Source organism: Lucilia sericata, unplaced genomic scaffold, assembly GCF_015586225.1.
Source record: "Lucilia sericata isolate MDLA Ls3-8-SP2 unplaced genomic scaffold, ASM1558622v1 Contig001226F_arrow, whole genome shotgun sequence".
Taxonomy (NCBI): Eukaryota; Metazoa; Arthropoda; class Insecta; order Diptera; family Calliphoridae; genus Lucilia; species Lucilia sericata.
The window spans coordinates 1-143564 of record NW_023995185.1 but is presented as its reverse complement, the minus strand read 5'-3'; the positions used below and the strand labels follow the sequence as shown (position 1 = coordinate 143564).

Below are 143564 nucleotides of genomic sequence, written 5' to 3'. Positions count from 1 at the left end.
GACACAAAAAATATTAGAGAGTGGGAAAATTTACTTTTCTTCTACTACTTGACTACTTTTTTTCCAATAATGTAATATTATACAAATATTTATACTCTTAATAGATTTTGGCTATTAATCTGTTAGTTCTTATAATCCTTTCAACAAATCCTATGAGTTTTTTATTCCATAATTGTTTCAATTAGTTGTTTTACAGTTGCATATTTTGATTTACATGTTTTTTTTTTGGTTGTTCTTGTTGTTGTAAGTTATAACATCTCTAAACTTTCATATCATCAAATTTTTGCATTAGTTACTAGGCCTGATAAGACGTTTTCATTTTTTTACTACGACGACTAAAATCTTGTTCATCACCATCCGAACTGTCGTGTTGTAATGTTTGATCACCATTGGTCAACTGTTGATATTCTGTGGGATCAATAACATAGCCATTCTTTGCACATTCCAACATACGTACTAAAAATAAGAAGAAAATATGGTTTTTTAAAAGTTTTATTTATAATCCCCAATGACTTACTTTGTGCCTCTAGTACAGCATTTTGTTTTTTAATATCTTCTACATCTTTTTGATTAGCTTGAATCTTTTTCTCATAATTTGTATACATTCTGTGGTCTTCTTTAAAATCTGGGCACGACTTGCCTATAAACAAATAATAAAATTATATTAAATAAATAGGTATGTCTATTTTTTCTGCCTTAACTGTTGATAATTTTACCTTTTCACCCTTTAACGAGGGTACAGCTTCTCTTAAACTGGTGAAACTTTCTTTGATATGATCACGTCTCTTACGTTCCAAAGCATTATGGTGGGCCCGTTTTTCTTCTTGGGTAAAATTTTGTGTGCTAGTGTGTCTCTGCTTGAGAACCTCCAGCATCGGAATCATTATCATCCTGTTAAAACCAAACAAATATAATATAAACAATTAGTATTGTTGTTGTTTTTCTTTAAAATTAACTATTTTTCATTTTGTTTATGCTTAAAAAATGTGTTTTAGTTGTTGTAATTTCATTTCTTTTTGTATTCCACTTACATCACTTTCAATGTCAATATCTCTATCGTCGTCACTCATTTTGTTTTATTTATTAATTTGTTTTCGAGTTTTTTCTTAAGTTTAATTATTCTTTATAATATAATTTTAATGTTATTAACAAGTTATTTAGTTTTTCTATTAAATTATATTAATTTTGTAAATTTTATTAATTTTTTTCTAATTACTACGACGTATGATGTGTAAATATAGTAAATGCCAAATATAGAATGAGAATGTGTAGAGAAATACAAAAAATATGTAAATATAGAGATGCCATATTTTTAAAATGTATATTGAGAGACCAAAAAAGCACAAATTATAACCAAAAGTAAACTTTAACTCGGCAAGTTGAGGGGATATTAAATTCTAAAGCGACACGGCCACACATCAAATTTGTTTGACTCAAACGGTAAGTTTTTTATTGGGTAGTGAAAAAACTCACATGTATATATGCGGGTGTGAGTTTTTTACTAACACAATAAAAAAACTTACCTTTTGAGTCAAACAATTTGATGTGTGGCCATGTCGCTTAACCCTTAATAGCCTGATTTTTTTGTTTGAACGGAAAAAAAATTAATGTTATAAAACTTACATTTCTAAGCAACTTTTGTTCTACAACTTTGTTCATATGTAGTATTTACCTGTGTTATGCGAAAAATACCTGGTTGGTTCCTAGAGGAACCACCAGGCACCCGGACTTCCAAATTATAAATATTGTAAAACGTACTTTAAAGGCAATAATAAGCAATTTCATTGTTAATGAATATAATTATATTGGGATATAAATAAAATATATAAAACAGCTCTTTTCTGATGAAAAATATGATTTTATTGCGACCATTTTCGACATCGAACTTTCGTTAGGGATGAATAATTGGATTTTTTTGATCGCGTTATGCCTTATAGTATAAATTTTGGTAGAGTATTATGTGATCTAGGTGAATATAGCTAGTTGGCAATAAACAGAGATTGTACGCCGACGTTTCTAAGCAATTTCAACCCCAAAATTGTTTGGTCGATCTTTTCCCCACTCGAATTTTAAACAAAAGATTTCATCAAGCAATAACAGACTACTGGCAGAAATGCTATGCTTCATTTTAAAATAAATCAATCAAAAAACATCCCAAAAAATATCGATTTATATAATCTGATGTATGAAAAATTTGAAGTCTGGGTGCCTGGTGGTCCCTTAAAGAACCAACCAGAAATTTAAAAATCCCACTAACTAAAGAAGTAAAATCACTTCAAATACCTATTATTACAATAATATTAGGCAACGATCCGTAAAATATTTTTTTCTGTTTAAGATTTGTCGATTTATAACTAAAACTTTTTGTCAAAAGTACACAATATCACAAAGAAATTTTTTTTTGAGGTAATTGCATTCTTTGAACCTGGACAAGCCAAATGAAACTTGATTCCAATACCGATCAAAGAAATTAGTGCCGCTTGCAAATAAAAACATTTTAAAAGTCATAACATGAAGTTGACAATATTTAAATAACAAAAAACTTAATTTTTATTGGTTGGTTCCTGTCGGTACCACCAGGCTATTAAGGGTTAATAAAATCTAGTCGAAAATTATAATACAAAATCACAAAATTTATATAGGAATTTAGGAGAAATTTACAACAAACTTTCTATAAAAATTAAATCGAAATTTTCTACAAAATTTTTACAAGAAATTAGTAGAAATATTCTATAAAATTTCTATAGATATTTAGCCGAAATTGGAGACCAAATTTCTGTAGAAATTAGTAGAAACTGACGACATTTTTATAATATTTATTCAGAAATGGCGACAAAATTTCTATAAAAATGTAGTCGAAATTAGCGATAAAATCTTCGTAGAAATTTATTGGTGACAAAAATTCTATAGAAATTAAGTAGAAAATGGCGACAAAATTTTGTATAGAAATTTCCATGATACTCCAGTCGAATATTAAGATTTTAATTTCTTGAGAATCTAATAGTAAATTGCGCCTAAATATCTACCGAACTCTAGTCGAAATTTTTGAAGTAACTTATATAAATATGTTTAAATCAACTGAATTACTAAGAAAATAATATAACTACAATTTTCTCTTAAGATTTTTGAGCATTAATTTATAATACACATACCTATGTATATAGTATGTATATATTCAGTACACACTGGTATAGTACATTTGGAGGGTTGAGGTGATCATCTCTTATCAAAATAATTTAATAAAAATTAGCTTTTATTAAAGTACTTGATTAAATTACAAACAATATAATATACTCAGTTTTAATTCAGATTTTATATAGAGAGGTTGCTTCAACGGCGCATAGTATATAAAATGATAACAAAGATACAACTGAAACAATCAAAATATTTATTTAAATTAATAAATTACAACAAGTATTCAACACTTGTTGATGTTAAGGTATGTTAAACAAAAAAATACTATAAAATTTGCAGGTGTCTGTAGAAATATTTAATATCATATTCCTTCCTAATAGATCAATCAACCTGCTTTGGAAACTTCTTATATTGATAGTTTACAAGCAGAATGGTCTCAGGCGAAACCTTTTGAAACCCTACCAGGACCATCTAAATTTCAAATGTTTCGTGGTTTTATTAAGGGGGGTGAATTTCATAGTTTACCATTTATTGATGTTCTAAACTTGCTTCGTCAACGTTATGGCGATATCTATTATATGCCTGGATTATTTGGTTTAAATTCCAACTTGATAACATTTAATTTGGAGGATCATGAAAAAATATTTCGTACCGAAGGACCATATCCCATAAGACCAGGTAATGAATTGGTAAACTATTATCGTCTGTCGAGGAAAGATAATTTTTATGTAGAAGAATATTTGGGAATGGCAGGAAAGTAAGTTTTTTAACGTAATTTATACTAAATTTTACTAAGAAAATTTTTTATTTTTTTAGTGGCAAACAATGGGGAAAATTTAGACACGCAGTTAATCCTGTTTTAATGCAACCCAAAAATGCTAAACTTTATATGGATCCCATGCAAAAGGTTAATAATGAGTTTGTACAAAGGTAAGTTATCAATAAATTTCTTTCAAACAGTTTCAAAATATATGAAATATTTAATCGCATTTTTTAACAGAATTAAAGAAATCCGCGATCCTAAGACCTTGGAAGTTCCCGGTACATTTATAAAAGATATAAATCGTTTATCATTTGAGTCTGTAGCTGTAGTGGCTTTGGATAAGGAGATGGGTCTTATTAGAAATACTTCCATTACGCCCGAAGCTAAAGAATTATTTGAGAATTTACAACTTTTTACCAGAGCTTTTTATGATTTGGGCATAAAACCTTCGATTTATAGATATATCAAAACGCCCACCTACAAACGTTTTGCTAAATCTATGGACACTATGTTCGATATTTGCTTCAAATATACCAATGAGGCTTTACAGCGTTTGGAAAAGCAAGGCGATAACACTGACGGAAAGAGTGTTTTAGAAAAATTATTAAAAATTGATCGTAAAATCGCCATGATTATGTCTATAGATATGTTAATAGCTGGTGTCGAGGTTACTTCGTCCGTTTTATCGGCACTTATTCTTTGCTTAGCCACCAATGCAGAGAAACAACAGAAATTGCGTGAGGAAATTTTAAATACAATTGGCAAAAGTGAAAAATTCACCATAGAAAATACTAAACATTTGCCCTACCTTAGAGCTTGCATAAAAGAAGCTCTACGTTTATATCCAGTGGTATTTGGCAATTTAAGAGCTACCGGCATGGATCTTTGTTTAAGTGGTTATCAAATACCTAAAAATACAAATGTTTTGTTGCCTTCAAATTTACTGCTACAAGATGAGAGGTACTTTCCTAAACCCAATGAATATATACCGGAGAGATGGTTACGTGTGGAGAACATGGAATATAGTAGCATGTCTGCAAAGAATATAAATCCGTTTACATTTTTACCCTTCGGCTTTGGTCCACGTTCATGTGTGGGCAAACGTATTGTTGATTTGGAAATGGAAATAACCATGGCTAATTTAGTGCGTAATTTTAAAATTGAATTTAATTATCCCATTGAAAATGCTTTTAAAAGTTATTTTGTGAATTCACCTGTAATACCATTGACATTTAAATTTAGTGACTTGAAATAAAGATTGCGCATAAGATTGTTAAAACCTAATTTTTGGATTAGCTTTACAAATAGATAAATAAAATTTAATTATTATTAAATCTCAAAATCGTCCAAATGCCTTCTGTGGTCAGCGGTTCTCGTTGTAATTAATTAGTAACTGTATATTTTAAATAAAAACTTACTTTCTCACCATTTTTACCACTAGTAACGTTCTCCATCACTTCCCTTGCTTAACAATCTGGCATTATTGTTAAATTCAACCCTGCTTACAGCTGATAAGAATGACGTACTTTTTTTTTAAAGAATGTATAGCAGAAAGAGAATCAAAGAAAAACAAGTGAATCATACAAAGAAAAATTACAGAACAATATTAAACAAATATTAATAAATAAAAAAAACTAGCCAACAAATTAAAACATTTTTATATTTCAAAAAAATAATATAAAACAAATATTTTAAATTTTTTGAGTGTTTAAAGTAAAAGCAGCAAACTGGGGAACGATATGTCTACGGCACAAATGGAAAGTAAGTTAAGGAAATACTTTGAGTTTAATTAAATGAAATTAATTATTACATGTGTGTGTCTTATTAATTTAACATTTTACAGAACATTTGTTCAATCTGAAATTCGCGGTCAAAGAACTAGAACGCAATAGTAAAAAATGCGAAAAGGAAGAGAAACTGGAAAAAGCCAAAGCCAAAAAGGCCATACAAAAGGGCAATATGGATGTGGCACGAATACATGCAGAAAATGCCATAAGACAGAAAAATCAAGCAGTTAATTATTTGCGTATGAGTGCCCGAGTAGATGCTGTAGCTAGTCGTGTACAATCGGCTTTGACCACACGTAAAGTGACGGGCTCAATGGCCGGTGTGGTCAAAGCTATGGATGCTGCCATGAAGGGTATGAATTTGGAGAAAATTTCTTCGTTAATGGAGAAATTCGAACAACAATTCGAGGACTTGGATGTGCAAAGTTCGGTTATGGAAAATACCATGTCCGATACGGTTACCACTTCAGTGCCCCAGGGTGATGTGGATAATCTATTGCAACAAGTGGCCGATGAGGCTGGGTAAGTTGACTTTTTTGTTATTTTTAAGAGAAGTTTGTTTTCATTATATTTTATATATTTCCAATAGTTTGGAACTCAACATGGAATTACCTAGTGGTATACAATCTTCGACCATTGGAGCTTCCACCCAAGTATCACAGGAACAAGATGAATTAACCCAACGTTTAGCTCGTTTGAGACAAGCTGAATAAGTTGTTGTTTGATTGTTGCCGTGTGTTAGGTGACTTGCTTGGCTTTTTAGTAGTTTTGAATTAGAATCCAAAAATGAATTTGTATTTTTTATTTATGTTTTAAATTTCACTTTATCAATACGTATTAAACTCACCCGATACGATAATTTGTTGCAGGAAATTCTTATTTTAAACATAACTTTGTATTTGCTTAATTTTAAGAAGTTGATAAATACACGTCTCTTGTCAAAATACCTACGTAAACTACAAGATTTTGACAATGTAACGGTAAAATAAAGAATGAATGTAAAGAAATAACAAATTGGAAGAATTTAACTGATTTTCTCAGAAAAGTCATATTTACAGAGAACAAGAAATAACGGCAAAACAAAAAATTTATTTTCCGAAAAAAAACAGTTTTTTTTTTCAATTATTCACGCAAAATGCTTTCAACTGAAGAAAGCCAAGAACGTTTTCATATTTTTATTAAGGTCCAAAAAAATTTAATGATTTAGTTATTCTACAAAAACTTTGTTTAATTTTGTAACGGTTCTACAGTCGCACGTAGGTACAAAATGTTACCTAATTTAAGTAAAATTTTGTACCTTTGTCTTAACTTCTACATCTATCTCTTAAAATTCTACTTAATTCAATTTATTAACCTTAAATATTCTAACATTAACTAGCAATCAAAGTAGCTGATCATTTTTCAAATTCAACTGTCGCTGCTGCATCATTAACAACTGTTGAGCCTGACTTTCTTGATAGCGTGTCTGTTCCAGCATATCTTGCACCTCGGCCAATGATGTATTATTGATATTGTTGTTGTTGGGTTTATCTTCACCATTTTTCTTAACACGCTGTTTGCGCACTTTCTTCTCCTTCTGTTCTTGAGCATTACAATCCTTATTTTTAGGTTTAGGGCCACGTTTCTGTTCAATTTTACGTTTAGGATGTGGTGCTACCATGGGCAGGGCACGCCAATTGTCGTTATGTTGATCTAAACGTCTTTTTAGAAGCTCGACATCACGTACACGTCTACGTATAAGTTTTTTAATGGTGTTGATTCTATTGGAAGATAGAGAGGAAGGATTTTATAAAGGGATGTTGTCCCCTAGGATACTTTTCTTTATTTTACCTTAATACATGTCTTTCATTTTCTGTTTGTATTTCCTGGCAACGTTGCAATAATTTATCCACAAATTGTTTATATTTTTGTTGTTTATCATCTAAAAGCATTTTTATCGGTATTTTTCTGTTTTATTTAATTTTATTAAATTTTCTGTGAAAATTAGTTTTTTTTAGAACATTCACTAGAAGTTGATAACAAAACATATGGTACAAAGAGTTACCAGATGATTTTTTAGTGCATTAAATGAAAATTAAGGGATTTATTATTATAGCAGGATTTGAAAATTTAAATAAAATCAAACATCCTATTTCTAAAATTGCAAAAAATAATACATAATTTTAAAATAAATCTTTTTTAGAAAAGTTTGATAAATTTTAAACTATTTTTCTTAAGAAAAGTTCCTGAAATTTTTGAAAAAAAGTTATTTAAAAAAGTTCGTTCCATATTGAAAATTTTTTCTTTAGAAAAGTTCCTTTCTTATTGAACAACTTTTCTTTCGAAAAGTTTCTTATTGAACAACTTTTCTTTCGGAAAATTCGTTTCATATTGAACAATTTTTTATAGAACTTTTATAGAACAACTTTTCTTTCTAGACAATCCTCACTAGGGTTCTATAGTTGAAACTTATAGACTTTTTGCATTTAGTTAAAAGTCGACTTTTTCCATTTTATGAAAAGTCGATTTTTTGACTTTTCGACCTTTTTCATTTATTTAAAAGTCGACTTTTAGACTTTTCGACTTTTAGTATTTTATAAATGGTCGACTTTTCGACTTTTTCCGACTTTTCGACTTTTTCCGACTTTTCGACTTTTTCCGACTTTTTTCGACTTTTTTCGACTTTTTCCGACTTTTTGACTTTTTGATTTTTTACGACTTTTTGACTATTTTCGATTTATTTCGACTTTTTTCGAGTTTTTCCGACTATTTTAGAGTTTTTGACCTCTTTTCCACTTTTTTAAAATTTTCGACTCTTTCCGACTTTTCGACTTTTTCCGACTTTTCGACTTTTCGACTTTTTTCGACTTTTTTCAACTTATCGACTTTTTTCGACTTTTCAACTTTTTTCGACTTTCCAATTTTTTGACTTTTCGACTTTTATTTACAAAGTCGACTTTTCGACTTTTTTCATAGACGATAGTCGAGTTATCGACTTTTTTGGAACAAAATAGTCGACTTCGACTTTTCGACTTTTTTCGACAAAAAGTCGATTGTTCGATTATTCGAAAGTCGATTTATAGAACCCTAATCCTCACATAATTTAAACCAAGTTGTCATTTGTTAAACAAATACATTTTTTATATATGTATGTATATTTCCAATAAGCACTATTCATTTTATTTCAATCTCTCAAATGTCTGGTTGAACATATAGTTTATATGAAACATACCTTTTATTAAAAAAATTAAGCAAATGGATATTATAAACATAGGTGATTTTTATAAACTATTGTTAAACAGACACTTTGCAGCATGTTTACATCTTCCAACGTCCAAATAAAGCAGCCAGATATTTTAAAATTTCCATGAAGCCATAAACACCAGAAATATTGTCTATATAAAAATGGTCAATATATATTTTTTTTTTATTTAAATTTAATAGTTTAATAGCAAACAAACCTTTTAAAATCACTTAAATACCTTTTGTTTAAATTTAGAATCGAAAATTAACGGGTTTAATCTATATATGTGATTGGTTATTCTTTTACTTGAAAACAGTATTGTGTTACGAGACTCCTTCGTTATTTTGGGGTGCTTCGATGCCGCCTCGACCAGCTCTACAATCGGCGTGGGAACCCAACCCGCATCCACACCACCAAGAGACTGTACCAACAAAAAAAAATATATATAAAAAAACATAACATCACTCTCTCCTCCTTTTCGGCCCACTGTACCTGGAACTTTTAGACACAATTAGTCACACATATTCTTCATCATTTTAATTTCAAGTCATATTTATTTTCTAAAACACTTAAACTACACAATAATTAAATTAAAACTAAAATTTATTTCTGATTGTTAATCTGTTGTTTTCTTATAGTATAGCAAAAAGGTTTCAATAATTTTTTAAATTTCTTATAAACGTTATTTTATTCTATTCACAAATCTTGTTTATTGCTACTTTTATTATATTTTCATATAAACAAAATTGTTTTTATCCTTAAGATTTAATCGAACGGTTTCTCAACCAATTTGTCAAACTTTAAATCTTTTCTATTTGATATTCTCAATGACTTTTTAAAATTTTAGATTCTTTTTCTTTTCTCACTTATCTTTCAAGATAGTGAAAATTCCAACACAATAAATATTTGGCTATCCAGAAACAACTATAATAATATTGTGAGTTTTCATTAAAATTTTTCTCTTCCGTATATATAAAAACTAAGCTATTACGCAAACTATACTTATTCTAAATTTATATAAACAAAAAAAAAAAAAAAAAAATATATATATATACTTAACTAATACAATTAACACATATTCCTATCTTAGGATCAACTAAAAAAAAAAAAAACAAGAGAGTTCCAAATCACTACTCGCAATTAAATCATTTTTTCTTTTCTTCAGTCCCTAAAGGAGCTCCCTGAAGGATGTAGTTTGAGGTTCTATATTTTCTAATTCTTGCCTTCTTTTCCGGTAAAATACTAAATTTCTTTAATCTGATCCCTTTACAAATTCAAGAAAACTAGTTATACATAAATTTCTTAAGAACTAATGAACTAACTTATCCTAAAACAAGTAAGAGTGTTATATTCGGCTGTGCCGAATCTTGTATACCCACCATCAAATCATTGCCAAAAAGGAATGCTTCCTTATAAATAAACTTTGATATTTAAGAATCCATGCTTTTATTATCCAATTTTCTCATTTATTACATCTATGTATAGAGAAATTTTTGTCGAATTTTGTCGCTATACTTGCACTTTTATGGTAGTAAAAAGCGTTTAAGTTATTTTCTGAGAGGGACCTTATTTAGGGGGGGACGTTTGGTCAATTATGGACCGATCCTCGTCAAATTTTCTAGAGCGATTTTAGTTTAGTCTAGTAATGAGAGTTAAAGCCATTTTCAGAAGGAGGCGGGTTAATGTCAATTATGGACCGATCCTTATAAAATTTTACAATAATATTAAAGTTCCTATAAAATATGTTCGTGTCGAATTTCATCGCTATAGATGCTTCTTTTAGACAGTAATGAGCCTTAAAGCCATTTTCTGAAGGGGACCTTATATGGGGGGTAGGGTCAATTATGACCGATCCTTATAAAATTTTATAAAGATATTAAGGTTCCTATAAAATATATTTGTGTCGAATTTCAACGCTATAACTGCTTCTTTAGTCAGTTATGAGCGTTAATGTCATTTTCTGAGGGGGGCCTTATATGGTGGATAGGGTCAATTATGGACCGTTCCTTATAAAATTTTACAATGATATTAAGGTTCCTATAAAATATGTTTATGCCGAATTTCATCGCTATAGATGCTTATTTTAAACAGTTATGTGCGTTAATGTCGTTTTCAGAAGGAGACCTTATATGGGGGGTAGGGTCAATCATGGACCGATCCTTATAAAATTTTACAAAGATATTGAGGTTCCTAAAAAATATGTCTGTGTCGAATTTCATCGCTATAGCTGCTTCTTTTAGTCAGTTATGAGCGTTAATGTCATTTTCTGAGGGGGACTTATATGGGGGATAGGGTCATTTATGGACCTATCCTTATAAAATTTTACAATGATTTTAAGATTCCTATAAAAATTGTTTATGTCGAATTTCTTCGCTATTGCTGCTTCTTTTAGATAGTTATGAGCGTTAAAGTCGTTTTCTGAAGGGGACCTTATATGGGGGCTAGGCGAACTCGTGGACCGATATTGCTCATTTTCAATACCAAACAAACTGCATCAATATAAAATATTTGTGCAAAATTTCAGCTCGTTAGCTGCTTCCGTTTGGACTCTATCGTGTTTTCAACAGACGGACAGACAGACGGACAGACAGACGGACAGACGGACAGACAGACGGACAGACAGACGGACCGACGGACAGACGGACGGACATGGCTAGATCGTCTTAGAATTTAATAAGGATCCAGAATATATATACTTTTATGGGTCTTAGATGAATATTTCGATGTGTTACAAACGGAATGACAAAAACAATATACCCACCATCTTTTTTGATGGTGGGTATAAAAATGTAATAACTTATCCTACCCTATACAGAACTACCCAAATGCCTTTTTGCTATAAAATCAAATTTCACCTTTTCTTTCGGTTTTGATCCTGAATAAAGGTTCTGGTCTTTGGGGGACTAATATCAATTCTCACTTTTTCACAAGTAGGTGGCGTAGTTTTTCTTTTGTTGTTCAATTACGGGGTCAACCATATATTATGACAAAGTTTAATGTGAACCGTATTACCTTCTGTTTATTTTAAATTTTGTTGAATATATTTTTTCAAATATTTATATGTCCTAAAGGATAGTTTTACAGGAATCGCCGCAGTCTGTGAATTTTCCACTTCAACGTGAGGCTTCCTACTCCTCTGGCACAATATCTATTTCATTGAAAACAATAGCAAAATGTTATAATTGAATACATTTTTCCTTTGAAAGCATTTTCACTTTAATACTCACAGGTTTTCTTTTATATTCAAACTAAACAATTTCAAAGAGTTTTCAAACTTTCTTTACTAAAGTCACTGTTCACTATGTAAGTATTATTTCTTATTTATTAACCTCCGATTATAACTTTTTAACGCTCTTTTAAGATGTTTATTTAAAAGCTTCAGATTGTAGACTGTGCATTATTAAATACTTCTGATGTCCAACTACTGACATTTTTTTTTATTTCACATAAGAAAAGTAACTAAAAAAACATACCAACAAATAACTTAACAAAATAAATATAACGTATAGTCATAACATAGTGGACATCAGCACCGTTTGGTTCAATGTACTTTTAGCCTTGGCCTTGAAAATTGTCTTTTATTTAAGAGAAAATTTTTGTTGCTTTTTTATACTGTTCATATTTCTCTTCCTTCTCTTTTCTATCACTTGGTAACCCTCACTGTTGCCAATTTAGCTATTTTCTCGTCAAATCTAGCGATTTTTAATCTCATTTTGCGGGAAAAAATATGATTTAGCTATTAGCGGGAAATCTAGCGATTTTTCTTTAGATTTTAATGTATTTTTAATACATTTATATTTTGATAATATCGCTTAAAATTTGCTACAAATGACGATATTTATATGTATATAACAATATGCATTCAATGCAATTCTTTGAATTTTAGTCAGTAACTTAACAGCTGTATGTATTATACAGGTTATTTTGAATGTCTGAAGAACATAATTAGAAGCATACCGGTAATGATTATATTTAGAACAGTGATTTATTCCTTATAATAAAATAAAATATTTGTGTGAAATTTCACCTTAAACCGAAATAATTTATCAAGTTATTGGAGATAAAGTGCCCAAAGGGTTGTAGGGTATAATTACTCTTGCGCCAAAAATAATAAACATTTTTGAGGTAATAAAACAAGTAAAGTTATACAAAAAACTTTAGAAGGGGTATATTTTACTGTACTCAATTAAAAAACGAATATTAAGTTATTCTAGTCTTTTAGTAAATGACTGACATGATAATAAAATTCACTATAATTCTAAAAAATAGTGAACAGTGGAAATAAATGACGAAAGGATCGATCTATAAATTTCTACAACTTTACAACATTTCTGAGGCGTATAGGGCCTTATCGATATTGCAGATAAACTCCCCACAAAAGGGTGTAGGGTATAATTACTCTTATGCCGAATAGGGCAACATTTCGAAATTCACTTTAACTTTACAACATTTCTAAAGCGATCTGTATAGTGTCGCATATCGAAATTAACATAAAATTTACTACATTTTTCCTAACCCAAACTGAAAATATTTAACACAAAAAAGATTCTCTCATGTGCTTGTTATAAGATGTGTACTCAGTACCTACTCATTCCTATGTATGTATATATATTTTAGCGATAAATCGCTAACATTTTAGAATAATATAAAAAAATCAGAAAAATTTAGCTAGTTTTTAGCTATTTTTTTCAGAATTTTATACAAAAATATTATTTTGACGATTTATCGCTAAATTTTTATAAATGTCTTGAATTTAGCTATTTTCTAGCTATTTTTCAGTCAACTTTAGCGATATTTTTGGGAAAAAAGTTGGCAACAGTGGTAACCCTATTGTCGTAGTAATAAATCTATTATCCGAATCACCCTGTAAACATTTTGACATTTACCTTTTTTTAACAATAGTAAACATTTCCCTACAAGAACAGTGACAGTCATTTGACCGGTCATTTGACTGACACTAGTGAAGGAAATATCAATCACTGCGTAGAACAAAGTTTCTATCAAGTTCTTAAGGGCAATATGAAAAATTTGATGGAAACTTTTGTGTACATGTGATCTTGCATCTCCCTTGCACTTATGAATTCTACCGATTTTAAAACATATATTTGAGCTGCTCACTCTTTTGCTTTTTACCAATCAAGGATGATGGAAATGTTAGTCACGATTGACTAATCATTCTTTATGGATATATCCATCACAGTTGACCAATCACACTTGATGAATTTATCCGTCAAATCTGACGGCTATGCCAATTTATAATAAAACACAATTTATTAACATTTTAAGATATATATTTTTAATTTTATTAATATACATAGTAAGCATATACATAAATTAACTACCATTTCACCATTTTACATACCTCACAGAATGTAAAATCCTCCTATGCTCCTTTTAATTTTAGGAAATAAATTGTCTGTAAAGAAATGCATATAAATATTGAAATATAAAAATTAAAAGTAAATATGTATTCATATTACCACAGATAGATTAAACTCCGAAGTGTATATTCTCAGCTCCACTTCCTGCACCGTTTTTAAATTACAATAAATCTCTTTATTTTTAATAATTTTAGTCTTAAATTTTTTAATTTTTTGCTTTTTGATCTTTGGCTTTCACTGAAATAATTAATTTATGCGACGAAAACACAGTGACAGTCAAATGTAGTTGTTTCACTCTTTCATATGCAAATGAAACCCTTTATCACACATTGAGTAAATCACAGTCATTTTACCGGTCATTTGACCGTCATTATTGATGGAATTATCCATTAACTATTTTTTTTTAGTAATTTTTAAAGAAAAATGTTGCAAGTGTGTTAGTAAAATCATTTTGCATGTGTTAGTTTCGGTCATACATTTCTTGTAGGGTTATAACAATCAAATTAAACAAAAAGGAAAACATTTTAAAAGAAAAATCAACATAGTGCCAAATAAAACCAAACACAAAAAAAATTTAAACCCACTCCACTACAAGACACACAACCATCACAAAGAAAACCAAACAAGAAAACAAGGACACACAATTGAGAAACCACTATACAAACACTATCAACATCAAACGCCGGCGAAACCACGACATATTCGGCCACATGGACACCAATTATGGATACAGCCTGCTACCTCAACAATTGGAATTAAAGTTGAAATCCAGTTAAATTTCAAAAATCATAATTTTTGAGTGCTTATTGGGTATGAATCATTTATCAAAAAAAAAAAAAAAAAACGTTTATCTGAAGGTATCAATTGGTTGGTTCCTTGGGATCATCACAATTTTAATAAATACCAAAGATCATCTGAGTATGCATTATATAAATATCAAATCGAATTAAATTTAAATTAATAAACAGAAAATAAATGTGTACTTACGTCTTTTTTCTTTATCTTGTAAAGTTGAATCTGTTGGATCTATAGCTACGAAATTTTCAGAGATGATGCTAATAGACCTAAATTATCGATTTCTATAAGAAAAACTAAAATCGAAAATCATGTCGCTGCCATAATAAAACAATTTTTGTTGGAACTAAAATATGTCTACCAAATTTCCATCTATCCCTGTATAATGTCTCACACAACTTTTGTGCTTGCTCTGTTTTGTTGTTATAAACAATATATTTGCTTCCAAAATATCTTGGATGCCGTTATTATTTAAAATCGTTGAAAATTTAAAAACTAAACGTTGTTGAAAATTTAGCCGGCTTACAGTCGATTTTAAACCGCCGTTAATATTTGTCGACGCAGGGCTCTGAAAAGACATCAGCAAAAAATGTAAACTTTTTAAGAGTTTTTCTTTCATTGTATTTGTATAGAAAACACAAAAATTTATAACAAATTAAAAGAGATGTCAACCGGCGCTCCGAATAATAATAATACTGCATCCTCCAATAATAGTGGTAATAAAACAACAAATTCAACGTCCTCATCGAAAGTTCCTGCTGGTAACGAAAAGTCTAATAATGCAACAACAACAACACAGAATGCCAATACCTCAACAGCTGCCATTCTCAAATCGTATCGAGAAATTGTTAAAGATCCCAAAAGTCTTGACGAGGCTGCCAACTATTTATATCAGACGCTGTTAGACGATGCCATTGTAGGTGTCTTTATTGAAATACATCATTTACGCAAGACTGGGAATTTGACAGCACTCGATGGAGTGCCGGACGAAGAAGCCGAGACCTCATCATTTCGCATTGTTGATATGCCAAATTTTGATATATTTGGCATTTCCACCGCCAAGAAACCCATGGACTGCACCTGCCCCAACTGTGATAGGCCTGTGTCGGCGGCTCGCTTTGCTCCCCACCTGGAAAAGTGTATGGGCATGGGTCGTATATCGTCACGCATAGCTAGCCGTCGTCTGGCCACCAAGGAGAGCAACAGTGCTAGCTCGTCTTCCTCCTCGTCGTACCTGCAAACAAATGCCGGCAGTGATGACGAGGACGATGTTGACTGGTCGTCGGAGAAACGACGCAAGAAGTCAAGTCAAAATTCCCGCAACAATGGTTCCAAGAAAAATAATGGCAAAACATTCTAAAACGTTTCATTCAATACTAAAAAAAAATACAAACGTATGCCAAATGCGTTTTTAGTGTATGAGCTTGCTGCTGCTCTCCTACCACCAATGAACATGTACCATGTACTAGGACAAGAAAACAAAAATTATTAATTATTACGCTATAGTGAAACAAAAACATGTAATTTCTTCTTTTTTTTTTTAACAACTACTATTTAGTTTAATTTATATTAAATGTATATTATATTTTAGTTTGTAAATGATATTTATATTTACAGTTGTACAATATCAATAATTTAATCTTTAGATTTCTTTTCTTTTTTATATATATATAAATGTGTAAATTGTAAGGAATATTAATTAACTTGGTATTTATTTAGATTTGTAAACAACAAGAGAGATTGATGATGATGTTTTCGGAAAAAAAAACTTGTTAAATTAAAAATTACGAATTGAAAATGAAAACTTTTAAGTAGTATTTTTGTATTTAAATATATTTACCTTTTAAGCTTTTAAGGTTTCTTTAGAACGATTTTATAAACAAAATTTTTCGGTAGAAAATCCTTCCTTGAAAACAGATTTGACAGATTTTGTATCTGTATTTAGAAAAGTTCAATTTGAAATAATTTTTCATTAGAAAGTTTTTATAAAGTCTTGATAATTGGAGGCAGATGCCGTTTGAGAGATAGATAGTTCATTCTATATTGAGTAACATTTCTTAAGAAAAGTTCCTTCCATTTTGAACTAATTATACCCTACACCACTTTAGTGAATCATTTTCTGAGTCGATTTAGCTATGTCCGTCCGTCCGTCCATGTAAACCTTGTAATCAAACTACAGGTCGCAATTTTGAAGATAATTCAATGAAATTTGGTACATGATCTTCTATTGTCTCAGGGACGAAGCCTATTGAAAATGGTTAAGATCGGTCCATTATTTCACCTAGCCCCCATACAACTGAACCCCCCAATAGGGCTTGGGGGGTTCAGGTCGCAATTTTGGAGATAATTCAATGAAATTTGGTACATGATCTTTTATGGTATCGTAGACGAAGCCTATTGAAAATGGTTAACATCGGTCCATTATTTCACCTAGCCCCCATACAACTGAACCCCTCGAATAGGGCTTTTAAAATTTGTAATTAAACTACAGGTCGCAATTTTGGAGATAATTCAATGAAATTTGGCACATGATCTTTTATGGTACCGTAGACGAAGTATTTTGAAAATGGTTACCATCGGTCCATTATTTCACCTAGCCCCATACAACTGAACCCCCCAATAGGGCTTGTAATCCTTGTAATCAAACTACAGGTCGCAATTTTGGAGATAATTCAATGAAATTTGGCACATGATCTTTTATGGTATCGTAGACGAAGCCTATTGAAAATGGTTAACATCGGTCCATTATTTCACCTAGCCCCCATACAACTGAACCCCTCGAATAGGGCTTTTAAGTTCATAATTATGTTTAATATACTCATATCTCGACAAAAAGCTGCAAAAACCAAGTTGTATACAAGACTTGATGACCCTCACGAATTCCATAATAATAGGTTCTCATATTACCCTAGCCCCTATGAAAAGCCCCCCCATCAAAATTTCACTTAAATGTCCACAATTTTATTCAACAGTAAACGGCTTAAGTATGTATATCTAAGGCAAGGTACAATTCAACTTAAATGCTTTATTATGGCAATTAAATCACATTATATTTTTGTCAAAGGTGTAGGGTATTATATGGTCGGCCTCGCCCGACTATAATTTCTTACTTGTTTTCTTTATAAAAGGAGTTTCTTTAGATATTGAACAACTTTATGCAAATTTTAATTAAAAACAAATAATTTTTGTGATTATTCTGAAAAGTGCTTCTTTATTATTGAAAAATAATTCATAAATTATTCCCCGAATAGAATTCAGATCCAATCTGGTCATAAAATAAGTCAAATTAAAAGGATTCCCGGAAAAAATTTAAAAATTTTACAAAAATTTAATTTTTACCTAAAACTACTAAACCGATTAGTCCAAGAACAGTTGCTGCATTTTAATTTGACAAACATTATGCCCAGAGTACGTGATTCTATACGCTTACGAAGCCAACTTAGGTAGAGTTTTATCTTTGCCCACTATTCGAGACAATTGTTTTTCCACATCCTTAATGTATTTATCGGGCAAACAAGCCTCACGCATAGCATTCAATTTAGCCGTTATTACCGCTCTTATATTGGCGTCACGTTGTCGTTCACTTTCACGCCAAGCTGATGCTTGATTCTTTTCCAATTCCTGCAAACTGCGACGTTTCATTTCATTATCACCGATTTGTTGGATAATATCACGACGATAACATTTACGACGACATTCCCTCAGTTCATCCTCACGTTTTTGCTTAGCTTCGGCCTCTTTTAGTGTGTCAATGAGAGTATTGAACTCTTGTTCGGCTCTGGCGATTTGTAAAGCCTGACGATGTTTGGTTTCCTGCATTTGACGTTCTCGAGCCTCGGCCAACTCTTTTTCGATTTGTTTTTTTCGCATGGCAGCTTCTTTTTCTTTGCGGCGATATTCTCTCTCAATTCTCTCCTGTTCTCTGAGGTAAGACATTTCTTCACGATCGGATTTTGATTGTAAGATTTTCTCTGCCAAATTATAAATACGCTGTTGCTTGCGTTCCAATTCTTCTTTGGCTAACTTTTGTTCAGCCTGTAATGCTTTCATGCGTTCTTCTTTGGCTCTCATATAGGCTGCTATTCTCATTTCCGCCTCACGCTCTTGCTCGCACAGCATGCGCCTGAAAGTGGTGGACATTTCTACCACTTTGGCCAAGTCATCACGATATTTTAAACGCCTCTCTTTGGCCAATTTTGCTTGTCTCTCTTCGTCTCTCTTAATAGCTTCATTGGCTTTGCGCAGCATAATAGCTTCCTCTTCAATGCGTTCTGCTTCTAGAAATCTAGCATTTTCCCGTTCATTTAATTGTTTCTTAATCTCATGGGCATATTTTTGTTTCTCCTCATGTAGCCTTTCATATTTGGCATCCTCTTCACTTAAAGCCTTCTTAGCGCGATCGATAACTTGTTTCTCCAGACGTTGCTCATCTTTTCTCAATTCTTTTTGTAGCTCATATTTCTCTTGCACCTGGGCATCACGTACCGCATGACATTTGGCATCCAATATAATGCGATTGGCTTTTTTCACCTCCTCTTCCTGTTCGTGTTTGGCTAAGAAAGCTCTTTCCAAAACCTTAAGCTGTTCATTAGGTTCTTGTCCCTCGATATCCCTGCTATTCTCTTCTTCCTTCTTTTTGCGTGCCTCATCGATTTGCTTGAAATATTGTTTGGTACGTTCGGTTTCCTCTTCCAAACGTTTCATTTCCTGCTCCCTCAACATAAGAGCATTCAAACGGTCTTCTAGTGTTAAAACTTTGGCAGCAGTTTTTAAACGGTTAAACTCCTGCACTGGGAGCGCAACTTTTTTCTCTATCTTAAAACGATTTCTCTTTACGGCATTGCCGGTTCTTACCGCAGACTCCTTTTGTGCCCCTTGAGAAGTGTAAGCACCCGAACGGCCAGCAGTTTTTGCTCTAGGTACAGGTCTATCACCCAACAATGGTTCATAAGAACGTCTATTATAGGCCGAGAAACAGGGCATTTTGTAAATAGGTTTCTTTTAATGGAAAATATAGTAAAAATTTTAAAATATATTTTATTTTCTAAAACCGATATTTTGAGTTTTTGATAAGAATGAAAACCAAAGTATAACTGTGTAAAAGGTTGCCAAATAAGGACTTTAGTTTTCCTTATAGTGCGTTATCGAACAATCTTTTCTAAAGGTTTTTTTTGTTTGGGCTGCCATAGTAATGGCAAAAAGTTGAAAGCGTTACCTAGGTTAACAATATTTATTTTTATTTATTTTTATATTCTAACATGAACAGTTAAATTCCATAGTCTAGACTCTAGAGTAAGGACTAGGCTTAGAATAGAATGGCCTATAGATTAGAATAAACTCTTAACTAGACTTTAGACTAAACTATAGACAAGACTATAGACTAGACTGTAGACTATACTATATAGTAGACTATAGACTAGACCAGACTATAGATTAGACTATAGACTAGACTATAGACTAGACTATAGGCTAGACTATAGACTAAACTATAGACTAGACTATAGACTAGACTATAGACTAGACTATAGATTAGACTATAGACTAGACTATAGACTAGACTATAGACTAGACTATAGACTAGACTATAGACTAGACTATAGACTAGACTATAGACTAGACTATAGACTAGACTATAGACTAGACTATAGACTAGACTATAGACTAGACTATAGACTAGACTATAGACTAGACTATAGACTAGACTATAGACTAGACTATAGACTAGACTATAGACTAGAGTGTAGACTAGACTATAGACTAGACTATAGACTAGACTATAGACTAGACTATAGACTAGACTATAGACTAGACTATAGACTAGACTATAGACTAGTCTATAGACTAGACTATAGACTAGACTATAGACTAGACTATAGACTAGACTATAGACTAGACTATAGACTAGACTATAGACTAGACTATAGACTAGACTATAGACTAGACTATAGACTAGACTATAGACTAGACTATAGACTAGACTATAGACTAGACTATAGACTAGACTAGACTAGACTAGACTATATACTACACTATATACTAGACTATATACTAGACTATATACTAGACTATATACTAGACTATATACTAGACTATAGACTAGACTATATACTAGACTATAGACTAGACTATAGACTAGACTATGGACTAGACTATAGACTAGACTATAGACTAGACTATAGACTAGAATATAGACTAGAATATAGATTAGACTATACACTAGACTATAGACTAGACTATAGACTAGACTATAGACTAGACTATAGACTAGACTATAGACTAGACTATGGACTAGACTATGGACTAGACTATAGACTAGACTAGACTATGGACTAGACTATGGACTAGACTATAGACTAGACTATAGACTAGACTATAGACTAGAATATAGACTAGACTATAGACTAGAATATAGACTAGAATATAGATATAGACTATATAGACTAGACTATAGACTAGACTAGACTAGACTATAGACTAGACTATAGACTAGACTATAGACTAGACTATAGACTAGACTATAGACTAGACTATAGACTAGACTATAGACTAGACTATAGACTAGACTATAGACTAGACTATAGACTAGACTATAGACTAGACTATAGACTAGACTATAGACTAGACTATAGACTAGACTATACTAGACTATAGACTATAGACTAGACTAGACTAGACTATAGACTAGACTATAGACTAGACTATAGACTAGACTATAGACTAGACTATAGACGAGACTATAGACTAGAATATAGATTAGACTATAGACTAGACTATAGACTAGACTATAGACTAGACTATAGACTAGACTATAGACTAGACTATAGACTAGACTATAGACTAGACTATAGACTAGACTATAGACTAGACTATAAACTAGAATATAGACTAAACTATAGACTAGACTATAGACTAGAGTGTAGACTAAACTATAGACTAGACTATAGATTAGAATATAGACTATAATATAGATTAGACTAGAATATAGACTAGACTATAGACTAGACTATAAATTAGACTATAAACTAGACTATAGACTAGACTATAGACTAGACTATAAACTAGACTATAAACTAGACTATAGACTAGACTATAAACTAGACTATAAACTATACTATAGACTAGACTATAGACAAACTACTAACTAACATAGCTAACTATTTTATAAATTAGGACCGATTACATTAGAACATAATTGATTATAAATAATACTAGAAGACATTAATTTCTGAAATTGGTGGAAAAGATTACTTTATTAGAAACCCTTTACATTCTAGTCTCTTATTTTCATTAAAAAAAAAAAACTTTTATAATAAAATTTAAGTATCACAATTGCTGCTATTTCCTTAAACGATTAGATAGCATAAACTTTAACGTAGTCAATTTGTAAAGTCTCATTACCGGACCATTTTAATTTGCCACTATTTATATAACGCCAGAAATCACGTATCGATCTGGGAGAGGTATTAGACCAGGGCTTATTATCTGGCTGCTGTAAATTATCGGGAAAATATATATGGCCACCCACGGAAACGCCAAAAGTAATGAAGAACTAAAAGAAAAGATGTTATAAACAATGGTCCTTCGAACCCTTAACAAAATTGTGTCTGCAGAACAAGATAATAAGGAAAAGTCGTATAAGTATACTTACGAAATTATTAATTGTATTTAACTGTTCCAAATTCCCTGTAATTGTGCCATATTTAACACCATCCACTTCCATACTGATTTCATTTGATTTCCAAATCAAGGTATAAATATGAAAATCATTGCCAAAATGTTCATTCGAGGCTGTTTGTTTAAAATGTGTTTCATTTTTCTCTACATCACTTACAATGCCAGCATATAAAATTTTACCACTTAGATCGATATTATCGGAGGTCAATAGTTCTTCATTACCTCGGGCAAAGGCTATGTGTATTTGCTTTTCATTCAAAGCATCATCGTTTCGTAACATCAAATCTAGTTTAGGAAAATGAAATTTTGCAAAATTTACTTAATTCCGGGTTAATCTAAGAAATCTTTAAAAGAAACTTACACGGTAATATCCATTCACCTTTTGGTAGTTTCGCCTTAACCTCAATTCTTCCATATTGAAATTGAAACGAATCTTTGGTAAAAATTTGTGATGAATTGAAAGGTGGTACAAATATGAAATGTGCTTGAGGTATTAGTTCACATTCCTTTTTACGATTGGCAAATGCCGTACACCTAGAACCAAAATTCAATTTAGCCTCCTTCATATTCTCTTGTGTCACTTTGGGTCGTATATTTAAATAGCCCTCATGTATGAAAATATTTTCGGGATGATTATCGAATACTACAAATTCTTCCGAATCGGTACCAATCAAACGATGTCTTATATCATATCGCCATTTATTCATATTTAATTGCGAATTATTGAAATTATCTTCGAATATCAATTGACCTTGGCATATATTGGATATACCTAAGACGATCGTTTGGGCTTTTTCACATTTTACCTCGACCCGTGTGTTCTCACAATTGTCTTCATTTTTCTGAGGACTTGGTGTCGCCTTAATGCCAATCGTATTCTCTCCAATTACTATATATTGATAGGACGTATAGGCCTCTCCGCGATAATTTACCAATAATGAAATGTTTACTTTATCTTGAGATGTTAGAACTTTTGATGTTTGTGTTGTTGTCCAGTCAGGTTGAGGTTCAAAGAGTAAGTCCATTAGCGTGGGACACTCATCGTTTATTTTGATAATGTAAAAAACTTGTTTTAGACCCGGTTCATCTGAAAATGTATGGAATTTGATTAATACATTACTATAAAGGTACAAAACTTTAAAATTCTACAGTTTAGTTCTAGTAAAGTTCTAATTTAGTTTTAGTTTAGTTCTAGTTTAGATCTATTTCAGAAAATCGTTATTCATAAAGTTATCAATAGTTTATTTATGGTTTATAAAGCACTTTTCCCACAGTAACTCAATAACTTTACTAATAGTTTATTATTGTAAGTCCCCTGGAAAAATTAAGTTTTAATAATTTTGATTTTTGTTTTTTTTTTGTTTTGTTAAATAAAAAATTACTTAATTAATTACATATTATTTTAGTTTTTTAATATTTTATTCACTTTTATAACAAAGTTGTTGTTTATAAATACATTTCCGGTTTTTCTCAAAAGTTCTTTAACTTTTTTCCAAATTCCCCAATATTTACCTTTTAAAGTTAGAGAAAATCCCTTATCTATTAAATTTAATTCAACATTAGGTACTTCATAACATAAACAAATTGTAAAGAAAAGAATACTATTGATTATAATTAAATTTAAAAACTTTATCATCTTTTGTTTGTGATTTCTAATATTATAAAAAAAAAAAACACAAAGATTTGCGTCTTTGCGAAAAAATAGCGCGTTCCTTTATTTAAGACTTGATAACTGTGACTAACTTGTAAAGACAAAATTAAGATGTTTGATACTATTATTGTGCTCCCTCAATATGTACTTGGGAGCCCGGTTTAAACTTGTTTTGTTATATTGAGAGTATATTGAGAGCTTTGAACTTGACTTTGGAGAGCGTTGATTTGAAGCCATACAAAGAATTGTATATAAAACGTTGTTTAAATCAGAGAGTATTTCTTTAAAGCTGCTTAATAAAAGGGGATTTTTTTTAAGAACTTTAATGAAATTTTACGGGTTTAGTAAATAAGTTTTGTACCGTAATTATGAAAAAATAAAGTTCTAGTTCAGTTCTAGTTCAGCTTTAGGTCAGTTCTAGTTCAGTTGTAGTTCAGTTGTAGTTCAGTTCTAGTTCAGTTCTAATTCAGTCCTAGTTTAGTTCTAGTTCAGTTCTAGTTCAGTCCTAGTTTAGTTCTAGTTCAGTTCTAGTTCAGTTCTAGTTCAGTTCTAGTTCAGTTCTAGTTCAGTTCTAGTTCAGTTCTAGTTCAGTTCTAGTTCAGTTCTAGTTCAGTTCTAGTTCAGTTCTAGTTCAGTTCTAGTTCAGTTTCTAGTTCTAGTTCAGTTCTAGTTCAGTTCTAGTTCAGTTCTAGTTCAGTTCTAGTTCAGTTCTAGTTCAGTTCTAGTTCAGTTCTAGTTCAGTTCTAGTTCAGTTCTAGTTCAGTTCTAGTTCAGTTCTAGTTCAGTTCTAGTTCAGTTCTAGTTCAGTTCTAGTTCAGTTCTAGTTCATTCTAGTTCAGTTTAGTTCAGTTCTAGTTCAGCTCTAGTTTCATTTCTAGTTCTAGTTCAGTTCTAGTTCAGTTCTGGTTCAGTTCTAGTTCAGTTCTAGTTCACTTCTAGTTCAGTTCTAGTTCAGTTCTAGTTCAGTTCTAGTTCAGTTCTAGTTCAGCTTCTAGTTCAGTTCTAGTTCAGTTCTAGTTCAGTTCTAGTTCAGTTCTAGTTCAGTTCTAGTTCAGTTCTAGTTCAGTTCTAGTTCAGTTCTAGTTCAGTTCTAGTTCAGTTCTAGTTCAGTTCTAGTTCAGTTCTAGTTCAGTTCTAGTTCAGTTCTAGTTCAGTTCTAGTTCAGTTCTAGTCTAGTTCAGTTCTAGTTTAGTTCTAGTTCTTGTTCTAGTTCACTTCTAGTTCAGTTCTAGTTCAGTTTGAGTTCAGTTCTAGTTCAGTTCTAGTTCAGTTCTAGTTCAGTTCTAGTTCGGTTCTAGTTCGGTTCTAGTTCTGTTCTAGTTCAGTTCTAGTTCAGTTCTAGTTCAGTTCTAGTTCAGTTCTAGTTCAGTTCTAGTTCAGTTCTAGTTCAATTCTAGTTCAATTCTAGTTCAATTCTAGTTCAATTCTAGTTCAGTTCTAGTTCAGTTCTAGTTCTTGTTCAGTTCTAGTTCTAGTTCAGTTCTAGTTCAGTTCTAGTTCAGTTCTAGTTCAGTTCGAGTTCAGTTCTAGTTCAGTTCTAGTTCAGTTCTAGTTCAGTTCTAGTTCAGTTCTAGTTCAGTTCTAGTTCAGTTCTAGTTCAGTTCTAGTTCAGTTCTAGTTCAGTTCTAGTTCAGTTCTAGTTCAGTTCTAGTTCAGTTCTAGTTCAGTTCTAGTTCTTGTTCAAGTTCTAGTTCAAGTTCTAGTTCAGTTCTAGTACAGTTCTAGTTCAGTTCTAGTTCTAGTTCAGTTCTAGTTCAGTTCTAGTTCAGTTCTAGTTCAGTTCTAGTTCAGTTCTAGTTTCAGTTCTAGTTCAGTTCTAGTTCGGTTCTAGTTCTGTTCTAGTTCTGTTCTAGTTCAGTTCTAGTTCAGTTCTACTTCAATTCAGTTCTGTTCTAGTTCAGTTCTAGTTAGTTCTAGTTCAGTTCTAGTTCAGTTCTAGTTCAGTTCTAGTTCAGTTCTAGTTCAGTTCAGTTGTAGTTCTAGTTCAGTTCTACTTCAGTTCTAGTTCAGTTCTAGTTCAGTTCTAGTTCTTGTTCAGTTCTAGTTCAGTTCTAGTTCAGTTCTAGTTCAGTTCTAGTTCAGTTCTAGTTCAGTTCGAGTTCAGTTCTAGTTCAGTTCTAGTTCAGTTCTAGTTCAGTTCTAGTTCAGTTCTAGTTCAGTTCTAGTTCAGTTCTAGTTCAGTTCTAGTTCAGTTCTAGTTCAGTTCTAGTTCTTGTTCAGTTCTAGTTCAAGTTCTAGTTCAGTTCTAGTACAGTTCTAGTTCAGTTCTAGTTCTAGTTCAGTTCTAGTTCAGTTCTAGTTCAGTTCTAGTTCAGTTCTAGTTCAGTTCTAGTTCAGTTCTAGTTCAGTTCTAGTTCAGTTCTAGTTCGGTTCTAGTTCTGTTCTAGTTCTGTTCTAGTTCAGTTCTAGTTCAGTTCTACTTCAATTCAGTTCTGTTCTAGTTCAGTTCTAGTTAGTTCTAGTTCAGTTCTAGTTCAGTTCTAGTTCAGTTCTAGTTCAGTTCTAGTTCAGTTCTAGTTCAGTTCTAGTTCAGTTCTAGTTCAGTTCTAATTCAGTTCTAGTTCAGTTCTAGTTCAGTTCTAGTTCAGTTCTAGTTCAGTTCTAGTTCAGTTCTAGTTCAGTTCTAGTTCAGTTCTAGTGCAGTTCTAATTCAATTCTAGTTCAATTCTAGTTCAGTTCTAGTTCAGTTCTAGTTCAGTTCTAGTTCAGTTCTAATTCAATTCTAGTTCAGTTCTAGTTCAGTTCTAGTTCAGTTCTAGTTCAGTTCTAGTTCAGTTCTAGTTGAGTTCTAGTTCAGTTCTAGTTCAGTTCTAGTTCAGTTCTAGTTCAGTTCTAGTGCAGTTCTAGTTCAGTTCTAGTTCAGTTCTAGTTCTGTTCTAGTTCAGTACTAGTTCAGTTCTAGTTCAGTTCTAGTTCAGTTCTAGTTCAGTTCTAGTTCAGTTCTAGTTCAGTTCTAATTCAGTTCTAGTTCAGTTCTAGTTCAGTTCTAGTTCAGTTCTAGTTTAGTTCTAGTTCAGTTCTAGTTCAGTTCTAGTTCAGTTCTAGTTCAGTTCTAATTCAGTTCTAGTTCAGTTTCTAGTTCAGTTCTAGTTCAGTTCTAGTTCAGTTCTAGTTCAGTTCTAGTTCAGTTCTAGTTCAGTTCTAGTTCAGTTCTAGTTCAGTTCTAGTTCAGTTCTAGTTCAGTTCTAGTTCAGTTCTAGTTCAGTTCTAGTTCAGTTCTAGTTCAGTTCTAGTTCAGTTCTAGTTCAGTTCTAGTTCAGTTCTAGTTCAGTTCTAGTTCAGTTCTAGTTCAGTTCTAGTTCAGTTCTAGTTCAGTTTAGTTCAGTTCTAGTTCAGTTCTAGTTCAGTTCTAGTTCAGTTCTAGTTCAGTTCTAGTTCAGTTCTAGTTCCGTTCTAGTTCAGTTCTAGTTCAGTTCTAGTTCAGTTCTAGTTCAGTTCTAGTTCAGTTCTAGTTCAGTTCTAGTTCAGTTCTAGTTCAGTTCTAGTTCAGTTCTAGTTCAGTTCTAGTTCAGTTCTAGTTTAGTTCTAGTTTAGTTCTAGTTCAGTTCTAGTTCAGTTCAGTTCAGTTCTAGTTCAGTTCTAGTTCAGTTCTAGTTCAGTTCTAGTTCATTCTAGTTCAGTTCTAGTTCAGTTCTAGCTCAGTTCTAGTTCAGTTCTAGTTCAGTTCTAGTTCAGTTCTAGTTCAGTTCTTCAGTTCTAGTTCAGTTCTAGTTCAGTTCCTAGTTCAGTTCTAGTTCAGTTCTAGTTCAGTTCTAGTTCAGTTCGAGTTTCAGTTCTAGTTCAGTTCATAGTTCAGTTCTAGTTCTAGTTAGTTCAGTTCTAGTTCAAGTTCTAGTTCAACTTCAACTTCAATTCTAAGCTTCAGTTTACTAGTTCAGTTATACTTCATTAGCTTCAATTAATAAATCTTTATATAGGGTATTCAACTATCATCTAGTATTTAAACCTATAAACCTGATTGCATACTCCTCAGAGTAATTAAACGCAAGCAAGTCTTGCACTAAAAATTACTCTCTTTCTAAACTTACAAAATTTCGACTTAATTGGATAATAAGAAGGAATTTGCCAGTTTAAAAACAAAAAAATAACAAACAATATAATCAATGTTCAAGAATTATCTCTTTTTTATTTAGTTAGTATAAGCTCAGCACTCGCAGTTAAAGGTAGATACTTAGATTAAGCGCTATTAACTACAAATATAATTGGGATCGCAAAAAAAGTATTATACTAAACGTTATGTATAGAAATCTATTATCTATAATATTACTGGTAAATCTAGCAGGATGGGGCTGTACCTTTACCATACAACCGGCAGAATTTAATATAATTGGAGATAAATTTACTCTATCCATACCGAGTAAGTAGGGGGAAAAATACTGAATACCTAAATAATGACGTTGTTATACATACTTAAATATGTAATTTTTTCATAAATATTTAGATGATCCCGACATCAAGTGGGTATCTTTTCATGTTAATATTAATAAAGCATTTCGTTCCTTTGAAACGGGTCAATACACCGGTACAGCTAGTATACCACGAAATAAAAAGTGGACAGTTGAGTTTGACAAGAAACTGCAGGACAATGACATTGTCTATGTTTGGATGGCTGTTCAGCATAATCGCTTAATATTTCGCGATAAAAAAGATCCCATTTCTGTGGAGGCTTTCAAAAGTGGTAATCCTAATTATAGAATTACTACCACGGCACCTGATACTTCTGGTGAAACATCAACAGAATCGTCTACTAAACGAACAATTGATGTTACTTTAGAAAATAAAATATGCCGTCCTACTGTTTCCGAAGTTCCCAGATCATTTGGTGGTCCTTATTGTCGTGATGATTTAATATTTCGGATAATTTTGATACTTTAAACGCGAAATATTGGACGAATGAAGTACGTTTTCCACCCACCATTGATGATGCTGAATTTGTTTTATACAATGGTACTGCGAACGTAGAAGGTGGTATACTGAGAATCGAGGCCAGTTTGAACACTAAGAATTTAAAAAAGGATACTATTGATTTGGGACATAGGTAAGTAAAAACGTTGGCTATATAAAATCTTTAATTAAAGATAAAATTTATCTAACATTGAACTATGTATATAAAGATGCTTTCCCTATGATTAAACTTTAGAACTGAACTAGAACTGAACTAGAACTGAACTAGAACTGAACTAGAACTGAACTAGAACTGAACTAGAACTGAACTAGAACTGAACTAGAACTGAACTAGAACCGAACTAGAACTGAACTAGAACTGAACTAGAAATGAACTATAACTGAACTAGAACTGAACTAGAACTGAAGTAGAAATTAACTAGAACTGAACTAGAACTGAACTAGAACTGAACTAGAACCGAACTAGAACTGAACTAGAACTGAACTAGAACTAGAACTGAACTAGAACTGAACTAGAACTGAACTAGAACTGAACTAGAACTGAACTAGAACCGAACTAGAACTGAACTAGAACTGAACTAGAACTGAACTAGAACTGAACTAGAACTGAACTAGAACTGAACTAGAACTGAACTAGAACTGAACTAGAACTGAACTAGAACTGAACTAGAACTAACTAGAACTAACTAGAACTGAAAGAACTGAACTAGAACTGAACTAGAACTGAACTAGAACTGAACTAGAACTGAACTAGAACTGAACTAGAACTGAACTAGAACTGAACTAGAATTGAACTAGAACTAGAACTGAACTAGAACTAGAACTGAACTAGAACCGAACTAGAACTGAACTAGAACTGAACTAGAACTGAACTAGAACTGAACTAGAACTGAACTAGAACTGAACTAGAACTGAACTAGAACTACAACTGAACTAGACCTAGAACTGAACTAGAACTGAACTAGAAGCGAACTAGAACTGAACTAGAACTGAGCTAGAGCTGGACTAAAACTGAACTACAACTGAACTAGAACTGAACTAGAACTGAACTAGAACTAAACTAGAACTGAACTAGAACTGAACTAGAACTGAACTAGAACTGAACTTGAACTGAACTAGAACTGAACTAGAACTGAACTAGACTGAACTTGAACTGAACTAGAACTGAACTAGAACTGAACTGAACTAGAACTGAACTAGAACTGAACTAGAACTGAACTAGAACCTGAACTAGAACTGAACTAGAACTGAACTAGAACTGAACTAGAACTGAACTAGAACTGAACTAGAACTGAACTAGAACTAAACTAGAACTGAACTAGAACTGAACTAGAACTGAACTAGAACTGAACTAGAACTGAACTAGAACTGAACTAGAACTGAACTAGAACTGAACTAGAACTGAACTAGAACTGAACTAGAACTGAACTTGAACTGAACTAGAACTGAACTAGAACTGAACTAGAACTGAACTAGAACTGAACTAGAACTGAACTAGAACTGAACTAGAACTGAACTTGAACTGAACTAGAACTGAACTAGAACTGAACTTGAACTGAACTAGAACTGAACTAGAACTGAACTAGAACTGAACTAGAACTGAACTTGAACTGAACTAGAACTGAACTAGAACTGAACTAGAACTGAACTAGAACCGAACTAGAACTGAACTAGAACTGAACTAGAACTAAACTGAACTAGAACTGAACTAAACTAGAACTGAACTAGAACTGAACTAGAACTGAACTAGAACCGAACTAGAACTGAACTAGAACTGAACTAGAACTGAACTAGAACTGAACTAGAACTGAACTAGAACTGAACTAGAACTGAACTAGAACTGAACTAGAACTGAACTAGAACTGAACTAGAACTGAACTAGAACTGAACTAGAACTGAACTAGAATTGAACTAGAACTAGAACTGAACTAGAACTGAACTAGAACTAGAACTGAACTAGAACTGAACTAGAACCGAACTAGAACTGAACTAGAACTGAACTAGAACTGAACTAGAACTGAACTAGAACTGAACTAGAACTGAACTAGAACTGAACTAGAACTACAACTGAACTAGACCTAGAACTGAACTAGAACTGAACTAGAACCGAACTAGAACTGAACTAGAACTGAGCTAGAGCTGGACTAAAACTGAACTACATCTGAACTAGAACTGAACTAGAACTGAACTAGAACTGAACTAGAACTGAACTTGAACTAAACTAGAACTGAACTAGAACTGAACTAGAACTGAACTAGAACTGAACTAGAACTGAACTAGAACTGAACTAGAACTGAACTAGAACTGAACTAGAACTGAACTAGAACTGAACTAGAACTGAACTAGAACTAAACTAGAACTGAACTAGAACTGAACTAGAACTGAACTAGAACTGAACTAGAATTAAACTAGAATTTAAATAGAACTGAACTCGACTAGAACTGAATTAGAACTGAACTAGAACTGAACTAGAACTCAGAATTAAACTAAAACTGAACTAGAACTGAACTAAAACTGAACTAGAACAGAACTGAACAGATTTAGAACTGATATATAAACATGAACTTATTCCTCTACTTCCCTTCCAGATGTACCAGTATCAATGTTGATAATGAATGTTCTCTTATTCCTCGTGGTGTTTCCCTGTTGCCGCCTATTATTTCAGGACGTTTATCAACTAAAAATCATTTTCGTTTCAAATATGGGCGCATTGAGGTAAGAGCCAAATTACCCATAGGCGATTGGCTATTTCCCTGTAAGTATTCGGAAATATTTCTTTAAACGACAATAAAAATCTAAACTCTTTATTATTTCCTTATGCGCAGTAATATCTCTACAACCCTCCACACCCGCCTATGGTGATCACTATAAATCCGGTGAAATGCGTGTGGCCTATGCACGTGGTAATCATGAATTGAAATGGCAAAATAAAAATATTAATGGTGGACGTTTATTTGGTGGTGTTATTTTAAACAAGGATGCCGAAATGAGACATCAATTTATGAAGGATACCACTTTGTCAAATGGTGAACATTTTGGTGAACAATTTCATTTGTATACTTTAACTTGGAAACCAGATGAATTGATTTTGACAGTGGATGGTAATGAATACGGAAGGATTAAAACTAATTTTAAGGAAATTGTTAATGAACCCATATGGAATAAGGGTGAAGCTAATGCTCCCTTGGATCAAATGGTAAGTTTTAAACTTACTTTCTGCTATAATTTTTTCCTTTTTATTTCGTTTCATTTTAGTTTTACATTACCTTGGGTTTGGCGGCTGGTGGCAATGGTGATTTTCCCAATACCGAGAACCAACCTTGGGGTAATACTGATCCTCGTGGCAGCTTGAATTTCTTTAGAAATCGTAATATTTGGTTCCCCACCTGGTCTCAACCTGCTCTCGAAGTGGATTATGTTAGAGTTTATGCTGTTTAAAGACACATTTCATATAAAATCTGCAATAATAAACATTTATTTTTAAAATTATTTTAAAACGAGAGTTATATAAATGGCATTTTTTCTTAAATATCAAATAGAAAACTTTACAATTATTTGATAAAAAAGCTAATTTTGTCTTAAAAATATATATATCTATTTTATTATAAACTAATTATAAGAATAAATAAAAACATATTTTTATGCTTAATAATTAAAACAATTTTGTTTTTCAACTATTAACTTACAATAAAATCTTTAAAGTGCGAGTATTTTGCTAAAAAAAAAAAACTTAAAAAGAAAAAAATATGTAAACAATTTTAACAAAGAAAATCTGGTTTACAAGTCCTTTTTGTTTTGATATTAAATTAATAAATATCATGTTGTTTCTTCTATAGTTTCTTCTAAAACTTTTTTATCTATAGATTCTAAATTCTCACTTAAATCTAAAAGTTCTATGTCACATTTTGCAGGAAAATCATCTAAGACTATAATGCCTATAGAATTATCTGGGAGTTTGGCTGTACTTTCATGATAACCAAACCAATATATAATAATGCCAGCACCAAATCTGTAAGAAAAATGGATTTCAAGTCAAAATTGTGAATGAAAACTTTTTTTAAACATCTGTTTAATTTACCTATTACAATAACTATTTAATTGTTGTTGTATATTCCATTTGTGGGTTTTTATATCACCAAAATTTGCTTTACTCTCAATCCAATTTATGACTTCTCCTTTGTACAGAAATGGTAAAATCATTTTAATATCGGGAGTTTTGTCATAACCCAAACGTCTGAGATCATTTTCATCATAATAATGCATACCAGCCTCATTGGCTCTTTGTTTAAGCTGGAAAAAGTATAAATAATAAAACAGACTAGTCTAGAAGGCTAGTGATCACTACTACTAGATCATTCAATAGAATAGTGTATAGTCAGAACTATAGAATAGTCTATAGTCTTTACTATAGAGAAGTTTATATTTTGAACTGTAGAATAGTTTATAGTATGAACCGTAGAATAGTCTACACATAGTACGAACTATAGAATAGTTCGGACAATAGTTATGTTTTCCTGGTGAACTCTTACCTTAAACTCATATTCCTCCCCCAACACTCTTCTCTTAAGATCAATTAAAGGGCCATCCTGTGAATCACTGCATAAACATTGTGCCACATTAGCGGACAGCAGAGGATCTTCTATTAGATGAGGATAACGAATCAATTTGGTCAATTGCATTTTTGTGTTAAAATCATATTTCATTTTCAACAAAGAACGACACATCATCGCCGGGCCAATTCTTAGTTCTCTAGCTATATTCAACAATATACTACTATCTGTAGGAGAATTTTTAGACATTTGCTCATACCTTTAAAAGGAAGAAAAACATTAATTTCTTATAACTTGTATACATTTTAAAAGAAAATCTTGCACCTGTCCAAATACAATTGAGCATTGGCATCGTAACGCCAATACTGGGAACGCATACGATTCGTTAGTTCGTTTTGTAAGACAGCCTTCAGTGTTAGACGCTGTATTTGTGGATAATTATCCTGCAGTTCCATTTCACAGTCTATGGGCAAACCCTGATAGTTATTAATAAAATCACATAGGCTACGATATTCATGGGCAGTGAGTATACGTTTGCGATTGTCTTCCTCAGAGGCTGGCCGGAGAGTAGTTGTGTTGGAGGTCATTTTGATTTTATTACAAAAATTAATTTTATTAAATTATTAATACATTTTTTTGCACAATTTTAGAAAGTAAACAAAAATTATTGATAGAAATGTCAAAATATTAATAATTTTTTGCGGGGTTTACCCACACACACACACTCATTCCAGGTATACAGGGCCCAGGGCCGACAAATATTAACGGCGGCGGCGACTGACACTAAATATGTCGGCGGCGGCTTAAAATCGAATAAAACCGGCTATTATCTAAAAATATAAAATTCAACAACAGAGTTGTTATATATGACAGAATTATATTAGCAGGGTTGTATTTTAATAGTAGTAGCATGAATAATAGGAAAAAGTAACGTTTTATTTGAAAAAGGAAATTTTGAAGACAAAATACAAAAACAAGAAGAAAAATAACGGACATTTTAAATTTGTAAGAATTGTTGATATTTTTAAAAGGTTTTGAATGGATAAAACTGTATATATGTTTTAATTTGATGAAAATCACAAAATATCTATGAAATCGCTTTAAAAATCTAAAAATATATTAAAATATTCAAATCTTATTAAACCAATTTTTGTAAAATAATAAAATTCCTTCAATTTATGGAAGATTTTTATTTTAAACAAAAAGAATATCTTAAGATTTCGTAAAAACATCATAAAAATCTAAAATTTTATTATGACTATATTTGACATATTGCTGGTGGGGTTTTTTTTTTATTAATTTCTATTGAAAATAAACTGAAACTGACCCCCACTTATTTTAAGGTTATCAAAGTTTATTAAATATATATATTCACTAGTATTGGACAACTGTTCTGTTTGCTAAAAGATAAGCACTATTATTAGACATTAAGAACTACATATATGTATGTTTATTTATTGACTTTTTTATTATTTCTTCTTAAATACAAATAAAACTAAAGTATTTGTATAAAAAGTGCAATAACATTTTAAACTGCATGAGAAGACAATAAACTTTTAAAAGATTATGAAAAATAACATATTTCAACTGAACTACAATAATTATTGTAATCATAAGATATGGCAAATAGTTTTAAATGAAGTACAGAGGAATTTTTCTAAAAGTCACAAAGTAATAATAGATTTATTGCCTTTTTTTAGCAAAATACATAAAGTTTATAAATGATTAATTAATTTTTGCTATTAGTCATTTTTTAGGAATAACGTTTCAGAAAAATAATTTACTGTAAAATATTTCATGAAAATTTAATTAATGATAATTCTAAGTTTATTCTGTGAGTAAATTTTTTTACATAAACAAATATTTAGATCGTAATTTTTTTTTTTGTGTAAAATATTAAAAAAAGGACAAATTTATATAGAAAAATTTTAAAGCGACATCCTTTTATATTTCTTTAAAAAATATTTAAAACGATAGATTTTCAATAGAAAATTATTTTTTAAACTATAAATTTTTTCAAAATATTGCCTTTCAAACTAAACAAATTTTCTATAGAAAATTGTTTTTTTTTATAAACGAATATTAAAAAAGATTTATAGAAATATATTTCCAACGAATATAAAACGAAAATTCTAAATTTTTATTCCAAAAATTAAATTAAAAAAATTATTATTTAAAAAAACAACATTTTTAGAATAATATTTTTCTATATAAAAATAACGAAAAAATTTCTATAGAAATATATTTAAAACGAAAAATTGTCTACTGAAAATTATTTAAAACGAAGAACTGTCTGTAGAAAATTATTTAAAACGAAAAATTTTCTATAGAAAATTATTTAAAACGAAAAATTGTCTATAGAAAATTATTTAAAACGAAAAATTTTCTATAGAAAATTATTTAAATCGAACATTTTTCTGTAGAAAATTATTTAAATCGAAAATTTTTCTATAGAAAATTATTTAAATCGAAAAATTTTCTGTAAAAAATTATTTAAATCGAAAAATTTTCTGTAAAAAATTATTTAAATCGAAAAATTTTCTGTAAAAAATTATTTAAATCGAAAAATTTTCTGTAAAAAATTATTTAAATCGAAAAATTTTCTGTAAAAAATTATTTAAATCGAAAAATTTTCTGTAAAAAATTATTTAAAACGAAAATTTTCTATAGAAAATTATTTAAAACGAAAAATTTTGTATAGAAAATTATTTAAAACGAAAAATTTTGTATAGAAAATTATTTAAAACGAAAAATTTTTTATAGAAAATTATTTAAAACGAAAAATTTTCTATAGAAAATTATTTAAAACGAAAAATTTTCTATAGAAAATTATTTAAAACGAAAAATTTTCTATAGAAAATTATTTAAAACGAAAAACTTTGTTTAAACAAAATTATTTTCTTGTGGAAAATATGTAATTAAATTCAAAATTTTCTAAATTTTCTATTATAAATTTTCCAATTTCGAGAATTTTTCCTATAAATTTTTCAATTCAAACACTAAAGTATTTTTTTAAATTATCTTTTCAATTTCGAAAAATTTTTACAATTTTTGTTTAAATTTATGAAACTTTCTATAAAAAATTTTATTTAATAAAAAAATATTAATTTCGAAAATTTCCAAAATTATTTTTTTCATTTAAATTTTGTAAAATTTTCTAAATTTTTAATATAATGCCAAAACTTTTTCTATAAAAGTTTAAATAAATTTTCTATAAAGTATATTTTTTATATTTTTTTACAAAATTTTTGATAAGAAACTTTATAAGAATTCTATTACATACATATATATACATATTTCTAAATTTAAATAAAATTAACTTTATTTGAAATTTTATTTCATATAAAACAAGTTTTATTATTGCTAACACTTTAAAATTAAAAATCGCTCAACTAAATAGAAAGCACTAACAAGACCCTACCTCTATAATTCAAAAAAACAATTGTATAACGGTAAATGTTTGAAGGGATCTTTAGCTACTACTCTTTTTAGCAACTGCGGCAAAACTAATGAGAAGACAAAAAAGAAGAAACAAGCGGAACAAAGTTAAATTTTTACAAGTGCGTTAGATAGTAAAACGGTTAAAAAGTGAAAAATAGTGTGAAAAAGTGTTAAATATAATAATATTTTTAGTTAATTTGTTTAAATAATATATTTGTAGCATTTATTTCATTAAAAAAGTTACAAAAATAAAAATATAATAGAAAAAATAAGTGTTAAACTAAAGTTGTGAAAAAAAAACAAAATGTCGGATGGCTGCGTGTAAAAACTTTACATCTCCACATACGTTGGCATGGTCATGACACCACAATTGTTTTTACGAGCCGACATTAAGATATAACCATCATTACCCCAATAAGTGGACCAAGAATTCTTAACCAACCAATAATCTTCACCATTGATGGTGCCATAACCCACCGCCAAGACAGCATGATCCAGTTCATCTAAGCCGTTCTTACAGGTAGGTTCATAATAAACACCGTGCGAATAGAAACTAAATGTTTTGGGAGAAGCATCAATAGCCACCGATAGGGGTCCATGTTTGAGCAAAGCTATCTTGAAAGCTTGGGGATCGTTAGAAGTGACATTAACGAATCCTGTGATAGGGGCCACTAGGCTAACATTCTTAGCATGGCAATAACCATCTTGACCCAAATAGGGACCATATTCTTCTTCTGTAGGGACACCACCCATTTCCATCATCCATTGATAGGCACGGAAATCTTCACCACCATCACAGCCATTATTGCCATACTGCCAAGAGCAATCGATTAAGGCTTGCTGAGATAAACGCACTAAATTACCGCCATTCTTAAGGAAAAACGCACCCTCCAGGTGACCAATGGTGCCAAATGACCAGCAGGAACCACAAACAGATTGATCTGAAAGATTAAAAGAGAAAATTACTATAATGCTTCAACATTTTTCCATAAATATGTACCTTTTACTGGTGTCACCGCACCATACAAACGCCAATCGTACTGATCTGGTATATTGTCTCTAAATTTCTCCACATTATAGGGGAAAGGTTTGCCGGTATTGTAAATGCCGGACGATTTGAAACCACGTCTAGCTCTCATCTCCTCATCGGTCTTATCAGCCAAATGATTGACAGCCAAAGTGTAACTCAATTTACCACGATTTTTCGAATTAATAAATCTTAAATTTTGTCTAAAAACATTTTTACGATATTCATGTTCCTGTTCGGTGCGATAATCCACCCCGTGTTTATTCTTAAAATGATTAAAAGCATGCTCTACATGGTGATCCGAGGCGGGGTGAATAAATTCTTGCATAGGATTAAAGGTAGCATAGTGACCTTTGCCGGGACCCGGAAAAGCCATACATTCCATATTGTCATCCAATTCAAATACTTCATTGGGTATATCATCATGTTCATAACTATCATAATCCAAATAATAATGATCATAATGTGAACCCAAGAGGGTGTTGTAACCTCTCATTTCATAACGTACTGGTAAAGGCATTCTGCTGGCTGGATAATGAGGCGATTTCTTATAACGCACCCATAATGTATAGACATTTTTCTTTTGTCCTATGGTCTCTTCCAAACGGAACTTATCACAATTGAAACCCAAAAACGTTTCAGTACCTATCAATTGAAATTCTTTGGCATTGGGTAAAATCGATTGTATTTGCACGGGATCTTCGGCTGTGCCATTGAGCTGTAGACAGGTTACCTTGTTGAGTTCAGTTTTAGTGGTAATGGGTGCCAATTTTAGGGAAGTACCATAAGGATGTTCATTGGCCAGTTGGTAGGTTTTCACCATGCCACCATAGTAATCAATACGTGAGCGTTTTGTGTTCTTATCATACCAGGCATAGAAAGGTTCGGCAATTTCGGCATATGGTATGTATAAGGTACCTTTTACTATGTAGTTGGCATCCCAACGGGGAGGTTTAGTGGCCAAAGCTGGAAATTAAGATCAAATAAAAAAATTATTTAAAATGTTTGAAAATTTGTTTAGAAAAATTGTTTTGCTAACAGAACTAGAAGATAAACTCGAACTGAACTAGAATTAGAATTGAACTAAAATTGAACTAGAACTGAAATAAAACTGAATTAGAACTAAACTAAACCGGAACTAGAACTGCAATAAAACTTGACTAGAACTGAACTAGAAATGAACTAAAACTGAACTAGAACTGAACTAAACCTAAACTAGAACTGTATTAGAACTGAACTAGACCAGAACTAGAACTGAATTAGAACTGAACTCGAACTGAGCTAGAACTGAACTAGAGCTGAACTAGAACTGAACTAGAACTGATCTAGAACAGAACTAGAACCGAACTAGAACTGAACTATAACTGAACTATAACTGAACTATAACTGAACTAGAACTGAACTACAACTGAACTAGAACTGAACTAGAACTAGAACTAGAACTGAACTAGAACTGAACTAGAACTGAACTAGAACTGAACTAGAAATGAACTACAACTGAACTAGAACTGAATTAGAACTGAACTGGAACTGAACTAGAACTGAACTAGAACTGAACTAGAACTGAACCAGAACTGAACTAGAACTGAACTAGAACTGAACTAAAACTGAACTAGAATTGAAATCGAACTGAACTAGAACTGATCTAGAACCGAACTAGAACTGGGCTAGAACTGAACTAGACCTGAACTAGAACTGAACTAGATCTAAACTAAAACTGAACTAGAGCTCAACTAGAACTGAACTAGAACTAGAACTGAACTAGACCTGAACTAGAACTGAACTAGATCTAAACTAAAACTGAACTAGAACTGAACTAGAACTGAACTAGAACTGAACTGAACTAGAACTGAACTAGAACTGAACTAGAACTGAACTAGAACTGAACTAGAACTGAACTAGAACTGAACTAGAACTGTACTAGAATTGAACTAGAACTGAACTAAAACTGAACTAGAACTGAACTAAAATTGAACTAGAACTGTATTAGAACTGAACTAGACCAGAACTAGAACTGAATTAGAACTGAACTCGAACTGAGCTAGAACTGAACTAGAGCTGAACTAGAACTGAACTAGAACTGAGCTAGAACTGAACTATAATTGAACTAAAACTGAACTAGAATTGAAATCGAACTGAACTTGAACTGATCTAGAACAGAACTAGAACCGAACTAGAACTGAGCTAGAACTTAACTATAACTGAACTAGAACTGAACTAGAACTGAACTAGAACTGAACTAGAACTGAACTAGAACTGAACTAAAACTGAAATAAATCTGAATTAGAATAAAACTGAAGTATGACTGCACTAGAACTGAACTAGTGTTAGAACCGAACTAAAACTAAACTAGTACTGAACTAGAACTGAAGTAGAACTTAAGAACTGAACTAAAGCTGAACATATTTGTACTCTTCTTGTTCTGTTTAATCTGTTTCTACGTTATAACAGTCAGAATCCTAACAGATCCACGAGCCCTTTACAAAGGTCCTATTTACATATAGGTGCTTAAGCTAATTCTTCAAAATTTTTGTAAATTTATTCATTAAGGGACAATTGGGACATCATTTAAATAGTTCAACGTCCAAAACGTGTACTAATATTTATTGCAATTTTCCCAAATTAAAAAATTCCCAAAATTTGTCACTCAGAAACACCTGTAATAACTTCGTTGTCATCAACTCAAAATTCTTTAGCTATTACTAAATAAAAAAGTATAATATTTTCAATATTTCAGTTTTTTAAATAACATTTAAATAAAATATTCATACTAGGTCAACAAAAAGAACTTTTAAAAAACTGCCAAATAAATCAAAATCACCCCCCACAAAGGGTTATAGCTACTTTATTTCCTATACTATAAGTTCACACAATTGCTACGTTTATTAAATAAATTTAATGTTTTAAAATCACTAACAATTTTCCCCTTAATTTATTAATTACACAAAACAATTAAACATGCTTAATTATTAATTAAAATTTATACAAAATAGCATCAAATTTTCATTATTTACCTGCAACTGCAATGCCAGCTATAATGGCAAAAATCAATGTACAGCGCATTTTGTTAAATAAAAAACTTCGTTAACAGTTGTTTTTAATTTCTTTTATAGTATTCCTTTCACGAAAAACGAACACTGTACAACTTTATTTTTTATAATATAATTAATTCTTTTTCCTTAGAATTGATTGCTTTCAACGCAAATCAATTATTTTCTTAATATTTTATTTAGTTAAACCTGCGAGCTTGAGGGCAAGCTCATAACTAATCTAAATTGTTGAATTTATTTGCAAATAATTATAAAATTTTATTCGCTTTGTATTTTGTTCTTCTTTCTTTGTTTTTTGTTATTCTGTTCTATTTTATTTATTTTTTGCAATTTGTTTGCTTTCACACTCATACAGATAATGTGGGGTCTATGTACATATGGATTTTACATGGGTTTGGAAAAGAGATTCACAAACGGTGTTAGTTAGGAACCGCGAGAAGATTTTTGACATTCAAAATCTTCTGAAGGCAAAAATAGACAAGGTCTTCTGTACTGAGCTAGAATTGAACCAGAATTGAACTGGAACCGAACTAGATAGTACCAGAAGAAGAGTAGAAACGAACTAGAACAAAAATAGAACAGAACTAAAAAAGAGCAAGAACAGTACTAGAACTATGTAGAACAAAACAAGGATGGAATTAGAACGTTACTAGATCAGAACCAGAACAGAACTAGAACAGAACCAGAACAGAACTAGAACAAAACTAGAACAAAACTAGAACAGAATTAGAACAGAACTAGAACAGAACTAGAACAGAACTAGAACAGAACAGAACTAGAACATAACTAGAAAAGAAGTTGAACAGAACTAGAACAGAACTAGATCAGAACTAGAACAGATCTAGAACAGAACTGTAACAGAACTAGAACAGAACTAGAACAGAACTAGAACAGAACTAGTACAGAACTAGAACAGAACTAGAACAAAACTAGAACAGAACTAGAACAGAACTAGAACAGAACTAGAACAGAACTAGAATAGAACTAGAACAGAACTAGAACAGAACTAGAACAGAACTAGAACAGAACTAGAACAGAACTAGAACAGAACTAGAACAGAACTAGAACAGAACTAGAACAGAACTAGAACAGAACTAGAACAGAACTAGAACAGAACTAGAACAGAACTAGAACAGAACTAGAACAGAACTAGAACAGAACTAGAACAGTAGAACAGAACTAGAACAGAACTAGAACAGAACTAGAACAGAACTAGAACAGAACTAGAACAGAACTAGAACAGAACTAGAACAGAACTAGAACAGAACTAGAACAGAACTAGAACAGAACTAGAACAGAACTAGAACAGAACTAGAACAGAACTAGAACAGAACTAGAACAGAACTAGAACAGAACTAGAACAGAACTAGAACAGAACTAGAACAGAACTAGAACAGAACTAGAATAGAACTAGAACAGAACTAGAAGAGCACTAGAACTGAACTAAAATAGAACTAGAACTGAACTAGAAGTGGACTAGAGCTGAACTAGAACAGAATTAGAACTAGAACAGAACTGAAAAGAACTAGGACAGCACTAGAACTGAACTGATCTAGAACGAAACTAGAACTGAACTAGTAGCTGACAAAAACTATACCGTCCGAATCCCCTTATAGTACGTTTCTCAGATCCATAGAATTTATATAAGATTGGCTTTTCTGACTTTTGGAACCACTGATTTTCAAACACAACCAAACCGAACTATAAAACTTGATGTGGCGTCGTCAATTTTGTTATTCGCAAAATTAGTATCTTTGTTGTTTTCTGTTTTACTCAGAATTTGCAAATTCTCTTTTCGTATATATTTTCGTTTACCTTTTGGTCAGCACTTATCATTTGTTTTGCTGCTGTTGTTCTTGTTGTTGTTGATGTTATGAATAACAATAAAAAACAAAATTACAAAAACAAAGCTAAAGCTCATTGTCATCGGTAAAAAAAACTTCTTTCTACTTTTTTTTCAACGAAAGCTGACTAAAGCATAAATTTTTAAAGAGTACGAAAAAATGTGTTTTTTCATCTGGTCTTAAAGTTGTAGTGTTGGTTTAGTACGAAATGTTGGTAAAGTACATTCTTTGGATACTAAACATCGGGTACTTTTGAGTAATGTAACGGGTGTTACAAAATTTATTCAGAAATTGAAGTTAGACTTTTTGTTCAGGTTAATTTGAACTAGACTATAGACTAGACTATAGACTAGACTATAGACTAGACTAGACTAGACTATAGACTAGACATGACTAGACTATCGACTAGACTATAGGCTAGACTATAGACTAGACTATAGGTCTAGACTAGACAATAGACTAGACTATAGACTAGGACTATAGACTAGACTATAGGACTAGACTATAGACTAGACTATAGACTAGACTATAGACTAGACTATAGACTAGACTATAGACTAGACTATAGACTAGACTATAGACTAGGACTATAGACTAGACATAGACTAGACTATAGACTAGACTATAGACTAGACTATAGACTAGACTATAGACTAGACTATAGACTGACTATAGACTAGACTATAGACTAGATAATAGACTAGACTATAGACTAGGACTATAGACTAGACTATAGACTAGACTATAGACTAGACTATAGACTAGACTAATAGACTATAGACAGATATAGACTAGACTATAGACTAGACTATAGACTAGACTATAGACTAGACTATAGACTAGACTATAGACTAGACTATAGACTAGACTATAGACTAGACTATAGACTAGACTATAGACTAGACTATAGACTAGACTATAGACTAGACTATAGACTAGACTATAGACTAGACTATAGACTAGACTATAGACTAGACTATAGACTAGACTATAGACTAGACTATAGACTAGACTATAGACTAGACTATAGACTAGACTATAGACTAGACTATAGACTAGACTATAGACTAGACTATAGACTAGACTATAGACTAGACTATAGACTAGACTATAGACGAGACGATAGACTAGACTATAGACTAGAACTATAGACTAGACTATAGACTAGACTATAGACTAGACTATAGACTAGACTATAGACTAGACTATAGACTAGACTATAGACTAGACTATAGACTAGACTATAGACTAGACATAGACAGAGACTAGACTATAGACTAGACTATAGACTAGACTATAGACTAGACTATAGACTAGACTATAGACTAGACTATAGACTAGACTATAGACTAGACTAGACTAGACTATAGACTAGACTATAGACTAGACTAAGACTAGAATATATATTAGACTATAGAACAGAACTAGAACAGAGCTAGAACAGATCAATAACAGAACTAGAACAAACTGGAACTGAACTAGATCTGAATTAGAACTGAATTAGAACTGAACTAGAACTGAACTAGAACTGAACTAAAACTGACTAGAACTGAACTAGAACTGAACTAGAACTGAACTAGAACTGAACTAGAACTGAACTAGAACTGAACTAGAACTGAACTAGAACTGAACTAGAACTGAACTAGAACTGAACTAGAACTGAACTAGAACTGAACTAGAACTGAACTAGAACTGAACTAGAACTGAACTAGAACTGACTAAACGGAACTAGAACTGAACTAGAACTGAACTAGAACTGAATAACTGAACTAAAACTGACTAGAACTGACTAAAACTGAACTAGAACTGAACTAGAACTGAACTAGAACTGAACTAGAACTGAACTAGAACTGAACTAGAACTGAACTAGAACTAACTAGAACTGAACTAGAACTGAACTAGAACTGAACTAGAACTGAACTAGAACTGAACTAGAACTGAACTAGAACTAGAACTGAACTAGAACTGAACTAGAACTGAACTAGAACTGAACTAGAACTGAACTAGAACTGAACTAGAACTGAACTAGAACTGAACTAGAACTGAACTAGAACTGAACTAGAACTGAACTAGAACTGAACTAGAACTGAACTAGAACTGAACTAGAACTGAACTAGAACTGAACTAGAACTGAACTAGAACTAACTAGAACTGAACTAGAACTGAACTAGAACTGAACTATAACTGAACTAGAACTGAACTAGAACTGAACTAGAACTGAACTAGAACTGAACTAGAACTGAACTAGAACTGAACTAGAACTGAACTAGAACTGAACTAGAACTGAACTAGAACTGAACTAGAACTGAACTAGAACTGAACTAGAACTGAACTAGAACTGAACTAGAACTGAACTAGAACTGAACTAGAACTGAACTAGAACTGAACTAGAACTGAAACTAGAACTGAACTAGAACTGAACTAGAACTGAACTAGAACTGAACTAGAACTGAACTAGAACTGAACTAGAACTGAACTAGAATGAACTAGAACTGAACTAAGAACTGAACTAGAACTGAACTAGAACTGAACTAGAACTGAACTAGAACTGAACTAGAACTGAACTAGAACTGAACTAGAATCTGAACTAGAACTGAACTAGAACTGAACTAGAACTGAACTAGAACTGAAACTAGAACTGAACAAATGAACGGACTAGAACTGAAACTAGAACTGAACTAGAACTGAACTAGAACTGAACTAGAACTGAACTAGAATCTGAACTAGAACTGAACTTAGAACTGAATCTAGGAACTGAACTAGAACTGAACTAGAACTGAGAACTAGAAATGAATAGAACTGAACTAGAACTGTACTAGAACTGTTACTAGAGCTGAACTAGAACTGAAGCAAAGCTGGAATAAAACTGTGCAAAATCAATTAAATTGCCTCCAAAAAAGTTTCTAAAATTCATATAAGAAATTCTTAATAGAGTTATAAAATAGGCTTTGAATGTGATCAGAGATCTTCGATATTAAACACTTTCGATTTGTTTATGAATTTTGAGATTTTTTTTTCTAGAATTTGATGTGAAAAAAACATTCCTCGTATTTTAAATATAATATTTATTTATTAAAAAAAAATTCAAAAGAAAAACTTTACACAAGGTACTTAATGACTATGTATGTTTAATTACTAATATTTGGGATAATTAAATGGGGGGTAAACAACTTTGGCGATTCATATTCATTTTATGTTTTGATCTTTTCTTTTCAAAAAATTTGTATACAATAATAATATTAAAAATAAAGAAGATTCGTTTAAATATTTACATAGAATTTGTTGTGTTGTTGATTTAGTAGCAAAAGAGAATATTTGAAATAAGTTTTTTGTTTGAGTTTTACAAATTTAAATTTTATAATAATTTTAAATACCAATAATAATTATAAATAGACTCTTAAGATTGTTTATAACTATAAATACAAGATATGTGTTGTTTTTTTTTTGTTGTTTTGTATATATTTTGTATTTGTTAATAAATGTACGTATTAATTAATGTTTTTGTATGTGTTATAAATATGGCCTAATTTAGTTGCTAATATCACAAGGAGATCGTTTTATAAAATAAAATTAAATGTTAATTTACTAAAATTAACAAAAATTTAACTTAAAACAAAAATGCTAAATTAACTTAAAAAAACAGACTTAGGAAACCTAATGAGTTTTAAAAGTAATATTATTTTTTCTCAATTTAATTAAAGGCACATTTGTTTTGAGCATTTGAAACAGAAGGAAAACTTAAGATTAAAAAAATTAAAAAAATAATCTCAATTTTATATAAAAACTAATTTATTGGCACCAAGAATTCACTTGATCATGTATAAAAAATAATGTGGTTTTATTATGTTAAAACATAAAAGAAATTTACAATTGAAAGGAAACAATTATTTAAGGGGATTAAGATTAATAAGCCTAAAATTAGGCAACGAAATTTATTTAAAACGGAAGCCTAAAAGTAGTCTTTACTTTCTGTAGTTTGAATGTTCAATACCTACTTAAATTTGCTTACTAGACTATAGAGTAGTGTACAGATTAGACTTTAGATTATAGAATAGACTATAGACTAGCCTAAGAACTAGGTTAAAGACTAGACTATACTCTGAACTATAGACTAGAGTATAGACCATTGTATAGTCTAGACTATATACTATACTGTAGACTAGACTAACGACTGGACTAGACTAGACTAGACTAGGCTAAATGCTAGTCTATACACTAGAGTATAGACTAGACTATAGACTAGTCTACAGACTAAATACTAGACTAGACTATAGACTAGGCTGAAGACTAGTCTAGAGTATAGACTAGAATATAGACTAGACTTTAGACTATAGTATAGACTGGAGTATAGACTAGACTATTGCCTAGACTATAGACTAGATCATAGAATAAGCTAGACTATAAACTACACTATAGACTAGACTATTAACTGAAGTATAGACTAAACTATAGACTAGACTGTAGCCTACATTATAGACTAGACTATGGGCTAGACTATGGCCTGGACTGTATACTATAAACTAGTCTATAGACTTTATTTAAAACGGAAGCGTAAAGCAATGCCTAATTTCTTTAAACCCCTTAAATTATCTTTCCCTTCTTTAATTTAAATTTGTTTTATAAGAGAAAAGTCTCTTCTTAATGAGTCTGTGCTATTCGAGACCATAATGTCTTTAATGACTTTCTTCATTTTCTTCATAAACTATCTAATTTTCATTCTTATCATTTCTAAAACTATAAAATCCAAATTTTCCTAAATATCAAACTTATAATAATGTTTAGCAATATCGTCGTAGATAGATTTCTCAAAGAAAATCTTCTATTTGCATGACTTTCAACATTAGCCTCCAGCATATTGGATACTGTTAGGCCTGATAATATTAGATTTGTGGTTATTTTATGTTCTTGGGCCGCTATTAAAGTGGATATCTTTTCCGCTTCTCTGCTGCAGGCCTCAATTTGCATGCGAGTGGGTGTATTGGTGCGGGGTACAATAGCCACAAATATACCCACTTCCATGGTTAGGAATCCGGTCAGTTGACACTCGCTTATTTGTATTAAAGAATCCAATTCTCGTAAAACACTATGTAGAGTTAATAAATCCTTGTGCTGGCCCTTTAAGGCGTAAAGAGCGCGATCAATTTGTTTGCGTGAGTAGATAATGCGAAAAGCTCCGGCGCATATGGGGCAACAGGCTCCGGGTGGTATAATAGAAGGGCAGTAGGGTGAGGGAGTATTGGAACATTTGACTTGGCGACATCTTTTGCGTTCCATTTCATTAGTTAACAAGCCTACCTCACGACATCTGCCCTTATAGTCCACCAAAACATAATCTGCCCAGGCAGCACATTCATGGGGATAATCCACACCATTAATACCGCACACGGGACCTTTCCAACTGCAGCCACGATTACAAGAACCCCAATGGGAGAAACTAGACTTGGAATTCAATAAATCACAAGCCGATTTAAAGGTAACACCCTTAGCATCGCATACCGAATGCTCCGATTTGCCACAAGGTAACGTTTGATTAACTGCAAATGAAATTCAAACATTAACATCCACAAGTTCCATAATTTTTAAGCATTACATACCACATTTGTACTGTAAACAGGGCCGATGCATGCTGGATAAGCAGATCTGTCTATGAGGCAGACATTGGGTGCCTGCAGGGCAGTGATAGGTTCCTGGTGTACAAGGATTCCACACCGTACAGGCTCCATACTCTAAATCACTGTCCTGCACACCCAGACAGCGGGCAATACACAAAGAAGGATAAGTGCGTCCATTGCTGCCACATACCGGCACATAATGGGTAGGACAATTGCAGGGCAAACTGGTATAAGAAACATCTGTGTAACCTGTTGTAATAGGAGTAAATATAAATTAAAGTTTACTTCAAATAGCTTCCTCCCTTAAAGCTCTACTCACCTGGCATTTTACATTGTTTCTTGGTGCAGGTTATTTCCTCGGCATAACAAGTACATAAATTGCACTCCAAATAAAAGGAAGTGCCATGCTTGATCTTTCTACCACCCGGTAGAACACAACTCTCATACGAAACACTGGGTAGAGGTTGACAATGTTCGATACGTCCCTGTAAACCGCAACGACAAACCTTAAAACCACCACGATTGGCTGTCATTTGTACTGGAATGCGAACATAAGCACCAAAAGGAACTAAATAATTAGAAGTCTCTCCCAAAGCACAACCCGGTATACATTTATAGGTGGCCGAACCATTGCGAGCTGCTAAACAAACTTCACTAGCATTACAGGGATGACCACGACAAGGAGAGGTGATTTTATGATGGCCACCAGTCTCCTTAGGAGCATCACTTTCTTCCAAATAAGGTCTCAGCGATACACAGGAGGTGACATCACCATCTGGATGCAATCTAGCACAAATCGCTTCCGGATTGTAAGTGGTATTTAAACGTGTCCAATCCAAGCACTCCATTAAAATTTCATAACAATTTTCCCTACAAATATGATTATAATGTCCCTGTATACTACAGGGTTTAATTTGTAAAACACAAGCTATAGCCTTCCACTTGTCGGGTAAACATCTAGTCATATTCTTAATGGGCAAGGTTAAGCCTCCTGGTAAACTAACAAAACCCCTCTGTTGCCACATCATTAAATCTGATTTAGCAGCCATGTCGGCTTCCACCGTACAGCTGCGAAACAATTCCGTGGGACGATTATTGAAATTTGTACAAAAACTTAAACCATCACAACCCAATTCACACGGTTCATCCACCTCATCTATACACTGGCGCAATTCCAATTCATTTGGCATCATCATTAAACAGGATGTTTCAAAATTATTCATTGTACTAGTCCAATCAGTAGTATAGGTTTGAAAACATAATTTACGGCATTTGGATGATAAAGCCTTCTCACAGCATTGCAATTTGGCACCATCTATACCTAAACGATTAATTTGTGATACCTCGGTCTCTTGGCTACTTGTTATAACAGAGGGCACAAAAATTTTGCGCTCGGCAGTGAAGAAACATTGCCATAAAGGTAGATGAGGTAATACAGTACCACAACCTCCTGCCTCCAGTTCTCCTATAATAATATCCGTACTTTCAGTGGTATTCAAGACGGATCGGCAAGTGTTGCGACAATTTTCATTATCGGAAAAGTCACAACAAGGAAGATCTGTGGGGAGATAAGTAGATAATTAAGATTTGCTGGAATTTTGATATAAAAAACACTTACATTTGTGTGAGTTGGTAACGGGTGTCATGTCCGTAACATTTCGTACACATTGTAGAACATCGGCATTCTTTTCTCCACACATTTCATGCAAACGTTTGTAGTTATTCCTTTTATGGGCTGTATGAGGTTCAAAGATGTCACGACAGGACTGGAAGATAAAAGAAGAAAGTATACATGATTATCAAATTAAAATTCGATGGGAGACGAACTCTCCTATTCTTAGTGGATGCAAGATATTTATAGATTACTCTAAAAAAAGTCCATTGGAAAGAGTTTTTGACAATTGCTTTATATATTGGATTTCCTCGTCTTGGTTCGGGTTCTGTAAAAGTTCTGAAATTGCTTTGGAACACTAATGCTGAAGGATTAAAGAATTTACATTTTGGATATTGCATTCCAGTTGTCCTTTATATTGGATTTGGTATCCCCGAGAATACACTCTTTTTAGACTGGGTATTGTAAAATATTGTATTAACATTTCCATGACATTTGGATCTTTTCTACGAATCTACGCAAGTCTCTACAACTCAGATTGATCAATAAAACCATCAGAATTCTTTACAAAATACTGATGTTTTTCATCGTACTGTTCCCATGGCAATTGGGTCATTGATTTCGCAACTAAAGCGCCTGATTCTTAAATGATCGATAAAAATAATCTCCTATCTAGGTAGTGTCTTTTTAATCCTTTCCTTCCGATAACCTTAAGTTTGATAGGAATCCAAAGGGATATTAAATGGAGTTATTGTATTCCGATTTCATCATTTTGTAACTACGTCTCAGCAACTCTGATCTATAAAACATCGAGAAATTCCAGTAGAGTACTGATAATCATCACCCTACAACCTGATGAGAGTCTGTGTATGATGGTTAGGATCTAAGCCTTTGCAATAACAATGCCTGAAGTGTTTTTCTTTCCAGTAATCAATGATAGTGTGGCCAGAAAGTTCCACAGACAATCGTGTCTTTCCAATTTCCTTTCTCCGATAACTTTAAGTTAGATAAGCTTCCAAAAGACTCTTGAAATTAAGTTGTCGTATTACTATTTGACAGTGCCCTCTGTATTTAAACCCTTATTTCCAATCTTTGATCTAAACGTTGAGAAAACATAGTAGAGCACTGATCTTCATCATCCTACAATCCTGTTAGAGAATGTGGATGAGTTGAACAATTGACGTTACCAAGAAGTGTTTGATTAAGAGTAATTAATGATGAATAGAAAGTATCACCGTGTCTTCTCAATTTTATACCTCCGGTAACCTAAAGTCTAGTGGTTATTCGGCCCGCAAGGTTTAGAGTCTCATAAACACTAATGATTCAGAAGTAAAGCTGAAGCAATGATCATCATCATACGATTATGATGACAGTTTTGTTAATTCTAATTCATAGATCATTTGAAGTTCTTATGACAACTGAGTCTGAGCCTTGGCAACAACAATACCTGATATCTAACTAAGTGTCTGTTTTAAAGAGACCCTAGTCTCGTAAACATTGACATATATTTTACGATCATGATGTCAGTCTTGCTAATGCTAAAGCATCGAACACATTCTCAGTCTTGAGTCTCTTGAGTCTGAGCATTGACAACAACAACACCTGATATCTAAGTGACCTATAAAGAAAAGTGAATTGTTTTTCTGAGGATTTTATATGAGAGAGTTTTAGGGATTTCTTGACCTCGTAGTTTCAACTTCGCTAAACTTGGTCCTTCAATGTTTAATAATATAGATGCTATTGAATCTTTGCCTACTTTGCTTAAGTATAATTGAACTGTATTATAGAGAGAGATCAGATCTTCTAGAGTTTTTAATGATCGAGGTCTGTTGATGTCGTTTGGATAGCATTTTGCTTAAGAATCCTGTACGATTTTCAGTTGATCTTTGATGAATCTTAATTTGACAACAGTTTGGACAGCATTGTGATTGATCACGTGTCGGCCTAACAAAGCATTGTTGATCTTGAGTAATTAGTTAGAACAAAGTACGATGAATAAATCTAATCAAAAGATCTTAAAAACAACAGCAGCCAATTTAAATTTTTCCTAATTCTCATCAAACTTGTCTTAAAGTTCGACGACATTTTTCCCATTACAAATATTGAAGTTTATCTATCAAAACCCAAATAAAAGGAGGTTGGCACCAAACTATTTATTAATATAAGCGTATTTTTTTAATTAATAAACACACCCACTAAATATAAATTTACTCATCATCATAATGTCCAACGAGTACTAGTGCATTAAATAACAAATTAGACACACACAATCATACACCACTCAATTGACAAACTCAGCAGCAGTCCTCTTCTAAATTTTTGTTACTTGTGCATAGACGAAACGATCGTTTTTCACTTACCTGTAAACATTCAGAGGTGCGTGCCTTGCCACAGCAACGATCACCATCCTCTTGACGTTCGAAACATGCAAACATGTGTTGTTCATCACTTTGGCGGCAGGCATTGATCAATTCACCGGTAGACGATGATGTTACACAAGCATTGATGCAGCGCGGTGAAACACCCAAATCACAACAACTACGACCGGACCACTGATAACTTTTACGAGCGGCTGTAATAGAATGAAAAAATAAGTTTATGAAAATTAGAGAAATGTTAAAAAAATAGAAATTTATTTGCAAACAGAGAAATGCAGGAGAGATAGATGGAGGGAGAGTGAGAGGGGTTGTAGAGAAAACTAGAGAAATTCCCTGTCAAGCTGGTATAATTTGTGTGTTTTAATTTTTCTTCTCATTTTATGTTCATTTTTTTGTGTTTGTGTTGAGTTTATATGTAAATTGTCATTGTAATTGATGACAGGCAATTAGATTTAAGTTTGTGTCTATGACAACGATCATTTTAAAGTGGCTCTTTATTTTTGTTTACTGTTGTTGTCGTTGTTGTTGTTGTTATCATTCCGCCATTTGTTTGTATACATTTGTGTGTCACACAAATAAATCACAATTTCAATTGATTATAGTACGTTGAAAATTAAAGTACAAGTGCCATCCATCCAGACAACCAGTCATTCTGTCTGTTAGTCGGTCCGGTCGTTCAGCCAAATACCCAGTCAACTGGTTGCAAGTGTTTTTTCGTTACAAGTGGGCGTTTGTTATTTTCTCTCTTACAAGTGTTCAATTTCATTAGTTCATTCGCTAGATTTGCATGTGTGATTGGATAATCTGGATGTTAAATTGTAAAGGAGACTCTATTAAATGTGAATTATGAATGAAGTATTGTCAATGTATTACATTTTAAGTAAATGTATTTAGTTTCTATATAAAGTTTTTTTAAAATGAAGTTGACAGGCGACTATGGCAGGTGATAATCAACAGTGAAGAGGAGTATTTTATATGAGATCGATATTGTTTGGCAAAGAAAAAGCTTTCAATTATCGGAATGAGTTGAAAAGGGTACAACTTTTGATATGTCATAGGAGTTTCAAGAGGCGTATGCTTTTTGGTAAATAGTATGAGTAATAAGGCTGACGAATATTTTCTGCAGATTCTCTATATCAATCAAGGACCAAAGGATGCCTTTGTATCGTTAAGAGTTTCTTCGGAAGATTCTGTACACTGATCATATGTTTGTTTTTTGATGGCTGCGTCCACGTTGCCCAAGCTTAGATGAAAGTGCTGATAATGATTGTGGAAACGAGAGAATTTTTCGATTCTATTGCAGAGTAAAAACAAAGAAATTTAAAATTTATGGGTGATTCTACATTTCCCGAGCTTTGACGAAGATGCTGACATTGATCATATGTTTGTTTTATGGCTGCTTCCACGTTGCCCAAGCATAAACGAAATCATGATTATGGAAACGAGACAATTCTTTGATTCTATTGCAGTGTAGAAACAAAGAAGGGAGTATCATGGGTTTGTAATTTGATGGATGACTCTGCATCTTCCGAAGTTAGAAGAAGATGCTGATAATGACTGTGCCTATACGTTGTCGATGCTTAGATGGAAGTGCTTATAATGTTTGCGGAACCAAGACAATTCTACGGATTACAGGTTGGATATTACCCGAGCTTAGACGAAAGTGCTAAAACAAGACAATTCTTCTTACAGTTATTTTCACCAGATTGGTCATGGGATTGTCATTTGATGGATGATTCAACTTTGCCCGATCTTAGACGAAAGTGCTGATAATGATTGCGGAATCAAGAAAATTCTTCTTCAAACAGTTTCTTCATCAGATTGATCATGGGTTTGTCATTTGAAGCGTGATTTATATTGCCTGATCTTAGCAGAAAGTACTGATAATGATTGCGGAAACAAGTTAATTTTTTTAAGAGTTTTATTTTCATATATATTGTCCGACCTTAGAAGATTGTGCTGATAGTGTTTGCGGAAACAAGACAATTCTTCTTCCAGTTCTTTTCAACAGATTGATCATGGGTCTGTCATTTGATGGGGTGGTTCTACCATGACCGAGCTAAGGAGAAAGTGTTGATAATCATTGGGAAGACAAGATAACTCTTCTATCAACATATTGTTAAGATTTTTTTCGATTTGTTCTCTGCATTGATCACGGGTATGCCACCGATTCTTTACAAAGATCATGGTTTCATGGAACCAAGACAAATCTTCCATTCATATCAATCTTTAATTACAGTGCTCGAACTGAGAATATTGAGATTGATCAGGGATCTATGAAATTCCTTTCGTTCACTAAGACTAGGATGTTTCTGTAAGAGATTTTCTATCATGGGTTTGTCATTTAATTGATGTTTCTGTCTTTTACGAGCAAAAGAGGCCTACGGATCCAAGACATTTCTTGTCAAGAACATTTCTTGTTGAGCTTAGAAAAAGGAATCGTCCTGTTAAGTTTGGAAATCCGAAGCATTCACCGTTTCTGCATTGAGTCTGTCATTAAGTTATTCCCTATATCGATCATGGTTTTGTTAATCGTTATATCAATGAAGTGTCTGTCAATTGGTGGAGTCCTTAATATTGGTTGGATTAAAACGGTATCGTATAAGGCTGTCAGGCACAAGATATTTCTTAGTAAAAGAGAATAACTATCATGGATTTGTCAACTGGTGGATACTACGTTAAGGCTAGTGGAAACTAGGATGGAAGTGTCGCTAATTTCTCAATGGGATTCAAACCTCAACAATGAAAAATTAACTAGGGCAACTATTAGGGGTAAAGGCGTATTCGAATAGGTGGAAATAGTGATAAAGATAATGGAAAAGATCGTAATATTGTAAATATCGAGTCTCTCAGAAAAAACACCTCTCTCTATAAGAAACGTTCAAATTTTTATATTTAGAACTAGAATACGTCCCTTGTCTAACCAATCTATTAACAATTACCATATATTTTTGCTATAGTTGTTGTTTATTTATCTAACTATTAGCAATGGCTATTAATTGGAAGTTTTTATAGGAAATTTTTGGGATTTTAAATAAACATTTGTCTAAAGTAGACATTATTTTCACAATTTGGCATAATGCCCATGCTACACTTGCATTGGCCATGTTTTTCATGTTTTTACACAAATAATTTTATGCATTTTTCATTATTTGTCACATTTTAAGTTTATAGTCAAATATTTAGTAAACTTTTTATGATTTTAAATAGCTTAATTATAGAAAACAATGTGTCTTTTAATAGTGTCTATAGGTACTTAACAAATATTTATTATAAGAGGATCAAGAATATGATCTTTTATTGAAATTTAATGAAAGAAATAATAATACTTTATTACTCATTTAGTAATTTTCTTTTTTAAAAAACTCTCACGTTTTAGTTTATTTCTCTTAGTTGTAAAGAAATAAGATTTTCAAAAATGCCCTTACCTTCTATAGTTCTATTCATACAACTCCAGAACTCCAATTGCATAGGAGGGCAATATTTTTTCAATTCCGAACGCATTGCAGGAGGAGATAATTTGACCAGAGATAACTGTAATTAGAAGAAAAGAAAAGGATTATTAAACAATTATTTCTAAGAGGAAAATAATATAAATTTTGATTAAAATTAAGGTTATTTTATAGATCAATTAAAGCTATATATGGTTTATATAATAGATTGAATATGGACATACTACAGTCTATACTCTGCAGAAACTATAGTCTATAGTCTCTGGACAGACATTAGTCTATATTCTTGAAAGACTAGAGTCTATACTCTGGACAGACTATAGTCTATACTCTGGACATACTATAGTCTATACTCTGGACAGACCATAGTCTATACTCTGGACAGAATATAGTCTATAGTTTGGACAGACTATAGTCTTTACTTTGGACAGACCATAGTCTATACTCTGGACAGAATATAGTCTATAGTTTGGACAGACTATAGTCTTTACTTTGGACAGACTATAGTCTATACTCTGGACAGAATATAGTCTATAGTTTGGACAGACTATAGTCTATATTCTGGACATACTATAGTCTATACTCTGGACATACTATAGTCTATACTCTGGACAGACCATAGTCTATACTCTGGACAGACTATAGTCTATACTCTGGACAGACTATAGTCTATACTCTGGACATACTATATTCTACAATCTGGACAGAGTATAGTCTTTACTTTGGACAGAATATAGTCTATAGTTTGGACAGACTATAGTCTTTACTTTGGACAGACTATAGTCTATACTCTGGACAGACCATAGTCTATACTCTGGACAGACTATAGTCTAAACTCTGGACGGACTATAGTCAATACTCTGGACAGACTATAGTCTATACTCCGGACAGACTATAGTCTATACTCTGGACACACTATAGTCTATATTCTGGACAGACTATAGTCTATTATACTCTGGACATACTATAGTCTATAATCTGGACATAGTATAGTCTTTACTTTGGACAGACTATAGTCATTCCTTTGACAGATTATAGTCTATAGTTTGGACAGATTATAGTCTATACTCTGGACAGAATATAGTCTATAGTTTGAACAGACTATAGTCTATAATGTCAACAGACTATAGTATATACTCTGGACAGACTCTAGTCGATATTCTGGACAGACTATAGTCAATACTCTGGATAGACTATAGTCTATACTCCGGACAGACTATAATCAATACTCTGGACAGACTATAGTCTAAACTCTGGACGGACTATAGTCAATACTCTGGACAGACTATAGTCTATACTCCGGACAGACTATAGTCTATACTCTGGACACACTATAGTCTATACTCTGGAAAGACTATAGCCTATACTCTGGACATACTATAGTCTATACTCTGGGTAGACTATACAGAATATAGTCTATAGTCTGGCCAGACTATAGTCTATACTCTGGACAGACTCTAGTCTATAATCTGGACAGACTATAGTCTGTACTCTAGAAAGACTATAGTCTATACTCTGGAAAGGCTATAGTCAATACTCTGGACAAACTATGGTCTATACTCAGGACAGATTATCTATCGTCTATACTTTGGACAGTGTATAGTACATACTTTTATAACAGTTAAACATTCAACATTTAAATTCAACGGTCGCAACAGGTTGCACCCCTGTACAAGTACATGTTTATCAAACAGTTGCTTCAAATCTAACTTGTTTGCTGCAACTTGTTGTCAGACATGTTTGCTTTTGCTTCATCCAACTTATTCGTTTCATTTCACTGTGCTCACTCTTTCTCTCTCTATATTTTTACACATTGCTTTGTTCCTTTAACCATTACGTTTCTTATCATTTCATACAAATATTGTTGTTTTTGGTTTCTTTTTGTATTTATTGTTATTGATCTTACTAGAACGATTTGTATAAGTACAACTATTTAGTATTTTACTAATTTCTAAGATTTGTTTTTTTTAATTTGTAATTTTATTTTATGGGATTTTTGTTTTCCTTTACACAAGTGTTTGTTAGAGAGAGGTGCGTCTTCTTGGGTTGGTGGTTGTTTGCTGTGTGATTGTTTTAAAAATTTATTCTAAGAATTTGTTTAGTTTGTTTATTACTAACTCCTGTTGTGTTGTGTTTATATTTATTTGTTTTATACTTTTCTTTATAGCCGATGTGTTAAGAATTTTTAATTAAGCCACAACAAGAAATATATAAATTTTTAAGGAATATTATATTATTTTTCAATTCAATATTGTATTGCTATGGTTTTTTACCTAATAGATATATTTTTATGATTTTATTAGAAAAAACTTAAATTCATAGAATAACAAATATGATGGATGATTAACCACAATTTTAAGTAATAGTAAACAAATAATTAATATTTCTAGCATAATGTTTAAAGAAAACATAAACAAAAGAAAACAATTTTGACACTTTGTTTTCACCGTTAAACGGAAGTTTATGGCTCCTCTTTAAATGTTAGCAAACAACGTTTTCCATTGACCACCTTTGTGTGGTAGTTATTAACCCTCCATAAAAATTATGAATATATTTTTGTTGTACGTATGTTCATAAATAAATTACTCAATTACCATAAATATTATCAAGCCTAAAAATCGCCTCCATGTGTTTAAGTTAAGTTTTGCTACAAACTAAACTTTGTACTGCTGTGGTTGTTTGATGGAGTAGAAGACAACGTCATATTGATTGTATGCGCAAGCGCGCCGTACTTTGCCACTGAACAAACATTGGGTTGAAAGAATCTTTGAGTTTAAATCATTTATGTGTAGTGGTTTGTTATGGTGTTTTGTTGTTGTGGTAGCTATAAGAATGCAAATTTCCCAGCAAACGTTTGTTATCAATCTTCTCTTGAAAAGCCGTATTATAGTCTATGCTCTAAACAGACCAAAGTCTCTACAGATTATAGTCTCTACTCTGGACAGACTATTATAGTCTCTACTCTCTACAGGCTATAGTCTCTACTCTGGACAGGCCATAGTCTCTACTCGGGACAGACTATATCTATACTCCAGACAGACTATAGTCTATACTCCAGACAGAGTTTATTATGTACTCTGGGCAGACTATAGTCTATACTCTGGACAGACTATAGTCTATACTCTGGACAGACTATAGTCTATACTCTGGACAGACTATAGTCTATATTCTGGACAGACTATATTCTATAGTCTAGACAGACTATATTCTATAGTCTGGATAGACTATAGTCTATACTCTGGATAGACTATAGTCTATACTCTGGACAGACTATAGTCTATACTCTGGACAGACTATAGTCTATTCTCTGGACAGACTATAGTCTATACTCTGGACAGACTATAGTCTAAGCTCTGGACAGACTATAGTCTATACTCTCGACAGACTATAGTCTATACTCTGGACAGACTATAGTCTATACTCTGGACAGTCTATAATCTATACTCTGGACAGACTATAGTCTATACTCTGGACAGACTATAGTCTATACTCTGGACAGACTATAGGCTTTACGCTGGAGAGACTATAGTCCAGACAGATTATAGTCTATAATACAGACAGACTATATTATGTATTCTGGGCAGACTATAACAGTCTATACTCCAGACAGAGTTTATTATGTACTCTGGGCAGACTATAACAGTCTATACTCTGGACAGACTATAGTCCATACTCTGGACAGACTATAGTCTATACTCTGGACAGACTATAGTCTATACTCTGGACAGACTATAGTCTATACTCTGGACAGACTATAGTCTATACTCTCGACAGACTATAGTCTATACTCTGAACAGACTATAGTCTAGACTCTGGACAGACTATAGTCTATACTCTGGACAGACTATAGTCTATACTCTGGACAGACTATAGTCTATACTCTGGACAGACTATAGTTTATACTTTGGACAGACTATAGTCTATACTCTGAACAGACTGTAATCTATACTCTGGACAGACTTTGGTCTATACTTCACACAGACTATGGTCTATAATCCAGACAGACTATGGTCTATACTCCAGATAGACTATAGTCTCAACTCTCTACAGACTCTCTACAGTTATATACTCTGGACAGACTATATTTTATACTCTGGACAGGCTATGGTCTATACTCAGGACAGACTATAGTCAATACTCTGGACGGACTATAGTCTATACATTGGACAGACTATAGTCTATACTTTGGACAAATTATAGCCATTACTCTAGACTGCACACTTGATGGTCTATAGCCTATATTTTAAAACAGACTCTCAACATCCTACAGTTTATTTTTTTACAATCTAATTCAAATCCCTTCTGTCCCATTTAAGTTCCACTGTTTGCTGGGTTATTTTCATATTTAGCTACTCCCATACCTAGTACATGTTGCTTGTGTTAAGCATTAAATTTTTTCGATATATTTTTTTTGTATTTATATAGTTTTGTACAACAGGCGCCGTTTAACATGTTAAGACATTTTTAAAATTGCTACCATTTAAATCTGCATACACGATTAATGATTAAACACTTTATAAAATAATATTAAATAACAGCTGGCAAAGTATATGTAGAAAAAAAACTAAACCTCTAAAAAAAAAGTTTGATACAAAATTAAAGATTTAAAATTTTGTAATCTTATAAAAGTAATTAAAATTCTAGGCCATTTACCCCTTTAGTTATACAGTGGCTTAAAATTTTTAACATCAAAGAGTTTTATTTGAAATTTATTAAAAATTTGTTTATGACCACAAAGTTTTACGTTAAATAATACTTTTAGTTCCAAACTCCTTACCATTTAAGATTCTCTGCTCTGCTGTTAGTTTAACTTTAGTTTTCAGATTAAATTTCCTCTCAACACTACAGACAAACTGCTACTACTGTCTGTAGATTAATAAGATTTTGCTGTTAAAACGTTTTAATGTCCATTAAGATTAAAAATATGTTAGTAATGGTCATAAAATTTTGTGACTTATATTTCATGATTTGTCTATTTATTTTTTCCTTTTGCTAAAATATTAGAAATCTAGTTAAATAAATTGTTAGTGCATTTAGTATTGCATAAAATTTGATTTTAAAAGTTTGAAAAAAATTTCAATAAATTAATGTCAGCATATAAAATATTCGCAATATATAATGGGAAACATTAAATGAATCGAGGTTAAAGTTAAATTTAGAAATGTTTTCAAAATGTTTGAACAGACTATGGTCAATACTGGGGGACAGACTATTATGCCAGTCTTAGTTGACGAGTGTTTAAGAAACTGATCTTTGGACAAGAATATTTTAATTTCTTTCATTGAGAAGGAGTACGAATTATCTTATAAAAACTCGCCTTTAGTACTTTAGTTCTTGAAAATGTTAAACTTTTTAATATGTGAGAAGTATTCGAAGTTTTCCTGATAAATATGTCTAGGTCTTCAAGAGTATTGAATAAGGGAATTGTAAACTTTTTCTCATTGTTCCTGAAATAACTTTATTGGGACTTCAAAAGGATAAATTGATAACCTTATGTATATCCTGACTTATGGCATGAAAAATACATGTTCAGGTCAACGGTAACATAAGGATTTGATTCTGAAACACCGGAGAGATTGTCATATTCATATTTAGAGCGCCAAATCAGAAATAGACCGGTTCGAACCCAAGAACCGGTCCTTTTTAGACATTCTAGTATGTAGTTGCTCCTGTCAAGAAATCGAATTCGAAAGTCCTGAGTATATAGCTAGTTGTAGTCATCGTTTTAATGACAATCAGACCTTTGGAATTTAACTTAGAATTAAAGTTTCTTTCTACATACAATAGCACTTTCAGATAACATACGTTACTTTCTTCTGAAGAGAAATGCTGACTACATTGCTGCTCTATATGTGTCAGATGCATCCAAGATTTGTTGTACCAATGGCACACGAATGTCATAGTGCTTAACGTGAACACAACACCTGCCTTGACGGCCTTATTTCACGGTGGTCTTTTGCAACCATTGTTTGAGCTTTTGCAACTACTCACCGCCGTCCCATTGTGCTTCTTACACTCAGGTAGCAATTTACGTATATGGAATTTTCGGTCCAGTATACTTGCACTTTGCTCGAGTGCCCGAGTTATCTAACCTCTGAACATTGCTGCCCAGTTGCTTAACTTGCGAGATGCAAAAACATTACTTCCGTTTACAACCAGGTACATGGGATGGCCTCTGTTGAGTCGGCAACAGCATCTAGAGACGTAACCGGTAGACAGAAATACGAATCCATCAAACGAACCGAGTTTACCCTAAACATACCTGGAAAAGGATGAAAATTCAATGGTATCACTTGGAAATCCATCAACCCAGTACACTTCTCCTTTATCAGCAACACTCAATAGAGAACAACATCCCACACACTTACTCTAGGTATACTGGTTGGCAAAGCCCCTATACCCCTACATTAATCCTGCATCATATACATACAATTAACACCAACTCATTTCCTACGATTAGTCCCACAGTCACTCCTCTGTGGGGTATCTGTTGTCATTCGGCACCAAACTTATCCCGAAATATAGATTTCACCGTGCATCAGTCTTTTAACCGCAACTTACTCTTCCCGCGAATTTGGGTTTAATCCACCGCCACTACGTGGATCCCGACCAACTGTCCAGACAGGAGAAGACCTACGGGCAACTGGCCACCCGTAGTACTAGATTATGTGGTTCTCTGGTTAGACCCCATGTCAAATCATACCAAGAACTAACCGAGGAGTGAAGTGACACCACCAGTCTATAGTACCAATAGCACAATTCACCTGCCCACATAATGTAGGAGAAGTGCTCGATCGCATACTGATACCAGTTAAAATATCATGGTCAAGCGTAACATTACAGCCAAACCCAGCAGGAATCGGTTGCTACACGGATGGCTTTAAACTGAGAGACTAAACAGGAACTACTTTGGAAATAAGGTGCCAAAAGCCAGAAGGCAATTAGGACTATCTAAGACCGTATTGAACAATAACAGAGCCTTAACCGAATACTCTTCCAAAGGTATACTTTGCATCACATAGGTACCTGGCCACTTGGTAATAATAGGCAATGGAAGAGTGAATGCAGTCGCTATAAAGGGAGGGGAAATTAAGGGAAACAGATGATTGTAAAACCGTTCGAGAAATCGGCGGTTAAATTAAAACATGGGCGAGAGAATCACATACGGTCACTTAGAGTAATGAAACTTTGGGAAAAACCATAAAGATCCCTAACGAGAGGAGTACGAGAAGCCTAAATAAAATTATGTGTGATGAGTGACACACTGTGAAGCATGCGAAGAGAACATATAACTTCTCGCACAACTATACACTATTAAAGGAAGGGATTCCGACTGAGGAACATGCGAAGAGAACAGTCTTTGCTATTGCTGACATTCATTGAAATTAGATTCATATGAGAGAAATGTTATTCCTGATATTACATTGCTCAGGGACACTGAGTGGAAAGAACTAAAGAACTAGGTCTAGGAAACTGAGTTTACGAAAATCGCACAACATTTTTTATGTAAAGGAGTGCTTAACAAGCCTGATACCAGCCAAGGAGTGTTTCGTCGGATTCAATGTGGAATACAATCTAATCTTATGTAGGAAATAGATGCTGGAGGGCACATCTATGCAGTGTTTCGTTGGATTTCATGTGGAATACAACCTACGTCTAGGAAACTGAGTTTCCGAAAACCAGAAGACATTTTTCATGTAAAGGAGCGCTTAACAAGTCTGATACCAGCTAAAGAGTGTCTCGTCGGATTTAATGTAGAATACAACCTAATCTTATGTAGGAAATAGATGGAGGAGAACACATCTATGTACCATAGGAAAGAATCAATGGAAACTCTATTGTAATTCTAAAAAGTATATTTTCCGGGTGTTGAACGACTTAGAACTTTGAGTGTATACCTGATATTGGCAAATAACTCTCAAAAAGCTCTCTGTCGATAACCTAACATTTTTTATCGACACTGTCTTCTAGTTTAAATAGTATAACCCGCCATGTTATCTCTCTAACACATCTACATAATCAAGTTTTTTAGATGTTGATTTTATGCCATAACTTTGATAAAAATCTCATAAAAAGCAATTATGTCTTTAAACGCCTCCTAGATTAAACCACGTTTGTTGTGTAGTTTTCATTTACAACTAGCAAAAATGTTACACATAACATAATTTACATTTATGCAATTTTTTGTCACATAAATTTCCATAGATTTTTAATTCACAACTTTTTCTCCACAAACTTTCGGGGAGTTGCAACTGCGAATTTAAAAAAAAAACAGGCGTTTTCCTGTTGAATGTTTATAACTAAAGGCTTAAACGTAAGAAATTTTATGCCAAAAACTAAATAGATTCAAAAAAATTGAGATACCACCTTAATTTCCCACACATAGATGCCAGCACTAAGTCACACACTGAGAGTCGATCGGTCGGTTAGTCATAGTGTTAATGCCTTGTGATTTCGATTTCCTTTTTTTTTTTACTACAAACTGTCAAAAGATTAAAAATATGAAATAGTTGCCAATTTAATTTCTATACAGGTTTTTCTTTTTAACTAAAAGTATTAATTTTCTTTGCCCGATTTGCATGTAATCTTTGTTATCTCTTTAACATCCACCTAATATTTTTACTATGTTTATTGTCATCCATTAAGTGCTTAAATGGTGTTGTTTTTTTTTTTGCCAACAAAATTTAAATAAAATAAAAATTCACTTAAAAAAACTTTTTTATTTTTCTTGCAAACATTTCCACTTTGAAATGTCAAATGAAACTTGTTTGCCTTCCAACTTGTAGGTTTATGTTTGTTTAGCTGTAATTAATAAAGACATTTTAAGTTCATTAAGTATAACAAACAACTGATGTGGAAACTGGAATGATTTAGATAAGAATATTTAATTTGGCATTGCTTAAATGCAATTTAGTTGAAAGTTACTTTGTGCCTTTGAGTGTGTTGTAAAATGTCAAAACTAGTTTTTAGAAAATGGGGCGGTTTTTATAAAAAAATCACTGAAATGATTGTGAAACTATAAAGGATAACAGTTGTAGGAAAAAACATAATATTTTATAAAACATAGCTACTAGTTTTAGCTTCTGAAGATGAACTTGTATGTAGTTTAGTTCATATAGAACTGAAATGAGTATATTGTGATTTAAGATCAGTGAATAAGAGCAAGCTTTCTAGAGGACTTTTCTTAACAAGATAAACGTCCTGTAGAGCTTTACATGAGTATCTGTCGAAGAGAACTCATCACTCACAGTGTGAGTGACTCAAAACCTCCTCCTTTATGAGCTTCAGGTTGCAATTTTTGAACTGGCCTGACGCCGGTCCATGTATAAGTACTCTTCACACCATATCTTAATACTTAACAAGGTATTAAGCTCGACAGGCTCTACGTGAATACCTGCCGAAGAGATCTCAACTTTTCCTGTTCGGTTTTAATCACAGGGTGAGATAGACACTCGCCGGTTCAGTTCCGTTGTAGTATGTACGGCAAATTTCAGATCATCTCTGAAGCTTTTCTCGAGCAAGCTATCTAGAGGACTTTTCTTAACAAGATAAACAAGCTTTGCATGAGTACCTTTCGAATACCTGCCGAATAGATCTCAACTCTTCCTGTTCTTTTTCAATTACAGGATGAGATAGATACTCGCCGGTTCAGTTCCGTTGTAGAAAGTACTGCAAATTTCAGACAATATCTGAAGCCTTTCTCGAGCAAGCTATCTAGAGGACTTTTCTTAACATAACATAAACATCCTGTAGAGCTTTATATGAGTACCTATCGAAGAGAACTCAACACTCACAGTGTGAGTTAGAAACGACTCAAAACCTCTTTCTTTGTAAGCTTTGAGAATACTCAACTGGGCTGACGCCGGTCTATAAGGACTTTACTCAAGTACCAGTCCCACAATCATCACATCATATCTTAAACCTTAACAAGGTACAAAGCTCTACAGGTTTTATCTGAATACCTGCCGCAGGGATCTCAACTCTTTCTGGTCTTTTTTAATCACAGGGTGAGATAGAGACTCGCCGTTCCATGTACAAGCACATTACTCAATTACTCTAGCTATCCAATCACCAACCCTAGCAGTTCCATTGCAGTATGTACGACAAATATCAGACCATTTTTGAAGCATTTCTCTAGCAAATTTTCTAGAGGACTTTTCTTAACAAGATAAACGTCCGGTAGAGCTTTACATGAGTATCTGTCGAAGAGAATTTAATAATGAGTTAGAAACGATTCAAAACCTCCTCCTTTATGAGCTGTAGGTTGTAATTTTTGAACTGAGCTGAGTCCGGTCCATGTTTAAGTAACAGTCCCACGATTTTCACACCATATCTTAAACCTTAACAAGCTACAAAGCTTTACAGGTTTTACGTGGATAACTGCTGAAGAGATCTCATCTCTCCCTGTTCTTTTTCAATCATAGGGTGAGATAGAGACTCGCCGGTCCATGTACAAGCACATTGATCAATTACTCTAGCTATCCAATCACCTACCATTGCAGTTCCAATGGCAAATTTTAAACAAATTCTGACATTCGAAATCGATCGAAATCTATTGAGGTTTTAAGGCTTTCAAATGCCAGAATTTGGCCTCTGATATCCATCACCTTTCAAGCTATTGCACACACCTTTCTTCCGACACATTGATAAGGATGTGTGGGTGAGAGCGGACCAATACATCTCTGACTCGTTCAGCATTTAGTTCCTCAGATTTGAACTCATTTTCAACAATTAGTTCCAGCAGTCACTATTCTGTGGAGTCCTGTTGGGTCGGTTTTCCTTTCCTGAGTTTTTCCTTGCTTGAGTTCAAATGTTAAAGTGAAGTTTTCAATACGCAATCGTTAGTTGCTGCAGTTTTTAAGCTGAACCAAATACATTAAAGTTTAAAATCGCTGTAGCTCGTCAATTATTTTCTTACGATTCCTTGTGAGTCTACAATCTCTTATAACTAACTTCTTATAACTATCTAAGAGGTCTTAAGAGATAATTGAGGAATCGTTGGTTAAGTATATGGTGAAGATCTTAGAAATACAATTACATAAGTTAAAGTACTCGAAATCTAAAGATGAACCTAAGACACTGAAATTTTGAAAGCTCAACCGGAAGTCGTGGAATATAGGGATAGATGGTGATTCTTCGCGGGCTACTCTAAGATACTTAAGCGTAATAGGCGTACTTAGATCTATGGCCCCGGCCTCATGTTATCGAAATCGGGTGTAGTTTATAAGAAAGACTAGGATCTCCTCGTTACACCAAATCCCATGATTTTGATACCATTTAACCATTTAGCGCTATTGTGCGAGTTCGCCAACAATTGCAAAAAGTAGTCCCTAGTATTGCCTTCAGAATGTATTCAAGCTAGTTGATAGTTTCTATTGGTCAGATACTTAGGTCGGATTAATGGTTTCAATATCCCAGAAACCTAGATCACCCTTTTTTGTGTGTCGTTTTATACTAGTGAGAAATGCTTTAATTATCCCTCATCTTTGGCCTACACCGGGTCGGTGGAGTGTCTTAACCCCAAATATAGGTTTAGGATGCTTCCATTTAGAATTCTAAATCTAACCTAAATGCTTCCATTTATATTTTCCCTTCTGTTGCTTATTATCGTTAATCGTTTTCCCTTTTCTTTGCAATTCATTAATTTGATATCTCTTAACTATAGTTTCTTTGCAAAACTGCAAAAACTACACACGTTATATTTTTACCATATTATAGCGAACGGGAATCTTGATTTCTGATCTTTAACATGTTACAATAAAACATTCAATGAAAAAAGAACTTAAATAAAACAACTACATATCTTATTTCCATGTCTTTTTGATAATTTTAAAGGATTTATTTTTATTTATTGTTCACTTTTACGTGTATTTTCAATAAGACACAGCAGGTTTTCTTTTGAGAAAAAAACGCAAAGAAAAAGAAATACAATTTTTATTGTTTTTTCAATTGTTGAGATCAGAGCTGGGACATGGAGATAGTAAAAAGTACAAAAGAAGTGGAAATTAAGTACTTTTTAAAAGAAAGTTCTGTTCTGTTCTATTCTGTTCTGTTCTAGTTCTGTTCTAGTTCTGTTCTGTTCTAGTTCTGTTCTGTTCTAGTTCTGTTCTAGTTCTGTTCTAGTTCTGTTCTAGTTCTGTTCTAGTTCTGTTCTAGTTCTGTTCTAGTTCTGTTCTAGTTCTGTTCTAGTTCTGTTCTAGTTCTGTTCTAGTTCTGTTCTAGTTCTGTTCTAGTTCTGTTCTAGTTCTGTTCTAGTTCTGTTCTAGTTCTGTTCTAGTTCTGTTCTAGTTCTGTTCTAGTTCTGTTCTAGTTCTGTTCTAGTTCTGTTCTAGTTCTGTTCTAGTTCTGTTCTAGTTCTGTTCTAGTTCTGTTCTAGTTCTGTTCTGGTTCTGTTCTAGTTCTGTTCTAGTTCTGTTCTAGTTCTGTTCTAGTTCTGTTCTAGTTCTGTTCTAGTTCTGTTCTAGTTCTGTTCTAGTTCTGTTCTAGTTCTGTTCTAGTTCTGTTCTAGTTCTGTTCTAGTTCTGTTCTAGTTTCTGTTCTAGTTCTGTTCTAGTTCTGTTCTAGTTCTGTTCTAGTTCTGTTCTAGTTCTGTTCTAGTTCTGTTCTAGTTCTGTTCTAGTTCTGTTCTAGTTCTGTTCTAGTTCTGTTCTAGTTCTGTTCTAGTTCTGTTCTAGTTCTGTTCTAGTTCTGTTCTAGTTCTGTTCTAGTTCTGTTCTAGTTCTGTTCTAGTTCTGTTCTAGTTCTGTTCTAGTTCTGTTCTAGTTCTGTTCTAGTTCTGTTCTAGTTTCTGTTCTAGTTCTGTTCTAGTTCTGTTCTAGTTCTGTTCTAGTTCTGTTCTAGTTCTGTTCTAGTTCTGTTCTAGTTCTGTTCTAGTTCTGTTCTAGTTCTGTTCTAGTTCTGTTCTAGTTCTGTTCTAGTTCTGTTCTAGTTCTGTTCTAGTTCTGTTCTAGTTCTGTTCTAGTTCTGTTCTAGTTCTTCTAGTTCTGTCTAGTTCTGTTCTAGTTCTGTTCTAGTTCTGTTCTAGTTCTGTTCTAGTTCTGTTCTAGTTCTGTTCTAGTTCTGTTCTAGTTCTGTTCTAGTTCTGTTCTAGTTCTGTTCTAGTTCTGTTCTAGTTCTGTTCTAGTTCTGTTCTAGTTCTGTTCTAGTTCTGTTCTAGTTCTGTTCTAGTTCTGTTCTAGTTCTGTTCTAGTTCTGTTCTAGTTCTGTTATAGTTATGTTATTGCTACATCAGTTATAGTACTCAAAAGTACTTTCTTTCCCAGTGCATTCATCCCTGCTGTGTTTATATCTTCCTGTCTGAAAGTGCGCGTTTCTCTCTCACTGTGTGTAACATAATCCTGTATTTTAATTGTCATTGTTTTTTTTTCGTATTGTTGTTATTATTGGAAGATCATTTTGGTAAGATTAAAATAACCTCAATAAAAAACACAATGTAGTTGGTTAAAACAAGTGTCTGTCTGTGTGTAAGTTGAGTATGTGTTAAAGCAGGGTGTTAGTGTTTCCTATACAACGTGTAGGCGTTTTATAAAAATGTTTAATTTCAAAAAGATGTGCAGATTTGTTATCTTTACTCACTTTCTAAAGTATTTTAAAGTGTGAATTTATACATGCCCCGTAAGTGTGATTGTTTTTTTTATCAATCACAAGGTGTGAACTCACTAAGTATCAAAAAGATCGAATATCATTTAATTGAACAAGAGGAAATAACATTTATTAAGAGACTTGCTTTTTTATGGAGGGGCAACACATCCTGCTTAGTGTAAGATACAGCTGCATAAAATCTAAAAATTCAAATTTTTATTATATTCAAGTGCGCTTTGTACAAATAAATTCTTTTATAACATTTTTAACCATATTTCATTTATTTACGATTTAAATCGCACCCATATGTACTCTAGTAATTGTGTCCGCTCATAAATATTTTTGTTTTATTTAACAGAAAACATAAAAATAGTTTTTATCGTTTTAACGGTAAGCTAGTAAACTGACATTTATAGGTTAAACAGAATAGAAAAAATGTTCAAACATGATTTTATACATTTCAAAACAAATAACTATAAAACATTTGGCCTAAAGACATACTACTCAGAATACGACTAAGAATATGGGCAAATCGTTAACGACAATATAAAACAAATACAAAATAGTTAAGCAAAATTCTTGCAGAAATACATTTATGGGCAGAGTTTTAAGATTTTAATGGACATACAAATTAAAGATCTTAAGATATAAAATTCTTAATTAAAAATGTTTAATTCCATTCTAGTTGAATCCTAGTTCTGTTCTAGTTCTGTTCTAGTTCTGTTCTAGTTCTTTTCTAGTTCTCTTCTAGTTCTGTTCTAGTTCTGTTCTAGATCTGTTCTAGTTCTGTTCTAGTTCTGTTCTAGTTCTGTTCTAGTTCTGTTCTAGTTCTGTTCTAGTTCTGTTCTAGTTCTGTTCTAGTTCTGTTCTAGTTCTGTTCTAGTTCTGTTCTAGTTCTGTTTAGTTCAGTTCTAGTTCAGTTCTAGTTTCAGTTCTAGTTCAGTTCTAGTTCAGTTCTAGTTCAGTTCTAGTTCAATTCTAGTTCAGTTCTAGTTCAGTTCTAGTTCAGTTCTAGTTCAGTTCTAGTTCAGTTCTAGTTCAGTTCTAGTTCAGTTCTAGTTCTATTTCTAGTTCAGTTCTAGTTCAGTTCTAGTTCTGTTCTAGTTCTGTTCTAGTTCTGTTCTAGTTCTGTTCTAGTTCTGTTCTAGTTCTGTTCTAGTTCTGTTCTAGTTCAGTTCTAGTTCAGTTCTAGTGTCAGTTCTAGTTCAGTTCTAGTTTAGTTCTAGTTCTGTTCTAGTTCTGTTCTAGTTCTGTTCTAGTTCTGTTCTAGTTCTGTTCTAGTTCAGTTCTAGTTCAGTTCTAGTTCAGTTCTAGTTCAGTTCTAGTTTAGTTCTAGTTCTGTTCTAGTTCTGTTCTAGTTCTGTTCTAGTCTGTTCTAGTTCGTTTAGTTCTGTTCTAGTTCTGTTCTAGTTCTGTTCTAGTTCTGTTCTAGTTCTGTTCTAGGTTCTGTTCTAGTTCTGTTCTAGTTCTGTTCTAGTTCTGTTCTAGTTCTGTTCTAGTTCTGTTCTAGTTCTGTTCTAGTTCTGTTCTATTCTGTTCTAGTTCTGTTCTAGTTCTGTTCTAGTTCTGTTCTAGTTCTGTTCTAGTTCTGTTCTAGTTCTGTTCTAGTTCTGTTAGTTCGTTCTAGTTCTGTTCTAGTTCTGTTCTAGGTTCTGTTTCTAGTTCGTTCTAGTTCTGTTCTAGTTCTGTTCTAGTTCTGTTCTAGTTCTGTTCTAGTTCTGTTCTAGTTCTGTTCTAGTTCTGTCTAGTTCTGTTCTAGTTCTGTTCTAGTTCTGTTCTAGTTCTGTTCTAGTTCTGTTCTAGTTCTGTTCTGTTCTGTTCTAGTTCTGTTCTAGTTCTGTTCTAGTTCTGTTCTAGTTCTGTTCTAGTTCTGTTCTAGTTCTGTTCTAGTTCTGTTCTAGTTTCTAGTTCTGTTCTGTTCTAGTTCTTTCTAGTTCTGTTCTAGTTCTGTTCTAGTTCGGTTCTAGTTCGGTCTCTAGGTCTATTCTAGATTCTGTTCTAGTTCCTGTTCTAGTTATGTTCTAAGTTTGTTTAGTCTGGTTCTAGTTCTGTTCAGTTTTGTTCTAGTTCTGTTCTAGTTCCTTTCTAGTTCTGTTCTATTTCGGTTCTAGTTCTGTTCTGTTTCTGTTCTAGTTCGTTCTAGTTCTGTTCTAGTTCTGTTCTAGTTCTGTTCTAGTGCCTGGTTCTAGTTTCTGTTCTAGTTCTGTTCTAGTTCTGTTCTATTTCTGTTCTAGTTCTGTTCTAGTTCTTTCTAGTTCTGTTCTAGTTCTGTTTCCTAGTTCTGTTTCTAGTTCCTGTTCTAGTTCCTGTTCTAGTTTCTGTTCTGTTCTGTTCTAGTCTGTTAGTTCTGTTCTAGTTCTTTTCTATGTTCTCTTCTAGTTTCTGTTTTAGTTCTTTTTCTAGTTCTGTTCTAGTTCTGTTCTAGTTCTGTTCTAGTTCTGTTCTAGTTCTCTTCTAGTTCTGTTCTAGTTCTGTTCTAGTTCTGTTCTAGTTCTGTTCTAGTTCTGTTCTAGTTCTGTTCTAGTTCTGTTCTCGTTCTGTTCTAGTTCTGCTCTAGTTCTGTTCTAGTTATGTTCTAGTTATGTTCTAGTTATGTTCTAGTTCTGTTCTAGTTCTGTTCTAGTTCTGTTCTAGTTCTGTTCTAGTTCTGTTCTAGTTCTTTTCTAGTTCTGTTCTAGTTCTGTTCTAGTTTTGTTCTAGTTCTGTTCTAGTTCTGTTCTAGTTCTGTTCTAGTTCTGTTCTAGTTCTGTTCTAGTTCTGTTCTAGTTCTGTTCTAGTTCTGTTCTAGTTCTGTTCTAGTTCTGTTCTAAATCTGTTCTAGTTCTAGTTCAGTAGAGAATTAAAAATTTGTTATATATTAATTATATAACATTCTTAGGGCTTGCACAATTTGTAATAAATAGTTGGCTAATTTATTTCAAATTAAAAAATAATTAATCCATGTCGTTTGTTTTTGTTTTTTTCGCAAAACACTTGTATTAAACAATAAATATTGTTGTATGCTTTACATAAATTTCCTACATGTGTTGGAAGTATTGCAGAAACTTCTTTTCCTAATACAAATAAGCCATTTGTGTATCCAAGCTATGTTTCTACTCTTGATGATGCTGCTCCTTCTTCTAAAAGAAAAAACAATTTCAAAAGGAAATTGAAATCCTTGTACATACATACATATTCCTTTTATTTATACTTCTTTGCTTTGAAAAAGTTGATGTTGCCTTAAGGTTGTACGACTTCAAAAGCAATTAACTTGATAAAATGTTTATTTTTATTACAAATTTGCCACACAGCAATAATATAACGACAACTGCAACGGCAAACAACAAGAAATATCTAAAGAATACAATGATTTCTGTGCAACAACAAAAGGAAACTTGTTGTACTGCTGATTTGCTGGTTTTCTGTTATTTTAAATTATCATTTTTGTTATAGGATTATTGTTGGCTGGTTTTGCTTACCACTTTGCTTGTTGTTGCTGTTGGTTGCCTTTTAATATTCATGCAAAAATTAGTTATTGTTGTCGTTCGTCGTCGTTGGTTGTTTAGTTGCATTTAGTTAAACTGACATTGACATCGTAGGTATTTATACAAATTCGAGTTTATATGCAAAATGTGCGTGCGTGTTTTGTAACTCTCTACCGACTAACTGACACTCACTTACAGCCTTAATGCTTAACAACAGGAATTCAGTTTTACGCAATTGTATTTCTATGCGCATGCGCGCAACAGGTAGAGTTTTTTGATTTAATTTGAACATAAATCTTTGGATGTCTTTTTATGGATACCTTGTTAAGCAAGGGGTGGGGTAAAGAAACCTTGCCTTAGGTGCTTTTTTTAATTTATGAAATAGCTTTTTATAAGATTAAATCATTTAGGTTTTTGGGAGGAAGTTTAAAGATATTTGTTTGCTCTAACTTAGCCTAAGATGATGTCAACAGGTTGAATTAATAAAATGTTGGAATATTTTTGTAATTTCCTTAAAACGTTTGATTAAAGATAGACTTGTAACGACGAACAAACATGATAAATTGTTTTTTCCCATTAAATCGAAGATTGTATCGTGAAAATTCTCTCTAAAGCCACGATTTAACGCTCTGGCTTACAAAGAAACATCACACATTGGAAATGACTCAATATAAGAATTCAGTAATGGAATCCGTACGGAATATTAACCATTTATGGCCCTCACAGATCCAGCTGAACAATATATGATCTAATAAAGAGAATGTTCAGATCATTAAGTGGTTAGTTCCAACATTTCTTAGTCTACGGCCTTGTGTCCCATATGCTTATAGCTATGCAAGCCCAAGGGAATGTCGAGTGCTTAACGTGAACACTTGCCTTGACGGCATTATTTCACGGTGGTCTTTTTCATCCACTGGGTAGACTAGAGACGGTCTACCACGCACCCCTGAATCCTTCTATGAAGAACTCAGGTGGCAATTTCTGTCATATCGCCCAGTGACATCTGTTGAGATGGCAACAGCACAGGAGAAAGAATTTAGACATATTTGGCATTTGGATATATCAGTTCTTAAACCAACATTCTCTTCCCCCAAATTTGGGTATAAACCACAGCCACTAAGTGGATCCCAAAGGAACCTCAACCAATTGACCGTTTAGGACTAGGTCCTGTGGGCAACCGGCCACTCGTAGTGCCAGATTATATGGTACTCTGGTTAGACCCCATGTCAAATCATTCCAAGTAAAAGCCGAGGATACATTTGATACACCAAGATGGAGTTTTTCATCAAGGAAACATGCCCCAGGGGGAGCAATCCCAAGCGAAGTAGTTTTATGTGAAAGACAGTGCCAGAGCATTTGGTATATTCTGCATATGCTCACAGTGGACCACTTCAATTCCGATTTTTCTGCCGCCTATTCGTCGATTGATTTCGATCCTCAACAATAAAAATATGAATGTTATTTTGCGAAGCAGTTTCGCGCCAGTTCCTTCTGAGTTGGAGCAGGAAGTGAATGTAATTGAGAAAACATTTTAAACTTATCACGTTCGTGGTGAGATGTGACAGTGCTGTCTAAGATGTCTCCAGAGCAGTATATGGATCAGTGTGTGAAACAATTGCACCCAAGAGCGATCCGTTAATATCGCACTCATTGACAATTTCTTTTCCCCATATGCTCTCGTCCACTGAAACCCAAATTAAGTTAGAATGTTGGGACGCTGAGTGAATGTTATTGAGAATATATTTTGATCTTATCACATTCGAGGTGATAGCCTTCAGAGATGCGAGGTTGTCTACAATGTTACGAGATTTAGTTCTTAGATGTTTCCCGCGGTCGTATCTCATCAGAGAAATTCTCGAAACAGTATCCGTAACAGTTTTTGAATCGTAAGTAAAGCGTGCAAGTAAAAGTTTGACAAAAGTGTCAGAAGGAGTTTAAGGTTTGACCACCTCGAACGTTAATTTAGCAGCGTTGATTGGGCGTTCATAAGTTCTCTGCAAATTTAACCCCCATAAGATTCTATTGTATGTATTTGGGAAATTAAAGCTTTGATTGGTCGTTCATAAGGACTCCGCAAATTTAAGCCCCATAAGATTCTTTTGTATGTATTTGGGAAATTGAAGATTTGATTGGTCGTTCAAAAGGACTCCGCTAGTTTAGCTTTGTAAGATCCTATTTTATATGGGAAATACGTTTAGAAAGTAGTTGCTAAGAAGGACCTCTAACTGAGGGATTCCTTGTTTATATTAATCGGTCTTTAACCTCATGATTCTAAACCTCCCCCACTGCAGAACAAGTGAAGCGTAGCGGACTTCTCAAGCTACAGCTCGGTGAAATTCAATTACATATTGTTGTGAGCAAAGAGAGGTGGAAATTTAATAGTAGTGTTGGAAGGAGTGGTTTTCAGATTTGGCCCCTGTACAGAATTGCTATATATTTCTTAGTGTTGTTAGACTTTAACTGCAGAAATAGTAAATAGTAATAGATGGTTTCGAAAGTCCATTAACAAGATCTCTACAAGGTTGAAGAGTTTACGATTCCAGTATATATAACAGATATTGTTGAAAGTTAAAAGGTGTTGTTAGATTTTAGACCTATGACCTCATAACTCATCAATTCATCTTTCCTGCAGAAAGACTTAAGGATGCAAAAGCTTTTCTAGTATAAGCTTCCTGAGCTCCAGCTGCATTTGGTAGATATTGTTGAGAGTTAAGAGAAGGTATTGTTTAATGCAGAAATATAATCCGGTCACAAGTTCTCTGCTATTTTCAAAGCATTCAATTCCAAGCTTTTTAGAAAAGTGCGTGCGTCATATGCTCTTTATGCCGTCTACTGCAGTTGATTTCTTTAAACCTGCTGTCTTTTGTTCGCACTTTTCCTATGATTAAGATAAACACTTAAAAGCTCTTTGAACATTTTAAAATTTTGTTCCACTTTCTATAAAGACAAAACCCTAGACAGTATATAAAGAAAATCAATAATTTAAACCTTTAATAAAGAAAATATATTCTTATGTTTACAACAAATTTCATTTACATATACATACAAGTGTTTTACGAGTATTTTCCATTAAGCTTTTGAAGTTTATTCACAACTATTTCGCATATTCCTAGCAAACAAAATGCTGCCAGATTGTTTTTGATTTCCTTTTGATACCATCCTCATTAAAATCCATTCATGTTTTCAACAGCTCTATATATCTTTCATCTGGGTTTTTTTGTTTTTAAAGCAAAACAAAAATATTTTAATAATTTATGTTGTATAATAATTATGTACTATATATTTTATTTTTACAGCCAGCTTCTGTTATTTATTTTAAACACAATAATTTTTCTTTTATTTTACTCGAGTTTTTCATTTTTTTTCAATATAAATAAAATAAAATGTCCCCTTAATAATACCTTCTGGTATAAAAGCAAAGATGCTGCAACAGCGAAGCTGTGAAAAAAACATTAAAAACGTGACGCTCCATTAAGTGTCAACTGTCAAAAGAGACATAAACACATGTGTTCAACAATGAAATTGAGGTCATTATAAAATCAAATACATAATTGAAGAAAAATTAAACGAAAGAGCATAATAAAAGTTCTTTTAAATGTGAAGAAAAACATAATTTAAAGGAGGGCAAATACATGGGATTTTATAAAAAAAAAATTGCAATGAATTGTTTTTGTTGTCTTCCAAAGTTTAATTGAATTAAGAATTAATTGAATAGGATTTCGTTAATAGATTTTGTCTTCTCGAAAGGCCTCTTCTAAGACATCCTGTAGTCCTTAGTCAATGATATTCATCACTGAACACTATATTTCTTCTGAAACAAGAACCATTTCCAACTTTTTCATCGCAGCTACCCAATGTTTTTTGTGCTATCGAAAACGAGACATTCTAACATCACTCGAGAGTGATGCAGTTTCAATCGTGATCGACAAAAGAAGCTTTTGTAATAATTATACGTTCAGCTTTCATTGTTGTAGTAGCGACGCGTGTAAAGTCGGTTTTGCTGAGTTGATAATCTTTGGTCGTTGAACTCCGAATCGTTCCGGTGCGAAGAATCGATTTTTGTGGAAGTCATCAGCATTCATTTGTTGCTTTTAGCCTCGTTATTTTGGAGGGATATGTAGGAACCATGAAGATTACTCTGGTACTGAACGTAATGGCCACTAAAGGCACATGACACTCAGTCATCGAATTGTAATCTTAGGGTGAAACCGTTAAGCACCATTAGCATCTCTCAAGAATCGAGCATTCTTAACGGTGCATTATTAGCCCCAAAGGTTATCATAAACCTTTCACCGTTCAAGACTTTGACTTTCGTAAGTGAACTTTAAAGTGAACTAAAAGGTTTCACTATAGATCCGAAATGGATCGCATTGATCTCCTCAATCTGAATCTTATTGGATCGACACATATGCTTCCGCTTCTGATGTCGATACTTTTCTACCACAGAAAGTAATGCTCTCTTGAAAAGAATCTCTTTATTGTACTTGTCTTTTAGACATACCGTAGTCCATAAAAACTATAAGAGCAGATGCGGTTCCAGGTAATTTATATTTCGAGTTTACAAATGGACGGCTTAAAGAGGAGTGATTTAAAAGACTTTCAATGACAGTCTCCTTACTTCTAGGCTACGGTGTAATAATTGTTAACTGTGCATCACAGAAGCAGAGAAGATTTTATCGCTGATAACTAGAATTCTTAATGGAGAAACATCGGAGCAGTGGTTTGAAGTTCGACTTCACAAAGTTCAGCACTTCAGGATTGAGGAAATGGATCCTGCTTGAAATGGATCCATATGCTTCCGCTTCTGATGTCGATACTTTTCTACCACAGAAAGTAATGCTCTCTTGAAAAGAATCTCTTTATTGTACTTGTCTTTTAGACATACCGTAGTCCATAAAAACTATAAGAGCAGATGCGGTTCCAGGTAATTTATATTTCGAGTTTACAAATGGACGGCTTAAAGAGGAGTGATTTAAAAGACTTTCAATGACAGTCTCCTTACTTCTAGGCTACGGTGTAATAATTGTTAACTGTGCATCACAGAAGCAGAGAAGATTTTATCGCTGATAACTAGAATTCTTAATGGAGAAACATCGGAGCAGTGGTTTGAAGTTCGACTTCACAAAGTTCAGCACTTCAGGATTGAGGAAATGGATCCTGCTTGAGGCTCATACTTAATTCGTTTGAACGGCATTTAAAGACACGTTACTAATTCCCTGATCACAGTATGTTGCAGATGCTTAGAAGATTCTGTCATGGATATCTAACACAACTGCAGACAAAATGGAAGAACATCGCAGGAGTCCTTCTCTTTAAACGACTCTGAACGACATTCTACCAATTCGTCGGTGGTTTTATACTGCATGGATCGCTCACTGCCTATTGCACAATCCGAGAGAAATCGGTCATAGATAACTAGTATTCTAACGTCAGAGAAATCATTCGAAAAAGTCATGCAAACTTGGATGTCCTCAGTTGAAGTATATTGGATAATTAGACTTCTTTGTCTGAATGGAGAAAGAGACTTAATTCCTTTTCAAAGATGTACTACGATAACATCCTCTGCTTATTGCTGATGGCAAGAACATTTTTCCATTGATAACAAAAATTTCCCCAATGCTAACTGTGGAAACCGAACAGATTCTAAATGCTTTCTCCAACTTATGTCGGGAAGTACAACTTACTCTGACGTTAAATTTTCAATAAATTGGTTTGATCAGAACACCACCAATGATCTTGTCTTGATCTAAGAACAACTAGTAACCCACTAACGTCTCAAGATTGTCGATCATTCTGGTGACTGCAAGAGGTTAATGTAGATGGCACCCTTCCATTTATTTCGGAACAAAAGCAGTTCTCAAGGCCAACTGCAGAAACCGAAAGTCCGGTAGCATCTCTAGCATCAGTTCTAGTTCAGTTCTAGTTCTGTTCTAGTTCTGTTCTAGTTCTGTTCTAGTTCTGTTCTAGTTCTGTTCTAGTTCTGTTCTAGTTCTGTTCTAGTTCTGTTCTAGTTCTGTTCTAGTTCTGTTCTAGTTCTGTTCTAGTTCTGTTCTAGTTCTGTTCTAGTTCTGTTCTAGTTCTGTTCTAGTTCTGTTCTAGTTCTGTTCTAGTTCTGTTCTAGTTCTGTTCTAGTTCTGTTCTAGTTCTGTTCTAGTTCTGTTCCAGTTCTGTTCTGTTCTAGTTCTGTTCCAGTTCTGTTCTGTTCTAGTTCTGTTCTAGTTCTGTTCTAGTTCTGTTCTAGTTCTGTTCTAGTTCTGTTCTAGTTCTGTTCTAGTTCTGTTCTAGTTCTGTTCTAGTTCTGTTCTAGTTCTGTTCTAGTTCTGTTCTAGTTCTGTTCTAGTTCTGTTCTAGTTCTGTTCTAGTTCTGTTCTAGTTCTGTTCTAGTTCTGTTCTAGTTCTGTTCTAGTTCTGTTCTAGTTCTGTTCTAGTTCTGTTCTAGTTCTGTTCTAGTTCTGTTCTAGTTCTGTTCTAGTTCTGTTCTAGTTCTGTTCTAGTTCTGTTCTATTCTAGTTCTGTTCTAGTTCTGTTCTAGTTCTGTTCTAGTTCTGTTCTAGTTCTGTTCTAGTTCTGTTCTAGTTCTGTTCTAGTTCTGTTCTAGTTCTGTTCTAGTTCTGTTCTAGTTCTGTTCTAGTTCTGTTCTAGTTCTGTTCTAGTTCTGTTCTAGTTCTGTTCTAGTTCTGTTCTAGTTCTGTTCTAGTTCTGTTCTAGTTCTGTTCTAGTTCTGTTCTGTTCTGTTCTAGTTCTTTTCTAGTTCTGTTGTAGCTTCTTAAGTTCTCGATCATTGTTAGAACTTCTAGCTGTTACATATTGCCTATGTGATCGCGGAATATTCATCTGTTTTTTGGAGTAAAGTTCTTTCTCTTGACAAAATATCTAGAAACTTCTTTAGAATTGATGTAGAATATTGAAAAACAAGAATCCCGTAGTAGGATTCTGCAAGGAGTAGAGTTCTTCTCCTTGTCAATATCTTCGCGCCATTACTCAACTTTAACCACAAAGTTGAGCGCAACTCTTTGGCTTTTAAAACTTTGTATTTTCTGTGAAAAAGTTTTGTACAGTATTTTTAGCTTCAACCTTCAATTAGCCAAAATTTTTTTTCATATTTTTCATTAAAAATTCATTCATTATTAATATCTTTTCTAAAAATTTGCATAATATTTTATTATAAAAAAATCTAAACCACACACATGCTAGCTGCAAGTATGCTTGATTAACTGTCAAACTAAAAATGACATATTGTTTTTATTCTTACTCTTTACAATGAAAAAATTCAGCAACAAGTTTCCAAGAAACCTGGGTCAGTAAATTAATAATAATGAAAATATATTGTGAAATGTCAAAATGGCCAATAAAACTTGCAGCAGACATTCAAAGTGAAATGATATCCTTTTTGCGTTATGTTTTGGTCGGTTGTTTGATGTCATTGTAAAGTGTTAGTTACTCCATCAAATGATAAAAGCCTAGTCATTTATATTTAAATATGCTCTATTAACAAAAATGCATAAAACTGATAAAAATTTTTATAAAAACTAGTTCAATTTTTTTTTTTCAACTAATAATTTCAACAAGTCTTTTACTGGTCTTGCTACAGCTCTGCATGTGCTAAAAAGGCGTTACTTGGCTTAAACGCCAATGTTTGGTGAACGGTTTTGAGACAAGACAGTTTGACTTAAAATAACTTTATTTTTAGTTTCAATTTAAAGTAGTTTGCTGTCATTAATCAGTTTTAATGTCAGTTTTAAAACACACACAGAAAAATAATAAAATAATTTAACGCTTACCACAGGTTGAATTTGAATATTAACGTTAAAATAAAACTTACATTATCGCAGGAGGTCCTACATGAACCGTACACTTTCCGACAGCAATAAAAGTCGTATTCTGTAATTAAAGAAAACAAATAGATATATTTTAAAATTCCATTAAAAGCAATTTATTAAGTGTCTTTTATAAACTTAATTAAGTTCCACAAAACTATTTTTCAAAAATTTGTATTCAAATATTATTATACATTATCATGATTAATCTTATAGCTTTCACATACCCTTTTTTCTGCTACTAAATATTTCTTATAGCACAGTTTTTTTTTCTAAAGATAAGCAATGTATTTTTCTAAAAAAATGCCCTGCCACCAAAGAGCAATGATCCTCAGTTGAAAATGTTGTTTATGCCATGCATAGGAGTTGTTCATACAAAACATATGTTTCCATTTGAAAATGAACTTATAACGAACTAAATATGTGAGACTGCAGTGAATAAAGATTAATGTCTCTACATATTTTTATGGGGAAACTACTGCTATGGAGGAAGGCATGTTTAATCATGTACAAAGTTTTAAACATTTCCACTTTAGTTCTAGTTCTGTTTTAGTTCTCTTTTAGTTCTGTTTTAGTTCTGTTTTAGTTCTGTTCTAGTCTGTTCTAGTTCTAGTTCTGTTCTAGTTCTGTTCTAGTTTTGTTCTAGTTCTGTTCTAGTTCTGTCTAGTTCTGTTCTAGTGTCTGTTCTAGTTCTGTTCTAGTTCTGTTTCTAGTTCTGTCTAGTTCTGTTCTAGTTCTGTTCTAGTTCTGTTCTAGTTCTGTTCTAGTTCTGTTCTAGTTCTGTTCTAGTTCTGTTCTAGTTCTGTTCTAGTTCTGTTCTAGTTCTGTTCTAGTTCTGTTCTAGTTCTGTTCTAGTTCTGTTCTAGTTCTGTTCTAGTTCTGTTCTAGTTCTGTTCTAGTTCTGTTCTAGTTCTGTTCTAGTTCTGTTCTAGTTCTGTTCTAGTTCTGTTCTAGTTCTGTTCTAGTTCTGTTCTAGTTCTGTTCTAGTTCTGTTCTAGTTCTGTTCTAGTTCTGTTCTAGTTCTGTTCTAGTTCTGTTCTAGTTCTGTTCTAGTTCTGTTCTAGTTCTGTTCTAGTTCTGTTCTAGTTCTGTTCTAGTTCTGTTCTAGTTCTGTTCTAGTTTTGTTCTAGTTCTGTTCTAATTCTGTTCTAGTTCTGATCTAGTTCTGATCTAGTTCTGTTCTAGTTCTGTTCTAGTTCTGTTCTAGTTCTGTTCTAGTTCTGTTCTAGTTCTGTTCTAGTTCTGTTCTAGTTCTGTTCTAGTTCTAGTTCTGTTCTAGTTCTGTTCTAGTTCTGTTCTAGTTCTGTTCTAGTTCTGTTCTAGTTCTGTTCCAGTTCTGTTCTAGTTCTGTTCTAGTTCTGTTCTAGTTCTGTTCTAGTTCTGTTCTAGTTCTGTTCTAGTTCTGTTCTAGTTCTGTTCTAGTTCTGTTCTAGTTCTGTTCTAGTTCTGTTCTAGTTCTGTTCTAGTTCTGTTCTAGTTCTGTTCTAGTTCTGTTCTAGTTCTGTTCTAGTTCTGTTCTAGTTCTGTTCTAGTTCTGTTCTAGTTCTGTTCTAGTTCTGTTCTAGTTCTGTTCTAGTTCTGTTCTAGTTCTGTTCTAGTTCTGTTCTAGTCTGTTCTAGTTCTGTTCTAGTTCTGTTCTAGTTCTGTTCTAGTTCTGTTCTAGTTCTGTTCTAGTTCTGTTCTAGTTCTGTTCTAGTTATGTTCTAGTTCTGTTCTAGTTAGTTCTAGTTCTGTTCTAGTTCTGTTCTAGTTTGTTCTAGTTCTGTTCTAGTTGTTCTAGTTCTGTTCTAGTTCTGTTCTAGTTCTGTTCTAGTTCTGTTCTAGTTCTGTTCTAGTTCTGTTCTAGTTCTGTTCTAGTTCTGTTCTAGTTCTGTTCTAGTTCTGTTCTAGTTCTGTTCTAGTTCTGTTCTAGTTCTGTTCTAGTTCTGTTCTAGTTCTGTTCTAGTTCTGTTCTAGTTCTGTTCTAGTTCTGTTCTAGTTCTGTTCTAGTTCTGTTCTAGTTCTGTTCTAGTTCTGTTCTAGTTCTGTTCTAGTTCTGTTCTAGTTCTGTTCTAGTCTGTTCTAGTTCTGTTCTAGTTCTGTTCTAGTTCTGTTCTAGTTCTGTTCTAGTTCTGTTCTAGTTCTGTTCTAGTTCTGTTCTAGTTCTGTTCTAGTTCTGTTCTAGTTCTGTTCTAGTTCTGTTCTAGTTCTGTTCTAGTTCTGTTCTAGTTCTGTTCTAGTTTTTCTGTTCTAGTTTTTTTTCTGTTCTGTTCTAGTTCTGTTCTTTCTAGTTCTGTTCTAGTTCTGTTCTAGTTCTGTTCTAGTTCTGTTCTAGTTCTGTTCTAGTTCTGTTCTAGTTCTGTCTAGTTCTGTTCGTTCTAGTTCTGTTCTTCTAGTTCTGTTCTAGTTCTGTTCTAGTTCTGTTCTAGTTTTGTTCTAGTTCTGTTCTAGTTCTGTTCTAGTTCTGTTCTAGTTCTGTTCTAGTTCTGTTCTAGTTCTGTTCTGTTCTAGTTTTGTTCTAGTTCTGTTCCAGTTCTGTTCTAGTTCTGTTCTAGTTCTGTTTTAGTTCTGTTCTAGTTCTTTCTAGTTCTGTTCTAGTTCTGTTCTAGTTCTGTTCTCTGTTTTAGTTCTGTTTTAGTTCTGTTCTAGTTTTGTTCTAGTTCTGTTCTGTTCTGGTTCTGTTTTATTTCAGTTCCATTTCAGATCTAGTTCAGTTCGAGTTCTAATTTAGTTCGGTTCTAGTTCAGTTATAATACCGTCCTCGTTAAGATTGCGAAGTTAGAACCATCCAAACTCTACCTAATAGTGTATGTTTTGCTAAGTTTCGGTTTAAACTACATATTGTTCCAAGACTTGTACTTTGTTGTCAGGTTCTTATTCTGAAAATTGCTCAAACTAGCTCAGACACCTGTTTGTTCTTATGCGATCCACAATGATCTTGAATCATACGTACACAGTGAAAATCATAGATATTGTTTTCTGCTTTATATATGTTGTCTTCAAAATAATAAAACTTCTAAATATTTATTGTACCCAATGCCATGAAAATACTCACTAATCCAAATTACCTATAGCTCTACAAATGCCTGACTTATTCCAAAATATCTACATAAATCTGACTCTATCATTACCACGACTGTTATCCCAAACATTCCACTTGAAACGATTATTGTCTGCATTTCAAATGATTAATTTATGTATCGACAAATATCTCGATGATGTTGCTTGTGTAGGGTAGTTGTGGGATTTTTATAAAATTTCCCTCCATATCATTTGATTTCATTATTTGTGTTATTCTTGTAGTATTTTTTTTTATTCCTTAAACTTTTCGAACATCATCAAATCTGAAACTTGTTGTTGCTGTTGTTTTGTACATACATATATCTTTTATAGAGTGTTATATGCGTAATAAATTCAAAAATGTTTTATTTTTTTGGTTTAGTGTCGCTCTTCCTCAAACTTACGTTCCGCGCAACATGCAGTTTAAACTTACATACAGCATGCAAATAAATGTTTTGCTTTTGTATATCATTTTATGCGTTACAAGTGTCACAAGAGTAGTGTGTGGTGAAACTAGTGAGTGGTGATGAAGAGAGAGGGAAGGATGGTAAATGAGGAGAGGTGGAATGCTTTGATATTTTATGTGACAATTGGATTTTGTTGCGGAAGTTCATTGAGTTTTACAGGGAATAGATAGACCCGGTTTTTGGCAGCAGAAGCAAGCGAATGTTCTTTTCTTTTGGGATCTCTATTTGGAAGATAATCAACTCTTGATGGGACAGATTGTTAAATCAGTGGAACCATAAGTAGTCGTACTTCTTCCCCTTAAAGGAACCTTGGCTTAAAACCAATTTAGTTTTCTTTTGAAGGTCGTCAACTTAATTAAATCTTAAGATACGACAACTTTGGAATTGGGAAACATTGGAGAAGACGTTCCATTTGAAGACATTAGTGTCCAGTTGAGATAATGTGGAAAAAGTAATAATAGAATACTTTCACTGACATAATGACTGTTCACAACTTCTACTGAAGTATTCCATAAGGGAATCTCCGACATTTGAAACATTGAGGAAGAAATACCAATGCCATTAAAGAGTATCTTCACGACAACTGTAACTTCTCTGTAAAGTTAACGAGTATTTATGTCATAAACATTGTCTACTCGATAATCAATTGAATCAACCAGTTCGCTTCGTTCAAGAATCGCGACACCGTCTCTGAAATGTTACTAGAAAGAGGCATTCTAACTGAAATTGCAGGCCGTCTGAGTCCTCTTGATAGTAGTATTGCCAATTCTTCAACTGCTTGAACTTTTTGTTTTCAGAGAATTTTGGACAAGCCCCACTGCTTATTGCGTTCATTGGATAAAATTGATTTCGATATAAGAACAAATTCTTGATCATTTCAAAACCAAATTTTTTTTCAAAGAAAAACATTCGATAACTTCGGAACTGAAGAATAAGGACCTCAGAAACATTGGGGAAGACATTCGAAGGCAATTGATAAGAGATTAGTTTGGATAAAAGAAGTAAAGTAAAGTTTTGCTTGTACAAAAGTTGAACAAAAATGGATATATCCGGAAGAGAACTTCAGCATCAGAACTGTAACTTTGTTCTTGGATGAACTGAAGAGGAAATTTCGGCTTTCAACAAGTCCGATGTATATTCCGTCCATTCGATCAAAGAGCTTTCAGTAGAAGAACAGTGAAATATTCCCTTTTGGAATCAAAGACATGTTTTCTTTAAAGGGAAAAACTTTCGAATGCTTCGGATTTGAGGAAAGAGGACCTAGTAACATTGGAGAAGACTCCCGAAGGCAATTAAAGTCGTGAAAGTGCAATTGAGCGAATATTTTGGAAGAAATATGGAAAGGCAAGTAAAACTGTAAAATCGGGAGGCAAGGACACGCGAAACATTCCTATCCTTTTTGGAATCAAAGACATGTTTTCGCCCAAGGGAATGATTTTAAACAACTTTAGAATTGAGGACCTAGTAACATTGGGGAAGTCTCTCGAAGGCAATTGAAGTCGTGAAAGAGCAATTGAGCGAATATTTTCGAAGAAATATGGAAAGGGAAGTGAAACTGTTAAATCGGAAGGCAAGGACACGTTTTCTCTCTAGGGAGGAACTTTCGACATCTGCGGAATTGACATTAAAACACTGTAGAAGACTTTCGAAGGCAATTGAAGTCATCAAAGTGCAATTGAGCAAAAGTTTTGGAAGATGTATGGAAAGAGATATGTACTGATAGAAACGATGCCAACTCAACGACTAAGAAAGCATTCGACATCAAAACGAATAATGAAAGAATTGAAAAGTATCTTCATAAGAACTTTGTCTAAAGTGTGTGCATTCATTAGTGGTAAGTGTTCTAGTGTGTTAGACCGGGGGATGTGGGCTCGATTTCCCCCAGAGACACTGGTAAAAGAACACGCAGCGCAACAAGCCTGATGGAAGCCTAGGTGTATTTCTTCGGAATTGATGTACCTACATACAGCCTTCTTTCAAACGAACTAATTCGACTGAAGTGTTTTACATCTTTGTTCTGTGGATATCCAAGTCATTCAACTTGGCTAATGCTGGATAAGTTTTCTCTCCCGATAAAAACCTCGGTGATGCCATTCCAATTGAAGACATAGAGAATACGCAAAGAAGGAAGGACCCAACTTCTGATAAGGCATTTTTCAGACAACTTGGGGAGAAGGCATTCTAATTGAAGACATAAATGTGGGATTAAGAGAATGTATTTGGGAACCCAACTTCGGAGAAGGCATCCCTCAGACAAGATCTTTCGACAACTTTGGATAAGACATTCCAATTGAAGATATAAATGTGGATTTAAAAGAACAATAAGCTAAAGAAAGAAGCTTTCTGTGTCGCCAACTTATTGTTTCTTAATAATAAGATTATCAGCTTATTTCCGTTCATAGAAGAGTTTTCGATCGGAACATCAATTGGATTTTTATGTTGAGGCTATCCGGAACTTCCAGATTCAAGTATTGCCAACTTTGCAACAGTTAGATCAAGCAAAAAAGAGCTTCATCTTTCCAGATTAAGTTCTATAAGACGATTGTATATTTGGGGAAAGCGATTTTGATATAACAATAAGACATTCCTAACCATTTCTTACTCTTAGCACACCTTCCCCTTATAAGCTTGTATAAACACACTACGATCATGTTTTTCTATGTTTTTGTTTTTGCGCGCGCGTTCCAACGTTAGAGCACAAAAAAGAAATTTAAGTACTTGTACTCCACTCCAATCCAACTCATGAATTGATATGAATGAATGCTTGTATAGATTTGGCATGAGTATGTATAATATCTCCTTGTGTATCAAAGTGTTATAAAGTATTTTAGATGTTTAGATGATTTCCAGTTGTAACATGGCATACACCAGCACATAAATTACAAATACGACTAACACTAACTTAATGACTTTGATGACTTGTTATATTATAAATTTAAGGAAATATTGGCATTTCTGTTTTCTATTCGAACAGAGGGGCAAGGAGAAGTGGTAGAAAAGAAGATAATAGAGGTTTTTCAAATTAAATAGATCCTTGTATAGAAGAGGATTTCAAAGGAAAACAGCTGTTGAAGTTGGATATGATGGACTTGGGGTTGAACCAGAATGAGAGAGAAAGTAAGATTGAAGAACTAGGTTTGGACGCAAGTGAATCAGAAGCAGTTGTTTTCGTCCTGTTTCAACCAATACAGGCTGCAATCCCTCTCTCCCCTCCCTTTTTAACATAGTTTCCCAGTAAAAGCTTTCATTACCATGTAAGGGGTTAAAATGCTAAAATTTACTTACACAATAGCATTTTAAGTCATTATTTTAACACGGTGATGTCATTGGAGGCAAGTACTTACCACAAACGATTACAAGTAATTAGAAAAAGTAGTCATTGTAAATCGCACGAAAAAACGTATACAGCTTCTATATCATTACTGGCAAGATGACTAATGAATTAGAAAGTATATATATAATATATTATTTGTAAGACCTTATTAGACCACTTCTATGTAATCCAGACGATATGTAGTAGTCATTGAAAAGTATGTTGTTAGTTAGTTAGTTAGTTTTTGCTGGGTTTCTTTCAAAAAATCTCCCTCATAAAACTTTTAATTCAATATTTTTCCTTTTTATACACAAAAGGAAACGCGTAAAATAAAATGTATTTCCCTTTTACCACTGAAACACATAAGGAAATTGCTATTTCTCTTTATGACCAAAGCAAAAATTATAAAAGCGAAAAATTTATATTTTCCACCTTTTAACCAAGTTTTTAACTTGATTATGGTATTAATCAAAGATCTCTTCATACAAAATACTCCTTCATACAAGTGTAAATATAATAAATAAATGGTGTTTGCTTTAAATTGTTTTCATTCTTGTTTGGTTTTTTTTCGAAAAAAAATTTTTCTAAAGTGTTATAGAAATTTTAATTAAAAGTGTTGAATTTCATAAAAGAAGCACAATTTGTATAAATTCTATAAATATGCCAAACAAATATATATACATGCAATACTAAAACCAAACCTTACCAAAAACGCAACCTAAACCCACTATATTGTGTTCCTGGGGTGGTTTTAGTCTTTTGAGCTGTTCTTTTAGTATCTGCCTTTGCTTTTGGTTTGTTTTCTGTAGCTTTTTAAATTTGTTATTTGGTGTAGCTTTCCATAATTGAACTTAATACCCCCTAAAAACATATACATACATGCAGGCGCCAGCATTTTAAATCTGAATAAAAAAGAAGGCCACCAAAGCAAAGATAATTTAAATATGTTTGTATGACAAATTCATCTTAGTTTCTTTTCATCTCTTTTTTTTCATGAATTATTGTCTTTAAAAAAGACCCCAGTATAAATAATAATAAATTCTCATTAATTTTAATTTAAAATATTTGTTAAAACTTTATGTTATAAGTTCTTTAAATAACTTTATTTAAAAAGTGAAAAATTTGAATAGTTTTTGTGAAGAATAACTTCAAAGTGTTAATAATTGGAATGGAGGAGAGAACTTTAGAAATGGGTTTATATAAGAAATTTACAATAGAGAAGAAGGACTCTAAAGCAAGGAAATAAGAACATTAATTGTAATCGTGCGAAAAACCTGAACTGTCTCAGGTGTAGTTTTAGTTGTAGTCTAGCATAAGTCCTAGTATAACGTCTGCTCTAATATCTGGTCTAATCTATGTGGAAATTTTAGGTCTAGTTTAAGGTATAATCTTTAATCTAAGGAATAGTCTAAGGTCTAGTATAAGAATTAGTCTAAGATCTAGTTTTAGGTCTGGTCTAAGCTCTAGCCTAAGATCTAGTCTAAGGTTTAATATATAATCTAATCTAAGCTCTAATCTAAGGTTTAGTTAACTGTCTAGTTTAAGGCCTAGTTTAAGATCTAGTTTTAGGTCTAGTTTAAGCTCTAGTTTAGGCTCTAGTTTAGGCTCTAGTCCAAGGATTAGTCTAAGCTCTATTCTAAGGTTTAGTATTACATCTAGGTTAAAGTCTTGTGTTAGGTCTAGTCTAAGGATTAGTCTAAGTTCTATTCTAAGGTCTAGTTTAAGGTTTAGTTTAACCTCTAGTCCAGTGTTGCTCAAACACATACCACCATAGATTACCATAGTTTTATTTGTGTTGGTAAAGCAGCAGAGAACAGAATTCAATTCAAAATAAAAGTATACGAATAAAATTACTACAAACTATAAAGTATATGCTAACTGTCAAGTATTTATTACGGATTTTGACAGCCAGCGTATATCAAAGTCTATATATAAAAAACTGTCAACTGTTCTCTCATGTTCTCCTACATTAATTCGGCTTTCTCAAAATTTTGTTGTTGTATTTCTGTGTGTATTTTAAAAACGTCGCGCACAGACCTCGCTTCGACAAGTGCTGATCAGCAACTGATTTGATTTTGTTTTTCAAGTTGAGAGAAAACCAACTGATATTGCTCATTATAAAAAGAAGAAGAATTAAACCTGTAGTGTATGTGTATCAACTTAGCGTCAGCAGAATTTTCTTACCCTATCACGCGTGCTATGACACGGCCATATTGAGCTTCTCTGCTCTAGTCTAAAGTATAGGGTTTAGTCTAAGGCATAGTCTTAGCTTTAAACAAAGGTGTTGTCTATGGTCTAGTTGTTTAAAGTCTACTCTAAGTTCTAGTCTAAGGTCTAGTTTAATATCTACTCTAAGGACTAGTATAAGGTCTAGTCTTAGGTTTATTCTAAGGTCAAGTTTAAGGTTTAGTCCCAGGTCTAGCTTAAAGTCTAGTCTAAGCTCTAATCTAAAGTTTAGTTTAATTTTAAGTTTAAGGCCTAGTTTAAGATCTAGTCTAAGATCTCGTCTAAGGTTTACTTTAAGAATTACAGTTTAAGATGTAGTCTAAGGTTTAGTCTAAGTGGAGTCAATCTAAGGTCTAATATATATTCCAAGTTCTAGTCTAAGGTCTAGTTTAAGGTCTAGTTTAAGGTCTAGTTTAAGGTCTAGCCTAAAGTCTAGTCTAACGTCTAGTCTAAGGTATAGTCTAAGGTCGATTCTAAGTTATAGTCTAAGATCTAGTTTATGGTTTACTATAAGGTCTAGTCTAGGTTTACTCTACAATTTACTTTAAGGTCAGTGCAATGTCTAGTCTATGGTCTATTCCAAGGTCTAATTTAAGCGTTACTCTAAGGTCAAGGTTTACTTAAGTTTAACTAATACTGCTGAGCCATCCACTTTCCTCGCTCCACTGAAGATTTTTCGAGAACTTCGGGTGCTATAAAAAGGATCTTTGAAATGTTAAAAGAAAAAGCCTTCGCAACAATAATTGGATCATTGTACTGAGGCTTCCAAAAACATGTATTGCCAACTGTTGGATCTTTACCAGAAAGGTCTTCATTTATCCCGACTTTCGATATGTATATTGCGGTCATTCGGTTAAAGAGATTTCGACAGAAGAACAAGGAAACATTCCTATTCTTTACAAAAACAAAGATACATTTTCTCTCCAGAGAAGAACTTTCGATAACTTATTAGACCTTATTAGTTCACTGAAAAAGTACAAGAGAGCTCATTTGAATTCTCTAGTCCATGGTCTATGGTTTTGTTTAAATCAAAGCGAACAAGAACAAAGGAACATTCTTATACTTTTCGGGATCAAAGAGAGATTTTCTCTCCAGAGAATAAATATCGATAACTTGGGAATTGAGGAAAGAGGACATTAGTAACATTGAAGAAGACTCTCGAAGACAATTGAAATCGTGAAAGTGCAATTGAGTGAATGTTTCAGAAATAAGGATAGAGAAAATATCGGAACCATAATCACAACAATAATACGATTTTTGTACTGCGGCTAATCGAGACCTTCAGATTCAAGTATTGTCAACTCTTCAATAGTTGAATCTACCGGGAAAATAACATCATTTGTCATAATATTTATTATCTGAAAGAGTACAACAGAGCTTATTTGAATGTTCTATGGTCTAAGTCTAAGATCTAGTTTAAGTCAAAGCGATTTCTAAAGAAGAATAAGGAAACATTCTTTTCGGAATCAACGACACATTTTCGCTTTAGACAAGAACTATAGATAACTTTGGAGTTGACAAAAAGAGGACCTCGGTAAGATTGGAGAAGACTTTCGAGGAAAAGTCTTTAGGAAGAAATAAGGACCAAGAAAGCATCGGAACAGATTCAAATATTGCCAACTCTTCAACTGTTGGCTCAACCGGAAAATAAGCTACATTGAACCTTTTAGTTTAGGGTCTAGACAAAGGTTTAGTTTAAGGTCTAGTCCAGCGATCTTATCAGTTTTCTGAAAGAGAATTCATTTGAGTTCTTTCGTCAAAGAAATTTCTATAGAAGAACATTTCGGAATCAAAGACACATTTACACCGCCACCCCCAGAGTAGAACTATAGATATCTTCGGAGTTGAGAAAAGAGGACCTCGGTAATATTGGGGAAGAGGCTAACTAAGACCTTCAGATTCAAGTTGGATCAACCGGATAAGATGTTCATTTCTTCTTTTAGTTTGGGATTTAGATTAACGTTTAGTTCAAAGTTTAGTCCAGCGAAAGACAGAGAGTAACAAATTTGTTCACTGAAAGAGTACAAGAGAGCTCAATTGAGAGTTCTAGTCAATGGTATAGTTTAAGTCCAATCTATAGTTTAGTCTAAAGCATAGTCTTCGTTAAAGTATATTTAAATCTATCTCTACATAAATAGAAATCTTAAAACTATAACAACTTCCTAACTATTAGCTTTTCCATTTCCTATTTACCTCAGCACGCTCCACATAAATCATAAAAACTAAGCTACTTAAGCCCTTTTCAAATTAAACACTAAAATAAAACTTTATTAATAAAGACATTTTTTATACAAATTATGAAAAATGACATTTTGAACTAAAATTTTCCAATAAAAATCCATTTTATATATAACGATTTTAAACATGAAAACAACAAATAGAGGAATTAAAAAGTCATAAAAGAACTTTCAAATAAAACATAAAATTAAAACATTTATAATTCTGTTTATAAATTAACAAACATTATAAATAATTTAAAAATTTGTTGTGTAGAAAAAAATAACATAAAGGCAAACATGAAAATAACCAACTCAATGACAGCTAATTTGAAAATAAATTTTGTAAATGTAAACAACAACACCAAATATGAAATTAGAAACTATAATTTAACATTATTTTATTATTGTTTTGTTGTTGTTGTTGGGGATGTGTAAATATGTATAAATTTTCAATTCCTCTTTGTAACTGCAGTCGGTTTTGTGCGTCTTTACATATTTACATGATTTGACAAGTATGAGTACATTGTATGACAGATGACAAGTGTTGTTGACAGCTGTATGTATTTTTGTTTAGATTTTTTTTGCTGTTTCGAGTTTTTAATTTTATGACTATAGGGAATCTTAATTATATAGTTTTCTATGAGTTATACACTCAGAGATTCACTAGCAGTTATGGGCATTTTTCGGAATTTTTCAAGAAGTGTTAATGTAAAGGACTTATTAATAAACGATCTTGCACTCTAGTTCCATAATCTATTTAAGAAAAACTTAGCTCACACACCCATTCTTAAATGTGTGTTGTCCCCCTCACTGCTCTTATACATATGCGTTTTTATTTCATAAATATATATATGACATTTTCAAATACTCATTGCTTGTTCATACTTATTTAAATAACAATTTCCATAGTGAAAGATCAAAGGAATGTTTTATTAATGTCTGGTAAATAATGAATGAGTTTTACTGTTGTTGTAGTTGTTAAATTGAAGGTGATGAAAAGTGAACAAAAAAGTAGTTTATTTTTTCATAGTTTTTCTTTAAAGTAAATATGTGCAAACAACCTCATTACATTTGCATGAATTGCAAGGAAATTGAAAGTAATATTTGAAAAAATCCTAGACAAGATTCATATTAATTTAGAGCATTTTTTTTTAGAAAGAATTAATAGAAATTCTATTGTATTAACATAAGAAACATAGATTGGTTATCAACAAGTGCTGACTATAGTCTATAGTCCAGAGTATGGACGAGTCTATAGTTCAGAGTATAGACGAGTATAGACAAGTCTATAGTCCAGAGTATAGACAAGTCTATAGTCCAGAGTATAGACGAGTCTATAGTCCAGAGTATGGAAGAGTCTATAGTCCAGAGTATAGACGAGTCCATAAGTCCAGAGTATAGATGAGTCTATACTCCAGAGTATAGACGAGTCTATAGTCCAGAGTATAGACGAGTCTATAGTCCAGAGTATAGACGAGTCTATAGTCCAGAGTATAGACGAGTCTATAGTCCAGAGTATAGACGAGTCTATAGTCCAGAGTATAGACGAGTCTATAGTCCAGAGTATAGACGAGTCTATAGTCCAGAGTATAGACGAGTCTATAGTCCAGAGTATAGACGAGTCTATAGTCCAGAGTATAGACGAGTCTATAGTCCAGAGTATAGACGATCCAATAGTCCAGAGTATAGACGAGTCTATAGTCCAGAGTATTGAAAAATTTATAGTCCAGAGTGTAGACGAGTCCAGAGTATAGACGAGTCCAGAGTATAGACGAGTCCAGAGTATAGACGAGTCCAGAGTATAGACGAGTCCAGAGTATAGACGAGTCTATTGAGTATAGATAAGTCTATAGTCCAGAGTATACACGAGTCTATAGTCCAGATTATAAACGAGTTTATAGTCTAGTCTATAGTTCAGAGTATAGATGAGTCTATAGTCCAGAGTATAGACGAGTCTATAGGCCAGAGTATAGACGAGTCTATAAGTTCAGAGTATAGACGAGTGTATAGTCCAGAGTATAGACGAGTCTATTGAGTATAGACAAGTCTATAGTCCAGAGTATACACGAGTCTATAGTCCAGAGTATAGACGAGTCTATAGTTCAAAGTATAGATGAGTCTATAGTTCAAAGTAGAGACGCGTTTATAGTCCAAAGCATAAACGAGTCTATAGTCCAGAGTAAAGAAAAGTCTATAGTCCAGAGTATAGACGAGCCTATAGTCCAGAGAATAGACGAGTCTATAGTCCAGATTATAAACGAGTTTATAGTATAGTCTAGCCTATAGTCCAGAGTATAGATGAGTCTATAGTCCACAGTACAGACGAGTCTATAGTCCAGAGTATAGAGGAGTCTATAGTCCAGAGTATAGACGAGTCTATAGTCCAGAGTATAGACGAGTCTATAGTCCAGAGTATAGACGAGTCTATAGTCCAGAGTATAGACGAGTCTATAGTCCAGAGTATAGACGAGTCTATAGTCCAGAGTATAGACGTGTCTATAGTCGAGAGTATAGATGTGTCTATAGTCCAGAGTATAGACGTGTCTATAGTCCAGAGTATAGACGTGTCTATAGTCCAGAGTATAGACGTGCCTATAGTCCAGAGTATAGACGTGCCTATAGTCCAGATTATAAACGAGTAATAGTCTAGTCTAGCCTATAGTCCAGAGTATAGACTAGTCTATTGTCCACAATATAGACGAGTCTATAGTCGAGAGTATAGACGAGTCTATAGTCGAGAGTATAGGCGAATCAATAGTCGAAAGAATCGACGAGTGTATAGTATAGAAGGTCTATAGTCCAGTTTAGTCTGTGGTCTAGCCTATAGTCCAGAGTATAGACTAGTATATTGTCTACAATATAGACGACTCTATAGTCCAGAGTATGGACGAGTCTATAGTCGAGAGTATAGAGGAGTCTATAGTCAAGAGTATAGAGGAGTCTACAGTCGAGAGTATAGATGAGTCTATAGCCGAGAGTATAGAGGAGTCTATAGCCGAGAGTATAGAGGAGTCTATAGCCGAGAGTATAGTGGAGTCTATAGCCCAGAGTACAGACGAGTCTATAGTCGAGAGTATAGGCGAGTCAATAGTCGAGAGTGTAGGCTAGTCTTTAGTCGAGAGTATCGACGAGAGTATAGACAAGTCTATAGTCCAGAGTATAGACGAGTCTATTGTCCAGAGTATAGACGAGTCTATAGTCCAGAGTATAAACGGGTCTATAGTCCAGAGTATAGACGAGTCTGTAGTCCAGAATATAGACGAGTCTATAGTCTAGAGTATAGACGTGTCTATAGTCCAGAGCATAGACGAGTTTATAGTCGAGAGTATAGAAAATACTTTACATTGTCCACATCATACAAGATTCTATAGTCCTGAGTATAATCTATTCTAAAGTCGGGAGTATAGAGAGTCTATAGTCGGGACTAAAAAGAGTCTATAGTTTATAGTATAGGTGAGTCTATAGTCCAGAGTATAGACGGGTCTATAGTCCAGAGTGTAGACGAGTCTATAGTCCAGCGTATGCACGAGTCTGTAGTCCATCGTATAGACGAGCCTATAGTCCATAGTTCAGACGAGTCTATAGTCCAGTGTATAGATAGTCTCTAGTCGTGAGTATAGGCTATGAGTATGGACTATAGTCCAGAGTATAGACGAGTCTATAGTCCAGAGTATAAACCATTCTATAGTCGGGTAGGACAATTCTAAATCAAAATTTTTAAGTTTAATTAACAAAATGTAAAAGAGTAAAATTATCAAAACAAAATATTTCGCTGTTACGCTATTCTTATCAAAGCAAGTAGCAATTTCTTTTATTTTTTTTTTCTAGAGCAAACAGACAAATCTACATACAATTTCTTTTGTAGAATCCCTCAAGTTGTTGTTGTTTTTTTCATCTGATTTTTTGCATCCCTTAGATCTTTGCCGAAAGACAAAAACAACTGCAAATAAACAGCCTCACAGCAAAAAAAAAAAAGATTTGCTACATTCTTAACTTCAGTTTCATTTTGTTTGATGTCATTATGTCAAATTCTAAAGAATTTTCAATTCCTCATTCTTAGATCTACATATAAATCTTTGTTCGTATATTGTATTCTACTTCTCTTACTCATTCAGTCGTAGCTAGTACTTGTATTTTATTTATAATGCTTTGTTGTATTTTATTTAAAAATGAATCTATTTTTATATTATTTAAATAATAATGTTTCTTAAATTTTCTTAACAATACAACAACATAAAGACCTTACAACCAGACCAAAACATCATCAACATTTAAGAAAAATTGTGCGCGTTTTTTTTTTTACTAAAGATTTGTAGTGTTTTTTTTTTTTTTTTTTTGGTGGAAACCGAAAAAAACTAATTTTTTTGTTTGGATGTTTTTATAAAGTGTCAAACGAAATAAATTTAGCGTTAAATTAGTTTTCTTTTTATTCAATTTTTTATTTCATATAAAAAATTTCAACAAATAGTTTGAAAAACAAATCTACAATATTTTTGTGAAAATTTATGATTCTATTTTAATTTGGTGGTTTCTAAAGACATAAAATTTTAATTAATCTAATTTTAACATATTAACCCCTTTATAATATACTCCGAGAAAACTAAAATTTAAATGTTTTAAAATTAAAATAGACAGCCGACAAATATGTGGGGCGCTTTGTCTGTTTCTATGAATCATTGGGTCATCTGTGCGAAATAAATTAATGCCTCACTGGATCTCTATCATTCATCGCTATAAGAAAACCTCTTTCTTTCTCTCGCCCCTCTTTATAGAAACACAACAAGTTTCCAAAATTTCTTTGAGAAATGTTTTATGATTCATGATGACAAGTTTAATGTTAATGCTCCTTTCCCAACACAAGTCCCTCCTATAGTCATTTATCCAGTCTGGACATTGAGAGGTTAGGTTCTTAGTTTTGTTATAAAGTTTTAATAAAGTTGATGGCCATTGGTCAGTTTACAGTTAGTTGCTATGGGTCCTAATTATGCCCAATACTTGGAAAATTATATAGTTTTAAACTTGGGAATGGCGCACTTGATTGTCATTACTAAAGTCCAATTATTTATTGCGAAGACTGCCAAATCTCTATTCATTACATGGCATATCTTACACAAGTCCAATACGTATAGTCAGGGCATTAACAGGCTTTTAAGATCACCAAGATCACACCGAAAATCGAGTGAACTTGGTTATTGATCTTCAGCATTAAGAGAATTTGCGCAATCCCTGTGATTTTAGGTTAGATAAACTCTCTGTTCGATATCTCTATTGCCATCTAACGTTGGGAAAAAAGTTGATCCGCCGACGAACACGACTGTGAGACGATCTGATATCTCTATTTTCCTGTCACAAAGACTTTTTATGATCTTCTCATTTCCACATAAACTGTCGGTGGGGAGTAGCTTGTCACGAGCATAGATTTCGTAAAATGCACAATATTTGTGCACACAGATGTTATAGTTTTTAAAACAGTTTTTTGATCTTAGAATAGTCAGTGATTAAAGGATATCCCGAAGATCATAAAAGATACACCGTAATGAGACAAATGCCTAAGTAAAGATACGCAGGAAGCTCTACAGGGGATCTCATTTACTACCATTGACAATTATATATTTAAAATCAGTTTTATGACTAGGAACAGTCAAATGTTATCGAACCTTTTCTTGTCTTCTTGAGATATAGCAATCTTGTTCTTCAACTGGGGAAGAACACAACTTCCCACCAGAAATGTCGGATAACATTAGCTTATAAAGAGCATAGATACCGTAAAATGTACAGATCTTAAATGTTTCAAATATGTCTCGTGATATAAAACAGTTAAACGCCAATTAGTCCTGTGATAAGACTTAAACCACTTTTGTGAGGAGGTCCGTTTAAGGCGATCCTGTAAGACATGATCCAAATGACCAAAAAGATCAAGAGATAGATCGATAAATATCTGATGGGAAGTTCCTTAGGGTATCGCATAAGGATTTGCTGTGTTTCGAAGGGTTCTGAAAGTTTAAATCAAAAATCCAGAAACATCTTTATGTGCGTTACAATTCAAAGTGGTCGGTTGAGAAACGCACATGCTGGATTAGAACAAATGTGATCGAGTTAAAGGACGTCGATACGGATCTTCAGAGCAATAGTTGGATTGGATGAAGATGTCGACTTTTAGAATTATTTGTCATTGGGGCTCAGACATGAAATAGCTCTAGTTTTATTACTGAAATTTTTATAAATAGTCCGAAGATCACTGGAAGACAAGAGCCAGTAGTCGACTGGAAGGATACCGCGCTATACTGCAGGGATGGTTAGTCATCTTGCAAGGCATTCAAAGCATTTTTGATTGGCGACGACAGGAAAGCTTCACAAGTTATTCTTCATTATGGCAGCCTGTAGTAAAAGTTAGCCAAGTCTATAGTCCAGAATAGAGAGTATAGATGAGTCTATAGTTCAGAGTATTGACGAGCCTATGTCCAGAGTATAGACGAGTCTATAGTCCAGAATATAGACGAGTATATAGTCCAGAGTATAGACAAGTCTATAGTCCAGAATATAGACGAGTATATAGTCCAGAGTATAGACAAGTCTATAGTCCAGAATATAGACGAGTCTATAGTCCAGATTATAGACGAGTCTACAGTTCAGAGTATAGAAAGGTCTATAGTTCAGAGTATAGACGAGTCTATAGTTCAGAGTATAGACGAGCCTATAGTCCAGAGTATACGCGAGTCTATAGTCCAGAGTACAGACGAGTCTAGAGTCCAGAGTATAGACCAGTCTAAAAACAAGTCTATAGTCCAAAGTATAGACGATTCTATAGTCCAGAGTATAGACGAGTCTATAGTTCAGAGTATAGACAAGACTATAGTGGAGAATATAGAAGAGTCTGTAGTCGAGAGTATAGACGAGTCTATAGTCGAGAGTATAGACAACTCTATAGTCGAGAGTCGAGAGTGTAGACGAGTCTCTAGTTCAGAATATAGAGGAGTCTATAGTCCAGAGTATAGACGAGTGTATAGTCCAGAGTATAGACGAGCCTATGTCCAGAGTATAGACGAGTCTATAGTCCAGAATATAGACGAGTATATAGTCCAGAGTATAGACAAGTCTATAGTCCAGAATATAGACGAGTATATAGTCCAGAGTATAGACAAGTCTATAGTCCAGAATATAGACGAGTCTATAGTCCAGATTATAGACGAGTCTACAGTTCAGAGTATAGAAAGGTCTATAGTTCAGAGTATAGACGAGTCTATAGTTCAGAGTATAGACGAGCCTATAGTCCAGAGTATAGACGAGTCTATAGTCCAGAGTACAGACGAGTCTAGAGTCCAGAGTATAGACCAGTCTAAAAACAAGTCTATAGTCCAGAGTATAGACGAGTCTATAGTCCAGAGCATAGACGAGTCTATAGTCCAGAGCATAAACGAGTCTATAGTCGAGAGTATAGAAAAGTCTATAGTCCAAAGCATAGACGAGTCTATAGTCCAGAGCATAAACGAGTCTATAGTCCAGAGTAAAGACGAGTATATAGTCCACAGTTTTCCCTTTTTCCTAAAAAAACTTATTTTACCCTAAAATAATCATAATTTTTAATTAACCCAAAGTATTATCAGATTTTCAAAGAAAAAACAAGACACTTTTTAAATAAATTTCCTTATTAATCTATTTTCGAAAATAAAGCGAAAACAACAAACGTTACGCTTGTTATTTGCCAGACATTTTCCCCACACTTCAACAAGATATTTGCGGTAGCATCCCCACTATGATGGTTGTTTTCTTCCTTGTAATTTATAAAATTTATACCACATTAAATCATATTTAATCATTGTACAAAAAAAAAAAAAAGAAGACGAGGCAAAATAAAAGCAGAACAAAATCGACTACAAAAGAGAAAAACAAATAACAAACACCCTCATGTGGATGCAACATAACAAGCAACTCTTTAAGTAGACATCAAAAGAAAGTTTCATTTGTTTTTTTTTTTGCTGTTTTCTGATGCAAAGACAGCGAATTTGAATATTTTTCACAAACACATATTTGTGTTGCAACTAGCAGTGCAACTTGCAACATACACCCTTGCTATAACAGCTTCATACTACTCTACTCGTATAACACGTAAAAGAATTACACACTTAATTAATGAGTGGTTTTTGATCTAAAGCAGAGAATAATGTTTTGAACACAACGTCGACGAGGAGGAGCACGATGATGATGCTGCTGAGGATGATGCATGACATGGTACTTTGTTTTTTTCTTTTGCAGGATTTACCCACAGTTCTTTTTTTCTTAGTTTTCGTGTGTATTTTGTGCTGAAGCATGAGAAAGAAGTGACAAAATTTATATAAGGTCTGCTGATTATGTTTGGAGTTTAGTTCTTTTTTCTTTTTTGGATTTATTCTGTTTGTTTTTAGTTTTTGAACTGAAGTGTAGTGCAGTATGAATATCAACGTAATTATCATCTTTCCACATTATCTTCATTGCCATCGTTATTATCATGTGTTGTTTTTTCGTCAGCATAATCATCGTCATTATGATGGCGGGATATAGTTTAGACATTTGTCATGGGCATAACATGACAAGCATGTGTGTTTACTGTTTCTTTCTACTTTTAAGATGAGGGCGTTTAAGGAAAGATCTTTTTTTTGTATTTTTAGCGTAACATGGGTTGCCTGCAATAAAGATTTGGACAGCAAAGGATGCTTTATTCCAAACTATAGACCAGAGTATAGCCCCATCTATAGTCCAGAGTATAGAATAGTCTACAGTCCAGAGTAAAGACTAGTCTATAGTCCAGAGTATAGGTTAGTCTAAAGTCCAGAGTATAGACTAGTCTATAGTCCAGAGTATAGACTAGTCTATAGTCCAGTCTATAGTCCAGAGTATAGACTAGTCTATAGTCCAGAGTATAGACTAGTCTATAGTCCAGAGTATAGACTAGTCTATAGTCCAGAATATAGCCCCATCTATAGTCCAGAGTATAGACTAGTCTATAGTCCAGAGTATAGACTAGTCTAGTCAGAGTATAGACTAGTCTACAATCCAGAGTATAGACTAGTCTACAATCCAGAGTATAGACTAGTCTACAATCCAGAGTATAGACTAGTCTACAATCCAGAGTATAGACTAGTCTACAATCCAGAGTATAGACTAGTCTACAATCCAGAGTATAGACTAGTCTACAATCCAGAGTATAGACTAGTCTACAATCCAGAGTATAGACTAGTCTACAATCCAGAGTATAGACTAGTCTACAATCCAGAGTATAGACTAGTCTATAGTCCAGAGTATAGACTATTCTATAGTCCAGAGTATAGACTATTCTATAGTCCAGAGTATAGACTATTCTATAGTCCAGAGTATAGACTATTCTATAGTCCAGAGTATAGACTATTCTATAGTCCAGAGTATAGACTATTCTATAGTCCAGAGTATAGACTATTCTATAGTCCAGAGTATAGACTATTCTATAGTCCAGATTATAGACTAGTCTATAGTCCACATTATAGACTAGTCTATAGTCTAGAGTATAGACTAGTCTATAGAGTATAGACTAGTCTATAGTCCAGAAGATAGACTAGTCTATAGTCCAGAGTATAGACTAGTCTACAGTCCAGATACGCTAGTCTATGTTCTAGAGTATTGACTAGTCTATGGTACAGAGTATAGACTATTCTCTAGTCCAGAGTATATACTACTCTATGATCCAGACGATGGACTAGTCTATAGTCCAGAGTATGGACTAGTATATAGTCTAGTCTATGATCCAGACAATATGGTCCAGAGTATAGACTAGTCTATAGTCCAGAGTATAGACTACTCTATGATCCAGACAATAGAATAGTCTATAGTCCAGAGTATGGACTAGTCTATAGTCCAGAGTACAGACTAGTCTATAGTCCAGAGTATAGCCTATAGAGTATAGACTAGTCTATAGTCCAGAAGATAGACTAGTCTATAGTCCAGAGTATAGACTAGTCTACAGTCCAGATACGCTAGTCTATGTTCTAGAGTATTGACTAGTCTATGGTACAGAGTATAGACTATTCTCTAGTCCAGAGTATATACTACTCTATGATCCAGACAATGGACTAGTCTATAGTCCAGAGTATGGACTAGTATATAGTCTAGTCTATGATCCAGACAATATGGTCTCGAGTATAGACTAGTCTATAGTCCAGAGTATAGACTACACTATGATCCAGACAATAGAATAGTCTATAGTCCAGAGTATGGACTAGTCTATAGTCCAGAGTACAGACTAGTCTATAGTCCAGAGTATAGCCTAGTCTACTGTTTAGAGTATAGACTATAGTCTATTGTCCAGAGTATAGATTATAGTCCAGAGTGTAGACTATAGTCTATAGTCCATAGTATAGACTATAGTCGATAGTCCAGAGTATAGACTACTCTATGATCCAGACAATAGAATAGTCTATAGTCCAGAGGATGGACTAGTCTATAGTCCAGAGTATGGACTAGTATATAGTCTAGTCTATGATCCAGACAATATGGTCCAGAGTATAGACTGTTCTATAGTCCAGAGTATATACTACTCTAAGATCCAGACAATGGACTAGTATATAGTCCAGAGTATGGACTAGTATATAGTCTAGTCTATGATCCAGACAATATGGTCCAGAGTATAGACTAGTCTATAGTCCAGAGTATAGACTACTCTATGATCCAGACAATAGAATAGTCTATAGTCCAGAGTATGGACTAGTCTATAGTCCAGAGTACAGACTAGTCTATAGGCCAGAGCATAGCCTAGTCTATAGTCCAGCCTAGTCTATAGTCCAGAGTTTAGCCTATTCTACAGTTTAGAGTATAGACTAGTCTATAGTCCAGAGTATAGACTATAGTCTATAGTCCAGAGTGTAGACTATAATCTATAGTCCAGAGTGTAGACTAGTCTATAGTCTAGAGTATAGACTTGTCTATAGTCAAATGTATAGACTAGTCGACAGTCCAGAGTATAGGATAGTCTATAGTATAAACTAGTCTATAGTCCAGAGTATAGACAACCTATATTCCAGAGCATAGACTAAGCTATAGTCTTGACTATAGACTAAGCTATAGTCTTGACTATAGACTAAGCTATAGTCTTGACTATAGACTAAGCTATAGTCTTGACTATGGACTAAACTATAGTCTTGACTATAGACAAGGCTATAGTCCAGCCCAGACTATAGACTAGACTATAATTCAGTGTATGATTTAGACTATAGTCAAGAGTTTAAAGAGACTATATTCTAGAGTGTAGAAGGGTCTATAGTCCAGACTATAGACGAATCTAGAGTTTTGACTAGACTATAGTTCTATGTAGTCCTATGTACTGTTCCTTCTACAGTCCAATTTTAACTGCTCTTGGCAACTCCTTTTATTTTCACAGTAATGAACAAATATTAGACATTTTCTTGTAAAGAAAAAAAGAGGTTAAAGTTTGCAATTGCCTTAAGCTTGACATAGCAAAAAAAAAAAAAATAATAAAAATGCAACACAAAGTAAAAAGTGTAAACAAAATTATCCAAGTGAAACATTATGGAAATGAAATGTTGAGCAAGAAACTTTCACGCATATTTTGCTCAGTGGACCTCCCTTTCCTGCTACAGTCAACAGAGATTTGTAAACAAACTTTGAACAAAAAACAGAATCTCAAAGCAACATTATTTACTCTCAAAGTTAATTAGAATATTTAACACTTAAACATTCCATATGTAAATGTAAACTTTTCAGATACATTTACATTCCCTTTTTGCTGCACAAAGTAAAAAAAAAAAACTTTTTACTTTGTGTAGTTTTCCTCTCTAGTGACATTTTCACTAATTACATTGACACAATGACAGCTTATAAATGTCATTTGAAACTTAAACTTTTAAATGATTTATTCACCTGTCAAAAATGTAAATATTATAAATAATTTCCTTTAGTTTTGCAGAAAAAGGGAGTTTCAAATCATACATTCCTACTTTACACTTTTAGTTGTAATAAATTGTGTGTTTAAGTAAAATCATCACTAGTTTATTATTTTTTTCTTATGAAATTTTTTAATTAAAATTCTAATAAAGTTTCGACTGTCAACCAACCCATAAGAAATCTGCCATTTTTTATGGTCTTTCCACCTATATATATTTGAGTGCCAGTGATTGAGCGTTTTTTTTTTTCTGCTGCATATTTATTGTATTTATATTAAAATAATATTAAATATAAAAATTAAAATTATAATAATTTCTTAGCACGTTGTTTATAGTTTTATATATATATATTTTTTTCAGATTTTTCCAATTAAAAGGAAATTTTTTTTGTATAAATATTTTGCTAAATTGATTTAATGAATACTAATTAAATAAGAAATAAAATAAAATGTTTGGATTTTTAAAATTTAATATGCACAATTGTGTTTAGAGAGATTTTAAAAGCATTACAAGAGTTGCCATCACATTTAAACACATTTACAGCCTATAGTCTACACTATTTACAAGTTTATTGTCCAGTCGTGAGTATAGACTATAGTCCAAAATATAGAGAAGTCTGTATAGCAGATTATAAACTAGTCTATAGGCCAGAGTATAGACTAGTCTATAGTCCAGAGTATAGAATAGTCTATAGTCCAGAGTATAGAATAGTATATAGTCCAGAGTATAGAATAGTATATAGTCCAGAGTATAGACCAGTCTATAGTCCAGAGTAAAGACTTATCTATTATCCAGAGTATAGACTGATCTATGGTCGAGAGTATAGACTAGTCCAGCGGTTCCCACCGATTTTTACTTCGCGGACCCCTTGAAGAACTTATTTAATTTCGCGGACCCCCATACATATTTTGATATCTTATTGTTCTAAATAATTGTCCATCCGAAAATTGACCTAGTTCATTAATTCCTAGGTCTAATAAATGTAGAGATGTCATATCTATAAAATATTCCCGTACATTGAGAATACATAATATTTCAGATAGGTTTTCAATTGCATGTTTTGAAGATAGAATGACTTCTTTGTTGATATGTTAACATGATGTTTAATTTTATGATCGTGAGATCTTTCATGTTCATTTTTCTTCAAGGTAGCGAAAAGGTTTCTTTATCACATATTGTTACATGTGCTTAAGGAGTCACGTTTCAAAAATTTGTTGCGATTGCAAAGGGTGAACTGAGTAAGTGAGCTAAGTTTTCGGGAAAATAATATAAAAAAGTTGGACTTCTTCTATGTTGTTGCGGAATGCGTTGTCCGCATAATATATGATTTGAACTCTTTGTTAAAGTACTGTGAATTTGGAACTTAAATTTGAATTTTAAAATACCAACGAATTATTTTACTTCATGGTTTTTGGCTACATATTTACGCGAAACGCTATGGATTTTCTGATGTTAATTTAATAATATGTATCGGTCGACAAAATCAAGTTAAAATCTGTGTATCACGTCGGATTGGAATATTTATAAAGAGATGCATAAAGAGTCACCTCTGTTTTGGAAATATATAATTTTAGTCCTTTCAAACAAGAACACTTTTGCTTACAATTTGATAAACTTAAATCTGTAATAAGCTTGTCTTTGAATTGAACTTCATACTCCGGAATACCAGTATCCCTAATTTAATTGTAAGGCAGAGTATTATTTGTCTGAAATAAAAACCATTATTTCAGTACATATACAGGAAATAAAAATTACAAATCACGCAATACTTTAATTTATAAAAGTTATACAATAAATTTGTAGGGCCTAGCTTCTTCCTGATAAACAACCGAAAAAATAAAATTCAAAAAGTCACCAAAAGATTTGGGATTATTTCACAAAAATTGGAGATATTTGTACATACATATAAAAGCAGAATATTGTTTAATCATGGTTTTTTTCGTTCGTCTTCGCGGACCCCCTAGGATTTTACTACGGACCACTAGGGGTCCGCGGACCCCCATTTGGGAACCGTTGGACTAGTCTATAGTTCAGTGTATAGACTAGTCTGTAGTCCAGACTGTAAACTAATATATAGTCCAGACTGTAGACTACTCTGTAGTCCGACTATAGACGACTGTATAGTCCAGATTAAAGACGACTCTATAGCTCAGACTATAGACGACTATAGACTATAGTCCAGACTATAGACTATAGTCCAGACTATAGACTATAGTCCAGACTATAGACTATAGTCTAGACTATAGGCTATAGTCCAGACTATAGACTATAGTCCAGACTATAGACTATAGTCCAGACTATAGACTATAGTCCAGACTATAGACTATAGTCCAGACTATAGACTATAGTCCAGACTATAGACTACTCTATAGTCCAGACTATAGACTACTCCATAGTCCAGACTATAGACTACTCTATAGTCCAGACTATAGACGGTTCTATAGTCCAGACTATAGACTATAGTCCAGACTATAGTCCAGACTATAGACGACGCTATAGTCCAGACTATAGACTACTCTATAGTCCAGACTATAGACGATTCTATAGTCCAGACTATAGACGGTTCTATAGTCCAGACTATAGACGGTTCTATAGTCCAGACTATAGACGACACTATAGTCCAGACTATAGACGACTCTATAGTCCAAACTATAGACTACTCTATAGTCCAGAACTATAGACGGTTCTATAGTCCAGACTATAGACGGTTCTATAGTCCAGACTATAGACGGTTCTATAGTCCAGACTATAGACGGTTCTATAGTCCAGACTATAGACGGTTCTATAGTCCAGACTATAGACGGTTCTATAGTCCAGACTATAGACGGTTCTATAGTCCAGACTATAGACGGTTCTATAGTCCAGACTATAGACGGTTCTATAGTCCAGACTATAGGCCAGACTATAGACGACTGTATAGTCCAGACTATAGACGACTGTATAGTCCAGACTATAGACGACTCTATAGTCCAGACTATAGACGACTCTATAGTCCAGACTATAGACGACTCTATAGTCCAGACTATAGACGACTCTATAGTCCAGACTAGTTATATCTGACTCTATAATGCAGACTACGAATATGTAACTCTATACTCCAGACTAAGAATAGATGACTCTATGTCCGGACTAGGTATAAATGGCTCCATAGTCCAATTTCATTATTACTTCCTGACAACTTTTAAAGCTTTAACGCATTTCTGTCCTCAATATTTGACAAGTATTTTATTACGATTGTTTATGTTGATTCTTTTTTTATTGCATATTGCTCTAAGAACACACTTGACTTCCACTCCTCTTTATTATAATGTTAATGATGATTATTATTGTTGTTGTTAATTTGTTGTTTTTAATTGCTTAATAAATGGCCATTACTTTTTATAAACAAATTTAGTTGCAGTTTGTTTGTTGTTGTTGTTGTTGTTCGGGTTGTTGGTGATGTTTTGTAAACAAATGCGTGTGAAAAATAATGAGGCGTTTATGTTTGTATATGTGAAATGAAATAAACATTTACATACAAACATTCATCATTATATAAATAATTTAACAAAACAAATAAAAACAACTTATAGTATATCAGTTGTAGCAACAAAATTGAACTCAAAATTTTAGCCACATTTATAAAAAGGAAACCTAAAGTGTTGTGAGACTGTGAGTGAGAGGGTGAGTGAAGAAGTGAGAGTGTATGTGTAAAATGTTGTTGTTTACATTAATGTTGAGAAGAACAACAACCACTTGGTGTTTGTTTATGTTTTTGAAAGTGTTGGATAATTTAGATACGAGATGGGTTTTGAAATGTTTTGCGAGGAATCCAGAGAAATTATGATTTTTTACAAGGATAAGAGGACGCAGTTTTTAGAAATAAGAGAATTTTGATTTTATTTTATAAAAATTTTAATAAAATAACATTTTCTTTATATCGTTTTAGGTAAGTCGACTACAACAACTTAATTTTGTTAAAACTATGCTAGAGGTAAGAATTTATGTTTTTTTCTATAAAATATTGAATTATTTTCAAATTTCTGAAAACATGAATCACTTCTTCAGTTTGTGGACCCAATGCTTAAATCTTAATACTTATTTAGACTACTAACGTTTGTCTTATAGTACAGCACTGTATTCCAAACTACTGATAATATTTATTTACACCATAATTTTGCATTTATTTCATTTTTATTTAAAAAAGCGATAAGACTTACAAGAATTTATTGAAAAGTCACTACTTCTTTTGTAAAATTCCTTTCTGCGCAGCTAAGAAAAAAATTACATGTTTCTGAGAATAAATTATCGCAAATTGTCAAGAAATGGAAAATACTACGTAATTAGTTTACATAAAAAATGCATTTACTTGATAAGAAACTTGCAAGCACTGATGTGGAATATAAATTTAACTTAAAAGTTTTGGAGCTCTAACATGGAGCTTATACATTGAACCCTTTATATTGGAACTATTTCGAAACTATCATGACCTTTCTCTAGCACAGACTAGATTTCAGTATAAGACATGCAATATTACGATCAGATGTAGATATAGAGTTGGTAATATCTGCTAGTAAGTAACCTGAAAGAAACCTCCGTAATAGATTTCTTCTTGAAAATCATAGAATCTACATAGTCACGTCATAACATGCCTAAGAATGCCCTCCTGCTATCTCAGACCACAGGGTCCCGACGATAATTCCCTATAAACGTGTGACATTTTCTTTTTGCTAGCAAAACGTCTCGATTTTCTAAGCCCTAATATGGCTTTACAATGGCCAATTAACTCAGATTAAAGCTATTAATCACATATTTACCTCGATGTATTCCTTAAGGGATACCGAGGTATGTTTATAGAGTGATCACCCCGTCTTTATAAGCCATGAATAGCGATTGCTAATATGATTTCTAATGGTACTGGGGTCTTAGACAGTATTATGAAGTTCTAAATCAATTTGAGGACAACAAAAGATTTAGTTATGAAAATGCTATACTTCCTCTCTAAATATCTTCCAAAAACGAAGGTTAAATATAGTTAAACCTCCTACCATCAGCACTCTTCCAACGGTGTTTGTATTGAGTTTTTAAAGTCATTCTGAAACTAAATCTTTATGTATCTATCATTCCATCCCCAGAAGTAATCAGGAGGAAATATGTCCAAATATAGGTGACACCTTTTCGAATTGATATGGCTTCCAGAAGTTGAGGACTTCTTTGAAATTAATTTCTGTTTTAGTTCTGTTCTAATTCTGTTCTAGTTCTGTTCTAGTTCGTTCTAGTTCTGTTCTAGTTCTGTTCTAGTTCTGTTCTAGTTCTGTTCTAGTTCTGTTCTAGTTTGTTCTAGTTCTGTTCTAGTTCTGTACTAGTTCTGTTCTAGTTCTGTTCTAGTTCTGTTCTAGTTCTGTTCTAGTTCTGTTCTAGTTCTGTTCTAGTTCTGTTCTAGTTCTGTTCTAGTTCTGTTCTAGTTCTGTTCTAGTTCTGTTCTAGTTCTGTTCTAGTTCTGTTCTAGTTCTGTTAGTTCTGTTCTAGTTCTGTTCTAGTTCTGTTCTAGTTCTGTTCTATTTCTGTTCTAGTTCTGTTCTAGTTCTGTTCTAGTTCTGTTCTAGTTCTGTTCTAGTTCTGTTCTAGTTCTGTTCTAGTTCTGTTCTAGTTCTGTTCTAGTTCTGTTCTAGTTCTGTTCTAGATCTGTTCTAGATCTGTTCTAGATTGTTCTAGATCTGTTCTAGTTCTGTTCTAGTTCTGTTTAGTTCTGTTCTAGTTCTGTTCTAGTTCTTTCTAGTTCTGTTCTAGTTCTGTTCTAGTTCTGTTCTAGTTCTGTTCTAGTTCTAGATCTGTTCTAGTTCTGTTCTAGTTCTGTTCTAGTTCTGTTCTAGTTCTGTTCTAGTTCTGTTCTAGTTCTGTTCTAGTTCTGTTCTAGTTCTGTTCTAGTTCTGTTCTAGTTCTGTTCTAGTTCTGTTCTAGTTCTGTTCTGTTATGTTCTAGTTCTGTTCTAATTCTGTTCTAGTTCTGTTCTAGTTCTAGATCTGTTCTAGTTCTGTTCTAGTTCTGTTCTAGTTCTGTTCTAGTTCTGTTCTAGTTCTGTTCTAGTTCTGTTCTAGTTCTGTTCTAATTCTGTTCTAGTTCTGTTCTAGTTCTGTTCTAGTTCTCTCTAGTGTTCTAGTTCTGTTCTAGTTCTGTTCTAGTTCTGTTCTAGTTCTGTTCTAGTTCTGTTCTAGTTCTGTTTTAGTTCTGTTCTAGTTCTGTTCTAGTTCTGTTCTAGTTCTGTCTAGGTCTGTTCTAGTTCTGTTCTAGTTCTGTTCTAGTTCTGTTCTAGTTCTGTTCTAGTTCTGTTCTAGTTCTGTTCTAGTTCTGTTCTAGTTCTGTTCTAGTTCTGTTCTAGTTCTGTTCTAGTTCTGTTCTAGTTCTGTTCTAGTTCTGTTCTAGTTCTGTTCTAGTTCTGTTCTAGTTCTGTTCTAGTTCTGTTCTAGTTCTGTTCTAGTTCTGTTCTAGTTCTGTTCTAGTTCTGTTCTAGTTCTGTTCTAGTTCTGTTCTAGTTCTGTTCTAGTTCTGTTCTAGTTCTGTTCTAGTTCTGTTCTAGTTCTGTTCTAGTTCTGTTCTAGTTCTGTTCTAGTTCTGTTCTAGTTCTGTTCTAGTTCTGTTCTAGTTCTGTTCTAGTTCTAGTTCTGTTCTAGTTCTGTTCTAGTTCTGTTCTAGTTCTGTTTAGTTCTGTTCTAGTTCTGTTCTAGTTCTGTTCTAGTTCTGTTCTAGTTCTGTTCTAGTTCTGTTCTAGTTCTGTTCTAGTTCTGTTCTAGTTCTGTTCTAGTTCTATTCTAGTTCTGTTTTAGTTCTGTTCTAGTTATGTTCTAGTTCAAATTCAGTTATAAATTAAAACTTTTAGTATTTTTGTGTTTTACTAGTTTTCGTTAGTCTGTCTTGATGTCTAGTATCAGTATTATACTTAATTTAGAGATAACCTTTCGGATGAACTTTTGCCAAATACAAACAAAAACTAATTACAAATTACTAAACAATTTCATAGATTAATACAATTTAAAGAGATTTCTTTATGTAAAAACTATTTTCATTTTAAAACAATTAAATTCTTTATAAAAAATTAAAGAAAAACTTACCATAAGGAGCATGTATAAACGATTTAACATCTGTAGACATTCTGGAATCCATTGATTCATCCATATTGTTATTATTGTTGTTGTTATTATTATTATTGCTATTATCAGTAGCATCCTCATCGTCATCATCATCATCCGAATCATCTGAAGAATCATTATTATCTAATGAATGATAATTATTATCATTTATATCAGTGTCTTCTTCATCATCGGCATATTGTGTTTCAGAACTTTGATATTTTGTTAGAGCCATTGATAGTTTATTGTTGCTATATAAATTATGTTTATTATAATTGTTGTTGTTGGCATAATTTTGTTTATTAAAACGTTTCCAGTGTTGTGATTCATTTTGTCTTCTATTGGTTGGTTTATTACTAGTACTGCTAACACTGCTGCTACTGCTGCGTCGTCTAACAAATAACTGTTGCTGCTGTTGTGTCTGTTGTTTTAAGTGTTGTTGCTGTTGATTTACACTTAATGTTTTTCCACTACCATTACTGCCACTGCTACTACTTACAACAATCTCACTGTCATCATTATAATTGTATTCATCATTATCAATATGGCGAACGGATGTCACCGAAGGCATTAATGACATTAACAATATCAGGCCAACTATTAGCAACAACAGATTATAAAACGTCATTGTTGTCGTTGTAGTTGTTGTTGTAGCTCTTGTTGTTGATGAGTGTAATTTCTGCATTTTTCTTGTTTTCGTATATTTTTACATTAATTTTCAAATGGGGGGAATAGATTTACTTACGATGACTATTACGATTGAAAGTGTTTTAGTTGTTTTAGTATTTTTTATAAATATTCTTCAACTACTGATAATTTGTAATTTATTTCTAGCTGAATTTTAAACATTTGTGTTGATGATGATAAACTTGCCTGGCTGTCAACATTATTCTGTTTTTATCTTTTTTATTAAAAAAAAAGATTTTCTGCAATTTTTTTCCAGTATTTCCTTTTTAATTCTTTTTTAATTTATCACTTTTTTATATATTGTTTTAAAATTTTTCTCTCTCGTAAATATTTTTTGTATTTTTCCAGCGTGGTTTTTTAATTAATCTTTATTACTTTTAATTGTCTCATTCATAATTTTAAGTTTTTTTTTTCGCTTTTAATGGCACTTGTATTTTTTATATTTTTATGTAGTTTAGTTGTTTTTTTTTTTGTAATTTATTTTAAAATGTTTGTGGGCTGGTCTTTAATTTATTAATTTAGTTCATGTTGGCCTTAGCTGCAAAGAAACAGAGAAAATCTTTAATAAATTGAGGAAAGAATGTGAAAAACTTTTAAAATACAAAATTTTTAAATTTAGAAAAGTACTTTCTCTACATCAGTTCTAGTTCTGATCTAGTTCAGTTCTAGTTCTGTTCAGGATCTGTTCCAGTTCTGTTCTAGTTAAGTTCTGTTCAGTTCTGTTCTAGTTCAGTTCTGTTCTAGTTCAATTCTAGTTCTGTTCTAGTCCTGTTCTAGTTCTATTCTAGTTCTGTTCTAGTTCTATTCTAGTTCTGTTCTAGTTCTGTTCTAGTTCTGTTCTAGTTCTGTTCTGTTCTAGTTCTGTTCTAGTTCTGTTCTAGTTCAGTTCTAGTACTGTTCTAGTTCTGTTCTAGTTCTGTTCTAGTTCTGTTCTAGTTCTGTTCTAGTTCTGTTCTAGTTCTGTTCTAGTTCTGTTCTAGTTCTGTTCTAGTTCTGTTCTAGTTCTGTTCTAGTTCAGTTCTAGTTCTGTTCTAGTACTGTTCTAGTTCTGTTCTAGTTCTGTTCTAGTTCTGTTTTGGTTCTGTTCTAGTTCTGTTCTAGTTCTGTTTTAGTTCTGTTTTAGTTCTGTTCTAGTTCTGTTCTAGTTCTGTTCTAGTTCTGTTCTAGTTCTGTTTTGGTTCTGTTCTAGTTCTGTTCTAGTTCTGTTTTAGTTCTGTTTTAGTTCTGTTCTAGTTCTGTTCTAGTTCTGTTCTAGTTCTCTTCTAGTTCTGTTCTAGTTCTGTTCTAGTTCTGTTCTAGTTCTGTTCTGTTCTAGTTCTGTTCTAGTTCTGTTCTAGTTCTGTTCTAGTTCTGTTCTGTTCTAGTTCTGTTCTAGTTCTGTTCTAGTTCAGTTCTAGTTCTGTTCTAGTTTGTTCTTGTTCTGTTCTAGTTCTGTTTTAGTTCTGTTCTAGTTCTGTTCTAGTTCTGCTTTAGTTCTGTTCTAGTTCTGTTCTAGTGCTGTTCTAGTTCTGTTCTAGTTCTGTTCTAGTTCTGTTCTAGTTCTGTTCTAGTTCTGTTCTAGTTCTGTTCTAGTTCTGTTCTAGTTCCAGTTCTGTTCTAGTTCGGTTCTAGTTCTATTCTAGTTCTATTCTAGTTATGTTCTAGTTCTATTCTAGTTCTGTTCTAGTTTTGTTCTAGTTATGTTCTAGTTCTATTCTAGTTCTGTTCTAATTTTGTTCTAGTTCTGTTCTAGTTCTGTTCCAGTTCTATTCTAGTTCTGTTCTAGTTCTGTTCTAGTTCTGTTCTAGTTCTGTTCTAGTTCTGTTCTAGTTATGTTCTAGTTGTGTTCTGTTCTAGTTCTGTTCTAGTTCTGTTCTAGTCCTGTTCTAGTTCTGTTCTAGTTCAGTTCTATTTTAGTTTTACCTATTTGCTTTGAATGGCCCTTATTACAGGCGCTTGTTTATTAGTGTCTCACTTATATATTAATAGTCCTTTTTTACTTTTAGTGAAACACTTTTCATTCCCTCCTGTAGGATTGGAAGCCATTTTTCTAAGTTTCTATAAAAAGTCCTTTGAACATTTTAGACACTCTCTTTGAATTGCAAGTTACGCCTTTTGATGTAATGATTTAATAATTTGACGTCTTTGTGTTTCATGAAAATATCCGCAAAATCAATAATTAAAGAATTTCCACATCAAAGCAAAGACTAAAGCTTAAAAACAGGAAAATTTGCCGGTAAGGACTAAAAGGCATCAAAAGAAACATAAAGAAATTAAAACATTTACATATTCGTAAGCTTCTCTTTTATTTTCTTGCTTCTTATTAATCATTAATTCAATGTTTTTGCTTAAGAAATGAAAAAAGAAAATTTCCATAAACGGTGAAACATCAAATGAAAGTTTTATCCCCAGCAACAACAACATTAATTGAAACCAATTGACCTGCACTTAAACAAAGTTCAAAACATTTCAAAGAACCTACAACATTTTCTTTCTTTTTATACTTTTGGGTTTTATTTTGCACTTTTTCTCCCACTGCTGCTGTTTTAGTATTGTTTGTTGTTGTATTTATTTATTCATACTTTAATAGTATTAAGACTTTTTGACAACATTTCGAGAGAAGAATTTCTTTTTTATTTAATTCTTTTTGATACAGAATAATTTGAGGCAATATTTTTTTAAAAACAAGTGACAAGACACGAAATAAAAACAAAAAAATTGTATTAAAAAAAAAAATAAACTAGAAATTAAAAACGAAAAAACTAAGAAGAAAGTCAACAAAAAGATTTGCATACAGAAGTTGAACTTTTTTTCAAATCGTTTTTTTTTTTTTTTTTTTTTGAAAAATTGTTTTTCTTCTTCTTTATGTCAAACAAAAAAGAAATAAAACGATGATGATGATGTGAATGAATCTCTACTATATAGTTTGTGGAAAAAACATCAAAGAGAATTTTTAAAAATACAAAAAAGAAAATTTTTATATACATAGTTGTGAAAAATTATATAAAAGGGTAAAATACCAAATAGGAAATTGGTGACAAATTGTGTGGGTATTAGAGGTAACAGTGAGTGTTTTGATGATTCATTATTTAAAGAAAGAAAGTGTTTTTGTGTGTCGGACATTATTGATCAACCAAGGTCCGTTACTAACTTTGGAGTGTATTATTTCCAATGCAAAACCTGCCGTAAAATGAAATAAAAAGAAAAAAATTGAGGCGTGTAACGTTAAAAATCTCAGAATTGGTTTGTGGAGATGCATGTCAATGCCTTCAGAAAATATTGGCACTAATTACATTTCCTTCAAATATGGCCATTGGCTCTAACCCGCCGTAAAATGAAATAAAAAGAAAAAAGTTAATCTAAAGAAGAATCTTGCCAAATCATTCTGCCAAAAATCTTTGGCTCTAACCCGCCGTAAAATGAAATAAAAAGAAGAAAGTTAATCTGAAGAAGAATCTTTACAAAGCTTCTAAATTTCTGCCAGAAATCTTTGGCTCTAAACCCGACGTAAAATGAAATAAAAAGAAAAAATAATCTGAAACAGGATCTTCACAAATTATCTAAATATCTGCCAAAACTCATTGGCTCTAACCTGCCGTAAAATGAAATAAAAAGAAAAAAATCTGAACCAAAATTTTACAAAAATTTTCGGCCCTAATTCTAACCGAAATTTTCAAAACCTACTAATTATGCAGCAGTATCACGGGGAAATTTAGATTGGATTATATTTCTCTAAAGAGAAGCATATTAGATCGGTGTCACGAGTGAAGTTATGTATTTGTATTCTTGGAATTGGAACCAGTGTTAGACATTACAACCAGACGTTCTACGGAATGAATGAAATATTTAGGTTGAATTGGAGTGATCTGTCAACTTATACATATAAGGCTGATGAACGGGAAATCTGGAATATTGTTATGATCCGCAATCCTAGATATTCCAACCGAACATTCTAAGAAAACGGAATATAGGGTTAAGTTCGTCTATACCGTTCACAAAGCGTGATTCATTTGACGTTGTGTTCTTTGGTAAACTATGTGGTGAGCAAGTCGCTGAGTCAGTCATCAATCACAATCCAGAAAAGGTTCATCCGATTGGCACATTCGATTGATACTTCTTTTGCAGTGTTAAGCTCTGGTCAAGAGAGTGTCGGATTGTAACGAAGTGAAGATCAAACTTTCGGTTAAATAAATGTATCATATTGATACAGATTACGTTGGATTCACAATGTCGTTGTGATCAAATGGCGGATTGTGTGATTAAAGTCATGTAAAGAAATGGATAATTATCGCTGAGAAAGATTCGTTTGGATTACTAAGTAGAGATCAAATTGTGGGTCAAACGATTGAGAGAAATTCGGATATATAATAATGTAAAGATCAGTTGGTGAACCCAACTGTTTCTATGTTCATCGGAAGGTTGAAAAGTGGTGATCACATTGTGGGTTCTATGATTGTGGTGTAAAGAGATGAACGATTGATAGAACTTTAACGAAGATCGCATTAATCGGTCGCGAGAGGCACGGATCATTTTAAAGTGTAACTATGATCACGATCTCTAGCCAAGAGAGACTCGGCTCGTTGTAAAGTGAAAATCAAATTAGTGGTTTAGTTATCTGATTTAAAGTGATTCGGATGAACCAATTTGTATGATCATCTTTGATGATCTAACCTCTTGAGATCTTCGACCTAAAGAGGTTTACAACGTTGCAGAATGAATATCACATTATGTGTTCTGAGATTAAGGTGATGTAAAGAGATGACCGCTTGATACTGTTCTGATTAAGATCACGAATTCTAGCTAAGAGGGACTAGGATCGTAGTAAAGAGAAGAGTAAATTGTGGTTTAGCTGATTGAGATGAACTCTATCTCTGAGAGAAACTCGAGTTGTTATGAAGTGATGTCAAGGGAATGATATTGCTTTCGCTGCATTTTGAATCTCTGGCTAATCTCGAGTTGTTATGAAGTGATATCAAGGGAATGATATTGCTTTCGCTGCATTTTGAATCTCTGGCCAATAGAGCCTTGAATCCTTACGAATTGGAGATCCAATTCTGCGTACGATATCTTTTGTTATGGAAAGAATTGGTCCTTAACATTAACACTTTTACAACCTATCACTACACCTCTTAAACATTCCTCCTATATAAATCTCTTCATGTTCAATATTGACATTTATTATGACTTCCAGCTATATCCAACCTTTATTCGATTTAATTACAGTCTTTGTTCAGCGCTTACAAAATTGAAATTAATTTTGTTTGCTTGCTTAAAGCCAAATTGCTTTGATGCTGTCCATGGTTTTCCTACCGGGTTAGAGGCTACCAAATATAAACAACGCAATACAAATACTCAAACACAAAATACGTATGTAGTTTTTCAACTACAACAACAGAAACATCAAAAACAAAACAACAAAAAATTGTGAAAAAAGGATTTTTATTCCTTTAGCTTTGATGTTGTTGTATGTACTTTAATTGCTGTTTTAAAAGCATATTTCCCGCGTTTGTACTCTCACTCTTCTCTCGTGTGTAGAGTAGTAGTGGTATTAAAGCAACACAACTAACTAGTTACTAAGAGGCCTTTCAACAGCAACAACAACAACAGCAGCAGTAGTACAACTAAAACAACAAGAATAATGTAAAGGAAAAAAGGACGAGTTAAAGCACATGGCAAATGAAAAGAGCGAAAGAGAGAGAGTATAAATAAATTTTAGATGAGTATGAGTGTGTGTGTATGTGTTCGAAATGTGGGTGCTGTTTAGGGGGCCTGTATGGGTGCAGGGGAAAGGATGATCAAGGGAGTCTTTTAAGAAGAAAGTATGAGTTTGTTTTGAAAAGAGAGGAGTAGTAGTGGGTTCATTTCAAAAGGATTTTTAGTTTTGCTGGTTTCGTTTTGTTTGATTTTATGTTTTTCGGTTTAACATTGGCTTGCTTGTTTGGCATCCTACTAAAAGGACTGAGCACAAGGAAAACAGGATAAATACATGTAATTAAACAGAAAAATTATAAAAACTTTACATACAAAATCATGAACATATCAAACCATTTCCTGAAATGTTATACATTTGCCTTAAAGTTACTATTTAAACAAATTATTTAACCTCTGCCCTTACTACAACAAAGTATAGCTATGTTAGTTTTACCATAAAGGTTTTGCTGCTGTTGACTCAAAAGGCTCTTTACCTAACCCCCACCCAGCTTCTTTCTCCGAAAAAAAAGAGGACACTTTGACTCTACATACAGAGACACACTCCTGCAGCAGCTGTTAAATAGTGTAGTGTGGTAAAGGCAAATGCAACAAAAGCAAAAAAAGAAATTTTGTATACACAAAAACAGCAGCATAAAGAGCACAGAGTTGTCGTGTTTTATTATTCCCTCAAAGGATAACAAGAGCAAACGAAGACAAAAACAAACATCAAACGACGAGTACTCTTTGGAAACAAAGACCCCAAAACCGTCATAACATCATCATCACCGCCACCACCATCGTCATCACCATCAATATCATCATCATCGCCAGCACCATCTTCACTAACAGCAGCATCAAAGCCCAGCATCACCATCATAAGCAGCTTTTTTTTTAATTTTTTCTGTGCTACACTCATGTACAATATATTTGCATTAGGGATAGATTGATAGCTGAAAGGTACTTTTTTTAGGGCAACAATAGGGATCAAATAGTACCCAAGACTTGCAAGCAAAATTTGCATATAACAATTAACAATTGTCTTCAAAACTATAAACTAGACTATAGACAAAACTATAGACTAGATTATAGACTAGACTATGTACTAGCCTAGACTATAGACTAGACTATAGACTAGACTATAGACTAGATTATAGACTAGACTAAAGACTAGACTATAGACTATAGACTAGACTAGACTAGACTAGACTAGACTATAGACTAGACTATAGACTAGACTATAGACTAGACTATAGACTAGACTATAGACTAGACTATATACTAGACTATATACTAGACTATATACTAGACTATAGACTAGACTATAGACTAGACTATAGACTAGACTATAGACTAGACTATAGACTAGACTATAGACTAGACTATAGACTAGACTATAGACTAGACTATAGACTAGACTATAGACTAGACTAGACTATAGACTAGACTATAGACTAGACTATAGACTAGACTATAGACTAGACTATAGACTAGACTATAGACTAGACTATAGACTAGACTATAGACTAGACTATAGACTAGACTATAGACTAGACTATAGACTAGACTATAGACTAGACTATAGACTAGACTATAGACTAGACTATAGACTAGACTATAGACTAGACTATAGACTAGACTATAGACTAGACTATAGACTAGACTATAGACTAGACTATAGACTAGACTATAGACTAGACTATAGACTAGACTATAGACTAGGACTATAGACTAGACTATAGACTAGACTATAGACTAGACTATAGACTAGACTATAGACTAGACTATAGACTAGACTATAGACTAGACTATAGACTAGACTATAGACTAGACTATAGACTAGACTATAGACTAGACTAGACTAGACTAGACTATAGACTAGACTATAGACTAGACTATAGACTATAGTCTATAGATTATAGTCTATAGACTATAGACTACACTATTTCAGTTCTAGTTCAGTTCTAGTTCAGTTCTAGTTCAGTTCTAGTTCAGTTCTAGTTCAGCTCTAGTTCAGTTCTAGTTCAGTTCTAGTTCAGTTCTAGTTCAGTTCTAGTTCAGTTCTAGATCAGTTCTAGTTCAGTTCTAGTTCAGTTCTAGTTCAGTTCTAGTTCAGTTCTAGTTCAGTTCTAGTTCAGTTCTAGTTCAGTTCTAGTTCAGTTCTAGTTCAGTTCTAGTTCAGTTCTAGTTCAGTTCTAGTTCAGTTCTAGTTCAGTTCTAGTTCAGTTCTAGTTCAGTTCAAGTTCAGTTCTAGTTCAGTTCTAGTTAAGTTCTAGTTAAGTTCTACTTCAGTTCTAGTTCAGTTCTAATTCAGTTCTAATTCAGTTCTAGTTCAGTTCTAGTTCAGTTCTAGTTCAGTTCAGTTCTAGTTCAGTTCTAGTTCAGTTCTAGTTCAGTTCTAGTTCAGTTCTAGTTCAGTTCTAGTTCAGTTCTAGTTCAGTTCTAGTTCAGTTCTAGTTCAGTTCTAGTTCAGTTCTAGTTCAGTTCTAGTTCAGTTCTAGTTCAGTTCTAGTTCAGTTCTAGTTCAGTTCTAGTTCAGTTCTAGTTCAGTTCTAGTTCAGTTCTAGTTTAGTTCTAGTTCAGTTCTAGTTCAGTTCTAGTTCTAGTTCTAGTTCAGTTCTAGTTCAGTTCTAGTTCAGTTCTAGTTCAGTTCTAGTTCAGTTCTAGTTCAGTTCTAGTTTAGTTCTAGTTAGTTCAGTTCTAGTTCAGTTCGGTTCAGTTCTAGTTCAGTTCGGTTCAGTTCGGTTCAGTTCTAGTTCAGTTCGGTTCAGTTCTAGTTCAGTTCTAGTTCAGTTCTAGTTCAGTTCTAGTTCAGTTCTAGTTCAGTTCTAGTTCAGTTCTAGTTCAATTCTAGTTCAGTTCTAGTTCAGTTCTAGTTCAGTTCTAGTTCAGTTCTAGTTCAGTTCTAGTTCAGTTCTAGTTCAGTTCTAGTTCAGTTCTAGTTCAGTTCTAGTTCAGTTCTAGTTCAGTTCTAGTTCAGTTCTAGTTCAGTTCTAGTTCAGTTCTAGTTCAGTTCTAGTTCAGTTCTAGTTCAGTTCTAGTTCAGTTCTAGTTCAGTTCTAGTTCAGTTCTAGTTCAGTTCTAGTTCAGTTCAGTTCTAGTTCAGTTCTAGTTCTAGTTCAGTTCTAGTTCAGTTCTAGTTCAGTTCTAGTTCAGTTCTAGTTCAGTTCTAGTTCAGTTCTAGTTCAGTTCTAGTTCAGTTCTAGTTCAGTTCTAGTTCAGTTCTTGTTCAGTTCTAGTTCAGTTTTAGCTCTTTTTCAATTATTTTTAGATCGATTTGCGGCTGAAAAATTAGCGATCGCAGATCGTGTTCCATTTGAATTGTCAATAAATAAAATCAATTTCTAGTAAGAAATATTAGTTAGTTCGAATCAAGCTCTTGTATTTAATGAAACAGAATGATTTATTTTTTTTTTTTTGTTTTCAGAAATTGTAGTGATCGTTCATCTTGATCCTTTACTATCTGTTATACACAATATGAATTTTTAGTTTAAAATATTAGTGACCAAAAAACGCATTGATTTATCTTAGTTATAAGCTAAAATATTCGGTTTGTGGAAATGAGCAACTTTTATTAACAAATGAATGATCACTGATCGATCACCTTTCATTTAATCACAAAAAGTACAATTTATCCACATTTCCTGCTTTTGGTACAAACATTTTGTTTTAATCCTCTCAATATTTGCATCTCTGATTTGCATCCATTATAATGCACTCACACTTACTTACCCATGCTTTCGAAGGCAATACTATAAATGGAATGAATCCTTTTTGGTTTTTATATGTATGTGTGTTTGTGATTTTTTTGTTGTTTTTTCTGTATTTTTCTCTGTGTTTAACACTACCGACATGAGTTTTATGTTTTTTTCTCTTTTATTTTTTTCGTTTATAACTAAAGCTTGTTTTGCTTCGTTTATACAACACAAATACCGTTAGGATACCACTTCCGGCGCGCACAAAGTGAAATATAAGTGCATTTCTGTTTTTTATTATTCTTTTGTGTATATGTGTTTGTGTATGAGTTTGAGTATTTTAACGGTTTTTATGTTAACGGAAAAATAGAGCGTATTAATTATGAATGTAAATGACACGAATGTTTAAACATACATAAAACTTCACTATAACTCCTGCTGCTGCTGATGCTCCTTTTGACTCATACTGCTGCAAAGACCGATAGACAGACAAATACCAGCACAATGACAATAAAAAACTATTAGACAGTTATGGTCCAACCCGCTTTTAAAATGAAAACCTTTAGCTTTAACACATGTGTTAAATAAATTTTTTAAAAAAACTTTAAACTAATTTAAAATAATTCTTTATTAAAGCTTTATAATCTCTTCTTTATTCATATTTTATTTATATACTTTATATTTTTTTTTTGCTAAATTTTTCTTTTGCCTTTTATTCTTTATTAATTCAAAACATTTTTCTTTAATTTTAATCTTTAATACTTTCCGTACCCGGCTTTTTTTAAACGTTTTACACGCGTTCGCTATCAGCGAAACACTGATATTATTATTATTTTCGAAATTTTCAAATAGGAAAAATCTGTTATTATTTTCTCTCTTTTTTCCCCCCAGTGTTTCACTCTCTTTGCTCATACTCATTTATGTGTGTTTCAATTTCATTGTTTCTCATACAACAAGTTCCTTTTTAGAAAAATAAACAATAATAAAACACATAACAACAAGTGGCGTTTGTTATTGGCACGCTTAACGACGTGCAACGCGTTCGATGTTGTAACAAGTATAAAAGGCGCGCTTCATACTTGTGTGTGATAAGACAACAAGGGTTGCCAGCAAGTTTGAGACTATTTAATACTTTTTGTATAGAAATTTATTGAAAAGACGTGACTATAGTCTGGTTTATAGTAATATTCACAGTCTGGACTGTATGCTCGTCGGGGATATTCTTATGTCTATAGTTTCGACTATAATGTAGTATATAATATAGAATAAAACCTACCTATTCTATAGTCTGGACTACAGTCTGTTTATAGTCCGAACTATAGTCAAGTCTATATTCTGGACTATAGCTTTATTCTTAGTCAATAGTTTGGAGTAGTAGAGTCTATAGTCTAGACTATAGTCTACTCTCTACCGGTCTACCGGCGTATAGAGAGGCAGATAAAAAAATCACCACTACACACACACTATTGGCACTTTTTCAATGAAATTGCACTGAAAAAAATATTTGGTTACTTTTTAATTTTGAAGATTAAATTGCATTACTGTAAAATGCGAATATTTATAAACAAAATGTAATCAATGTACATAAGAATGATAATTTCAAATTAAAATGTACAAAAAGAAATATGAAACAAGATGAACTTATTTATATTCATTGTTATGCATTCTAGAAAATTATTTAGGGTGTACGTTGTTTTTGTAAATGCTCTTGTTTTTGCAAGTTGTTTTTGTTTTTTCAAGTTGCGTTTGCAATTTCTTTAACAAAGCGACATCGACCTGCCTTGTTGAATGCTGTCAAGCAACTAAATAAAATATTTGTATTTTTGATGCTCTTGTTTAGAAGTTCGTCGGCGATCGTGTTGTGTACATGTAATTTGCCGAAAATCTTCGTTGTCAGAACAATACTACCGCCGACGTCTGGTCTAGAGTCTGAACTGTAATATATTTTATTGCTTGAACTATAGTCTATAGTAGCGGAATAAAGTATTTTCTATGGCCTGGACCATAGTTTAGTATATAGTTGGGACTGTTGTGTAGTGTATAGTCTAATATACATAGTCTAGTCTATAGTAAGGACTATAGTCTGTACTATAGCCTAGTCTGTAGTATGGACTATAGTCTAGACAGTGGTATGGATTATAGTCTAGTCTGTCTGGATTATAATTTAGTCTATTGCCTGGACTATACAAATTAGGTCTATAGTCTAAACTATAATTCAGTCTATAGTATAGTGTTTTTTCAGGACTACAGTCTCGTCTACAGTGTAGACTTTAGTCTTGTCTATAGTCTGGGCTATAGTCTTCTCTATAGTCTGGACTAAAGTCTTGTGTATAGACTAGACTATAATATGAACGACAGTCTTGGCTGTAGTCTGGACTATAGTCTAGTCTATATTCTGGACTATAGTATTGGCTGTAGTCTGGACTTAGTTATTTAGTTAGTTAGTTAGTTAGTAGTTAGTAGTTAGTAGTTAGTTAGTTAGTTAGTTAGTTAGTTAGTTAGTTAGTTGTTAGTTAGTTAGTTAGTTAGTTAGTTAGTTAGTTAGTTAGTTAGTTAGTTAGTTAGTTATGTAGTTACGTTAGTTTAGTTAGTTAGTTAGTAGTTAGTTAGTTAGTTAGTTAGTAGTTAGTTAGTTAGTTAGTTAGTTTAGTTAGTTAGTTAGTTTAGTTAGTTAGTTAGTTTAGTTAGTTAGTTAGTTAGTTAGTTAGTTTAGTTAGTTAGTTAGTTAGTTAGTTAGTTAGTTAGTTAGTTAGTATGTTAGTTAGTTAGTTAGTTATTAGTTAGTAGTTAGTTAGTTAGTTAGTTAGTTTAGTTAGTTAGTTAGTTAGTTAGTTAGTTAGTTAGTTAGTTATTTAGTTAGTTTATTTAGTTAGTTTATGTTAGTTAGTTAGTTAGTTTTAGTTAGTTAGTTAGTTAGTTAGTTAGTTAGTTAGTTAGTTAGTTAGTTAGTTAGTTAGTTAGTAGTTAGTTAGTTAGTTAGTTAGTTAGTTAGTTAGTAGTTAGTAGTTAGTTAGTTAGTTAGTTAGTTAGTTAGTTAGTTAGTTAGTTAGTTAGTTAGTTAGTTAGTTAGTTAGTTAGTTAGTTAGTAGTTAGTTAGTTAGTTAGTTAGTTAGTTAGTTAGTTAGTTAGTTAGTTAGTTAGTTAGTTAGTTAGTTAGTTAGTTAGTTAGTTAGTTAGTTAGTTAGTTAGTTAGTTAGTTAGTTAGTTAGTTAGTTAGTTAGTTAGTTAGTTAGTTAGTTAGTTAGTTAGTTAGTTAGTTAGTTAGTTAGTTAGTTAGTTAGTTAGTTAGTTAGTTAGTTAGTTAGTTAGTTAGTTAGTTAGTTAGTTAGTAGTTAGTTAGTTAGTAGTTAGTTAGTTAGTTAGTTAGTTAGTAGTTAGTTAGTTAGTTAGTTAGTTAGTTAGTTAGTTAGTTAGTAGTAGTTAGTTAGTTAGTTAGTTAGTTAGTTAGTTAGTTAGTTAGTTAGTTAGTTAGTTAGTTAGTTAGTTAGTTAGTTAGTTAGTTAGTTAGTTAGTTAGTTAGTTAGTTAGTTAGCCTGTATATAACATCCGACGAAATTCACCTGGTCCATTATCGGCTTTGTTGGGATCTTTACCACAAACTTTGGTGGGGATCGAGTTTTGTCTATATTCTGGAATATCGTATTGCCTATAGTTACTCCTACAATGTGGTCAGTAGTCTCGTCTACAGTATTTCTTTTCATCTATTGTATAGTCCTCTCTATATTTTCAACTATAAGTTTTTCTATAGTCTAGTCCGATTTTTTGAAATAAAACAATATTTTGGATTTTTGTTAAATTTTATTTATTTTTAAATATTTTTTGATTTAATAATTTTATTACTCATTTATACACAAATATACATTAAATTTTTTTGTTTTGGAATAGTTTAAAATATATACAGTTTATATATTAATATAAAGTTTTTTTATTTTTGGTTATTTATAAGTAAATTTATTTAATATATGGCTGTTTATTATGTTTTATATGGTAGTTGGGGGCTTCGGGGTCCTTTGGTTGTGTTCAAAATATATTAACTGTTATGAATTAGTTTGGAAACCTATAGTAAGTAAATGCTAAATGGTTTCACATGTCAAAATTTTTTAAGTGAAATATTGCTGTAAAAGCAAGTGGTTGAATAACTGCTTTTAAGAAAGCAATTATATAAGGGATTCTAGGAAATGTGTTGTGAAGTTTGTTTTTTTATATTGCCAGGCCCTGTTAATATATTTGTGGGTTAAAGTTTTGTTGTTTTTATAAATTTAGTTTAAAAATTTAATTGTTTAATAGAAAAAAATGTTTTATAATAGTTTTGTTATTTCAAAAATTGGACTTTGTTTTTTTGATTTGTTTGTATGTGGTAAATTTTTCAATAAAAATATTTTCAAAATAGTTTTGTTTTTGGTTTTTTAATAGGATACATTTTATAAAGTTTGTGTGTTTTTTTTTGTAATAAATTTTTTTTATAGTCATTTAGGTATTTATTTAAATATTCCCTTAAAATGTCACATATTTAGTAGATATTTGTATTTTAATTTAAATTATTTTGTTTGTATAATAGTATTTACTTAAAAAGTTGCTAAAGTTTTGTTTAAATAATAATTTTTTTTTTTTTGATTTTCTTAGGAAATTTTATTTTTAAATATTTATTTTTTAAATTATTATAGGATTTATTATTATTTATCTCAATTTAAATTATTTGTGTAACAAGTATACTTTTTTTATAATTTATTTAACATTTATTAAAATATTTTTGTATTTATTTATAAATGTTATTACAATAACAATACTTTACAGCATATTTAAGCGTAATTTTATATAGTTTTTCCTTCTTTTGTTGTTGTTGTGGGGTGGATTTATTTATTTTAAAAGATTATAAGACTCAGCAATACTTAAGTATAATTTTTACAACTACTTACCTTTTACATTACCAGGAAGTAGTTAGGTAATGCATGTCAGTTTGACTTTTCTTCCTTTAAGGTGTTTGTGGAATGTTATTTTTGTGAAAATTCTTCATCTTAATAAGTAGTTTTCATGAATTGGCGTTAATCCTTTCCTACTGAATCTCAAAACTTTTTTCTTTAACAATTTATATCTGCTGAGTCCTTTGGTATTTAGTTTACTTTTGAAACTTTATTTTAAGTAATTTTCTATTTTTTTCTCAATATATTTGTAATAGAAAATAATTTTCTTTTCTTAAAATCCATTTCGTAATTACTTAAAATAGTAATTTGTTTTATATATTTCTTTTATAATTTATTTTAAAATAATCTTATAATTAAATTAAAAAGTTTTACTATAATTTGGTGTATTTTTCATTGTTTTCATATATATCTTTCTTAAGTTTTCTTAGTTTTTGTTCCAAAAAAAGGACGTTTTTTAAATTTTAAAAGGAACATTTTGTTAAAGTAATTTTCCTTGTTTGAAGGATATTTGGGATATCTGACTGAAAGGAATTAGAAATTCAGAAAGTGTACTATGATATCGTCTGTAGATTAGTTTACAATCTCATCTATAGACTGGTTTATAATCTCATCTATAGACTGGACTATAGTTTCATCCAAAGACTGGACTATAATCTAGTTTATAGTCTGACTATAGTCTGAAATATAGCCTCTTCTATAATTTAGTAAGTCTCTTCTATGATCATGGTTTTTGAATCTACTAACAAATTTCTTGTTGATTAGGGACATCAAGGGGTGATTTCCTCTTTTTTCCATTCTAATATGAATTGTTATAATCTAATAGAACAATTCTAATTAGAATTCTACATAAAATCCCAGCATTTTAAAGTCTAATTTCAATGATCATTCATTTTAAATGGTGACTGTCTTTGCTTATACGGTTCCCTTTAAGCCGGACATAAATCATAAGTACTTTTAGGAAGAAAGGAAATTAATTTTACCCAAAGGAAATTGTTTCGATGTTTTAGGAGGCCTAGAACAAAAACAGAACTAGAACAGAACTAGAACAGAACTAGAACAGACCTGGAACAGAACTAGAACAGAACTAGAACAGAACTAGAACAGAACTAGAATAGAACTAGAACAGAACTAGAACAGAACTAGAGCAGAACTAGAACAGAACTAGAACAGAACTAGAGCAGAACTAGAACAGAACTAGAACAGAACTAGAACAGAACTAGAACAGAACTAGAACAGAACTAGAACAGAACTAGAACAGAACTAGAACAGAACTAGAACAGAACTAGAACAGAACTAGAACAGAACTTGAACAGAACTAGAACAGAACTAGAACAGAACTAGTGCAGAAGTAGTGCAAAATTGCAGAACTAGTGCAGAACTAGAACAGAACTAGAACAGAACTAGAACAGAACTAGAACAGAACTAGAACAGAACTAGAACAACACTAGAACAGAACTAGAATAGAACTAGAACAGAACTAGAAAAGAACTAGAAAAGAACTAGAACAGAACTAGAACAGAACTAGAACAGAACTAGAACAGAACTAGAATAGAACTAGAATAGAACTAGAACATAACTAGAACATAACTAGAACAGAACTAGAACATAACTAGAACAGAACTAGAACAGAACTAGAACAGAACTAGAACAGAACTAGAACAGAACTAGAACAGAACTAGAACAGAACTAGAACAGAACTAGAACAGAACTAGAACAGAACTAGAACAGAACTAGAACAGAACTAGAACAGAACTAGAACAGAACTAGAACAGAACTAGAACTGAACTAGAACAGAACTAGAACAGAACTAGAACAGAACTAGAACAGAACTAGAACAGAACTAGAACAGAACTAGAACAGAACTAGAACAGAACTAGAACAGAACTAGAACAGAACTAGAACAGAACTAGAACAGAACTAGAACAGAACTAGAACAGAACTAGAACAGAACTAGAACAGAACTAGAACAGAACTAGAACAGAACTAAAACAGAACTAGAATTAAAATTGTTGCATTCAAATTACTGCTATAATCCCTTTTCTCACACAGAACATACCACAAAACATTCCTAAACATACATCCTGTTGGGACATTTTTTTCAAGTATCTATTGCACCCTTAGGACAAAAAGTACCTAATCTTATTACGAAGAATAAAACGTAATGGTAAACAAAAATTTGTCAACTTTGCAAAATCAAAGGCGTTGAATAGGGTGTGTTTTTTCAATGTTTGTTCCACAAAATGATTGACGACAACTGACGTTTGTCGTCGTCAACTCGAATAATATCTTAAGATTTGGTTCTTTACTGTTTAAATGATTGAGTGTACTTGATGTTTGTAAGAAATCAAGAGAAGAAGAAAAGAGAAGAAGAAAGCAAAAAGTACATATTTTGGGTTGAAAATACATTAACATATCAATCCATTAACTATTTTTGTAATGTGTATACAGTAGATTATGACAATTATTATGTTTGAATAACAAAAAAATTTAAATTTTTTTGACATTTTTTCATTAAGATGTCAAGTGCTAGCTGAAAAGAACAATTCCGAGTTTTTCGGTGAGCACTTAAGGTTACTTAAAGGGGATTTAGAGAAATTTTGACACATTTGACGTTTAAGAAATTTCGTTTGTATAAGAGTTTGAAAAAAAGTGTTTACACGATTTCAAGGAGTTTTATGTGTATGTATGTGTTAACTATTTGTGTATTTCGAGGTTTGGATATTACAATTTGTAATTGGTGTATATGTGTTTTGAATTACTTTCTCTGTTATTCATTTACTTTTGATTTGATTTCTGTTCCTTTCAAAATTTTTTAAAATTTTGTTAAAGTTTTTATTTCTTTTTTAAAGTAATTTCAATTATTGTTTAAACCATCCTTAGTTTTTAATAATTTTATTAATTATTTTTATAATTTATATAGTTTTTACTTTGATCTTTAAGTTTTTCTGTTAATTTTAACTTAAATTTTAATTTAATATATATATTTTAATAATTAAATATAATATTTATAATTTGTATTATTTTGTATGTATAATTTAATATTTTATGTAAATATTTATAATATTAGTTTATATATGTATGTATATGAATTATATATATATAGTTTATTTTATATATATATTATTATATATAATTAAATTTGTATATAATCGTATGTTATTTTTAAAAGTTTTTATTAACGTACATAATGCCACATAGCTGTCGGTTTTCGGGCATTATTTATCATATCATGCCAATGTTGGCAACCCGTACCACTTTCCTGTGGACCCAAACCAATACTGCCGATTTCTTGGGTCTCGCCACCCACTGAGACGACATAGATCTAGAACAATTAGACGAGAATATAAAAATATTATTATGAATTGTTAAAACCATAAAAAAAGTTTTAAAACGATTAAACATTTGGAGGTTTTGTCTATAATATGACTCTAATGGTTAAACCGATGGCAAAGATTATCATACATACAAAGACGTATTATAGGAAACCTATGGATCAATGTAGAACCTCATGAATCTATACAATAAAAGAGACATTGGCAACGGACAATTGTATTCCTCTGGGGAGTCATTTGTCGATAAGCTGTTATTCTAGTGAATACAAACATATTTAAGCGACTCTACTTAAACCTAACCTAAACTGATCGCAAAAGATCACAAGAGTTTACGAAACGAAAACAGATGCAGAGAAGTGTAGTACATGAACCCCTACCCTGAAGGTTTAACCCCATGGTTATATCTTTTTCAGCGTCCTCGTGTAACTTACAATTAGCAATCGGTTCAATCCGTAGACTCTCTACCTATTGAAACGCCATCCTGTCCTGATCAAACGGAAATCTCTTTCTGAGAACGGTCTACCATGCGCACCTGAATCCATCTATGAAGAACTCAGGTGGCAATTTTTGTACATGGCTGTAACGGTCCATGTACAAGCACAATCCCAACATCAAGTGAAATCAATCTTCCGGTATACCGGAAGGTGACCACCCTTTAGATGTCATGGAATATTGTATTATTTAAAATACAATCCCCATCAACTAATGACCCATTCCAGTGCATTCCTTAACCTTTTAAAGCCCGCGCAACCACACTACTGAGATGGCTCCGTTGATTCGGCAACAGCACCTAGAGATGTATTTGGTAGTCCGAAATACCCAGCCAATAAATCAGGATCTCTCTGTATGTCAGATAATTTGACAAAGGATGTAGGAACTTCCAAAGTCAATTTGAACCCAATAAGTGCCCCAACAAGTTGAGTGGCAGGTCTCAACTATAAGTCGCTAGCATGAAACAATATGCATCCTATTGAGATAGCAACGGCGCCGAGAACTTCCCTGAAGTGAAAGGTCTACTAAATCAGTACTAGTCTTCTGTCGAGCAGAGGAGTCTTTCCCGATCGTTCACCAACTACATCAGTTCCATTCTCAGACCATTAAGAACTATCTACGGAATGACAGGCAACAACCAAGTTTCTACCTGGGAATTTCCTATACTGGCGCCCTAGTACGCGAAGAGTAAGAGATACTCAATGAGTTCAGGAATCCAGCATAAGTTGCTATTTTACCCAGTGACATTTGTTGAGATGGCAACAGTAGAGAGAATCCAGGCATATACATATGTCATAGGATATATCAGACCTTAAACCAACATTCTCTCCCCGCGTATTTGGGTTTAAGCCACAACTACTACGTGGATCCCAAAGGAACCTCAACCAACTCACAAGCCAGCTCTACCAACACCAATGCAGCCTTCTCCGGTCATAGACTCATAGACACACCATTGATAGTGGCTTCTGATGGCAACAGTACCTGTCGAGCAGAGGAGTCTATCTACGGAATGACAGGCAACTACCAAGAGAATTCCCCAAGCTATACGGAGTTCAGGAATCCAGCTCTGTCACATCACCTAGTGACATCTGTTTAGATTTCAACAGCACCGGAGAGAATCCAGACAAATATGTCATAGGATATCATAAACCAACATTCTCTCCCCGCGAATTTGGGTTTAAACCACAGACACTACGTGGATCCCTAAGAAACTTCAACCAACTGACTAGCCAGTAGACTCATAGACACACCATTGTTAGTGACTTCTGAGATGGCAACGGCGCCGAGAACTTCCCTGAAGTAAAAGGTCTACTAAATCAGTACTATTCTCTTGTCGAGCAGCACTTCGTGCTCTCCTAAAGGATCTTTACCAACAATCAGAACAAGACTACTATTCCTCCAACTAGTGCCCGTGTTATAAAATAAGAAACGCTGTTAAGCTATGAGTAAAGAACTCTTCGTTTTATGTTCTTATTACTTGCAACACTGCAAGACCTTGAGTACAGTGTTGCTACCAGTCCCTCAAGTTTTACATCCTATAAAAATGGAGATGTTCTTAACTCAAGCTACCAAGATTTCCTATCTATATTAAGATAACTACTCGTTACAACCCTTTAAAGTTGTCCATGAGCATATCTTGTTTCTTTGATCTTACTGGCGTAAAGAGGGGCAACCCTCTCTCTAGGCCTCACGGTACTTAAAACCGAAAAACACGGCTATTCTTGTTCTTATCTGTTACCATAAAACTAGCGAAATTCTAAAAACACGACTACGTATAGGTGCTCAGAAACACGGTTTCTCAATGTATTTCTCTCTCCTTGATGTTACTGCAATTGCAGCGTTAAAGATGCTTCAGGCTTCATAGTAACCAATACTGAAAAAGTTCTTAATTCAAAACTTTCCAGAGTTCCTATCTGTCACCATTAGAACCAGTTGTCTGCAATCTGTTTTCTGTTTTTGGTGAAAGGCCTTCGATGATTAGGTACGTAGTTATTGTGGCTGAAACACAAATCGATAGAAACTTAGTTTGCTTGAATGAATTTCATTTGCTTCTATCAGCAGGAATTCTGTGGCAAGGATGCAATCTCCTATAACTTAAGTTCTTACGGAAATTTCCCATGTATTGTCCGAGTTCTTGTAAAACTTTCGCTATAAAGTTCCTCCTGGATCATATTATTTTGGTGACTTTCCGAACCTTAAGGGCTGTATTTCTGTGAGTTTTCGTGAGGTCGCATTCTACTGTTGGGAGTAGTAACTGTAGTGGTCTAGGTTGTCCCCCAATCAAAACTTTTTTATGAGGTTAAAGAGTGTAACAGCTGTTACCATGATGATTGGGTGTCGGAATAGTAAGGACAAGGTGATAACCTTATCGAAGCGTCTATCCCTACGGAGATCTTGGTTATATTATTATATACGTTTAATGGTGTCTGTGGATGTTCGAAAGTTTCCTATTCCTGGGAAGTCATACTTCAGATTTTTCAAATAGTGAAGGGCATGAGACAACACTCTCATGGTAACTGAGGATGTTTAAATGTTTCCTATTCCTGGGAGTCATACTTGAGATTTTTACCGAAAAAAGCCTTTGATTGTCCTGGAACTATGGTCACCGAAAAAACCTTTAATTCTCTTAGAACTATGGTCACTCTCTGGAAAAGACGAGTTGTATTTGCAATAAAAAAAGAGGTTGCCTAATCTGACTTCATATCAGCTGCTATTCAGGTGATATTATTTGGACCTGGACAGACTTCTAGCTACCGAAATGATGACAAAATCTTTGTTATTTTTTTTCTTCTTACCTCTATGGCTGCATTGTGCAAATAGGATGATTGTAAATTAAAAGTAAATGGTTCATTCCAAGTGGGATTGGCGGCATCTTCAGATTTACTAATGCTCGTCTTGCGTTTCTTAACACGTTTGCCATTTTGAATCAAATATAACTAAAAGAAGAAAATCGCAAATTTAAACACTACAAATGCAAAATGAAAGCAAATGTCCAATTACCTTCACATAAGTTTCCTGTATTGTATCCAAATTCTTGGCCTTCATTATGACCACCGTTAAACGTTCGGCTTGAGGCAAATAGTTCAAAGAACATAATAGTTCGGGGCGATCTTCTGGAGGTTTTTTGGTGCGCAATAAATCACCCCAGATCTGGAAAGACAGTTAAAAAAAGAAGATTTTAGGTAAGGAATTTGAAAGCTTGCAAAAGTTTTTACCTCCACAGATTTCGATAGATCCAGCTCATCAATACTGATGCGTACTTCACCAATTATATCATTGTGAGAATAACGATCATAGTCTAGAACCTGTAAAATCAATTCTTTGCCCTGCAATTGATCACGTGAAACCGGAAATTTAAAATGTTGATCAAAATAGGGATTAGTTTCACCACGATGTATGAGCGTTTGACGTTTGCGTTTATCCACTTCGGGTTCCAAGAGCAAGCGTACATAAGGATCACGGAAACCACCCTCCTCAATGGGACATAAATTATGAGCTGTTGGGAGTTAGAAAATGGATTAATTAAAGATTTTTAAAAGGTATTGGAGTTGTAGTTTACCCTCAATCAAGTGCACAGTCAAATCGAATAAATGATAATCGTATTTAACCCTTAAATGTAAACGACCCAATGCTGGACTATTTTCAGGAGCATTTAAGTAAATAGGACCATCCGGACCACGATACAAATCAGGTTGTATGGCACCCAATGGTGAAGCAGGTCCCATGGTAGGATCAACATTGGGCTGTATTCTGGGTGGTATTAGTAAAGGTGAAATACATCTATTGCCATGTTTCGACGAGTGAGGAGAATGAGGGGAAAGAGGAGCATTCGAAACACTAGACAAAGAGGCCAAACTATTTTGCGAGGGACTAGAGGTGCGCAAATCGGCCACCTCGGCAGCCACTTGACTGGCACTACGGGCATCCAGGGATATGGTGCGCATAGGACTGGGAGTACGTGACAGCTAAGGGGGAAGAAAAATGTATTCACTTAAGGATTAACCAAGATAGCAATGATAATGGTATTTACATAATAAGGGAACACCGATTCGGTGGGCAAAGAACTGCGACCATCAGGACCAAAGGTACGAATTTGTGGTGAGGAACCACGATGACACTGTAAGGGAAAATATTCCATTAATGGGATCTATAAAAGGATTGTTAAAGTTACTTACTGATTGCCTAGAAGGAGCACTATCTACACTGGATTGGCTTGAGATTGAAGGTGTACGTTGTAGTCTCGGTGGAAATGATCTTGACTGATGATGCAAATGTAAAGGACTGTGTAAAACATCAGCTGGACCCCTTAAAACGTCTGCATTAACAGTATGTGTAGAACCTTGATTCGATTGAGGTTGTATTGGTTGGGATTCTCGGGTAAAATTAACCTCCTAAAAAGGAAAGAAAGAGGAAATTGGAAATTAAAACAATATACTAGATAAGTTTAAGCCCATAACCTATAAAATTATTAAGAAAGTTAATTATGAAAAGTGTTTAGATTGGGTGGAAGAAAACTCTCCCCCCCCCCAAAACAATACTTCACCTGTTCTGAATCTGTATGCAAATCATAACTATCCGTTACACTACCAATACCGCTGGTATTCGATGTTAACGATGATGCCGATGGTGGCGGTGTCATTGGCTGTGATAACGGTGGTGTATGTGATGTATTTGATCCGATTTGATTAGCTGCTGCAGCCGAAGCATTGTTCACACCAGCATTATTAGCATTATTTGAGTTATTTGATGTTGTTGGCAAATCTTCGGAATTACGATCTAATGTTACTTTACGCACAGCACCGACACGTTCTTTAGCCATGCGTGACCATGATTCTATACGTTTGTGGGCGAGCCAACATGCCGCCGGTCCTAAACCGCTCATTATTTGTGAAAATATTTTGACAAATTACTACGTTGAACACTTTAAAGTCTTTTCACACAAAAACTTGGAGGGTTTCTTACAAGTTTTTCTAAAGTTTTTTGGTTAAAACATTAAGTCTGTTTAGTTTTTCTTAAATTACTGTTGTTTTAAGTTTAAATAAAGAACTGTAATGTTTTTAATTATTTATTTGATTATTTTCCACCAAAACAAAAAGCTTTTCATCTTTGTTTTTCAATTTTAAAATTATAAATTTTTAAACACTTTCTGTCCTTAACATCTTGTAACTAAAGCCTTCCTATGGTGGTTTGTGGTTTCGTAGCAGTCCCTAGTTAATATCAGCAATTATTTCTTGTATTTGTTTCTGTGGTTTCATAACCACGTTTTACATTCACCTACAGTCATCCAATTACAAATACACTTTAACATTTTGAGCGGATTTATAAGGATGTCCTTAAACTTTCAAGGACAATATTTTAATTAAGATTTTGGGTCTTAAACTACTTAGGAGGCAATTAAGTGATTCTGTGCAGTGTTAGGGAACCTGACAGAGGAATAGTAATGGAGTCAATATTCACTAGTCTTTAAGATCTGAAACATAAATTGGGATTACACGGTGACCCTATTGATCATGCCCTTGATTAGTTAGTGAGATGGAAATCGTTTGATTTCTGATGTTAGTTGGCATTACCCTAATTATGACAATTAAGCGTCATTTACAATGAACGCATACATACAATCTTGAGGAACCAAACTAAATAGTTATACCACCACAATCATCTTTAATCTCTGGTTGTGTATATGTATAAGTACATGTATATTTTAGAGGACGTTTTCATACACCAGAAATGGAACAAGTTAACAATGGCAATTAATGGCGGTAATTTGGAGCAACAAAGGAACATCAACCAAGAAAATCATATTGAAATAGTTAAGCTAGAGAGTTAAAGTTTAAGCAGAGAATATTAACAGAACTAGAACAGAACTAGAATAGAACTAGAACAGAACTAGAACAGAACTAGAACAGAACTAGAACAGAACTAGATCAGAACTAGATCAGAACTAGAGCAGAACTAGAACAGAACTAGAACAGAACTAGAACAGAACTAGAACAGAACTAGAACAGAACTAGAACAGAACTAGAACAGAACTAGATCAGAACTAGAACAGAACTAGAACAGAACTAGAACAGAACTAGAACAGAACTAGAACAGAACTAGAACAGAACTAGAACAGAACTAGAACAGAACTAGAACAGAACTAGAACATAACTAGAACATAACTAGAACAAAACTAAAACAGAACTAGAACAGAACTAGAACAGAACTAGAACAGAACTAGAACAGAGCTAGAACAGAACTAGAACAGAACTAGAACAGAACTGGAACAGAACTAGAACAGAACTAGAAACAGAACTAGAACAGAACTAGAACAGAACTAGAACAGAACTAAAACAGAACTAGAACAGAACTAGACCAGAACTAGAACATAACTAGAACATAACTAGAACAGAACTAGAACAGAACTAGAACAGAACTAGAACAGAACTAGAACAGAACTAGAACAGAACTAGAACAGAACTAGAACAGAACTAGAACAGAACTAGAACAGAACTAACAGAACTAGAACAAGAACTAGAACCAGAACTAGAACAGAACTAGAACAGAACTAGAACAGAACTAGAACAGAACTAGAACAGAACTAGACAGAACTAGAACAGAACTAGAACAGAACTAGAACAGAACTAGAACAGAACTAGAACAGAACTAGAACAGAACTAGAACAGAACTAGAACAGAACTAGAACAGAACTAGAACAGAACTAGAACAGAACTAGAACAGAACTAGAACAGAACTAGAACAGAAACTAGAACAGAACTAGAACAGAACTAGAACAGAACTAGAACAGAACTAGAACAGAACTAGAACAGAACTAGAACAGAACTAGAACAGAACTAGAACAGAACTAGAACAGAACTAGAACAGAACTAGAACAGAACTAGAACAGAACTAGAACAGAACTAGAACAGAACTAGAACAGAACTAGAACAGAACTAGAACAGAACTAGAACAGAACTAGAACAGAACTAGAACAGAACTAGAACAGAACTAGAACAGAACTAGAACTAAACAGAACTGAACTAAAACTGAACTAAAACTGAACTAGAACAGAACTAGAACAGAACTAGAACAGAACTAGAACAGAACTAGAACAGAACTAGAACAGAACTAGAACAGAACTAGAACAGAACTAGAACAGAACTAGAACAGAACTAGAACAGAACTAGAACAGAACTAGAACAGAACTAGAACAGAACTAGAACAGAACTAGAACAGAACAGAACTAGAACAGAACTAGAACAGAACTAGAACAGAACTAGAACAGAACTAGACAACTAGACAGACTAGAACAGAACTAGAACAGAACTAGAACAGAACTAGAACAGAACTAAAATAGAACTAGAACAGAACTAGAACAGAACTAGAACAGAACTAGAACAGAACTAGAACAGAACTAGAACAGAACTAGAACAGAACTAGAACAGAACTAGAACAAAACTAGAACAGAACTAGAACAGAACTAGAACAGAACTAGAACAGAACTAGAACAGAACTAGAACAGAACTAGAACAGAGCTAGAATAGAGCTAGAACAGAACTAGAACAGAACTAGAACAGAACTAGAACAGAACTAGAACAGAACTAGAACAGAACTAGAACAGAACTAGAACAGAACTAGAACAGAACTAGAACAGAACTAGAACAGAACTAGAACAGAACTAGAACAGAACTGGATAACACTGAACTTGGGGAAGCATTGACTCCTTAAAGAACTGCTGGTTACTGACAGTATTCTTTAATTTTAAATTATTTGTTTATTTTCAAACATTTTTTAATTTGTTTAGGTTTGTTTTCATAAATTTTTTTTCTAACATTTCTCCCCATTGTTTGGGGGGCTTCTTTTCTTTAAAGAAATTCTCAAAAGCTTGAAGTAGGTCAAACCATTAAATTGGCACCATCACGACTATATGTCTACATATAATGTTACAACTTTTACTCTCCTTTTATTAAATGTATTGAAAAAGTGCTCGCTGGCTTTTTAATGACAGTTTGTTACGTTTTTATTTTTTAATTTACTGTTAGAGTTTTTAACCCACATTGCGATTAAGAAAATATTGAACAAATATTTCATTTATTTCTCTAGTAAGTAGAATTTTTATGTTTATTACTTGTTAACAAAAGCAAAATTGTAAAATGAAATGTGGAGAGAAAAAGAAACTAAAACAGTTAATAATCGTTATAATAAAACTTTAGGACATTTGTGTTAAGAATTTTAAAATAGAAAAATAAATTAAAAAACTATTCTAAGGAACCCATAAAGAGAAAATACGTGAGTGTGGGTGAAAACATAAGGAATGAAGTCATTTCATAAACAGCTTACTTTACGCAAGATAAAACCTTTTTCTTTTGACTTCAACAAACCCTATTGCCTTTAATTATTTTGTAAAAGATTAAAAAGTTGACAAATTTCTATGACTCTCTAAACAATTTAAATTCTTTTAGCTCAAGTCAATCCTTACTTTGTTGACTTCCGTTTTAGCTTTGGCCTTCTTATAGTTTTTGCTTATTTTTTTATTATTTTTAAATCCTATTTTTGTAATCTTTAAATCCATGGTTTTAATCTCGTACCAATTAGTAAGTTTTCCAACAATACATTTACATTCTCTCTCTCACACTTACGCATCAACGCAAGTAAACAAACAAAATTTTACATTTTCTATTTCCGTTTATTAACATCCTGTCGCCTGTTAACAACCATTGTCAATTTCAATGTTGTCATCACCCCATGTTAGACAATAAGCAACAAAATAACAATATTATACATAGAACAGACAGACGACTTTTAAATGTAACAACTTTTACCAATACTAAAGAAAATTTGAAAACAACATACACACAGATTAAGTCAAAATAATAGTCCAATGACTTGTCCACAGAGCTGCCAATAGATATGTAAGTCCATAGACTAGTCGGAAGGAATAGTAGACTATAGTATGGTCTAATCTATAGTCTAGTTTATAATCTAGTATATAGTCTATTCTATATTCTAGTCTATAGCTCAGTCTAGTGTATAGTGTAGTCTATATATAGTCTAGTCTATAATCTAGTCCAGTCTATAGTCTAGTCCAGTCTATAGTCTAGTACCGTCTATAGTCAAGTCAAGTCTATTGTCTAGTCCAGTCTAGAGTCTAGTATATAGTCTAGTCTAGACTACAGACTCTATAGTCTATTCTATAGTCCGGTCTATAATCTAGTCTATAGTCTAGGCTATAGTCTAGTCTACAGTCTAGTCTATAGTCTAGTCTATAGTCTAGTCTATAGTCTAGTCTTATGTCTATAGTCTAGTCTATAGTCTAGTCTATAGTCTAGTCTATAGTCAGTCTATAGTCTAGTCTATAGTCTAGTCTATAGTCTAGTCTATAGTCTAGTCTATAGTCTAGTCTATAGGTCTAGTCTATAGTCTAGTCTATAGTCTTAGTCTATAGTCTAGTCTATAGTCTAGTCTATAGTCTAGTCTATAGTCTAGTCTATAGTCTAGTCTATAGTCTAGTCTATAGTCTAGTCTATAGTCTAGTCTATAGTCTAGTCTATAGTCTAGTCTATAGTCTAGTCTATAGTCTAGTCTATAGTCTAGTCTATAGTCTAGTCTATAGTCTAGTCTATAGTCTAGTCTATAGTCTAGTCTATAGTCTAGTCTATAGTCTAGTCTATAGTCTAGTCTATAGTCTAGTCTATAGTCTAGTCTATAGTCTAGTCTATAGTCTAGTCTATAGTCTAGTCTATAGTCTAGTCTATAGTCTAGTCTATAGTCTAGTCTATAGTCTAGTCTATAGTCTAGTCTATAGTCTAGTCTATAGTCTAGTCTATAGTCTAGTCTATAGTCTAGTCTATAGTCTAGTCTATAGTCTAGTCTATAGTCTAGTCTATAGTCTAGTCTATAGTCTAGTCTATAGTCTAGTCTATAGTCTAGTCTATAGTCTAGTCTATAGTCTAGTCTATAGTCTAGTCTATAGTCTAGTCTATAGTCTAGTCTATAGTCTAGTCTATAGTCTAGTCTATAGTCTAGTCTATAGTCTAGTCTATAGTCTAGTCTATAGTCTAGCTATAGTCTATCTATAGTCTAGTCTATAGTCTAGTCTATAGTCTAGTCTATGTCTAGTCTATAGTCTAGTCTATAGTCTAGTCTATAGTCTAGTCTATAGTCTAGTCTATAGTCTAGTCTATAGTCTAGTCTATAGTCTAGTCTATAGTCTAGTCTATAGTCTAGTCTATAGTCTAGTCTATAGTCTAGTCTATAGTCTAGTCTATAGTCTAGTCTATAGTCTAGTCTATAGTCTAGCTATAGTCTAGTCTATAGTCTAGTCTATAGTCTAGTCTAGTCTAGTCTATAGTCTAGTCTATAGTCTAGTCTATATTCTAGTCTATAGTCAAGTCTATAGTCTAGTCTATAGTCTAGTCTATAGTCTAGTCTATAGTCTAGTCTATAGTCTAGTCTATAGTCTAGTCTATAGTCTAGTCTATAGTCTAGTCTATGGTCTAGTCTATAGTCTAGTCTATAGTCTAGTCTATAGTCTAGTCTATAGTCTAGTCTATAGTCTAGTCTATAGTCTAGTCTATAGTCTAGTCTATAGTCTAGTCTATAGTCTAGTCTATAGTCTAGTCTATAGTCTAGTCTATAGTCTAGTCTATAGTCTAGTCTATAGTCTAGTCTATAGTCTAGTCTATAGTCTAGTCTATAGTCTAGTCTATAGTCCTAGTCTAGTCTATAGTCTAGTCTATAGTCTAGGCTATAGTCTAGTCTATAGTCTAGGCTATAGTCTAGTCTATAGTCTAGTCTATAGTCTAGTCTATAGTCTAGTCTATAGTCTAGTCTATAGTCTAGTTCTAGTAGTCTATAGTCTAGTCTAGTCTATATTCAGTCTATAGTCTAGTCTATAGTCTAGTCTATGGTATATTCTATAGTCTATTCTATAGTCTAGTCTATGAACTATAATCCCTTTTATTTTATTTGCTCCACTGTGCAGTAACAGTTGATGGAATACAAAAGAAATATGCAAATTTAATGTTTTGATAGTATAGATAAAAGGTCGCCAAAAGAGAAAGGGAAAAGAGATATTGAGATTCAAATTGAAAACGAAGAGCAAAAAAACATAAATGTCAAACATATACAGTTACAAAAACTATACACACATAAAAAACAAAAACGTAACATTTACACAAAAAAATATTACAAAACTAATGAATGTATAAGTTGTCATTTACACGACATGTAACGTATGTATGCTTATGAATATTACATGCAGGTAAATGTAAATTAAAATAGTTGTTCACATACACGTGTAGGTATGAGTGTGTTCATGAATTTCTCTGCAATAGTTAGGGACACACAGACACACATGTGTTTACTATGTATATTTAACAAAACAGACTTATAGGTATTTATTACTTTAAGCCGATTAACTTAAATTTATAACAGTAATAATAAATATACATGACAATAGTGACAGTCTGGGGGATTTAAAAACAAATTTTGATAGAAAATAAAACTGGTCACAGATTTGGCTTTAGCGCCTATAGTTATGTTACAAACTTAACTTGAAAGATTTACTCGTTTTGTTTAAATACATATTTCTTTAAATTTTCCCAACAATTTCATTAAACTTTAAGTTGGTGTTATTAATATTAATTAAAGCAAACCATGAAATGTTAAAGCTTGTTGTGTATTTTTATTAAAATCCCTTTTTCACACATACATACATCCTTACTACACCAGGATGTCTATAGAGTTGTTAGTGTAACCTCTAACAAACATCTATTAAACTTAATTTAGATTTAAAATTGTGTTGTTGTGTTTTAAGGTGTGGTCATTAGTTTTTCGTTCAATGAGTTCTTTTAAAACCCCGAAAAAGGACACTACTATAAAGGTACAAAAACGCATCACATTACCAAAGTTTTTTCGATGTGTGCCACACACACACATACATACTTATTTAGTAATTGTGGGGTTTTATGTGTTGAGTTCCTTCAACTAAAAGACACTAAATGTTGCAAAAAATCTGTATTAATCCCTTTAATCAACACATTTTTAGTGTAAAAATAACACAACGAAAAAAGGACAAAAAATGGTAAAATTTAAAAAAAAAAAACAATTACTCCTGCCTGTCCTATTTATATTGATACTTTTTTGTTTAAGGATTTAAGTGTCTATGTGTTTTTCATTGTGCGTTTTTGTAGTTGTTTAAATTGTAAAACGTGTAATAATGTTTTTTCTAAGGGTCGATCATCATCCTTGACTCAAGTTCTCTTCCGTTTCAAATTTTATACCTTGTATCTCAAAACGTGTGCTCGAAAGCGAGAATTATTGTCATCGTAATATTTAGCAATGAGAACGAGGCGATATTGACATAAGTTATTTATGTGTGTGTGTGTGATTGTGTAAGTTTTAAGTACTAAATACTTTGAATGTAGTTACAGCGCGTATATTGTTTCTAATTCGCTTATTAGGGAGCAACCAATTTCTGACATTATTTGTTGTAACATAATCTTGTATGCTAGAACAGAACGAGACAGAACTAGAACAGAACTAGAACAGAACTAGAACAGACTAAACAGAACTAGAACAGAACTAGAACAGAACTAGAACAGAACTAGACAACTATAACAGAACTAGAACTAGAACAGAACTAGAACAGAACTAGAACAGAACTAGAACAGAACTAGAACAGAACTAGAACAGAACTAGAACAGAACTAGAACAGAACTAGAACAGAACTAGAACAGAACTAGAACAGAACTAGAACAGAACTAGAACAGAACTAGAACAGAACTAGAACAGAACTAGAACAGAACTAGAACAGAACTAGAACAGAACTAGAACAGAACTAGAACAGAACTAGAACAGAACTAGAACAGAACTAGAACAGAACTAGAACAAACTAGAACAGAACTAGAACAGAACTAGAACAGAACTAGAACAGAACTAGAACAGAACTAGAACAGAACTAGAACAGAACTAGAACGAACTAGAACAGAACTAGAACAGAACTAGAACAGAACTAGAACAGAACTAGAACAGAACTAGAACAGAACTAGAACAGAACTAGAACAGAACTAGAACAGAACTAGAACAGAACTAGAACAAAACTAGAACAGAACTAGAACAGAACTAGAACGAACTAGAACAGAACTAGAACAGAACTAGAACAGAACTAGAACAGAACTAGAACAACTAGAACAGAACTAGAACAGAACTAGAACAGAACTAGAACAGAACTAGAACAGAACTAGAACAGAACTAGAAACTGAAAAAACTAGAACAGAACTAGAACAGAACTAGAACAAACTAGAACAGAACTAGAACAGAACTAGAACAAACTAGAACAGAACTAGAACGAACTAGAACAGAACTAGAA

General features: G+C 33.0%; 12 protein-coding genes across 12 annotated transcripts; 4 read left to right on the top strand and 8 right to left on the bottom strand.

Moving 5' to 3' along the window:
• Positions 1 to 232: 232 nt before the first annotated feature.
• Positions 233 to 1137, bottom strand: LOC119610553 (protein max-like). Its single transcript, XM_037965818.1, is given in 6 exon segments — positions 233 to 456; positions 518 to 586; positions 589 to 640; positions 717 to 860; positions 862 to 891; positions 1032 to 1137. Coding segments are annotated over 6 exon segments (495 nt in total). The 5' UTR covers positions 1071 to 1137; the 3' UTR covers positions 233 to 295.
• A 2161-nt stretch (positions 1138 to 3298) lies between these two features.
• Positions 3299 to 5182, top strand: LOC119610557 (probable cytochrome P450 12c1, mitochondrial). The gene is made up of 4 exons (XM_037965823.1): positions 3299 to 3439; positions 3516 to 3892; positions 3952 to 4065; positions 4136 to 5182. Exons 1-4 carry the CDS (start codon positions 3353 to 3355, stop codon positions 5151 to 5153), a joined length of 1596 nt encoding a protein of 531 aa, XP_037821751.1. The 5' UTR covers positions 3299 to 3352; the 3' UTR covers positions 5154 to 5182.
• Positions 5183 to 5416: 234 nt separating this feature from the next.
• Positions 5417 to 6693, top strand: LOC119610555 (charged multivesicular body protein 1b-like). Its single transcript, XM_037965820.1, has 3 exons — positions 5417 to 5659; positions 5742 to 6207; positions 6275 to 6693. The coding sequence occupies exons 1-3, from the start codon at positions 5638 to 5640 to the stop codon at positions 6396 to 6398; spliced, it is 612 nt and encodes a 203-aa protein (XP_037821748.1). The 5' UTR covers positions 5417 to 5637; the 3' UTR covers positions 6399 to 6693.
• A 101-nt stretch (positions 6694 to 6794) lies between these two features.
• LOC119610556 lies at positions 6795 to 7721 on the bottom strand. Its single transcript, XM_037965822.1, has 2 exons — positions 7516 to 7721; positions 6795 to 7445 (listed from the first exon to the last, which is right to left on the bottom strand). Exons 1-2 carry the CDS (start codon positions 7614 to 7616, stop codon positions 7067 to 7069), a joined length of 480 nt encoding a protein of 159 aa, XP_037821750.1. The 5' UTR covers positions 7617 to 7721; the 3' UTR covers positions 6795 to 7066.
• Positions 7722 to 14753: 7032 nt separating this feature from the next.
• Positions 14754 to 16820, top strand: LOC119610548 (SAGA-associated factor 11 homolog). The gene is made up of 2 exons (XM_037965813.1): positions 14754 to 15099; positions 15301 to 16820. Exon 2 carries the CDS (start codon positions 15749 to 15751, stop codon positions 16442 to 16444), a length of 696 nt encoding a protein of 231 aa, XP_037821741.1. The 5' UTR covers positions 14754 to 15099; positions 15301 to 15748; the 3' UTR covers positions 16445 to 16820.
• A 1463-nt stretch (positions 16821 to 18283) lies between these two features.
• LOC119610545 (cilia- and flagella-associated protein 45) lies at positions 18284 to 20315 on the bottom strand. The gene has a single exon (XM_037965810.1). It carries the CDS (start codon positions 20065 to 20067, stop codon positions 18511 to 18513), a length of 1557 nt encoding a protein of 518 aa, XP_037821738.1. The 5' UTR covers positions 20068 to 20315; the 3' UTR covers positions 18284 to 18510.
• A 1987-nt stretch (positions 20316 to 22302) lies between these two features.
• On the bottom strand, positions 22303 to 24498 carry LOC119610547 (gram-negative bacteria-binding protein 2-like). The gene is made up of 4 exons (XM_037965812.1): positions 24271 to 24498; positions 23120 to 23845; positions 22733 to 23043; positions 22303 to 22633 (listed from the first exon to the last, which is right to left on the bottom strand). Exons 1-4 carry the CDS (start codon positions 24392 to 24394, stop codon positions 22436 to 22438), a joined length of 1359 nt encoding a protein of 452 aa, XP_037821740.1. The 5' UTR covers positions 24395 to 24498; the 3' UTR covers positions 22303 to 22435.
• A 4044-nt stretch (positions 24499 to 28542) lies between these two features.
• LOC119610546 (gram-negative bacteria-binding protein 1-like) lies at positions 28543 to 32857 on the top strand. The gene is given in 6 exon segments (XM_037965811.1): positions 28543 to 28766; positions 28851 to 29261; positions 29264 to 29447; positions 31903 to 32069; positions 32140 to 32510; positions 32570 to 32857. Coding segments are annotated over 6 exon segments (1437 nt in total). The 5' UTR covers positions 28543 to 28645; the 3' UTR covers positions 32753 to 32857.
• Positions 32858 to 33021: 164 nt separating this feature from the next.
• On the bottom strand, positions 33022 to 34601 carry LOC119610552 (CDAN1-interacting nuclease 1-like). The gene is made up of 4 exons (XM_037965816.1): positions 34189 to 34601; positions 33844 to 34123; positions 33393 to 33604; positions 33022 to 33323 (listed from the first exon to the last, which is right to left on the bottom strand). Exons 1-4 carry the CDS (start codon positions 34449 to 34451, stop codon positions 33131 to 33133), a joined length of 948 nt encoding a protein of 315 aa, XP_037821744.1. The 5' UTR covers positions 34452 to 34601; the 3' UTR covers positions 33022 to 33130.
• Positions 34602 to 37501: 2900 nt separating this feature from the next.
• On the bottom strand, positions 37502 to 41653 carry LOC119610551 (digestive cysteine proteinase 1-like). Its single transcript, XM_037965815.1, has 3 exons — positions 41347 to 41653; positions 38306 to 39298; positions 37502 to 38246 (listed from the first exon to the last, which is right to left on the bottom strand). Exons 1-3 carry the CDS (start codon positions 41393 to 41395, stop codon positions 37636 to 37638), a joined length of 1653 nt encoding a protein of 550 aa, XP_037821743.1. The 5' UTR covers positions 41396 to 41653; the 3' UTR covers positions 37502 to 37635.
• Positions 41654 to 47853: 6200 nt separating this feature from the next.
• Positions 47854 to 112463, bottom strand: LOC119610550 (reversion-inducing cysteine-rich protein with Kazal motifs). Its single transcript, XM_037965814.1, has 8 exons — positions 111401 to 112463; positions 81148 to 81206; positions 56257 to 56362; positions 52811 to 53022; positions 50457 to 50604; positions 49158 to 50396; positions 48821 to 49087; positions 47854 to 48760 (listed from the first exon to the last, which is right to left on the bottom strand). The coding sequence occupies exons 1-8, from the start codon at positions 112101 to 112103 to the stop codon at positions 47961 to 47963; spliced, it is 3534 nt and encodes a 1177-aa protein (XP_037821742.1). The 5' UTR covers positions 112104 to 112463; the 3' UTR covers positions 47854 to 47960.
• Positions 112464 to 129550: 17087 nt separating this feature from the next.
• LOC119610554 (synaptotagmin-C) lies at positions 129551 to 135095 on the bottom strand. Its single transcript, XM_037965819.1, has 8 exons — positions 134757 to 135095; positions 134389 to 134604; positions 134244 to 134330; positions 133773 to 134178; positions 133429 to 133709; positions 133214 to 133363; positions 133009 to 133149; positions 129551 to 129711 (listed from the first exon to the last, which is right to left on the bottom strand). The coding sequence occupies exons 1-8, from the start codon at positions 135093 to 135095 to the stop codon at positions 129565 to 129567; spliced, it is 1767 nt and encodes a 588-aa protein (XP_037821747.1). The 3' UTR covers positions 129551 to 129564.
• Between the last annotated feature and the right edge of the window lie 8469 nt (positions 135096 to 143564).

Excerpts from the sequence above, each read along its gene's own strand:
- LOC119610557 (XM_037965823.1), top strand. The coding sequence starts at position 3,353 with ATGATAACAAAGATACAACTGAAACAATCAAAATATTTATTTAAATTA. Across the intron at positions 3,440-3,515 it reads CAACACTTGTTGATGTTAAG|ATCAATCAACCTGCTTTGGA; the intron begins GTATGTTAAACA and ends CCTTCCTAATAG. Across the intron at positions 4,066-4,135 it reads AATAATGAGTTTGTACAAAG|AATTAAAGAAATCCGCGATC; the intron begins GTAAGTTATCAA and ends ATTTTTTAACAG.
- LOC119610555 (XM_037965820.1), top strand. The coding sequence starts at position 5,638 with ATGTCTACGGCACAAATGGAAA. Across the intron at positions 5,660-5,741 it reads GTCTACGGCACAAATGGAAA|AACATTTGTTCAATCTGAAA; the intron begins GTAAGTTAAGGA and ends AACATTTTACAG. Across the intron at positions 6,208-6,274 it reads CAAGTGGCCGATGAGGCTGG|TTTGGAACTCAACATGGAAT; the intron begins GTAAGTTGACTT and ends TATTTCCAATAG.
- LOC119610556 (XM_037965822.1), bottom strand. The coding sequence starts at position 7,616 with ATGCTTTTAGATGATAAACAACAAAAATATAAACAATTTGTGGATAAA. Across the intron at positions 7,446-7,515 it reads AATGAAAGACATGTATTAAG|AATCAACACCATTAAAAAAC; the intron begins GTAAAATAAAGA and ends ATCTTCCAATAG.
- LOC119610548 (XM_037965813.1), top strand. The coding sequence starts at position 15,749 with ATGTCAACCGGCGCTCCGAATAATAATAATACTGCATCCTCCAATAAT.
- LOC119610545 (XM_037965810.1), bottom strand. The coding sequence starts at position 20,067 with ATGCCCTGTTTCTCGGCCTATAATAGACGTTCTTATGAACCATTGTTG.
- LOC119610547 (XM_037965812.1), bottom strand. The coding sequence starts at position 24,394 with ATGATAAAGTTTTTAAATTTAATTATAATCAATAGTATTCTTTTCTTT. Across the intron at positions 23,846-24,270 it reads ATTTTCTCTAACTTTAAAAG|ATGAACCGGGTCTAAAACAA; the intron begins GTAAATATTGGG and ends ATACATTTTCAG. Across the intron at positions 22,634-22,732 it reads TAAATACAATTAATAATTTC|TTCTTCATTACTTTTGGCGT; the intron begins GTAAGTATACTT and ends CTTTTCTTTTAG.
- LOC119610552 (XM_037965816.1), bottom strand. The coding sequence starts at position 34,451 with ATGACCTCCAACACAACTACTCTCCGGCCAGCCTCTGAGGAAGACAAT. Across the intron at positions 34,124-34,188 it reads GCTCAATTGTATTTGGACAG|GTATGAGCAAATGTCTAAAA; the intron begins GTGCAAGATTTT and ends TTCCTTTTAAAG. Across the intron at positions 33,605-33,843 it reads GGGAGGAATATGAGTTTAAG|CTTAAACAAAGAGCCAATGA; the intron begins GTAAGAGTTCAC and ends TACTTTTTCCAG.
- LOC119610551 (XM_037965815.1), bottom strand. The coding sequence starts at position 41,395 with ATGCGCTGTACATTGATTTTTGCCATTATAGCTGGCATTGCAGTTGCA. Across the intron at positions 39,299-41,346 it reads AGCTGGCATTGCAGTTGCAG|CTTTGGCCACTAAACCTCCC; the intron begins GTAAATAATGAA and ends CTTAATTTCCAG. Across the intron at positions 38,247-38,305 it reads TGCGGTGACACCAGTAAAAG|ATCAATCTGTTTGTGGTTCC; the intron begins GTACATATTTAT and ends TTAATCTTTCAG.
- LOC119610550 (XM_037965814.1), bottom strand. The coding sequence starts at position 112,103 with ATGCAGAAATTACACTCATCAACAACAAGAGCTACAACAACAACTACA. Across the intron at positions 50,605-52,810 it reads GCACCTCTGAATGTTTACAG|TCCTGTCGTGACATCTTTGA; the intron begins GTAAGTGAAAAA and ends TTTATCTTCCAG. Across the intron at positions 49,088-49,157 it reads GAAACAATGTAAAATGCCAG|GTTACACAGATGTTTCTTAT; the intron begins GTGAGTAGAGCT and ends CTATTACAACAG.
- LOC119610554 (XM_037965819.1), bottom strand. The coding sequence starts at position 135,095 with ATGAGCGGTTTAGGACCGGCGGCATGTTGGCTCGCCCACAAACGTATA. Across the intron at positions 134,605-134,756 it reads TGCATACAGATTCAGAACAG|GAGGTTAATTTTACCCGAGA; the intron begins GTGAAGTATTGT and ends TTTCCTTTTTAG. Across the intron at positions 134,331-134,388 it reads GTGCTCCTTCTAGGCAATCA|TGTCATCGTGGTTCCTCACC; the intron begins GTAAGTAACTTT and ends TTTCCCTTACAG.